The 117,092-nt window shown below is 34.7% G+C and overlaps 8 protein-coding genes across 13 annotated transcripts; 2 read left to right on the top strand and 6 right to left on the bottom strand.

Annotated features, from left to right (window-relative positions):
• Positions 1–230: 230 nt before the first annotated feature.
• Positions 231–5,312, bottom strand: LOC133304969 (uncharacterized). 3 transcript variants are annotated; one of them, XM_061505059.1, is made up of 7 exons: positions 5,091–5,312; positions 4,973–4,997; positions 4,258–4,400; positions 2,850–2,993; positions 2,277–2,462; positions 1,703–1,827; positions 231–727 (listed from the first exon to the last, which is right to left on the bottom strand). In XM_061505059.1, exons 1-7 carry the CDS (start codon positions 5,175–5,177, stop codon positions 487–489), a joined length of 951 nt encoding a protein of 316 aa, XP_061361043.1. In that variant the 5' UTR covers positions 5,178–5,312; the 3' UTR covers positions 231–486. The 3 variants fall into 3 exon arrangements, with proteins under 3 accessions (XP_061361043.1, XP_061361041.1, XP_061361042.1); XM_061505057.1 differs by having other exon boundaries at positions 2,850–2,996; positions 4,973–5,312; XM_061505058.1 differs by having other exon boundaries at positions 232–727; positions 4,973–5,312.
• Positions 5,313–6,318: 1,006 nt separating this feature from the next.
• LOC133304968 (agmatine deiminase) lies at positions 6,319–12,728 on the bottom strand. The gene is made up of 10 exons (XM_061505056.1): positions 12,473–12,728; positions 12,246–12,359; positions 12,070–12,159; positions 11,898–11,982; positions 11,701–11,756; positions 11,534–11,612; positions 11,016–11,150; positions 8,644–8,876; positions 7,312–7,470; positions 6,319–6,698 (listed from the first exon to the last, which is right to left on the bottom strand). The coding sequence occupies exons 1-10, from the start codon at positions 12,557–12,559 to the stop codon at positions 6,615–6,617; spliced, it is 1,122 nt and encodes a 373-aa protein (XP_061361040.1). The 5' UTR covers positions 12,560–12,728; the 3' UTR covers positions 6,319–6,614.
• Positions 12,729–24,086: 11,358 nt separating this feature from the next.
• Positions 24,087–57,879, top strand: LOC133304964 (inorganic pyrophosphatase TTM1). Of its 2 annotated transcripts, none has more exons than XM_061505050.1 (12): positions 24,087–24,162; positions 24,490–24,859; positions 26,264–26,378; positions 28,517–28,712; positions 28,829–28,942; positions 29,034–29,207; positions 35,192–35,386; positions 37,744–37,866; positions 37,943–38,055; positions 38,278–38,326; positions 55,918–56,190; positions 57,397–57,879. In XM_061505050.1, exons 2-12 carry the CDS (start codon positions 24,520–24,522, stop codon positions 57,613–57,615), a joined length of 1,911 nt encoding a protein of 636 aa, XP_061361034.1. In that variant the 5' UTR covers positions 24,087–24,162; positions 24,490–24,519; the 3' UTR covers positions 57,616–57,879. The 2 variants fall into 2 exon arrangements, with proteins under 2 accessions (XP_061361034.1, XP_061361032.1); XM_061505048.1 differs by having other exon boundaries at positions 24,090–24,162; positions 38,203–38,326.
• Positions 57,880–60,012: 2,133 nt separating this feature from the next.
• LOC133304971 (H/ACA ribonucleoprotein complex subunit 2-like protein) lies at positions 60,013–61,849 on the bottom strand. Its single transcript, XM_061505061.1, has 4 exons — positions 61,648–61,849; positions 61,364–61,433; positions 61,112–61,217; positions 60,013–60,285 (listed from the first exon to the last, which is right to left on the bottom strand). The coding sequence occupies exons 1-4, from the start codon at positions 61,781–61,783 to the stop codon at positions 60,121–60,123; spliced, it is 477 nt and encodes a 158-aa protein (XP_061361045.1). The 5' UTR covers positions 61,784–61,849; the 3' UTR covers positions 60,013–60,120.
• Positions 61,850–77,563: 15,714 nt separating this feature from the next.
• On the bottom strand, positions 77,564–78,657 carry LOC133304959 (uncharacterized). Its single transcript, XM_061505044.1, has 5 exons — positions 78,566–78,657; positions 78,185–78,251; positions 78,034–78,089; positions 77,844–77,933; positions 77,564–77,743 (listed from the first exon to the last, which is right to left on the bottom strand). The coding sequence occupies exons 1-5, from the start codon at positions 78,569–78,571 to the stop codon at positions 77,564–77,566; spliced, it is 399 nt and encodes a 132-aa protein (XP_061361028.1). The 5' UTR covers positions 78,572–78,657.
• An 8,525-nt stretch (positions 78,658–87,182) lies between these two features.
• LOC133304978 (nucleoside diphosphate kinase 3-like) lies at positions 87,183–98,424 on the bottom strand. 3 transcript variants are annotated; one of them, XM_061505071.1, is made up of 17 exons: positions 98,303–98,414; positions 97,823–97,939; positions 97,104–97,301; positions 96,821–97,024; positions 96,604–96,715; positions 96,432–96,514; positions 95,903–95,966; positions 95,677–95,794; positions 93,191–93,345; positions 92,943–92,999; positions 89,696–89,765; positions 89,164–89,301; positions 88,366–88,403; positions 88,189–88,239; positions 87,812–87,979; positions 87,608–87,720; positions 87,183–87,518 (listed from the first exon to the last, which is right to left on the bottom strand). In XM_061505071.1, the coding sequence occupies exons 4-17, from the start codon at positions 96,943–96,945 to the stop codon at positions 87,395–87,397; spliced, it is 1,416 nt and encodes a 471-aa protein (XP_061361055.1). In that variant the 5' UTR covers positions 96,946–97,024; positions 97,104–97,301; positions 97,823–97,939; positions 98,303–98,414; the 3' UTR covers positions 87,183–87,394. The 3 variants fall into 3 exon arrangements, with proteins under 3 accessions (XP_061361055.1, XP_061361057.1, XP_061361056.1); XM_061505072.1 differs by lacking the exons at positions 87,183–87,518; positions 87,608–87,720; positions 87,812–87,979; ... (2 more) ...; positions 89,164–89,301; positions 89,696–89,765 and adding an exon at positions 91,932–92,418 and having other exon boundaries at positions 92,897–92,999; positions 97,823–97,914; positions 98,303–98,424; XM_061505073.1 differs by lacking the exons at positions 92,943–92,999; positions 93,191–93,345; positions 95,677–95,794; ... (5 more) ...; positions 97,823–97,939; positions 98,303–98,414 and having other exon boundaries at positions 89,164–89,298; positions 89,696–89,867.
• Positions 98,425–99,888: 1,464 nt separating this feature from the next.
• LOC133304974 (uncharacterized) lies at positions 99,889–104,092 on the bottom strand. The gene is made up of 3 exons (XM_061505066.1): positions 103,929–104,092; positions 101,073–101,224; positions 99,889–100,158 (listed from the first exon to the last, which is right to left on the bottom strand). Exons 1-3 carry the CDS (start codon positions 103,996–103,998, stop codon positions 100,141–100,143), a joined length of 240 nt encoding a protein of 79 aa, XP_061361050.1. The 5' UTR covers positions 103,999–104,092; the 3' UTR covers positions 99,889–100,140.
• Positions 104,093–109,265: 5,173 nt separating this feature from the next.
• On the top strand, positions 109,266–109,682 carry LOC133304958 (uncharacterized). The gene has a single exon (XM_061505043.1). The coding sequence runs from the start codon at positions 109,266–109,268 to the stop codon at positions 109,680–109,682; it is 417 nt and encodes a 138-aa protein (XP_061361027.1).
• Positions 109,683–117,092: the final 7,410 nt, after the last annotated feature.

The following is a 117,092-nucleotide window of genomic DNA, read 5'->3' as shown; positions in this document are numbered from 1 at the left end:
TGATCTCAAAGCATAATCAACAACAATTATAAAAAACTTTGCAGGACCAAATTAAGATCACCTTCAATGATATCACAATAGTTTCTTTGAAATTCGAATGTACAAAATCCCTAAAGCCATATAATCGTAATCCCCATTCAAAAGTTAATGAGGAGCCACGGTAAAGCTGGTCAAATACATACTCATTGAAGATATAGGGACAATTGCTAGGTGAGCGAAACATTAAAAAGATCGATCAATAAATAAATGGTATGCCATTTATGCGCATAAATTCTGAAGAAAGACACAGGGAGATTGGCTATTTTATAAATTACAAGAGACAAAACTATGTAGAAATGACAGAAACAATACTTAATAAACCCAACGCCGGACTACCTAGACTACACCAAAAACGAAGAAGATTTTAAACTGCTATTGCTTTTTGATCCATTGATATATAATTGGACAGTAAATGCACAAAATTTTTTAAACGACTACAATATGCAATCATGCCCCACTGTTACCTTCAGAGAACTTTGCAATCAACTTGTCAACATGGATAATGATATCATCTATCCGGGGCCGCACAGCAGCCTGGGGCTGAAGCATCCATGACACGAACTGACGAAGAGCTTCTGGATATGAAGGCTTAGGTCCAGCTGGCCATTTGACCTGTGCATTTACAACAGCCAATTGCAGGCTTCCACCAGACTCTCCAAGTGCATATTCAAATGGAGATACCCCATACCTGAAAAATTCAGCCAGGTGATATAATAAACAATTAAGCATGTGCCCTAAAGCTGCCAAGATATATTTCCTACACCCCAAAAAACAAAATCAAAGATGACAATCATGAGATAGTAACCTATGCAGAGTGATACAATAGCTTGCGCATGGATGTGTTTTTCTTTTGAACTCACTGTTGGTTGAGTAGCATTACTCAAAACAGTAATGTCATTTAATGTGTTTTCTAAATTTCTTTTACACAAACATGCCACAATTTTGAACCGGTGACTCTGGCTCATAAGTAGGACTTGCCATTAAACCTAATGGTCAGTTGGTCACTAGCCCCTCTTTGGAGCTCAGAGCACTAAACATCTCACCTGCTATGACAGAAAATTTGATCAGGGCCAAAAAAAAAAAAAAAAACTATTCTCCAGCTTCCCCTTCTTTTCTCTTTTATAGGTTACACTAAATGAACAAAGAAATATAGAATTTTCATACGTTGTTTCATCAACATCACCTACACACACACAAGCCAACAACATACAGCAATTCCAACAAAAAGGAGATTGGTTGGGGATGGTCATAAAGCAACTTCGATAATTAAACAACTTAAAATATACAACCTTCTTCATGCTCTTTAAAAAACTCTAATTCATCTGTTAATTTGTAGGATCTATATACACATCAAGGGTTCAGAATCAAATGTATTGTACATATGATACTAATGTTTTTGAGGAAACAAATAAAACTAAAAGAAAAAACTACCAAAAAATGACTGAAATATGGTTAAAATGTTGTAAGAAGGCATGATTATTGGTGAGACATATAGTCCCACATTGGTTGTATGTGCAACTAATGTGGAGTTTATAAGGTCTTGAGCACTCCCACCCTTTGAGCTAGCTTTTGGGGTGGTGTATCCCAAGGTTCTTTACAATTATTAAAAGTTCTAAACATAAAAATTAACATAATCACATAAAAAAGAAGGATCAATCCTCACATTATCGCATATAATGTGCATCCTAGTGACCAAATGTCAGTCCTCTCATCTATATCAGCATGGCTCGGGCAATCCCACAGTTCAGGAGCTCGGAAAGGAGCAGAGCAGTGTTCAGAAGCCCATTCCTACATAGAAAGACAAGTAGCAATCAGCAGGTTAGAAAATCCAAGCCAGATGACTGGAATGAAACTTTGCTCTCTCATATTAGACTATTAGTATAACTTATTCAAAAAAGAAAAACTATTTAAAGAATTAGTAGTGCCAAAATAAGAACCTAAACTAAGCAATTATTGACTGTTTTTAAATGAAACAGAGAACCGCTTAATGTACTTTAACAAATTAAAAATATCCATTACTAGCCCGATGATGCATATGCACCAACACAATTTCACAAACTACAAATGCGGCAAAAGCCTCATAAACATTTTAAAACTTGATATACTTATAAGCACCACATATTCTGTGTTGCTTAAAATTACCAGTACCCCAAGAAATGGGAGAGCTAAGACATTAAAACAGTACACAAATTTTATTTATAAACAACACTTCATAAGAAAGGAGAATAAAGAAGCACCTGCAACTGGAGTGCCTCAGATCGGGAGCTAATTTGCCTCCTCGAAGGACGAGCACTGCCAAAATCCATAAGAATGGCAAGAGGCGGTTGTCCTTTTCTATGTGTTAAGAGAACATTACCAGGTTTGACATCGTTATGTGCATATGGAGGATCTAAACTATGCATATGTTTCAGTCCTGCACAAAGCTGTTGAGTTGATTTTTCAGGGTTAAAAGAGTTTTGGAATAAAAAAATTTCTGTCAGTTTAAAGTAATAGTAAACCCTAAAACGTCAAAAAGTACATTGAAAATAAAAAGCAAAAAAAAAAAAAATGCTGCTCAGATAGATTCTAAAGAAGCAGACCAGAGAAATCCATATTTCTTCTTCTACTATATGATTCTTAAGAGAACAAATAACCTATGTAGCAAGAATAGCTTGGTGAAATTTTGAATATAAAAAAATGACAACCAAGAAAGGCTATAATATATGTTAAATAAGATATCACATGCCGGAAATCTTGAGTTGCAACACAGATACACTCATGAAAAAAGTTATAATAAGCAAAATGCACATAGAACAAAGGGTTCATTTTACCTGCCGAAATATTTGAAGAACATCTGAGGTAGAATAGAATTCCTTTTTGGCTTTCATTGTTTTGGCATTGTCTAGCAATGTTCCATCCAAATGAACTGGAAATAACAAGTATGCTTCATGGTTCCAAGACGTTTCTTGGGTAGGCTGCTAAAAAAAAGGACATGTTCTACATAAATATAAAAGCACGAGAATTGAAACAAGGAAAGGAACAAATTCCCAACCATGTTTGCAGAACCTAGATTTAGTACAGCAACATTAGCAAGAAGTCCGGGGAAAACAGCACCATTAGTAGTGATATTATATGTTCGGAAGAAATTATACCAGCAGCACAAGACTTATTTGTACAGAATTAATCAAATTACAAATTATTATGTAATAGACTGGAATCAACTTGGCCAGGATATGCAAATCTCACCCAGTACGTACCATTGAAAAGCCTTAATGCTGGCTCATTATAATCTCTTCAAAATCACATATCTCAATAGATTTTCATCTAGCCTTACCAAGAAAAATCACACGAGATCATGGTACACATCCAAGACAGACAAGTAGAACTGAGAAAGAAAAACCATTTTGACCGGATTATATGACTGTTCAGTCCAGTCTAGACAAAATGGATTTAACATGTCTTTTCATTCAAAGTAGATATAGGAAATGAATATCTATGTCTTTGAGATGTAATGGTAATTATAATAATTAATATGGCCTTATCTTCTATTACTTAGAAATTTAAATGTTCTGATAAAGTTCTTTAATCAAAATAAATAATAGATGTTATAAACATCATATTAGATTGTAAAATATTGATCACTTCAACACTACATATTTTGGCAGTGGGTGAGGTAGGGCTAAGAATGCAGGAAGTTCAATTAACAAACTAAATTGCTCAGCTTGTAAGTAAAATGTTCATTGGGATTGATAATGCAGGAGCAGGTTCTACACATGAGTTTTCATTTTCATCTCAGAAAATTTTTACAATGAAGATGACAAGCAAATTGCATGAGAATGATGAACACTTTAAATCATTTAAGTTACAGCCCAAGTGCTCCTCGAAGATATCGCCTTCACTCAAGTGAGGTTGTTTTCTATTGCTGTAGTACATAGATTTTGGAAGTACAAACTGCTAATTCAAAACCTTGATAACATGTTTTCAAAATTAGATCCAAGCATAACATTTTTCTGGTAAGTATGTACAGAGACCTGAATCAAGGGATACAATAAAGCAAATTATATAGAGGAACAAATTTTTAAGCAAAATAACTAAGTGAAATAATCAGATTTTGGGTTGTGTCTGACCTGAATGAACCAACAATACTCTTATATTAATGATTTCACGTCTTCTGAAAAAAACTGCTGAACTGTGATTTAATAAGGAGAGAAATAAGTGTTGAATGCAATAACTACTTACTTTAACAGAAATGATTGCATGATCAAGAAGTGGAAGCAGATTCGGGTGATTGAACAGTGATGAAACACGGATCTCCTCCCTGACCAACTCAAGTTGTTCATTGTTCTGAATGAGAACCTTTTTCATAGCATAAGTTCCGTCATCTGCAGAGAAATGATAGTAAATTTGATGGATTTATTTTGATCCAAGGAATCATAAGGTCCCACCAATTTTTGAAAAAATAAAATAAAATAAAACAGTTAACTGGAAGTTTTTAGTTATTACAATGACAAGGCACTTTCTTCACTACTGATAATCAAAATTAAACTAAGACAATAGAACCTCCTATTCTCAAATGTTGAAAGGAGCAACGAAAATTACACGCCTTATCATCAAACTTAATAAAAAGGACAAACAAAATCACTTTCACAGTTGCCGCAACAACAGAATTGTATATAAATATCTCAACGAAGAACATTGGCTTGAAGCGGTAGCATTAGATAAATCAGTAATTAACTTCTAACAGATCAGAAATCGAAATCTCTAATCGAAGAAGCATTTTAATTTCAAGAAAGGAAATGCCATCGGAGATCAAGTAAAACTGAACGTTTAAATGCAAAGATTTGCATGGATCACACAGATCAGGCTAATTTCAAAGAACAAAAAAAAAAATGAGAGAAATAGAAATTTCAGATCTGAATGCAGATGCGAAAGAGATTTAAGGAATGAATCGAACCGGAGAGATGAGAGGAGTGTTTGAGCTTGTTGGCGAGGCCACCGGCAGCAGAGTCGGCAAGAACCTCCTTGACGAGGTAGACGTAGGCGAAACCACCTTCTCCGAGCTGCCTCATGACGCGGAACCGATTCTCGTTGATCCACACATCCCCTCCTCCGTTAACGGAATCGTACAATGCATTAAGACCAGAAAATGAGCACCCCATTCTCTTCTTCTTCTTCTTCTCCCCTTTGCGTGTTTCGAATTATAAATAGAACTGAAATCAGGCGTCCAAAATATGATTTTCGAAGACCTGATTTAACGTCAATTGAGTTATAATAACGAAATTTATGAATTGTCTGTGTTAACACTCAACCCTCCCTCCCTCCCTCTAATTTATTCGGCTTTCCCATTTTCTTACTTAGCTCCTTTCTTAACGAAACACCTGTTTATTTTTATTTTGGGCACCCCTACCCTTCTCCTTAAATTAAAAATTCATCGAATTTTGTATATTTTATTTTAATGGCCTTGGCCTAACTTTATGTTTGACCCAATGTTACTAGTTAAGTCAAGATCAAGATCCAAAATCGTAAATGAAGCCACAGTGGGAGCATACCGAACGACCAGTGTATTACTATGACTTCAAAATTTATGAATAACTTATATATTTTTATAAAAAAAAAATCACTCTTGAAATAACAATAAATAGAGTCTACGAAATAAAAAAACGTTAGGTTGCATGTCAAATTGAAAATAATAGTAATAATAGACAGCACATCATGATTCTACAAAGATCTGCACCTGATTATCCAATTGTGGACAACTAGAGGTAAGGTGAGTCCCAAAATTTATCAACTGTTCAGCATGATATCAGTTCGCTTTGGTTTATATATCCAAAATCAAGGTATTATTCCTGTTCGTGAATTTTATATATTTTTTAAATTAAAAATTTTTATTTAATGAATAAACATTTAGTGTATGTTTGAATTAATTTTTTTATTTCAAGAAAAAATTCTATTCTATTCTATATATTTAGTGAAAAGTTTTGCTTTAACAATATGCATCGACTTTCAAAAAATTTACTTATTCTTCATTTTGAAAAAAAGGACCACAATATCTTTGCAGTTGGGCTTTTTATATTACTAGCTAATGGTAAACTTAGCCTGAGAAATTAAACATGAATACTGCGTAGATTGGGAGCATATCTTTGGTGCTACAGTATGTATTTCTTTACTAAAAGTAGAAAAATGTGACGGTTTAGGCGAAAATAACCATGCAAGAAAAAGTAAAATGGTAAGAAAAATATATTATTTTTTTCAAAGTAAATGATGCACTGAGTCTTCAGTACTCCCGTAGTACCAAAGATATTTTCGCAGATTGGATACATTTTTCTCCTACTCAGTAGCAAAATAAAATTTGTTCTACTTAAAAATTTCCAATTCAATTATCAAGAGAATATACCACGATTTCACGATTTGAAAATGCCAATTAGGTTTTATTTCAATGGTTTTTCATATCTTTGCAGACATTTCTATGCAACTATTGGGTTTAGAAATGAGCATCCATGCTCAGCAAACCAAGCAATTTAACTAATCATCCGGATAACATAAAAACACCAATGCAACATATATCAATGATACAATGAATGTTGGGAGAGTGCTGCTCAAATGGCTGGTTGTTGCTGAGTAATGCAGTGTATATTTCCACCCGCCAAAACAATCTCCCTGGAACCTTCAATTCCCACAACCTAGGAATCAGCAAACATTTTAAAATGTCATTAGTAATATTTTGTTACTATTCTCTGCGGCTCTGCTAAATGATGGGTATACATTCGCCAGTTTTCATGAAAAACTCCATCCGATTTCTGATGCATTAATAATTCATGATGATAGGCTGAGTGAGAAAGAGAGTTTGTTCTATAAAGAATAAATGCAACAAGCTATCCATCTTTAATGAAAGCATTAGTCCTAAGCTTTTTCTAGAACAAACAGTGATGGTTGGAGGCTCCAACTTGGAGCTACAAATATTCGACCACATACCCTATCACTTGGAAAGTTTATAGATCTCCAGTCCCTCACAACATATTGTTCCCATTTCATAAAATTTTGACTGTTGTCTGATTCACAGATGCTGTTGTTTCATTCTTACGAGTTATCAACCACCATTGTTTTCATTAATTAGATAACTTTCAAGATGTTTAGGATGAAATATACCCTAAATTCATACAATGCATTTAGAAATATTCCTTGATCTACACTAACTGCAGCAATTATTGCAACTATACACATCTTTGAAAGATTACCATATTGCTGAAAGATTCTTCAACCGAAAAGAGTATTTTAGCTATCGGTTCTACTTACTTCATGATCAGGGAAGGCCTTAGATAGGACTCGAACAGCTTCATCATCCCACTTTTTATCTCCAAATTGTGGTGCTATGATAGCTCCATTTGCAATGTAAAAGTTTACATAGGAAGCAGCAAGCCTAGTACCTTGAAGTCTTGGCTTGGCCTCATCAAACTGTCAAATGTAAAATTACAACAGAACAAGCATTCAATGGAAGTGTAATAAATAGCACCAGTTCAATCTTCACCATATCAGGTATCAAAATAGCTTTAAGCTTAGCATATCAGTTTTGATATAATGAGTTGTAGCATCGCCATTATTAGAATATAACAATTTAAAGCCTATGAATAATTACAAACTATTGTTACTTAAAATGATTGGCAACATTTGTCTTGTTTCTGGCACCTCATTTTGCTTTACAAAACTCAAAAGCACAAATTGACACAAAATCTTCATCCAAAAGTATGTCTTGGTTAGCTGCAGGTTGCTAACTGCATTCCAAAGATTGCAGTGCCCATCATCCCAAATTACCAAAAGTACATAGGTTAAAGATCCACTTGGAACCTAATTCCATTTTCTGATTCCTTTGGTGTTAAAATTTAGATTAGGGGAGGGCAAATCACCGAGAGGATGCAGTGGATCTGAGTAGTACAAACAGCAGATCACTTTCTAGTAATATGCTCTTCCTGATAATTACATCCTATTGAAAATAAAACTGGAACAATCATTTCTTGGCTGCAAATGAAATTCATGTTGACCTAATATATTGAATTATGGTAGACAGGTAATCAAAAGGCTGCCGCTAGGAATCTGACCTTCCAACATAAGCAGAGACAAATTCCATTAAATAAACACTACACCCAATACTTGAGAGATACAAGCCAACCAAAACAGATGTTCATATGAATCCTTTATCCTTCCAAGTGTGTAAGTGGATACCAACAAAACCATCGGTCTACTTATATATTTTCCATGTGGTATCCAATCCAGTGAAAAATGTTTCACAGCATCTTTGCAACCAACATTTAAACTTCGTACAAATTATATAAGGCCAGCGTTTTAAGAAATAGCAAATCACATTGCCACAGAGAAAAGAAAGACCTCAAGTATGACATCTTAAACATCTATAACTGATGACCATGCAGCAACAAACTATGCATTGCATCACTTAAAGATACACTACACTGATAATTGGGTCCATATTTTGAAAATTATTTCTATAATCTTTTAAATGAAATGAAATAATAATGATAGCATATCTTCTTTTTTATTACTATTATTTTCAATTATCAAGAAAGAATTAGAAAGTAAATGGGAAATGAAAGAACTGCAAAGTTGGAAGTTTACCTGAAAAACACCACCAGCCTCTTTCTCTGTCATATAGAGTGGACCGGGAATATGGATTTTAATGATTTCAAAATTTCTACCTTTCGCATCAGTTACACTTGAAAGGAAAGAATATGCTTCCACAGATCTTGCATACTGAGGATCAGTTTCATCATCAGTCCAAGACAGAAGGACCACACCAGGTCTCACAAAACAGCAGATGTTATCAATATGACCATTTGTATCATCGTCTCCTGTATAAAACCAGCATAATTCTTAATTAGAATTCAGGGAATAGATAAAATCTGAATACCACTTTGAATATAAAACAGGTATTTACAAATATTTCCAGATCATCTCTACAGGAGTGTCTAATTTCCTAGTTAGGAAATTTCTTTAAATGTTCGCTGATTGGCAAAGTCATTTTCAACAGTGCAGACTGGTCCGTGCTCTTAAGTTCAAGTGTGAAAAAAGTAGTATTGTAATGAAGCTAGTAACATCAGCATAAGGATCCTCAGCGACAAAGTAGTAAGAATATCACAACAAAACAAAACCATTACTAGATTCTTATTTCTTTGAGTAGAAAATTAGCTAAAAACATTAAGGCCAAAATCCTTGTTATTGGTGCCCAGGTAAGACCACCCAATTTTTGTATTAGCTTTAATCTGAAGAAAGACTGACAACAATGTCACAATTTTATCCTATTTTGAGTTTCATTCAGGTGATGATGAGACCTTGAGATGCACCACTCTAAAAGCTAGCTCAAAAGGTGGGAGTGCCCAATGCCTTATAAACCCCACATTAGTTGCCCATACAACCAATGTAGGACTCCAAGTCCCATACCTTGCAAATGGAACCCCAACATTTCACCACGCTTCCCTAGTGCGTGCCCCCACGCACAACTCCACATGATGAATGCTCTGATACCATTTGATGAGACCTTGAGATACACCACCCCAAAAGCTAGCTCAAAGGGTGGGAATGCTCAAGGCCTTATAAACCCCACATTAGTTGCCCATACAACCAATGTGGGACTGTTGGGGTTCCATTTGCAAGGTATGGAGTCCCACATTGGTTGTATGGGTAACTAATCTTGGGCTTATAAGACCTTGGGCACTCCCACCTTTGAGCTAGCTTTTGGGGTGGTGCATCTCAAGGTCTCATCAAATGGTATCAGAGCATTCATCATGTGGAGTTGTGCGTGGGGGCACGCACTAGGGAAGCGTGGTGGAATGTTGGGGTTCCATTTGCAAGGTATGGGACTTGGAGTCCTACATTGGTTGTATGGGCAACTAATGTGGGGTTTATAAGGCCTTGGCATTCCCGCCCTTTGAGTTAGCTTTTGGGGTGATGCATCTCAAGGTCTCATCAAATGGTATCAGAGCATTCATCATGTGGAGTTGTGCGTGGGGGCACGCACTAGGGAAGTTGTTGTGGAATGTTGGAGTTCCATTTGCAAGGTATGGGACTTGGAGTCCCACATTGGTTGTATGGGCAACTAATGTGGGATTTATAAGGCCTTGGGCACTCCCACCCTTTGAGCTAGCTTTTGGGGTGGTGCATCTCAAGGTCTCATCAGGTGATAATCAATATACACTAATTGATTATTTGTGAAGGTCAGGAGCCTTGTTACATCATAAGAGCATGGTCAAAAGCACAGAATTGATTTCCTGACAGAAAGCGCATTCAACCCGAGGGCAGTCAGATTTCATTCTGTTGAGATATATAAAACCATTAATGTAGCCTCCCCCAACGGCTTAAGTTTTTGGGATGAATTGGTTCTTTACATGGTATCAGAGCCTCGTGTCCCGGGTTCAATCCTTACCGCCCCTTCCCCCCCCCCCCCAACTTTCTTTCTAGTGGAATTTCTTTCTTCGCGCAGGTAGGTGGGCCTGTGCATTGTCCACCCTTCAAGCCCATTGGGCTCTCGTGTGAAGGGGCGTGTTGAGATATATAAAACCATTAATGTAGCCTCACCCAACAGCTTAAGCTTTTGGGATGAATTGGTTCTTTACACATTCTATGAAATGTACAATTTGTTATTCAGCTATCGTGGGTTCTAAGCTGCATCTTACATTGGTCCATTGCTCCACTGGTTTTATGCTGAATCAAGGTCTTTTCCAATAAATAGTATTGTCTTATACAAAAACACATTTATATTGAACCTTGTACTACACCTCATGCATGATAAGTACATGTTTGGATTAGAGAAAATAATTGCTTTTTTTCGCAGATTTTTGAGAGAGATTTTTTGTTTGGGGGGGGGGGGGGGGGGGATTATTTCCCATAAATGGTCCATATAAAATCTTTAACTACCACAAAATAAATATCCTAAGCAAAATACTATCAATTCATTGGAAGATTCTCAATCTAAAAGATCCAGCTTTATATACCATATAATCCCCGAGGCAACCATATAACCTTCCTGACTCCAAGATATGCCTTAAGTTGATCCTCTATTTGGTTCTTACTCAAGTGAGGGTTCCTGTTCTTGTTCAAGAGACACTCTTCAGTGGTAAGACAAGTACCTGAAGGAAGAAAAAATTGACGAAGTAAACAGCAAAACTTGTAAATTTCACACGCAATGCAGTAAGGAGATCCAAGTACAGAGCAGTAAATCTAAGAATATTTGATCTGATATCAGGACAGATTGAAATGAAAGCAATGAAGAAAACTAAGCCACATTCCCACATTCATTAATATAACTGTGGGGGGGACTATTCTGCCTAGCTACCACTTATCCTCTTTTATGAATAAATCAGCAATAAAACTACATTTATTTAGAGATGTTTAAGAGCAAGATAGCTAGCATTAAGTAAGCAGACACGTTATAATTTACATCGAAAGCTTGCTTAGATATTTCCCAAAACTAGAAAAAAGCACCTTCAACAAATCACTGCATAACTCTTACCTTCTCCATCCACATGGATGCTTCCACCTTCAAGCACCATTGAATGTGAAAATCTAGGAATCTTCTCAATTTCCAAAATCTAGCAAACATATGATGATAACAAAATCAAGTAAGCAATTCGCACAGCCAAAAATAAATAAATAAGTGAAACATTCAACTTCCCTAACCTTCTTAGCGACAAACATGTCAAGACTCCAATCACTGTAACATCCATCTTCTAAACCTGAACATTTTACAAAATTCCATTAGTTGAAGAACCAATAATCAAGACACAATAATCAATTAATCACATAAGTTTCCTTTAATGATTCCTCAAATTACTCATCCTCTAACAATCCTAACAAAAGTCTGAGTGCTTAGTTACCTCCCCAACTATTAAAGTTCCAGTCAATTCCCGCAATCTTGTACTCTGCATTACCAGATGTTGAAGGGTTTCTTCTCACAACAAACTATTGAACAAAACAAACCATAAAAAGGGACAAAATTTGGTAAACAATAAAAACCACTAATCTGCATGTTTCTATAACCAAACTCACAGTGGGTCCAGTGTCACGAAACCAAGAATCGTTCATGCTGATCTCAACGACCCTGATATGTTCAGGTAGTTGACTCCGTGCATTCTCCCACTAAGATTTCAAGATAGATAATTCAAATATCAGAAACAACAGCATCCATTTCACAGAATGTAATAATACTAATCATTAATATCTACCTGGGCAGAACTACAACAAACGGTTACTGGTTCGAATCTTGCGATAGCAGATGCTGTCCTGGCAAATACACTTTGGGCATGAACGGCACCGTCTCTCCAATTATCTGTGCGTTCCTGTCACGCAACATCACTAACTAGTTTCACAAAAGAGATGAATAACCAAATCATTGATAAAGCAGTGTGTGTGAGTGAGTGTGTGTGTGTGCATGTAGTTTATTCATACTCACAGGCCAACCCATCCAACACTGTTTGTGGGATTCCCACTCTGCAGGCATGTGAAATCCAAGATCAGTTGGTGTGCCTTGAAGATACATCACTATATTCTCTCGCTTCACTTTTCTCTCCGTGATATGTTCTGTCTTTCAGAACGACAAAATGCTTAGACACAGACACAGGCACAGTAATATATAGCACAGTTTAATGAATAAATGAATAATAGTAATTGAAAAATGCATATGCATGACTTTTCAACACTGTTCTTTATTATTCATTATTCTCAGCCTCCAAGGAATGAAAAACCTACAATCGAAGGTAGGTTACTATTTACTAACTCCCAACTCTCAACTGCCGAAGGGAAAGTAAGATCACAATGGAACTCACGTGACAAAATCACGTCAAATAAATAATTCACATCTTTGCGATCAGAATCGTGATTTTTTGGATACCAAAAAAAAAAAAAATTGTTGGTTTTTTTCCCATATTTTTTTAATAATTGTAAAAAATGTTGCCCTTATTTTATTTTAATTGTTATGAGAAAAATATGCTCGTCTTTGAAAGATTATGAACCGCCTGCTATAAAAGAGGTTTGTTTTTTCTGCAGTTACAAATAAGTTATCTGCAGTAAGTTTAATACGATAATGTTTTCAAGTAGAAATTATGGTATTTTTATAATTTTAGTTTATTTTAAGATTATTATAATTTTTATAATTATAATTTTTTAATCTTTTAATCCCAAAATAATATTATTTTGAAAATAAATGCAGATAATTTATCTGCAGTAATTGTAGAAATATTTTTTTGAAAAAAAATTATGAACCAGTTTGATTGCTTTTTTTAAGAAATTAGTATTTTAATTAAAAATATATTTTAAATTTTTTAAATAATTAAATAATTTATTGAAAAAATAATATTAATACTTTATCCTCAAATAAAAATGTACCTTTAAAAAATATATATCATAAAAATAGTCAATAACATACTTTACATATAATTAACGGCATTAGTTTTCCTCTGTCACATATGATAACCAATCATTTATGTAGATACATAATACATGTAACATGGGCCCCATCATTTTTTTTCAAAAACAAGAAACAAAAATAAATGGCACAAGTTTCGATCTGTGTGCAGGAAGGGTAACATATTTTTCTGCAACAGAAGATGATGTTTTTCCTATAATTAAATATCTTTTCCCACTTATCAAAATTAAATATCTTTTCCGAAGCATATAAAGACAAATAGTACTTTTAACTAAAGTGATAAAAATATCGTCCCCTCTTAATTTTTATTTGAAACAACATCTATGTTTTGAAAAATTTAGTGTATAGTTAATATATTTTATTAATAATTATACAATTATATTTTTTTCAATTATTTTTGTCAAAAAGTCAAAAAAAATGTAAAATCATAATTTATATAAAAAATCGACATATTCTTGAAATTCAAAATAAAATAAAATATTGTTTTTATAATTATTAATAAAAATAAGTCCTTAAAAAACAAGAAAAGCACTTCTGACAAGGCACATGCAACACGAATCTTTTTAATTTTACGGGGCATATGACAACAACTAGACAGAATAAAGGAAACCAATTGTGAGGTCACGCCGCATTCGGCCTCCACAGATTCTAAACTCCATCAGCATAAAGTTGGATGGGCTGTGGCCAGGTTTTAGTCAATGAGAATCCTAAAAGATTCTATACGAAAGTTCTCGAGTAAAAAAATTCACAAAAAAGAAAATATTTTTTCACGTGATAGGAAAGTTATTTTCTCTTACCAGTAATCTTTTGATTTTTGTGTAATATTTTTTTTGTTTTTTATTTTTTTAATTAATGTGGGTCCACATAAAATGTGTATACAACATGAGACAATTTTCTCTTACCACATGAGAAAATTAAAACCCTTCACAAAAAGTATAAATAAATAAATAAAGAATTTGTTTTTTTTGCGGTTACTGTAAATAAGTTATATGCAGTAAGCTCAATATGACGTCATTTTGGGACAAAAATTATGATGTTTTTGTAATTTTAATTTATTTCAGGGTTATTATAGTCTTTATAAATATAATTTTCTAATTTTAAAACGACATCGTTTTCAAAGTAAATGCAGATAACTTATCTGCAAAAATATTTTTCTGATAAATAAAACAAGCATGATGTTTGTCGTTTTAAAAGCATAAGTTATGCCATTTTAGGAGAGAGATGAACATAAGAAATGAAAATCACGAGGAAGAAAGCGGGTGGTTTTTTTAATTTAAATTTTAAATGAAAAAATATTATTTTGTATTTATCTCTCTATTAAAATGACATAACTTTATATCATTTAAAATGATAAATACTTTTCTCATAAAATAATATATTTACTTTTTTTTCTTTAAAAAAAAAGAAATACTTTCTTATCTTCCAAAAATATAAAATTGTATGAATAAAAGTGAAAAAGAGGTAGTCTAAGTGAAAATGAGTAATCTAGAGTAGCTCATTGAATCTTCAACCCCTCCCTCCCTCTATAAAATTTACTATTTGCTTAAATTGAATTTATGAATTGTGCAACGTGGTAACGAGCAAAGTTAAGTTGAGTCAGATTTGACTCCAACTTAACTTCCCAGAAAATAAACATCGTTTATGAATTTAAATTGAACTAGTTTTAAAATTTATAATAAATTTGAGCTTAATCAATTAATATTACAACTTGTTTGTTTTAAGTTTTTGTCAGAAATAATTATTTTCTATAATTTTCTAAAGAAGTTGTTAATTTAAAAATTGGATAAGATATTATGCTATCTTTTTCATATTTGATTTGGAACTACTACATGCGAGATAGAGGAATAACCCGAATCAGTAAAATGAGTAATTAGAAATTATTCCATGATTATGATAGAGTAATTGGATTAAAAATTGAATTGTGAGATTTTAGTCACTTTTTGGTGGAAAGTGCAAAATGTGGATAATGTCATATACATGAATAGTAGGGGTGTAAAAGGGTTGGGCTGGGCTTTGGCCTTTTTTGCCCAAGCCTACGTCAAAAAACTTCAGCCTATCTGGCCTGCTGACCTATTAAAGGCTTTATTTGTAGGCCAAGTCCGGCCCATTTTTAAAAATAAGAAAGTCTGACATGGCCTATAGGCCTTATAGGCCTTCCACTGTAGATACTAAACAAAAAAAAAATTGTATAAAGCAAAGAAAGTTCCATCTATGCATGCACTAATACTTCTCATAAGAGAAAAATTACAAACAAGAAAGAGTCAATATAATACGTCAGCTCTAGAATGTATATCATAGAGGAATAGAGTCAAAGAAATAGAGAAAATAAGAAAAATACAATTACCGGATGCTGAAATAAAGTCCACAAGAGAATGTTATTTATTTAAAAATCTTTAAACCACCATCAAGACAAGGGAAAGAAGAGTATTATTGAAAGATCATTTTCAGTAACATCATAATCCAGCAAGGTACTCATTACTCCATGGTATTAAGCTGCAACAACATGTAAAATTTGGAGAGATTAGACAAGTTTTTTTTTCATAAAATAAAATAGCACAAAAAGTAAGAGATATTGGTATTTGGTACTTTGCGTCTTTGCCACATAAAATAAATATTATTTTATTATTTTATTTTAATAAATTAAATAGGCCAGCCTACAAGGCTGTAGGCCGGGCTTGACAAAATTGCCCTATGGCCTATTTGTTAAAAAAGTTTTTTTATAAGCCTAAGCCTACTCTACTTTTCTGAAAGGTCGGGCCTGGACCAGGCTCAATGTAGACCGGGCCGCAGGCTGGGCTGAGCCAGCTTGACCCATTTATACCCCTAATGAATAGTTTCGTACATATGAATAGTACAAATTTTGGGGGGGAAATATAACTAAGCAAAAGTTGCCCGAAACTTAAAAATAGTGTATGTAAAAGCTTTTTTTCACGAGGTTCATGAGTTAAAAATGCATGTTAGAAATGTTAAGTCATTGATTCGAATAATTAAATATGAAGGGAAAATGGTAATTTGGCATAAGCTACTAGAATTCAAAAATTAATTATGTGTGATACATTTCACTAAGACTCATTTGTCTAAAAATCATAAACTAATATTAATTGGATGATTAAATGAGTGAGTGGCATTGTTGTAATAAGGGAGTGGAACCAGGGGCAAAATAATTTTACTAGAAAAGATATTTTGTTAAAATATCTAAAGGACTATCATTATTCATTTCTTAAATTTTTATCTTCTCCATCGTGATTCTCCATCTCCCTAATCGGTTCTTCATTTTCACCAAAGCTTGAAAAACTTATATATGAAATAGCCACAAAAATGACTTGGTTCCTTCACGAAAGTTATTTAGCTTTCCACAAGGAGTAAAGCATACCTGGTAGTTTCTATTTAGAGGCTTTGTGGAGGAAGAAAAGTCACTCCAAAGTTTGGGTGAAATTAGTGTTCTTGATGTTGGAATGTGTGATTCAATTCATTAAAGTTAGCAAAGTCTCTCTCCTAACCTTCTAAAGGGATTTAAGGTAAAGAAATTCTACTTATTTCAGGTTTTCGTGAAGATTTGAAAATTTTAGTTTTTGGTGAATAGTGAATTTTGAAAATTCTTATTTTTGTAATTTATTAGTTAATTGTTGGAATTGAAGGCTGGATATATATATATATATATATATATATATATATATATATATATATATATATATATATATATATTGACTTAAGCATTGAATGGGTTCAAACACCCATTTTCTCAGTAAACAAGGGAAGAAACTAGAGATTATGGGTTTCGTTGATGAGAGTTTCGTGACGATGAACAATGAATAGTGAACAGTGTCGTATAAGTGTACAATGAACAATAACGTATATATGAAAAGTGCCCAAATTATATTTTATTTAAAAACATGTAACATTGAATGCCATGAATGTTATGGTTGTTTGTGAATTATGATTGATCGTTATTAATCATGTATTTGATGTGGAATATGTGTGATTGAATTATATTTACACCTTGAAATAGGTGTTGTTCATTGGAGATTAATTGTGTGGATATTTTGGACTTGAAGACAACTATTGAGAAGGTTGCCTGTGTTTAAAGAAATCTCCTAGAAAATTTTACTTCAAGAGGTAAGCTGTTGGTTTCAGAGTTTTACTACATTATTGTTGTTCCACTATGCTCCTGCGAGGGTTATGGTTATTATTTGGATGATTGAGCGGGATGTTATATACTTAGTATAGCTACATTCATATAGATATGTATATGTGATGACTAATTGATATGATTTATGAGAGTTCTTGGCCAATGAACACACATATGTGAGTACTTTTCTTGGGGACCTAAGTCTTTGGAAGTGTATAATTCTTGGGGACCTGAGCCTTTGGAAGTGTACTATCCTTAGGGATCTAAGCCTTTGGACTAGTATTTATGGAAGAACCTTCCTTGAGGACCTAAACTCTTGGAAGGGTATGGGGTGGACTTTCCTTGAGGACCTAAGCTCTTGGAAGTCTTATATATGCTATGAGCTATATGATGTTTCTATGATATGTTATATGACCTTTTATGCAAAAAGTGAACTTATGGGTGTAAAATTACTTTGAAGACCCTGAGTTTATTGAGATGTATTCTACCCCATTTTGGGAACTATATTTCATGTACTCCAACTGACGGAGGTAAGACCCCACAGGGCAAGAGGACTATATAGAGCATGAGGCTCAGTTTTTGGAGGATGGATAGAGTTTATATATATAATCATGTTTTGAGAAACTATGATGCATAGTCATTATTTGCATAATATAAATGGTATGCAATCTTTAGTGTAAGTTTGTGACATTCATGAAGCCAAGTTTGTATATTATGATGTATATATTTTGAAATGGTTGAAAGAGTATCTTTTGTAATCCCTAAGGACTTGTATATGACATATGGCATGGTACATTGTGAGATGTAATCAATGATTAGATGCCATGTTTATGAATTGTATGTATGAATGAATGAAGTATTCAAATACTTGCTCGTGAGAGTGGGGTATTCGATTACTTTTTAAGTTGTATACAAATACTCATGTTATGAAAGGTCTAAATACACTTCTAATGAGTTGTGATGCCTTAATAAATGTTAATGGGACTTAGGAAGATTAGTTTAACTACTTCCAACATAATTGAAGGTCTAAAAATGCTAAATCATACTTTAGACAAGAATGTAGCTAAATTACGATAAAAGTGTTATATTTAAATTAATGAAGCAATTAAATAGATCAAGAAGGAAATAATAATGAAATATGATAATACATAAGGAAATGAAAAAGGAGTTCACATATTTACCTAGGTGTAATCGTAATTTTTATAATATAGTCTTTCATTTAATTATTTAATTATGACACGCTTAATATCATAAGTGGTGTTGACAAACGGTTCAAAATGAGGTGTTGCAAAGGCTTAATTCCTAAAAGCCCAAAGGGCTCAGAAAACCTGCAGTGACTTGACCACGAAGGCAACTTATCCTGCATAGAAAACATGGGATCTCACTTACTTGACTAGCAAGCCAACGTGACTTAACTTGAAACGAATCATCATTGTTGAGATTAGCAACTAAGGCAAGTTGGCCACCACATGAACCCAATGATAAAAGGCAGCTCCTGCTTGCTACCACATATACTGAATAGACTTGCCCATCAAGGAATAACATGAGAGAGGCCACCCTCTCCACCAATGAAAGTGATCATCATCCTATGAAAGGTGATATGAAACAAGGCGCTCAATATTATAAATACAGAGACATTTAGCCCAGGTATGATATCTCTCTTTGAATACTTGAACCTCCTTGAATACTAAACTAGCTTGAGTGTTAGAGTGTCTTGCAGGTACCCCAGTCACTTCCAAACTGCCTAGATATGCAAGTTGTTGATGTACCATCTCGCCAATCATCCCACAATCTTGGTAAGTTATCTTGCCATCTATCTTTCTCTTCATCAACATCATTCAATCTCAAACATGTGTGATCAAGCCCAGCCCAATATTTATTGGACCTATCATTGGCGCCGTCTGTGGGGACAATAAATTTTGACTCCCATTCTCTGACGAGGCATCTCGTAAGAGAATAGCCTCATCCATAAATCCAATTTCTCCTTAGCAAGATAATCCACTACCAACAAATCAACAAATCCTGGATTTCCTCGGGCAACAAAATCAAAATATTGAGGAACAACAAAAAGAATTACTGAAATCGAAAAAATCACAAGTTGAGCATGAAAAAAATTCCAATGCAGATGAAAAATTTGATTAAAATGAGCATTTACCAAAACATTCTAAAAAATACTCTAGTCCATTGGAAAAAGATAAACAAATGATAGAAGTTCATCAGCCTCATATGAACCATAATGCTGACCATTATATGGATCACAATTCCCATAAGAATCAAGACCAATTTCCAAGGTAGCTCATCCTTTTACCTTGCATATCATGGACCTACCACTTCCCAAAGATATCAAAATTACTATAAAAAAGTACAATGGAAAGGGAGATCCTCAAGAACATATGGAACAATTCCAGACAAATATGATTGCTCATGACATACCTAATGCCATAGGTTGGCGTCTCTTCCCAACCACGTTGAAGGAAGTTGCTCTAAGGTGGTATTCAACTTTGCCACCTAATTCCATCAATGATTGGGAGGATCTCGCCATCTAGTTCTTGGTGATATTTGCAACTAGCAAAGCTTAGTACAAATCCATGCATGCGTTGAAAACTTTGAAGCAAGGTGCTAGAGAAACCTTGTGAAATTTCTTGAACAGATTTTTTGATAAAGCTTTATTGGTAAGAGATCTTGATCCCCAAGTCTCTATATATCTTATCTATGACAGTATGTAGGATAGACCATTTTGCACGTCTCTGGCAAAACAAAGGCCAAAGACCACTGAAGAATTACGCGCGAGGTTTGAGAATTAAAATTTTTCTACACACCCTTCGATTTCCGCGCTGACATGGGTCCTACATATAATTTTTTCTAACACATGGGTCCCACATGCTTCTTATCTCTACAACATAAGATTTCAATTCTCATTCAACATGAGAATTATAAAACCCTTGAGAAATTCATAAATCTTGAAGATTATCAACGATCTCGTGAAGGCCTAAGTGAAAAGCCTGCATCCAGTGAATTTAAGCGAGACTTCCAAAGGAGGTTCAAGGAGAGAAAAAGGTTTGAAAACTTTACGCCTCTAAACACGTCTTGATCTCGCATAATGAAGGAAGTTTTCCAAGCTGGCTTTGTCAATGTCGCCAAGCCAGCTCCAATCAAAATGAAAGGCAGATTGGATGACACTAAATTTTGTAAATTTCATGAAGACGTAGGACATTCAACGAAAGATTGTTTTGACCTCAAAAATACTATTGAGGCTCTGATTAGAGAAGGCAAACTCAAAAAGTTTGTCACTAATTGCAAATAAGAATTTTTTTTAGAGAAAGTGAGATAGAAGCTCAGACCAAGATAGAAACCTTCCTTGTAGAAATTACCAAGATATGTGAAACTACAGGCAAACCAACTATGGGCGAGATGATAGGCGTATGGAAATATCCTCATGCCAAAGAAGACAACAGAGTGAACAACCTATGGCACGCGAGCACAACCAACCCCTATTATCCAATAATGTCATAAGGGTGTTGGGGAATATTATTCGAGGTGTTGCAGGCGGGGGAGAGACATGCTCCCAGAGAAAAAGGCATTTGAAAGCCATAATGACTGTCACTAATCGTCTAATGGTTCAATTTTGCCTAGGAATGAAAATTCCAATAAGTTTCGATGAAGATGACTATGGCGACATACTTCCTGAACATGATGATCCTCTAGTTCATCTCTGCTTACATGACAAATTTGCAGGTGGAAAGAATCTTCATTGATAATGGTAGTTCTGACGAAATAATATTCTGGGAAGCCTTTAAAGGAATGAACATCCTATAGCAACAAATGACACCTAACCAGACTAAACTGCTAAGATTCTCAGGAAAATGTGTGCAGGCTAAAGGAATCATTGAATTACAAGTCACCTTGGAATCTTACCTAGAGCGAAAATCGTCAAGGTTCATTTTTATGTTATAAATTGCCCATCTGCTTACAATGTTATTATAGGTAGATCAACCATTCTTAGCCTCAGGGGAATTATTTCTATGCCACACTTGCTTATTAAGTTTAAAGACCCTCAAGATAGGGTAGTAGCAATAAGAGGTGATCAAGAATTGGCTAGAAGTTGTTATAATGTTAGCCTCAAAAGTGGTGATGAACCATCCCCAAGATACCATCTCACAGTCACTGAAAAAGGGAAAACATCCATAAATATGACTAATTTGGATGTATGAGAAGGGTTGCGACATGTACACCCCCAACAAGATAGGAACTTAGAAGAAATCCAGGTTGGTCCTTAACTTGAGAACACCACAAAAATTCGGAACATATGCCCAGAGACGAAAAAAAATGAATAATTGAAGTCCTTATGAAAAATAAGGATATCTTTGCCAGGACAACTGCCGACATGCCAAACATTGACCTAAACTCCTATTTCCACCATCTCTCCTAGATCCAAAAGCCAAACCCATGACTCAAAAGAAATGGAAAATTGCGCCTCAAAAGCAAAAAGTTGTTGATGATGAAGTCAAAAAGCTTATTGAAGCGGGAGTAATACGAGAAATTAATTACTCCACCTAGCTATCTAATGTGATCTTAGTGAAAAATGTCAACGTGAAGTGAAGAATGTGCACTTACTTCACATACTCAAACAAGCATTGTCCAAATTTTTTTTATCCACTTACCAATATTGACAAATAAATTGCCAATTCTTCATAATATTAAATATTGTCTTTTATGAATACAATAAATATATATTTAGGGTATCATCAAATAAATCTCAGTGCACCATCCTGGTGAGAAGGCCATAACTTTTATAATAGACAAAATTATTTATTGCTATAATATAAGGGAGAGGTTATTATGCATACTCTTATTTTGCCTACCTTTGCCTACCCTTTTCAATATCGTTAGATAACAATCTCATCCAACAGTGGAGATTTATGATATAAAATAAATTCTTTTACCTCTTTTTCTTTCCTATTGCCTCTCACTCTTTCTCTGTCCTCCCATTTCTCTTTCTTCAATGACGCTTCAGCATAAAAAAAAAGGTGCAAATTTTTTTCTCAATTCATCCAACCCAGCCATTGTTATGAGCATTTACATAAAAAATTGAAATGGTGTGTCAAGAAAAATAAACTCAGATGCCCTGTGTTATGGAATCGGGTATGCCTATTGTTGAGCGTAACATAGAGAGAACAGAGATCATTTCCTTACTTCAAGGTGTAAAACAAGATAAGAAGAAGTAGATAAGTTTATTCGTTTCAAATTTTAACAGCAAAGTAGAAACGTTACGGTAATGGTGGATTAATTCAAATGAAGGGTTATTTGTGGTTTTCATTTTTTTTTGTAATTTTGTGATTTTTGTTGTGTTCAATTATATCATATTCAAGAAATTTTGAAAATTATAATTATCCAATAGAACTATCATGCCATTAATTATTGCATGGATTTAGATTCAAATATAAATTCAGGTGGTAAATTATGCAAATCGATAGAGAGAAATGGGAGGAGAGAGAGAGTGTGGGAGGCAGTAAGGAGAAAGAAAGAGGAAAATAATTTATTTTATTCTGCAAATCTCCACCATTGGATGAGATTGTAATCTAACGGTGTTGAGAGACATAAGTAATGATACACAAAATAAGAATAGGCAGAATAGCTATCCCATAATATATCGGATTGAAAAATGGTGATGCAATACATCATCAGCATATGATGAATAAATGTTTTTAGTGAACAAATTGATAGTATGATAGAAGTATACTAATGAAGTTGGCGCATGGGAGGAGCTAACTAGGTTGGGGTAAGAGCATATGTTCGAATCTCTTCGATACCATATTTGAAAAGGATTTAAAATCTTAATTTTAAATCATCCCCAAATAGAATTAGTTGCGAAAATGAATAGATCGGAATATATATATAAAAAAAAGAACAAGTATACTAAGGATGACCAGCTATGACTCGTGTCTGCCGAACATTTTGGAGTTATCATACGATGGAGTCCCACGTGTCATATTAAACCGGTTTTTATGTGAAAAATAAAAATTCGAGAATCCAACAATAGCTACCTGCTTATGATTATTCCGCTGTACTCTGCTCTGGGTTCCTCAGCAAGTTGGAAAAGCGTCCACTGAAGACACCAGGTTCCGATCCTTTTTTAATTTCTTTACTTTTCTGAAAGTTCGATTCCGCACTTCGCAGTGATTTTCCAATATTTAGTTTCTTTTTCCTGCTTATGATAATTTTGACGTTGTTCATAATTGTTCTATGAATTGTGTTCTCTATTTTGCTTGATAGGTTCAAAATCTATTTATTTATTTCAATTTTATCCCATCTATTCCGTTTCAGAAAATTTAGAAGAGTATATTATAGTTGATACCACTGCTTTTGATTTATCCCTTGAAGAACCAGTTTAGGTAACAAAACCATGCCTTGTGGAGCAAATTAGATCTCCGGGCATTTTTTAATTGAATGAATGGCGTCATATGTGGATATGGATTTTCATTACTGCTATAAACATTGGGATAGTGATAGTTGTTTCCCTTCAACTAATTGTTTTGCTATAACGCAGGAGTACTTATTTGCTTCAACATATATTCTATAGCATGAAATTGTAGGTTTTAATTTTTTTTAATTTTTTACATATATTTGAACCTTAGATCTTGATTGGCCATCAAAAAGTTGACTGATAATTATGAGTAGGAATTGCTCATACCCATTTGAATGCTATGATCAATTTATGGTCGACACATCCAGTAAAATTGTAAACTGCAAAGGCAGAAATTAAAATATATTTTGTTTCTATATTATATGTTTTGAAATGTCAAATTGCCATCTCTTGATTCCATGTGCAATTTAAGAAGTTTTATGTCATTATATGTCCCAATTTTGTTACCTTCTTCTGCTGTTGCATTTTCATTGCCCTTTTCCTTTTCTGCAGCATATGGAATGAACATCTTTGGTATCCCTAATGGCACAAGCTACTGTTTCTGAAATTGAATCGCCTCGACGACGCTCTGGTCTATTGCGAGATCAGGTTCAACTAGTTAAAAGAAAGGACTGTGATCGCTATGAAATTGTTCCAATCCAGGATTCTTTGTCATTTGAGAAAGGATTCTTCATAGTTATTCGGGCATGCCAGTTGTTGGCTCAAAAGAATGATGGGCTTATATTAGTAGGAGTTGCAGGTCCCTCTGGAGCAGGGAAAACTGTTTTCACTGACAAGGTCGTCAATTTTATGCCAAGCTTAGCTGTCATAACAATGGACAATTACAATGATTCTAGCCGAATCATAGATGGCAACTTTGATGGTAAGTTTTCTCTTCATCTGTTTTACAATGTATTCTTGATCTTATTTATTTCTTTTTTGGTTATGAGTGAGTGTTGCAAGACTGATTGTTGCTTCTTGTTACCCATGAGTATATAGATTTGAACTTGCGTAGGTCAAAGTTAATTCTCCATAGCTATAGTTGTGTCGTGTGTGTGTGTGTCTTTTTTTTCTCTGTCTTTGGCCAATGGTGGAACTTTAGTATGAACAAGCAACATTAATGAGAGATCATTAGACACATTATATATACAGCAAATTTTGAAATTGAATCTGATACGTCTAGTGTTTTTTTGGGGAGGGGGGGATACCTGCTGTGTGGAAAGTATATTCCCGCAGGAATATTCCTAAATAGGGGCTTGGGTAGTTTCGAGCACAGTGAGATGTGGTTAGTTAGTTAGTCCTGAGGTGGGAAGTGTTGCCAGTATATAAGGCTGGGCTTGTGATTGGGTTAGACACTTTGGAGCATTGTTGTGAGACTGATATATTCTCAAAGTGAAGGGAGAGTCCCGTGAAGAGCTTTGGTCTTGTGTTCTTGTATGCGTGTATTCTTGCAATCTTCCATCAATAACACCATTCTTTCCTTCATCTTCTTTCTTCTCTCATCCTTTCCAAAACCCATTACTGTAAATATCTTGTGATCAAATCCAGAGCCATAACAGAATCAAATGGTGGAGTGAGATAAGACAACCATTAAAAGCACCAACAAATCACCTTTTCCTATAAATATATATATATATATATATATGAGGGTGAGGGGATTTGCTTCTCCCTGATGGCCTTAAAACTCAAAAGATTCCCCCACTGTCCATGGCTATCTCTTTTATGCTGCCTGGCCAATAATCCTAAAATCATTTTACTACACTTAGGTGGAGCAACTTTCTAATCTTATTTATTGACAACTGTAGAAGCTCAATATATGTTATTTTTCTGAAAGAGCCAACATCTACCTTGGATCTATGTCATGATTTCCATGTGACATTTGCAATATTAAATATTATTCAATTACTGATTCTTTTGTATCCATAACACACACACACACACATATATATAAGGGGCATATCAAGTGAGAGCCTGAGAGGAGTCAATCTTAACCATTCAATCTTACATGGATGGTTTTCTCTCAACTATCATGCTCTCACTTGATACGCTCTATGCACATATATGTTGTGACTACTTCCGGGGAATATTTTGCTGATTGGAGGAACAAGCATGTTCAGATGCTTATCATCTATTGCTAACAATTTGGACGAGTTCCCGTATCTAATCTTATTTTACTCTTTTCATTTCTAAAAAAAACTTTTACTTGTTTATCCTCTTAGTCAATAATCAAGAATTAGGAAGGGATGTAATGCAACCAAGAGTTCTGATGTCATTGTTATTGAAACAGACCCTCGGTTGACGGATTATGATACCTTGCTCAAAAATATACAGGGCCTTAAAGCAGGGAAGCCTGTTCAGGTTCCAATATATGATTTCAAGTCCAGTTCTCGCGTAGGTTACAGGTTGGGTACCTTTCAACTTCCTCTTTTTAGAATATGCAAAAGTTTGTTTTGTAGCTGTTCCATCTAGGTTTATTATCATAAATAGGAAAACCTGAAAAAGAGAATTCAAAAGTTAGTAATATATAACTATGCTTTCAATTGATCAAGCTATTATTTGAAATGCTTTGTGGGGAAAGTCCTTGTAATTTTTGTTTATCTGGAACTTTTGGATTGTGTTTGGATTATCTGAGGATAAAAGATTATTCAATATTCGGTTATGATGAAATCAGTTTCATGTTTGGATATGTTAACTGTAAAGTGATTTTAAGATAGTATGTTTTGTTTGAATAGAAAATCGCTTTTACATGGGAAATTACTAAAAAGGGTACACAATGATTTGTTTAGTAACAACATATAACCTGTTCTTTAATGGGGCAATGGGGCGAATATGGTAAGAATGTTTAGAGGTACCAAATAACGAGAGATGATCATAAGAAAAACATAGTTGTCAATAGCAGTTAGCGGCCGGTAGCGGCCGACCCCGAAAATGGTATAGCGGTGTAGCGGGTCGCGGTATTGCCGCTACGGTGAAGTATTAATTCCACATATATTATACTAACAGTCAAGATACGAGGCAATACTGCTTTTAGTATTAATGCTCAAACATAAGAAGTCACACAAAATCAAACACATAATTCATAATCAATGTCAAATACAAGGAACATAAAAGAAGGATCCAAAATTAAACACAAATGAACAATAAAATTGTCAAATAGTCAAGTACAAGAAGTGAACTAATGAAGAAAATCATCATCATCTCCGGATTCTCCATCAAATTCCAACATGGGAGTGGTGTAGCGGTGTAACGGGTAGCGGTATTGACGCTACGCTACGCCGCTACCTTCCGCTACGGCCAAAGTCGCGTAGCGTCGCGGTTTGTAGCGGCCGACCGCCGCTACCCGCTACGGTAGCGGTTTAGCGGCGCTACGGGCTGCTACTGACAACCTAGAAGAAAAATGCTCAAAACATAGTTTTTTTAAGTGATACTTCAGTGTAAATGAAAAAAATCAGCAATTATAATCAGTTTTACTCGCTTATACCCAAATATGTTATAATTTACCCTAAATTGCTATTGTAAAAAAAGTTGTTAATGGTAAACACTACCAAACACACACCTAATAGTTCATAAACTATTAGAGAAATATGATATAAAATCATTAATTTGGTCTTCACCTATCAACTTAAGCTTTTGGGTTGAATTGACGCTATACATGGTTTTAGAGCCTTTGTGGTCAAGTGGTCACAAGTTTAATTCTCACCGCTTCCCATTCTTCTAATAAAAAATTAAATATTATGGAGCTTCTTAGCACAGGTAGGTGGGCCTATGCATTGTACATCCTTCAAGCCCAATGGACTCTTAGCACAGGTAGGTGGAGGGTTAGACCCGCTGTTATTCCTATGTTCCAGATGGTCCCTTTTTAGTCCTTTTCCCCTTCATTTCCCCCACTTCTTCTTGTCCCTTTCTTTTTTACTTTTATTTATTTATATATACATATATTGTTATTTTATTTTATCTTATTTTATATTTTTATTTTATTTGTTTATTTTTATTTTTATTTTTATTTTTATTTTTTTATTTTTTTATTTTTTTATTTTTTTATTCAACCGTTTTGTATCTTTCATGTGGGTTCATCTACCACCGACCCCAATTAATTTGGGATAAAGGTGTTGTTGATGTTGATGTTGATATAAGAGAAGTATGATATAAAATAATTAATGTGGCCTTCACCCAACAATTTAAGTTTTTGGGTTGAATTGACACTTTATACAAACACATGCATAATATTGTGTTGTAATATATTGTTGTTTGTTTATTGCTATCTGTCTCTCCCCTTCTTTCTATTATTAACTCCTTAGCATGGGAAAATGTGCACCTATGTGTGCATTTTCCCTCCAACATCTACAGACTCAGATATTGATAGACACAAAGCAGATACATGCACATGAATGTCTATTGTGTGGATAGAAGGGGTGCAGGACAGAATGTTTAAATTTGGATACGCATTAGCACTTATAAATCATCATATTATTCCAAACCAGGATTTTATTGCATTTATACTATTATTTTATTGGTTTCTTTTGTACTCTTTTCATTACAGGACTGTTGAAGTCCCTAGCTCCCGCATTGTAATCATAGAAGGCATCTATGCCTTAAGTGAAAAGTTACGACCTTTGCTTGATCTTCGTGTTTCTGTCACCGGTGGAGTTCATTTTGACCTTGTCAAGCGTGTTTTGCGGGACATTCAACGTGCTGGTCAAGAGCCTGAAGAAATAATACATCAAATCTCTGAAACGGTTTTTCACTGATCCCATGTTAGATTTTTTGTCTGTAGGAGTTTAGAAAACATGCATCTGTAAGACCAAGAGACATCTGCTATAATTCTTACCTATTATTTTGTTTCCTTTTGTAGGTATATCCTATGTATAAAGCTTTTATTGAGCCAGATCTCCAAACAGCACATATAAAAATTATTAACAAGTTTAATCCATTCTCTGGATTCCAGAATCCCTCCTACATATTGAAGGTGACCCATGCTATGTTATCATAGTAAGGTTCTTCATATTTTCAAGTGTCTTCATGATGATACATTATGCTGAGTGTTTCTACTGTTTTAGTCAGCAAAATCTGTGACAGTAGATGAAATCAAGGCAGTTATAGCTGCAGAGCATACTGAAACCAAAGAAGAAACATATGACATATATCTTCTACCTCCCGGGGAAGACCCTGAAGCATGTCAATCATATTTGAGGATGAGAAACCGGGATGGAAAGTACAATCTCATGTTTGAGGTCAGGTGATTGAAATTTAACATTTTAGATTTTTATAGTTGTATTATTTTTTAAGAGAATGTTTTTTAATCTAGAATAATCCAAGAGTACTTCTCTTGGCAGGGTACTCCCCTGATAAACCGAAAGTACTTCTCTAGGGTGAAGTGCTCCTCTGACTCAAAATCTAGATACTTTTTGACTAAAGAAAACTAAATATCATATAATGATCAAAAGCGTCTCATAATAATCAAAATCGTCTCAACTGTTTGCATTGATTATCTATCTGTAGACCCAACATACTAAACATCCTAATAAGTTATTACCATTCTATGTTGGAATAAGATAATCCAAAATAGAATAAAATCCCTAAATAACAAATGACAATAAATAATTTCAATTTGAAAACCCTAATTGGGAAAATAAAATCCCCAAATTAAATAACAACACAAATGCCTAATCTAAACCGTTCCCCCTGAGTGAGAAGAACTCGCTTTCGGGGAGTCAAAGGACAAAGAAAGAGCCAATGGGGCAGAATCCAGCAAACAAAAATCATCCTCCAGGTTCAATGTAGAATCCAAAACAAAACAATCCTTCCATTTTGCAAAGTAGTTGAGAAAAGGAGGAGCAAGAGAGAGTTGATGTACATATCATTCAGCTCAACCTCAAGCACATCTGATTGCTGAGAAACAGTAGGAACTTGAGGAGATACGGGGCTTGTATAAGGGAGGTTGGGGGGCTCTGAAAGGTGTTAGATCCTCCATTTTGAAAACAGGACTAGTATTCAAATCATCATGCAAATCAAGTAAATATGCATCAAAGCCACTAGTATTGGTCTAGTGGTGAAGGGTTTGGGTAGGTTGTATTAGGTTATGCGTTCAATTCCCACTTGTATCCAAAAAAAGTAAATATGCATCAGACTCAGATGTAGTGGAAATTTGAAAAGGCCCAAGAGCTCTAGCATGCAATTGTTTAAGTGTGTGGGGTGAAGATTAGGACTATTTCTTATCTTACCATAACATAGTCACTTACATTAAAACTTTGAGCCCTACAGTGCACTTCAGCGGCAAGTTTATAATTAAAGGAAACTCACTCCTAATTTCAGCATGCAAATCAGGAATATTGGCAGCAAAAGGTTCAACAGATTTTGAGGGTCTAATAGAATGGGTAAAGTATCAAGATCAACAGAATGACAAAGGGTTAAGCTATGGGCAATCTCATATGAACTCTCTCCAACGTGTTTACTAGCGTCATCACATTCTCTGTTATATGGATTATCCCTATTAAACTCATCAAGCATAATACCTGCAACTGTCACCTCTAGGTTATCAAACTCGTGGGAAGGCTCTATAATAGAAGGATCAAGGAAATCCAATTTAACCGCCAAGACAATGGCGAACCATAGTTGTCAATAGCGGTGAGTAGCGGCGCTAAACCGCTACAGTAGCGGGTAGCGGCGGCCGACCGCCACAACCTGCGACGCGACGCGACGCCGGCCGGTAGCGGAGGTGGCGGCGTAGCGTAGCAGTTCTCACATGCCGGAGAAGAAGACGCTACAGGACGCTACGGGAAAAAGGGAAAGAGAAGACCTTTTTTTTTTTAATTTGCTGCTTCAAACAAAACGGCGTCGTTTTCCTTTGCATTGGGGGTATTTTTGTCAAGAGAAAAAGTTTATTATTAAGTCACAAATAAAGGACCCATTACCACCACATTACACGCGGGAAAGAAGAAAGAAAACGTGGCAGTGTGGCACCAAAGGAGAACGATGGAGTTGCAGTAGACAACCAAGGTGTTTTTTTTTCCGTTCCTTCCTTCTTCCACTCTTCTCCGGCAAGAGAGCTTCTATTTTCCATTAAGTTCTCAACATTTTGAGGCTTCTTTGTTTCTTCCTCCTTCCACTCTTCACTCTTTCTTTTATCTTCACTACCCATTCTTCTTCTTTGATGGAGGCTTCTTCTTTCTTTTTCTTTTTTACTTATTCTTTTTTGCTTATTTTTTTTTGGGTACTTCTGGTTTTATTTTTACTTATTCTTTTTTGCTTATTTTTTTTTTGGGTACTTCTGGTTTTATTTTTACTTTTTCTTGCTTGTATTTTTTTTTTTTTTGGTAAACTTTCTTTCTTGTATTATTTTTCTGGGTAAACTTTTTTACTTATTCTTTCTTTTATTTTTACTTATTCCCTTTTACGTTCAAATTTGCTATTGCAAGTCCCTTCCTTCCCTTTTTTTTCCAGCTTGTAATATATTGTTGTGCAGCTTGTGCTATGCGTATGCCATGGTTAGGCCTACATACAAACAGCCACACAATATAATATACAATAAGTACACAAAACAATATGCATGACATATATAACTAGAGCATGGGTGGACTGATAGTTGAGCATTTATATTAGTTAAGACTGTTCTGTTAATACTTCACCGTAGTGGCAATACCGCTACCCGCTACACCGCTATACCATTTTTGGGGTCGGCCGCTACCGGCCGCTAACTGCTATTGACAACTATGTGGCGAACACTATATCCGCCTCGAGATTTTATTTTTCAAGCTGCCTATGGGTCAAAAGGTGCAAACTCTCTTTTGTAGCACTTTTGTTGCTGATGCCGTGGTAGGTATCTTACCATGATTTGTGGGCCTAGAGGCAGACACACAATTAGAAGCGTTGCTAATAGTGAGCTGAGGAATAGCTCCAGATTGGGAAGGAGAAGGGCGAGGAGAACGTGGGGTGGGGAAACGCCTTTGATGAGGTACCCTATTAAATTGTTCTACCTCCCTTTCTTTATGAAAGGTCTCATGAAGGATAGAAGGGGATAAGAGTCGCACCTCTCTCTTGATAACGACTAGCAACCCATTAGATAATTGCCTACAATTCACCTTTGGTCCATGAGATGGTTCCTATGGTAGGTAAAGAAGTATTCATCTTGTAGTTTTTAGCTCACCACACCCCTACTATTTGTAGGCTCTAACCCTCTTTGACGTTGCTCTTGCTCAACAGTACCCCAATACTATCTAGTAGAGTTGGTAAGCTTAGTGGTGACTAACTTAACCTTATATGGGTCAGAGCAAGAAAAAGGGGGAAAATAGTTCTCAATTTGATGAAGCCAATCAATGAACACTTATGCATCTAAGCTACCATCAAAGGTTGGGATTTTTAATTTGACTTTCATGAGGATCATCATCATTATGCATATTACAATGATGGGAAATCACCTTGACAGTTACTCACACTTCTTTAGATTTGTCCAACATGACCCAAGGTTTCATTGTCTTTAGTTTGTAAACCCTCTGAGATCTCTCCCTTCCTTTCCTAAGGCAGTCATTGTTTTTGTCCATTTGGTGCCTAATAAAGGGAAGGAGTTTTGCGACCTAGGCTTGGTTAGATATCTCATTGATATTTTCCATAATAACAAATTGGATAATAAAATGGGAAAATATTTGCTTAAATTAACCAAATCTGAGTGCAAGTTATCAACGTCAATTTGTAAGGAGCAAATGGTAATGTAATAATAAGCTAAGTGAAATATAAGGAAGAAACAAAATGCAGACCTTAAACCTAGCACAGAAAGTGATAATGATAAACTACTCTAAATGCAATGTAAACTTAAAAGATAATAATGTCATGTAAGCGACAAAGAAGAATGCAAATTAAAGCTAGAGCTAACAAGAAGAAAAGGAAATATGTTTTTTCTTCTTCTTCTTATTATTATTATTTTTTTTGGGGTGAGGAAAGTAAAGAGAAGCTAAAAGGGAAAGAAAAATGCAAGGTCTGACACAAATTACTCAACCCTTAGTAACAGAAATATTAGGCAAGTTTCAAAATGGCGATAATGCCCCTGAAATGTAGTTTAGGAGGCCGAAATGTAGTATAGCCCAAGATCCTTGTTATTGGCATCAAACTAAAAAAATGAGCCCAAAATCTTGCTGAGGGAGGCCCAAGAACCTAGTAAAAGTGGTCTTGGTCAAAGTCAATGGTCGATAATCAAAGTTTGACATGGAAGTCTATAGTTGGAAGATGTGGTAGAGTGCTCTGACTGGACATAGCTAGGGATTACGTGGCAGATGCAGGAAGTAGGAGATTCTGTATTAACCAAAATGTTGGGAATGGGTAAGAACTTAGGGCGCGTTATATTTCTGAATCCACCGGAAAGCATGGTAGGGGAAAATACTTTCCAACGTTTGGTAGCTCAAATTGCAAAACTTCCCAGGCCAAATTTGTTTCCAGGAAAATGCTTTTGTGCGAAAATTTTCGTACGGTCTGACAAATGAGAAATCCAAAAAATATGTGGAATTGTTGACTGCCCGGGGAAGCCAAAATTAAAGCGCGAAAATGTGGACAAAATTGACCTTCAATTCGTACGATCTGTAGATATGGGTCTTCACAAAAGGTAAAGGTGGGGTTATTTTGGTAAAATAACCTCTTATTCCCACTAATATTTCATAACCAACCAAACACAAACTCAGAACTTAACTTAATTTTTTCGGAAAAATATGGGTCTACCAAACAGCTTTTTAGTAACATTCCAATAAAATATATTTCCCACTACATTCCGGTAATAATTATTTTCCGGATAATTTTTTTTTTCTCTTGTACCAAACGCCCTCTTAGTCTTTGATGCCAAATTTGTTGTAGAACAATCCAAGAGTATCCCTCTTGGCAAGGTAACATAAAACTCAATAACACATAATAATCAAAAGCATCTCAATTGTTTACACTGGTGACATAACACAGCCAAACATCCTAATAAGTTATTCTGATTCTAAATTGAAATAAGATAATAAAAATGAAATACAAAAAATAATTCCAAATTGAAAATTATAATTGCGAAAATAAAATCCCCAAATTAAATAAAAAACAAATAACTAAATATAAACCAATGTCTAGCTGAGGCATAAATTTTGTCTAGTTTAATAATATGCATTTATTTTATACCAATACTTCATTGATTTTTATACCAATACTTCATTGATAATATTGTTCATGGCTTCTGCTTCAAGATAAATATAGAAAATAAGCTAAACAGGCGAATTGGGATTTATACAGTACCCTAGTTCTCGAAAAACATAAAAAATGGTTAGAAATTCAATAACCTTTCAATAGAAGTCCTAAACATCCTTTTCATACGGTGTAAATTAACCCTAAAGCGCCTAAAGAAAAAAGAAGAAGAAAAATTTAAAGATAATTGATTACAATCCAATTAGCATTAAACACTCTTAAAAGAAAAAGAATGCTTCCCCAAAATAAAGATAGCTGATCACAAACCAAATAGCATCAAACAAGCCTAAAATTAGAAAAAAATTAAAATTAAAATAAAAAATTATTATTTTATCACTGAAAATAAAAATAAGCCCAAAAACCACAATTCTAAGCTAATTTTTGGTGCTTCATAAATGGTTTTTCTTTATTTGATCAAACAGTTTGCTACTTGCTATTTTGTAATTTTTTCCCCAAGATTTTCAAAACTCTGTTTGTTAAATAAAAAGTTTATCAAAAACCTGCTGTAAGGAAAAAGAAGCCTGAATGCAACCAGCCTCAGAAAAAATCACCTCTGATAAAACTTTCAAAACTTGCAACTTGTATACAGCTTTTTTTTTTTGTTGGGTGTACATACCTACAACAGCTTCTTTGCAAAATGAGTCATCATAATTAATGAATCATCTACTCTACTTGTTTTCCTTCCTTTACTGTGCCTTCTTTATGGTGTTTGTCTCAAACTTCTTTCTTTGATAGGCGCTTTTGTCCATGATTAGTGGGTTATCATCTTTTCTTTCTCTCTTTCATGCTCTATCTCTATGGTTGTGTGTGTATGCATATGTGCTCATGTGCTGCTAAAAAACATTGGTTAAAAGAAGTGTGAAGTTTGTTTCAAAATGTTTGACAGTTATTTAAAAAACCTGTTCTCAGATCTTCTCTTTCGATATCCTACATGAGTCTGAGATTTGCTGTGAAGTTTGCATTTAGCATAAAAATTACTGAAAAGACCTCTACAATGATAGTCCTCTCTTGTTTTCAGGAATGGGTTACAGATAGTCCATTCATAATATCACCTAGAATTACTTTTGAGGTCAGCGTGCGCCTTCTTGGAGGGCTGATGGCCTTGGGGTACACAATTGCAGCTATCCTGAAAAGAAGCAGCCATGTATTTTATGATGATAAAGTGTCCATAAAAACTGATTGGCTAGAACAACTTAATCGCCTATATGTTCAGGTATAACAGCATATTGTTCATATATTCCCCTTTTCACTTTTTTTATGCCTTTTGGTCTTAGTCTACCCTTACTGTTTGTTGTCTGCGAATGGTATCACTCAAAAATGTATGTTCTTTATCTACAGATTTAATTGTTGGGTGCAATAAATTTTCCAGTGCTAGCTGGTCCGTATGTTCTTAGTAGTTCACATCCTATTTATCCATGTTTGTTTTTATTAACTTGTGGCCTGCTAGTCATGGGTTCTAGCTGTGGAAACAACCTCTTCATTTACAGGGGTAAGGCTGCTTACATTTAACCCTCCCCCAGACCCCACAGCAGTCAGAGCCTTGTGCATTGTGCCACCTTTTTTTTGTTTCTTAACCTTCGCTATGGTAATACCTTACTAATGTTTTATATCATGATTTTATTCCACATGCTAAGAACATGTCTTGATTATTATTCACTCAGTTTTCACTTTTTTATTGACTTCCATTTTGTCCGTCTTATGCCTTTGGTGGTTAGACAATCATTTACTATGTATTTATGTGCTGAATTTCAAATATCTGATGCTTATTAAATACATATGGAAGAAGGACTGAATGTCAGTCAAACATATTTGTTGATAGAGTATCTTATTAGTTTATCAAAAAAGGTAAAGTATCTTATTACTAATACAATATCTTATTCTAGAAGATATTGATATATTGCATATAAGTTGACTCTTATTATTAACTATTTGTGTTTCCTTTATTCGTTCTATGGTTGATTCACAGTTAATATATGATGTAAAGGTTTTGAAAATCTTTTTTATTTTTTTTGGGTTCTAGGTTTCATTCATTGATATGTGTAAAGAACCAATTCAACCTAAAAGCTTAAGCTGTAGGGTGAGGCCAAGGAAGTACGGACACTTGTAAAAACAGGAAGAGTCGGGTCCGACACACTCCGACACGCTCCGACACGGTGTCGGACACGCGGTTGACTTTGTCCGACACGTTGACCATTCCGACACGCGAATTTGACCGTGTTCGACACGGTCAAATGACATTTTCGTAATTTTTTTAAATTTTTTTTTTTTAAAAAAATTTATTTTTTTTAAAAGTTAAAATATATTAATAAAGCTTCCACCTGATCATATCAATTTTATCTTTTTGTCTTTTTTCCCCTTAAGTAGATAAGAGATCATTTCAGCATCATTGTTGTCAATTCCTATCATGCTCTTGTTGTATCTTCTTCTCTCTGATCTCTCTAATATGATTTGATCTCTCTATCTGATATTATATCTCTCTCTCATCCCAGTTCTTATTTTTTTTATTAAAGCTTCCATCTTTATAACGTGTTGATGGGTATTATTAATTTAGTTTCATTTTTTTGTTAAATTATTAAATATTAAATGAAATATACACTATATAAATTAAAAATATTATTTAATATTAAAACGTGTCCCAACGTGTCGAAATCCATAATTTTTTAGGATTGACGTGTGAGAGTGTCGTGTCGTGTCACGTGTCGCGTGTCGTATGGGTGCTACATAGGGTGAGGCTACATTAATGGTTTTATATATATCTTTAACACGCCCCCTCACGCGAGAGCCCATTGGGCTTGAAGGGTGAACAATTCACAGACCCTCATACCTGTGCTAAGAAACTCTACAAGACTTGATTAATTGTTAATTAAATGGGGGGGGGGGGTGAGGATCGAACCCGTGACACCGACGCTCTGATACCATGTAAAGAACCAATTCAACCCAAAAGTTGAAGCTGTAGGGTGAGGCTACATTAATGGTTTTATATATATCTCTAACAATATGTCCTTTCCTGTTTCCTCTGTGAAAATACATTGACTATTAGGAAGCATTCTTGTTTCAATATGAAAAATTATTCTCTGAATTTTGACTAATAACTGTTGATCTGTTGTTCTGTTAAAATGAGCATCTTATATGTTTCATTGTTGTTTATATATAAAATCTTTCACCTATCCATATTTTTTTTCTTTTCCCGTGTGTAAGAGTGGCCATGGGCTAGGCTTAAACGCTGTATTAGCACTAAGGGCTAGTCAGGCTTATATCTAGCCCTGTTTTGGTGTGTAATAAAGTTATAGAGCCCAACCTTGACCACCACTCAGCCCATTTTAATGACTACATAAATATATATGTGTGTGTGTGTGGAGCATATTGGCCCTGATTTTGAAAACTCAAGCTCAGGTATATCCCTGTTTGTAAATTGCCTTTTTCCTGCACTTATTTTAAACCCAAGCACATAAAATTTTCGGATTGACTTGGGTTGCCAATGGGACTCGGGCCAAATGCCCACACCTATTCTGTTTGTGTATTTGTTTCCTTTGTTGTCAGTAACTAAATACTTGTTCATTTTTTTTGAAGGTGCAAGGGAAAGATAGAAACTATGTTAAGTTTGTAGCAGAGAAACTGGGGTTGGATGGTTCATATGTTCCTCGCACTTATATTGAACAAATTCAGCTAGAAAAACTTGTAAATGATGTGATGGTATGAGTCATTATACCACCTTTTGCTTGTGCTTTGCATATTTGGACACTGAATGACTGATCTCGTCAAACTGCAGGCACTGCCAGATGATCTGAAGACAAAACTAAGCATAGATGATGATTTGGTTTCAAGCCCCAAAGAAGCGCTTTCCAGAGCTTCTGCAGATAGGAGAATGAAGTATCTCAATCGGTACTTACTAATTTACCTTGCCTGGAAAAGAATGTTGATATGTCTTCTACTTGCTTTTCATGTTTGGGATAAAAATTTCTGAATCCTATGGAAAAATATATTGAAGTAAGGTCCGTGTGATGTTTTTCTCATGTTTGTATTCTGTAGTGGTATTTCACACTCGTTTTCAAATCAAAGAGACAAGAGTCTATCTAAGCTGACTAGACTTGCTATAAATAACAGAAGATTCGATGGGAGAGCTCTAGAATCACCTACACCGATTGCTAACCAAGTAAGATATAATATTTTCCTTAAGAAGTCATACAATGACTATCATTTTTGCTTGTTCATTCATCAATGTATCTCCTGCGGTATCTTATTTTGCAGAACGTGGAAAAGTTACTTCCTGAGTCTGCAAATAGAAATGTTGAAAATAATGATATGCAATTATACTGCATGTTGGCAAGAAATTTTAAAAGAGGAATTGTGGCAAGTTTATATTAAATTTAGTGGATGTTATGTGTTGTAAATATAAAAGGAATACTCATGTAATTATTGTAGATTTGTTTTTCCTTTATATAAGACAAATTATGATAGGAAATATTTGTGAGAGACTATAGAGAAGATTTGTTTCCTTAGATTTGGCTCCTTATTAGGAAAGTAATTACTATATCTATTGATATATTGTAACACTCTGTATATAAAAAAATAAATTAATAAAATTCAGAATTTCAAATTTCAACTTGGTATCGAAGCTCTTGATTCGGGAGACTTTGCTTCCATGAAAAAGAAGCCCTAATTTGCCATCATTGCAGCTGCCGCCTTTGATCTTTCGTTTTGGGCCTTCGACGCGATCAGTCCTTTCCTGGCATCTTAATCCACAACTATCGCCATTTGCCTCCTTCAATTTGATCAATGATCCTGCTAGACAAACCGCCATTCGCCTAGCAGCCTACTTCGGAGACCTAGCCTCAAAGCCTCCTTCAAGCATTGCCACACTTGCATTGTTTTGCTTGCCGGTGTAAGACATGTGCCATCGTCGTAGGCTCCTCTCACCATGCCAAGAGTCTATCCTCGTTTGTCGACGTCCTTTGCCTCTGTTAGAATAGATATGATTAGATATGATTAGATACGATTGGATACGATTAGATATGATTAGATTACTTCCTATCTGTAAATATTATTCCTTTGGATTAGTTCTGGGCTTCTCACTTAAGCCCATTAGGGTCTCTATATATTGTAACTCTTTGTATCAGATTAATACACAACATATTATTTTATATTCAAGTTGGTACCAGAGCTCTTTTGTTCTGGGGACCCTCGCTTCCGCTTAAAACCTTGTTTTCGCTTTAAAACCTAAGCCCACTGCTTAAGAGTCCTCTTTTCTTTGCCGTGCGTCCTTTCGGCAAGCCATCAAGGGCTGTTAACCCCTTCTGAGTAATTCCCGAACGCGTCAGCACCTCCGACGGCCACCGGAACCACCGTCCATCACTGTTCAGGCTGCCGGAGAAGTTTTCCGGCGAGTTTTCAGCCCGGACCATACGCGATCAGGACCGTCTCCTCCCGGCCATCAAGTCTGTGGAAGTCCGGCCACCATCGCAGCCGTCACGCGCCACCTTCTACCGGCGCGTGTGCACTGTTCCGGCAGCTTTTTCCGGTCGGTCTTGGACAGAGAAGCTCGCCTTCTTCTCCTCTTTCCAGATCTGTGGTTGGTTCTCTGTGGGTCTGACTTTTTGTGCGCACCTCTTCTTGATTGGTGATCAGGTTCGTTCCTATTTACTCGGTTTATATCTTTGTGATTTAATATAATGGCAACAACTTCTCCTGTTCATTCGGAGGTCAGTTCTCCACCTCCTCCTGTCAAAAGTTCTCCCAATATCATCTCCACTAATGTTGGATCCATTACCTCTTCAAAGTTGAAGGGTTCTGTGAATTACAAGAACTGGGCCATCTCTGTTCGAGTTTGGTTCTTTGGACAGGGACATGGGAACCATCTCACAACTAAGTCTACTGATGTTCCTAAGGAGGAAAAGTCTGATTGGGAAAAGATTGACAACCAGCTTCTGAGTATCCTTTGTCAGTCTATTGATCCAGTCGTCTTGGACATCTTCTATTCTTCTATAACTTGCACTGAAGTGTGGGAGGAAGCAAAAAACCTCTACACTAATGATGTTCAGCAGCTCTATTTCATCATTTCTTAGTTTATGGAACTGAGCAAATCATCTGACATTCAGATGGAGACATATGTTGGCAAAAGTCGATCTTTGATGCAGGCATATTTGGATATGTTGCCTTATCCTACTGATGCTTCTGCATATCAGAAACAGGTGGAACGTCTCTTTATGGTTGTCACACTGTCTGGTCTCCCCGAAGAATATGATAATGTCCGGGATACTATCTTGACTAGTGGGGATCCTGATCTATCAATGACGTATCAGCGTCTTCTGAATCTTAATAAGAAATCTGCTCCTGCATCGTCTGCTGTTGTTGATTCCACTGCTCTAGTTTTCCGTATTGACTTTCGCGAGAACATTGGAGGTGGACGTGGTCGTGGTAGAGGCCAGGGAGGACGTGGCCCAGGAAGACGTGGCCAGCGACCTCGTTGTCATTATTGTTAGCAACTTGGTCATTATGAGGAACGTTGCTACACAAAGTATCCTCACCTGCGACCTTCTCATGCGGCTAATATAGCTCAATCGGATGCTGCTTCAAATGGTACAGTCTCTCTCTCCTCTGAAGACTATGCAGTACTCCAGACCTTTCTCAGGAAGGCCTCTCCTCAGTCTCAGGCCTCTGCTTCAGAAAGTGATAATCCCGTTGCTTGTGTTTCTCATTCTGCATCACTTGGTCCTTGGATATTTGACTCAGGTGCTACTGATCACCTCTGTGGTAATAAGGAACTCTTTTCATCCCTTGCATATTCTGATAATTTACCCTTTTTTACTCTTGCTGATGGCACTAAGGCCCCTGTTCATGGGATTGGACAAATCTGTCCAACCTCTTCATTGACCTTGACATCTGTCTATTACATTCCTAACATCCTTTATAATTTAATATCTGTTAGTAAATCGATCAACTCTCTTAACTGTATTGTCACCTTCTCAAACCATTCTGTTTCTGTGCAGGACCCGGGTACGGGGAAGACGATTAGAGTGGGTCGTGAGTCACGGGGTCTGTTCTACCTGGTTATGCCGAGTCTTTCAGTTGCTTGTTCTCTCACAGAATCTCCACAACTCATCCACAGTCGCCTCGGGCATCCTAGTCTTTCAAAATTACAGAAGATGGTTCCTCTTTTATCCGGTTTTCAGACTTTAGATTGTCAGTCATGTCAGCAAGGAAAGCACATACGCTCCTCGTTTGCTAATCGAGTCAATAAACGAGCTGATGCTCCTTTTTCAATTATTCATTCAGATATTTGGGGTCCTAGTCGTAGTGTGTCTGTTTTAGGTTTTCAGTATTTTGTTACCTTTATTGATGATTTTTCCCGTTGTACTTGGATTTATTTAATGAAAAACCGTTCTGAGTTATTTTCTATTTATCAAAAATTCTCTGCTGAAATTCATACTCAATTTGGTGCTTCTATTCGTATTTTACGTAGTGATAATGCTATGGAATATGTTTCTGTTGACTTTTCTAATTTCTTAGCCACACATGGTACTTTACACCAAACTACTTGTCCTCACACTCCACAACAAAATGGAGTAGCTGAACGTAAGAATAGACATCTCATTGAGACTGCACGGACTCTTCTCATTCACATGCATGTTCCTCTTCACTTCTGGGCCAATGCAGTCCTTGCCTCTTGTTTTCTCATCAACCGTATGCCTTCATCTGTGCTTAATAATGAAATTCCTTATAACTTATTGCTTCCAGATGTTCTTCTCTATCCTCTATCCCCTCATGTCTTTGGTTGTACCTGTTTTGTTCATGATCTCACTCCTGGTAAGGACAAGTTAACATCCAAAGCCTTTAAATGTATTTTTCTTGGTCATTCTCGTCTTCAAAAGGGTTATCGTTGTTACTCTCTCGATCTTAAGCGTTATTTAGTTTCTGCCGATGTCATCTTTCTTGATCAACAACCTTTTAATTCTATCCCATCTCAATTGTCACAGGTTGATCATGTTCTTCCTGTTCCTTTTCTTGACTTGTCTTTGCCAGCTGCAAGTGCTTTTATTCCAGATGAGCAACCTATTGCTTTTATACCTGAGGACTGTCCACTTTTCACCTATCAGCGTCGCAAAACTGTGCCTCCTGTCGACTCGACTCTTGCTGACTCATCGTCCACTGCTGTTGATTCTTCCCCTCCGGCTCCTTCACCAGAGGCTCTTCCCATTGCTCAAAGAAAAGGTACACATACTACTCGTAACCCTTATCCTCTTTATACCTTTTTGAGCTATGACCGTCTTTCTCCACCTCATTTCACCTTTGTTTCTAGTCTTTCTTCTGTTTCTATTCCTAAGACCACAGGTGAAGCACTTTCCCATCCAGGGTGGCGCCAAGTGATGCTTGATGAGATGACTGCTCTTCATTCCAATGGCACTTGGGACCTTGTTTCTGCTCCTCCAGAGAAATCTATCGTTGGTTGTCACTGGGTTTTTATTGTGAAAGTTGGACCTGATGGCCATGTTGATCGACTCAAGGCACGCCTAGTTGCAAAGAGTTTTACTCAAATCTTCGGCCTTGATTATAGCGATATATTCTCTTCGGTCGCTAAGATGGCGTCAGTTCGCCTATTTCTTGCTCTTGCTGCTGTTCGTCACTGGCCACTCCTTCAACTTGACATAAAAAATGCCTTTCTTCATGGTGATTTACAAAAAGAAATTTATATGGAGCAACCACCTGGTTTTGTTGCTCAGGGGGAGTTTAGCAAGGTGTGTCGTCTTCAAAAATCCTTATATGGTCTTAAGCAGTCTCCTCGGGCATGGTTTAGTCGCTTCAGTTCTGCTGTTCACGCGTTTGGCTTAATTCGCAGTAAAGTTGACCATTCTGTATTTTATAGGATCACATCTCCTGGTAAGTGCATCTATTTGTTAGTCTATGTTGATGACATCATCCTCACCGGGAGTGATCAAGCTGGAATTCGTCAGTTAAAACAATATTTATTCAGTCAATTTCAAACAAAGGACCTCGGGAAGCTGCGTTACTTCTTGGGAATTGAGGTAGCACAATCTAGACAGGGCATTTCTATCTGTCAAAGGAAGTATGCCTTGGATATCCTAGAAGAGACTGGTATGTTGGGGTGTAAACCAATTGATACACCCATGGATCCAATGTCAAGTTATTGCCCGAACAGGGGGAGCTGTTATCTGATCCTGGTCGTTATCGGAGGCTAATTGGAAAGCTCAATTATCTTACGGTGACTAGGGCAGACATTTCTTTTGCTATTAGTACGGCTAGTTAGTTCCTTGATTCCCCTTGTGATTCTCATTGGGATGCTGCTGCGAGGATCCTCCGATATATCAAAGGAGCACCAGGAAAAGGTTTGTTGTATTCAGATCAGGGAAATACAGAAATTTGTGATTATTCAGATGCTGATTGGGCAGGATCACCCTCAGACAGGCGCTCTACTTCTGGCTATTGTGTCTTCTTTGGAGAAAACTTAATTTCTTGGAAGAGCAAGAAACAACCTGTTGTTGCTCGATCTGTGCAGAAGCTGAATATCGTGCAATGGCAATTACTACATGTGAGTTAATCTGGTTAAAACAGTTGATTCAGGAACTTCGTCTTTGTGAACAGAAACAACTCATGACACTCATTTGTGATAATCAAGCTGCGCTACATATATCCTCTAATCCTGTATTTCATGAGAGAACCAAGCATATAGAGATTGATTGTCACTTCATTCGAGAAAGGATTCAGTCAGGAGAAATCAAGACAGCTTTTGTCAACTTTAATGATCAACTAGCGGATGTCTTCACTAAAGCTCTTAGAGGTCCTCGGGTTGAATTCATTTGTAGCAAGCTTGGTGCTCACAATATATACGCACCAGCTTGAGGGGGAGTGTTAGAATAGATATGATTAGATATGATTAGATTACTTCCTATCTGTAAATTTTATTCCTTTGGATTAGTTCTGGGCTTCTCACTTAAGCCCATTAGGGTCTCTATATATTGTAACTCTTTGTATCAGATTAATACACAACATATTATTTTATATTCAAGTGCCTCTATTACATGGGTCAGTTGTTCCAACTATAGACTCCAGAGTTTGTTATATCTTCAAACACTAGCCTCTTTCCTTGGGTTTTGTTTTGTCTTTGCCATGTTTCATGCTGCGCTTGTTGTCTCCTCCACCATCGAGCAGTTTGGTCTCTCGATCTTGCATTTGACTTTTCTCTTTAATGGGAATAATCATTTGCAATGGGCGCAAGTAATATGTACCACCTTTAAGGGAAACAAAAAATTGAACCATATGGAAGGAACCACACCTTGGAAAGATGACTCAAAATTTGATGTGTGTTGGTGAGGACTTCCTCATTATGTCTTGGCCCTTTGACACCTGAGGTCTACAGGAATTGTATGTTCTTTCTTACTGCTCACGAGATTTGGGAGAAAGTTCGCCAGACCAATTCTATGAAGCAGGACATAGCAAAATGTTATTACTTAGTTCATGTATGACTCGAGAGAGACAGTTACATGTTGTGGACATAATTCTCCAGTATCTTAAAAGTACAATCAGAAAAGAAGATTTGTATATTATTGAATTGTATAATATTTGTACAAGAGTTCTCTATTTAAAGAGACTAAAAACCTAATGGGCTAAGCCCAAATACACTTATAGAGTATTCTAACTATTACAAAATAATAATAAAATAATTCTATTATTTACAATACTCCCCCTTAAGCTGAGGAATGGATATTTATCATTCCCAGCTTGGTAGTAAGTTCTTGAAATCTCTCATTAGGAAGACCCTTGGTTAAGACATCAGCCAATTGACGACCAGAAGAAATATATGGAGTAGTGATCAGTCCACTGTCTAATTTCTCTTTAATGAAGTGACGATCAATCTCCATATGTTTGGTTCAATCATGTTGAACTGGATTGTGGGCTATACAAATAGCTGACTTGTTATCACAAAGTAACTTCACAGATCCTTCATATCTCACCTTGAGATCATCTAGAATGATTTTCAGCCATAACAACTCACAGATACCTTGAGCCATAGCTCGAAATTCTGCTTTTGCACTTGATCTAGTAACCACATTTTGCTTTTTACTTCTCCATGTTATAAGATTTCCACAGAGAAACATACAATAGCCCAAAGTAGACTGTCTGTCAGTCACAGATCCAACATAATCGACGTCTGTATAAACTTCTAAGGATAAGTTTCCTCCTCTCTGGAACAATAGTCCTCTACCTGGTGTGCCTTTCAGATATTGGAGAATCTTGTCCACAGCTCGCAAGTGTTTCTCCCTCGGATCATGCATAAATTGACTAACAACACTAACTGCATAAGCTAGATCAGGTCTAGTATGAGCTAGATATATCAATCTTCCCACTATTCGTTGATATTGTCCTCTGTCAACTGGAGAGCTCTCATTTTCACTTCCTAGTCTGTGATTCTGCTCAATCAGAGTACTGGAAGGTTTTCACCCAAGTTTTCCTGCTTCTTTAAGGAGGTCAAGACCATACTTCCTTTGACAAATAAATATCCCTTGCTTTGAATGAGCAACTTCTATCCCAAGAAAATATCTCAGTTTTTAAAGATCTTTAACTTCAAATTCAGCAGTCAGTCTTTTTTTCAGAGCACATTTCTAACCTATATCATCCCCTGTTATAATAATGTCATCAACATAAACTAGAAGGATAGTGGTCTTACCTTCCTGAGAATGTTTAAAGAAAAGTGTATGATCCCCTTGGCTTTGCTTGTATCCCAATGAAAGCATGACTTTGGTAAATCTTCCAAACCAAGCACGCTGGGATTTCTTCAAACCAACAACGCCTTCTTTAACTTGCAAACTTTATTATCTCCATTTGTAGAGTTTAATCCTGGTGGAATCTCCATGTAAACCTCCTCTTCTAATTCACCATTGAGGAAGGCATTTTTCACATCAAATTGGTTCAAATCCCAGCTAAAATGAGCAGCGAGGGACAATAGAACTCTTACAGTGTTCATTTTGGCGACTGGAGCAAATGTTTCTTCGTAATCAATGCCACAGGTCTGTGTGTATCCCTTGGCTACCTATCGAGCTTTATACCTTTCAAGAGTCCCATCAGAATTATACTTCGGAGTATACACCTATCTGCACCCTACTGTCCTTTTTCCATTTGGCCTGCCAACAACTTCTCATGTATTATTCTTCTCCAATGCATTCATCTCCTCATGCATGACTTGAACCCAATTATCATCCTTTAATGCTTCATGTACTGATTTCAGGATTGAAATGGAGTCAAGTGCTGTAATAAAACTTCTATGTTGCATAGATTCTTAGAGAAGACAAAATGAGAAATAGGGTGTTGGGTACAAGACCTTTTCCCTTTTCTTACAGCAATGAGTAAGTCATCAGAATTAATATCAGGCTCAGGAATAAAAGTAGTGTGTTCAGTACTTACCAGCGGTTCAGGCGATTGCAGTTGCTGATGGGGTAGTGTGGATTGTTTCTTCCTTTGGTACAGTAGTTCGGGTGTCCCAGCTTTGCGTACTTTCTGTCTATCAATAGGAGGCGTGTCATATGAGGAATCAGATGAATTTTTAACCTCAGCAATTAAGTCTTTATTCTCATTGTCATGTAGTGTAACTACTGGAGTAGAAGATGTAGGTAACAGAAAGGGAGACTCAGACTCGAAGAAAATAGATGAAGCTTCTACACTATTCTCCCCCTGAAGCTGAGGGTGTAGAAAGTAAGACTCAGATTCATGGAAGCTAACATCCATAGAGACAAAGAATTTACGACTTGGAGGGTGGTGACATTTGTATCCTTTCTTGTTGGGAGCATAACCAAGGAAGACACACTTAAGGGCTCTAGGCTTTAATTTACTCCGATTTTGTTTGTGGATATGGACGAAGGCAACACATCCAAAGATACGAGACTGGAGACTTTGCATAATTGGAACAGAAGAAAAAAAAGAGCTCATGAGATCAACAAGACTTACATGACCAAGGACTCTGGAAGGCAAGCGGTTGATCAAATAGGCTGCAGTTAATAAGGCTTCTCCCCAGTAAGAGTTGGGTACAGATGTCTGAAACAATAAGTCAATAATGCTCTGGTGACTTCAAGCAAATGTCGATTTTTTCTTTCAGCTACCCCATTCTGTTGAGGGGTATCCACACATGTGAGCTCATGAATCATACCCTTATTTGAAACGAATTGTGACGACGCTAGTTGACATACTCCGTACCATTGTCAGATCTTAATCTCTTAATACTTTTACCAAACTGTGTCTCGATCATTTGATAAAATCGAATAAACAATTATGGTACTTCTGACTTGTTTTTCATCAAGAATATCCATGTCACCCGAGTGCAATCATCAATAAAAGAAACAAACTACCTAGCACCTGAAATATTATATACTTTAGAAGGGCCCAAAATATCTGAATGGATAAGAGTAAAAGGCTCAATGCTTTTAATTGAACTTGAAGGAAAGGGTACTCGGTGGTGTTTCGCAAGCTCACAAACATCACAATGGAAGGAGTCAATTGCCTGATCCTTAAACAAAGAAGGAAACATTGACTTCAATAAGCCAAATGACGGGTGCACCAAACGTTTGTGATGAAACCAAATCTGTGAGAATGAAGTAGACGAGTGATGACTCATCAATAATTGATTCCCGTTATCCCTTGTAGCATGCTCTGGAATGAGACAGTACAACCTACTTTGCTCCTTAGCATCTCCAACCGTCCTCCCCGTGGTGATACCCTGAATAACACAATGGGTAGGAACATAAAGAACATTCATGTCAGCATCATTACCAAAAAGAAAAAAAAAAGGTGTCAGCACAATTCATGTCAGTTGTAAGCTTATAAGTGGAGATGAGATTGGTAGAGAGCTGAGGAACATAAAGAACATTCTTTAAAAATAAGGAAGGTTGAATTTGAATGTTACCAGAACCCACAACTGATTTGTGGGATCCATCAGCTACAGCCATGGTTGTCAAACTCGAGATTCTATGCAAACTCGGAAGGGTGAACAAAAATCGTAAATCGCAGAATCGTAACACGGATCGTAGACTCGTAACACAAGATACAAATTATATTTATATATATTTATATGCATATAAAGTAATATAATAAGCAAATTTAATTCAAACAAACAGCAAAATAATGCCATACAATAGTCATAATCACATAATGTCTCAGACATGTAAAGTCATAGCACACAAGATATAAAAATAATGTCTCAGACATATACAGTTAGTACCCTTGTACAAAACTTGCATTTAATTTTTTTTGCATTTCCATCTACTACAAATCCATAACTCCATGCAACATCATTCTTACTTCCAAGAGCATTCTTATGAATTTTTTTAGAAGTTGTTGTTCCTCCACTTCCACATGCAGTAGTACTATTAACACCACTTGAAGACATTTTCTAAAAATATACAACATTCAAATTCACAACAAATAATAAAAATTAACCACAATTTAATTAGACCAGCATCAAACAAAAATTAAGAGAACAAAAAAAAAAAATTTGATTTATCAAATAAATTTTTATTTGGATTAATTTAATTTTTTTTTATGAATGTAAAATAAAACAGAGGCAAACATGAGTAAAAAAAAATAGTAATTTGATTTATCAAATAAATCTGATTTGATTTATGATTTATCATTCTATGAAGTATTAATTTGGTTTGGCAAACAGAGGCAAAAAGTATTATTCTGCTTTATAAATGATTTTTTAATTTTTTTTTGTAAAATCAAACATAGGCAAATTTTTTTTATTAATTTGCTTTATTAAATAATTTTTTTTGTAAAATCGATCAGACCGATAGAGGCAAAAATGATTTTTTTATCCAAACGAAAAACTAAAAATGAAACAGAGGCTAAAAGATAAACCAAACGAAAGCAAGCGGCCAAGGAAAAAAAACGAAACAGAGGCTAGACGAAGAAGAAGAAAAAGCACTACCCTTTGGCAGCGAAGCACGACGGCGAAGAAGAAGCAGAAGCACGACGGAGATGGTGGAGAAGCTACAAACGGAAAAGGGAAAGAGTGCAGGACGACCTAGTAGCACGGAGGGACGATCGGAGAAGATGATCGGAGGGACGACCCAGTCTTCGCGAGTCACCTAGTGGCTGAAGTGAAACTAATCAGGTGATTTAGGGTTTTTTTCCTTCTAAAAAAACCCCTTTATATGATGGTTTTTTGGGTCAAAATTCGGGTTAACGGGTCAATTTTTTTCTGGTTTAAGTGTTAAACTCGTACGATTGAACGAGTTTGTCAAAAAACTCGTCGCTTCTATCATTTGAGGGCCAAAAGCAAGTTTGAGCAGAAACGGGATCGTTGAGGGGCAGTTGAAGCGTAAACTCGTGCATTTTTGCGAGTAAACTCGCGAGTTTGACAACCATGGCTACAACTATTGTACGGATACCACTAGTAGGGTGATATGAAAGAAAAGAATCAGCTAAACAAGTCATATGATCAGTTGCACCAGAATCCATAATCCATGAATTTTTGAAATCAGTGCAAGATGTAAGAAGAGATATAGGGTGTGTGATCTTACCAAACATAGTCGATTAGAAAAATAAAATAAATTTCTCCTTTTTTCTTCGATGAACAGTACCGAACAGTGCGCGATGAACAGTGTCGCGTGAACAATTCTTTTTTTTTGTTTGAGCTGTTTCGGTCGTCTGATGAAAAAGAAACCTCCGTAGAATGATAGATATGAGAAAACAGAGTGCAACAGGGTCCTCGCGGTCCAAAAGGTTCCCGGAATTTTTTTTTTCCGGCGGCGGCTTTGTGACGGCGAGAGGCAAAAGGTTTTGATTTATTTGGGCTTAGCCAATTAGGTTTTTTAGTCTCTTTAAATAGAGAACTCTTGTACAAATATTATACAATTCAATAATATACAAATCTTCTTTTCTAGTTGGTATCAGAGCCTCGGTGTACCGGTTAGATCCTCACCTCTCTCCACTTTCTTTCCAGTGGAATTTCTTTCTTCGCACAGGTAAGTGGGCCCGTGCATTGTCCACCCTTCAAGCCCAGTGGGTTTTCGTGTGAGGGGGCGTGTTGAGATATATAAAACCATTAATGTAGCCTCACCCAACAACTTAAGCTTTTGGCTTGAATTGGTTCTTTACAGTACACTAGGGAGATGATTGTTATTCAGCAAGGGTGGAAACTTGTTATTGTCAGTATACACTAATGCTAATTATGTAGGATCTATTTATCATATAAGATCAACCATTGGTTATCGTATATTTCTTTGTCGAAATTTAATAACATGGAGGAGTAAGAAACAAAATGTGGTAACTTGATCAAGCACAAAGGCAATTCCAAACTATCATCAACCAACTCACCTAAACGCTTAAGTTGTTATGTGAAGGCAAATGAATATTTAAATTATATTTCTAACACGCCCCTCATACCAAGAACTTGTTAGGCTTGAAGGGTAGATAATGTATAGGCTCATCTACTTGTGCTAAGAAATTTCACAATATCTGTTAGAAGATTATTAGAAGAATAGGGGGCGACAAGATCAAACTCTTCTCTTGGTCATAGAAGCTTTGATAACATGTCATGCAACCAAATCACCTAAAATCTCAAACTGTTAGGTAAAGATAGATGAATATTTTATTTCTGACACAAACTGTTAGAATATATTAGATGTGATTAGATATGATTAGATGTGATTAGATATGATTAGATTACTTCCTATCTGTAAATATTCTGATTGTATTAGGTCTGGGCCTTTCACTTAAGCCCATTAGGGTTTCTATATATTGTAACTCTCTGAATTAGATCAATACACAACATATTATTTTATATTCAAGTTGGTATCAGAGCTCTTTGTTCTGGGAATTTTCGCTTCCGCTAAAACCCTAAGCTCACTGCTTAGGCGTTCTCTCCTTCCTCTAACGTCGTGCGTCCCTCCGGCTTAGTTCTACACTGTTCACACGGTCTTCAAAAAAACAAAAAATACTGTTCATCTCGTCCGTACAGTCTGTACGGTTTACTGTTCACCGTCTGTACAGTATACTGTTCATCGTTTGGACAGGCTGCACTATTCACCGTACGTACGATTTCACTGTTCACCGCGCCCGTACCGTTACTGTTCACCGTCCGTACAAAACACTGTTCACCCCGTCCGTACAGGTACTGTTCACGAAAAAAAAATAAAAAAATTTCTGTTTCAGATTTGGTCATCTCCTATATAATATTATGGCAACAAATGATTCTGATCATTCGGAGGTCAATTCTCAACCTCCTCCTGTCAAAAATTCTCCCAATATTATCTCTACCAGTGTTGGGTCCATTACCTCTTCAAAATTGAAGGGTTCTGTTAATTACAAGAATTGGGCCACCTCTCTTGCTGCGAATATAGCTCAGCAGTCAGACAATGCATCATTTGGTTCAGTTTCTCTCTCACTTGCGGACTATGCTGCACTCCAAACTCTTCTCAAGAAGGCTTCTCCTTAGTCTCAGCCCTCCGCTCTATATACTGGTAATCCCGTTGCTTGTGTTTCTCAATCTACATCACTTGGCACTTGGATATTTGACTCAGGTGTTACCGATCATCTCTGTGGTAATAAGGAACTCTTTACATCTCTTACTTATTCTGATCATTTACCTTCATTTACCCTTGCTGATGGAACCAAAGCTCCAGTTCGTGGGATTGGACAAGCTCGTCCGACCTCTACCTTGGCCTTGACATCTGTTTATTACATTCCTGGCATCCCTTATAACTTAATTTCTATTAGTAAATTGATCCACTCCCTCACTTGCACAATTACTTTTTCTAACCATTCTGTTTCTGTGCAGGATCCGGGTACGGGGAAGATGATTGGAGTGGGTCGTGAGTCACGGGGGCTTTACTATCTAGAGGTGCCTCGTCCTTCAGCGGCATGCTCTCTCACAGAATCTCCACAACTTATCCACAGTCGCCTCGGTCATCCAAGTCTTTCAAAGTTGCAGAAGATGGTTCCTCTTTTATCCGGTCTTCAGTCTTTAGATTGTGTGTCATGTCAACAAGGGAAACATACACGCTCCTCTTTTGCCAGTCGAGACATTAAACGAGCTGATGCCCCTTTCTCTCTTGTTCATTCAGATATCTGGGGTCCAAGTCGTACCTTGTCTGTTTTAGGTTTTCGGTATTTCGTTACCTTTATTGATGATTTCTCCCGTTGCACTTGGATTTATTTAATGAAAAACCGTTCTGAGTTGTTTTCTATTTATCAAAAATTTTCTGCTGAAATTCATACTCAATTTGGTGCCTCTATTCATATTTTACGTAGTGATAATGCTAAGGAATATGTTTATGTGGACTTTTCTAATTTCTTAGCCAAACATGGTACTTTACACCAAACTACTTGTCCTCACACTCCACAACAAAATGGAGTAGCTGAACGTAAGAATAGACATCTTATTGAGACTGGGACTCTTCTTATTCACATGCATGTTCCTCTTCACGTTTGGGCCGATGCAGTCCTTGCCTCTTGTTTTCTCATCAACCGTATGCCTTCATCTGTGCTTAATAATGACATTCCTTATAACTTATTGCTTCCAGATGTTCCTCTCTATCCTCTATCCCCACATGTCTTTGGTTGTACCTGTTTTGTTCATGATCTCACCCCTGGTAAGGACAAGTTAACATCTAAAGCCTTTAAATGTCTTTTTCTTGGTTATTCTCGTCTTCAAAAGGGTTATCGTTGTTATTCTCCCGATCTTAAGCGTTACTTAGTTTCCGCTGATGTCACTTTTCTTGATCAACAACCCTTTAATTCTATCCCATCTCTGTTGTCACAGGTTGATCATGTTCTTCCTGTCCCTTTTCTTGACTTGTCTTTGCCAACTGCAGGTGCTTCTATTCCAGATGAGCAACCTATTGCTTCTAATCCAGATGAGCAACCTATTGCTTCTATACCTGCGGACCGTCCACTTCTCACCTATCAGCGTTGTAAAATTGTGCCTCATGTCGACTCGACTCTTGCTGACTCATCGCCCACTGCTATTGATTCTTCCTCTCCGAATCCTTCACCAGAGGCTCTTCCCATTGCTCAAAGAAAAGGTACACGTACTACTCGTAATCCTTATCCTCTTTATACCTTTTTGGGCTATGATCGTCTTTCTTCACCTCATTTCACCTTTGTTTCTAGTCTTTCTTCTGTTTCTATTCCTAAGACCACAGGTGAAGCACTTTCCCATCCAGGGTGGCGCCAAGCGATGCTTGATGAGATGACTGCACTTCATTCCAATGGCACTTGAGACCTTGTTTCTGCTCCTCCAGAGAAGTCTATAGTTGGTTGTCGTTGGGTGTTTACTGTGAAAGTTGGACCTGATGGCCATGTCGATCGACTCAAGGCACGCCTAGTTGCAAAGGGTTTTACTCAAATCTTCGGCCTTGATTATAGCGATACATTCTCTCTGGTCGCTAAGATGGCGTTAGTTCGCCTATTTCTTGCTCTTGCTGCTATTTGTCATTGGCCACTCCTTCAACTTGACATCAAAAATGCATTTCTTCATGGTGATTTACAAGAAGAAATCTACATGGAGCAACCACCTGGTTTTGTTGCTCAGGGGAAGTCTGGGAAGGTGTGTCGTCTTCGAAAATCCTTATATGGTCTCAAGCAGTCTCCTCGAGCATGGTTCAGTCGCTTCAGTTCTGCTGTTTAGGAGTTTGGCTTAATTCGCAGTAAAGCTGACCATTCTGTATTTTATAGGATTACATCTCCTGACAAGTGCATCTATTTGTTAGTCTATGTTGACGACATCATTCTCACCGGAAGTGATCAAGACAGAATTCGTCAGTTAGAACAGTATTTATTCAGTATATTTCAAACAAAGGACCTTGGGAAGCTGCGTTACTTCTTGGGAATTGAGGTGGCGCAATCTAGACAGGGCATTTCTATTTGTCAAAGGAAGTATGCCTTGGATATCTTAGAAGAAACTGGTATGTTGGGGAGTAAACCAGTTGATACACCCATGGATCTTAATGTCAAGTTATTGCCCGGACAGGGGGAGCCGTTGTCTGATCCTGGACGTTATCGGAGGCTAATTGGGAAGCTCAATTATCTTACTGTGACTAGGCCAGATATTTCTTTTGCTGTTAGTACGGCTAGTCAGTTCCTTGATTCCCCTTGTGATTCACATTGGAATGCTGCTGTGAGGATCCTCCGATACATCAAAGGAGCACCAGGAAAATGTTTGTTGTATTCGGATCAGGGAAATACAGAAATTTGTGATTATTCAGATGCTGATTGGGCAGGATCACCCTCGGACAGGAGCTCTACTTTCGATTATTGTGTCTTCTATGGAGGAAACTTAATTTCGTGGAAGAGCAAGAAACAACCTGTTGTTGCTTGATCTAGTGCAGAAGCTGAGTATCGTGCAATGGCAAATACTACCTGTGAGTTAATCTGGTTAAAGCAGTTGATTCAGGAGCTTCATCTTTGTGAACAGAAACAACCCATGACACTCATCTGTGATAATCAAGCTGCGCTACATATATCCTCTAATCCTGTATTTCATGAGAGGACCAAACATATAGAGATTGATTGTCACTTCATTCGAGAAAAGATTCAGTCAGGAGAAATCAAGACAGCGTTCGTCAACTCTTCTGATCAACTAGCGGATGTCTTCACTAAAGCTCTTAGAGGTCCTCGGGTTGAATACATTTGTAACAAGCTTGGTGCTCACAATATATACGCACCAGCTTGAGGGAGAGTGTTAGAATATATTAGATGTGATTAGATATGATTAGATGTGATTAGATATGGTTAGATATGATTAGATTACTTCCTATCCGTAAATATTCTGATTGTATTAGGTCTGGGCCTTTCACTTAAGCCCATTAGGGTTTCTATATATTGTAACTCTCTCAATTAGATCAATACACAACATATTATTTTATATTCAAGTCAAACTATGGCTCAAGGGGTTTGTGAATTATTATTATTGAAAATTATACTAGACAATCTCAAGTTAAAATATGAAAGACCTATGAAGTTGTTTGTGAAAATAAATCCGCCAATAATATAGCTTATAATCCGGTTCATCATTTTAGAACAAAAAACATTGATACCATTTCATCGACGAGAAATTGGATAGTGGGCTTATTACTACTCTAAATATCCCTTCATGACTTCAATTAGATTATGTGTTGACTAAGGGACTTCTTATCAAAAGATTTCAAGATCTCACTGACTAGCTAGAACGATAGATATTCATTTATCAGATTGAAGAGAGTGTTGTAAGTATAAAAGGAATAATTTTGCAATTATTGTAGATTTATTTTTTCCCTTATATATAGAAGGTGAGTCTTGGCACAACAATTGGTGGTGTCATCATATGACTCGGTCAATTTATGTAATCAACCTCTTGCAAATACAATGTAAGATTGTATATTATAGACCCACGCAAGGATTCTGGCTCTTCCGTGAACCATTTGCATAGTGAGAGGTTGATAGCACCATGTTGCCCTTTTTTATAAGACGGATTACAATTATAGGACATATCTATTTCTTATGTATTTCTCTCGATTTATCTTCTTATCAGGAAAGTGATTGCACATATCTATCTATATATTATAACACTGTTCATAAAAAATAAATCAGTAACATTCAGAATCCCAAATTTCAGTTTTATATTTACGTATAATTTTTGGCATAGAGAAGGTGCAACAATTAATAGCTGTCCACCTTTGTGACTAGAAGTTTTTTTTTTCTGTTTAATTTTCTACCCATCTAAATGAGTCATTCACTGATATTTGCTTATGAGTTGTCCAGGGAGTCATCACTCAACTTTCTGATCAAATTTCCACATTAAATGAAAGAATGGATGAGTTCACCTCCCGTATTGAAGAGCTGAATTCAAAGTTTGCAATCAGAAAAGTTTCAGCCAGTCAACAAAACTTGGCTTTGCAGGCTGAAGCCTGCAATGGCTCAGGTCCCACTTCCCTCTTTGTAACTGGATTGGGCAATGGTTCAATGACTGGATCATTGCTGCCTAATTCTTCATCATCTTCCCAATTGGCTAGAGAGTCTCCCCTGATGGAAGAGGTAGGTGATATATCCGTCATTTTGAATTCACGTGACAGTAGTGCCGTAAAGTACATATATGCATACTGCATATCCTATGTGTCTGAGATGTTGCATTCTATTACTCGTGAGATAAATATTATACGAGGGAACTCCAAATGAGAAAGGATAAATTTGTTATGTGGTTTTGTAAATGAGTGCCCTTGAAACACATGTTAAGTAATGAAAAATAGAAGTGAATGGATCCTCTGTAAGATGATATAAGAGGACTACTGCTGTTTAGACCCAAATCAAGAGAGAATGCATTTAGATAAAGGGTGAGAAATAAATAACTGATGATCTATATATGGACGGCTGAAATTCTCTCATATGACCTTATGTCACATGAGAGGATCCATTCCCAGAATAAAAACAATTAAATGAAGAACACAAGCATTTGTTATCTTTAAAATCCAAAAAGCATTTAATATTTTTTTTCTTTAAATAATTTGGATAATTTCATGAAAAATAATGATTCTATTTTTAATAGGCCACACTTTAAGAAAACCCATTTGTATAATCTGTTGAGCATGCTATAGTCTATAGTAATATGTTTGCACATAAGATATGGAACTAAGATATGGGAGGGTGATTCTGATACTTGGGGAAACAATTTTTAGATTCGAAGTGACCTGGTCAAACATTTTCGGTACCTCCCATCTTCCCTCATTTCAGATAGCATTGAAGATGGTGTCAGGTTGCTCCCATTGGAGAAAGAAAGTTAATAAATAATATTTATATTATTTGTTAGAGCTATACGTCAGTCAGTAGCAAAATTTGGAGTAGTTTTCTTTAACTGAGTCCCGCTCTTATCTGCATGTCAAGAAACTAGGACTTACTGCCACCCGATTATGTCACTATTTAGATAAGGGTGGATCTATGAATGAGCATTGGCGGACAAAAAATAATAAAATACTTGAAATAGTAAGTTTGAAAAAAAATATCAGTTTATAATGCGTTTTAAAATGAAAACAAAACATTGTGCTCTGCTATGTCATTTAACTTATGGTGAGGTTTTTAACCTATTGATGGAAGTGCACATGAGAGTTAGATGCACTTTGAAAGAAGACGAGACTATGGATGTGATCTTGATCAACGAGGGGAAAAATGCTACTTGAAGGGAATTACTTTGAAATTTCATTTAAGCAATGAACCTCATTGGGTAGTTTTTTTTTTTTTCTTAAATAGGTTTTACTTGTTGCACGAGGACAACGTCAAATCATGCATCAACTAGACACTCTGAGCAATATTTTGCATGAATATTTTGGAGAAAGGTCACGGCTGGAAAGAACAGACCAGACAAACAGAATGCGTGAAGTTGAATCCGTAGCCATACCCCTGGTTCTGTCTTTGGCCATTGGTGCTGTTGGTGTGCTTTTATTTCAGGGTTTGAAATCCCAAAAATAATATGTATATACATTTTCTTTATTGTCATCACCATCTATGAAAGAAACCTCATCATTATATGTATAAGGTCCCTGCAAACAATAACCATCTGTGAGGTACTGCTTGAAATCAAGTAGTAGGGGACGACCTTAGGGGGCTGACCGTATATTTCGGCATTCACTTAAGATGTAATATTGAATTGTCAACCATTATATGTCTTTACTCAATATATAAGCTTCTGTATATCTTTGTTCTCGTTAAATAACTTATCCACTTGGTGGAATAATAAACTTGCTTATAGTCTGTTCTTTATTCTCTTGAGCTTTTCCAGTTGATATTTCCTTTTATAACTTTTGTTGAACAGAACCAAGTAGTTGAGTGATATATGTTTTCAGTTTGACTTATAGTAGTTATGTGGTGATTATTTTACGTTGTGCTTTTTGGGCATGCAACTTGAATACTAGAATTTTCAACGGAACAAGCTTCATTACATGTGAACTAGGAATTAAAAATCTGTCGCATAAAGAAACCAATTGTATTGGATAGTCTAAAGATATTTCATTTAATGTTTGCTTTTGCCTTATATATGGTAGTAATGAGTACAATTAGGCTTGATAAGGTGGGGGATCGTATTTTAAAACTGAGTGGGGTATGATGAATGTTTTAAAAACTGGATTCCTTATTGAACCCGTGAAGGTACTAATTTACCGTCTATTGATATAACCGTTGTTAAATTGTGTTAATTAAATATTTATTTTGATTATTATTATAATAAATTAAAAAACTAACTTGCAAAATCAAGTTAGGAAAAATTTTAAATAAATATATGTCCTGTAAAATAATAAGGGATTAAATAATAACATTTCGTATTAAACTTCGTGCGTGGGCTTTTGTATATCGGCATAGAACATTTATGTGGTTAAAAACATGTTTTTGATTGAATTAAGAACTTTGAAAAAAATATACAAACAAGAAGCTTAAACCGATTCCCTACTATTAGTTTTTATTGGTGTTGGGCTGATTATTCCTTACTATCCGATTCAGCTGACAAGTTAAAATTTAAGATAACTGTCGTTTTCACAAATGTACTCCAGAATTTGTAGAGTGAAATTGTGAGTTTAAAGAATCAAAATAAAAAAGTATAAAATGAAAAGGTAAAAGATTTAGAGTAAAGCCCTTTTGGATCCCTAATAAAATTACGGTATTCACTTTCGTCCCTTACAAAAAAAAATCAACTTTAGGTCCTTCTACAATTTCAATTCTTTGAAAATGAAATTCAATGAAGACTCAATTTAGTTTTTAAAAGTGGATTAATATGAATTTTTTTTAAGGGACGAAAGTGGGGACTGCATTTTTTGTTAGGGACCCAAAATGGACTTTTACTCAAAGATTTAATATATTAAAACTTAAAAAGCTTTATTTTTATTAAATACATTTTTTATTTTATTTTTAACAAGTATCTTTACAGCATTTGTTAGCAAAAACCTTATGCTAATAAATAGTTGCTTTGTACTATACACACCACTGGGGCTCTATTTAAAAATGTGATCGAGGAAGACGTGATATTCGAATCAAATGTTAGTACTACCTCCATGAATAAAAACATGAAATTCATTATGTTAGTGACTAATTTTAGACTTGACGTAATATTGTTAACTTGTAAACATTTCTGTGAATGTAATGTTTTAAATTTTACGTACTCAAGTTTTCGTATTATAATTATCTTTTCCAAGTCAAAATTTATTTTGCTTAGAGTCAACAAGAAAGACCAAAAATGCATCTATAAGTATATAGTTTGAAGTAATAATTATTATAATGTCGTACCAAAAGAATAGCCATATAATGCATATTTTGTGAATTGTAATATATAATTAATTTTTCTATTACATATAATGAGGGGTGACTCAACTGGTATCTTAAATTCCATCTCACAAACCATACCTACAGTGCCACACAATCAAATGTCTAAGCGTAGACTAGACTCACTTCTAGTGTGAGATCCAAAACATATGCAGAACTACAATTTATCTATTTCATACATGTATAATTTAAAGAAGTCATCTTTGAAGCACTAATGGAACAATCAACTAACAAAGTTTAAAAACATATGCAGAACTACAATTATTGAGGGAAGGTTAAAAAGCTAGTCTTGTTATTCAATTCATATCACATCCAATTTGCTTGTTTCAGAAATATTTTACTCCAACAGCCCGTCCTCACTATGGAATGTCAAAAGTTGAAGAAAAACAAAGAAACAAAAATCCTTAACCCCTGTGGATTGTAGAATATTATTACTACCAAGGTTTAAAGAAAATTTTTGCTTGTTTCGGCCTTCCTCATGGGAAAGTCATGACTCCAGTGGATTGATCAAGCTAAAGCAGAACCAGCCTTTATAACAAGAAAATGATGATCCAGATAGAAAAATAAAAAAAATCCATACATAATAACATTAATTGATTGTAAGGTACACTGCTGCATGTTAATCCAACGGTGGAACAAACAATACAGATTACATGTGCGCTAGTTTCAAAAAAGCGTAGTAGTTGCAAGCTCAGTAACATCCGATACAACTTGATCATAATCAGACTTCAGTTTCTCTTGTTCTCCTTTCTCTATTTCACCCTTTGCAGGCTTGGTCAGCACCAAAACACAGCAAGTAGGCCTCTTTGTTGCTCCTGCACTTGCAAGGTCCTGGAAAACGACATAAATATAAAGTATATGAGCTTTCATGAACTAGAGTAATTGGAGTTTCTTAACATATATGAACAAAACATCATAGAACATCAGATCTTTTATCATTAAAAAGTAACAATTTCAGAAAAATGTTCATGTGTCTCCTACTCTTAGTCCCACATTTAAGTGAAATGATAATATGTTGGTATATTGTGTAGGCTGCAGAATCAAAAAAGACTCGTACAGTCAGTACTTTTCGGAAAGGCATGTGAGTTTAACTTGCCAATAAGGTTCGAATCAGTAGACATGTATTGGGGCAACTTAAACGACCCTTCTTGTTCCATAAACTGTAATCAAATTAGTTTCTTCTTGTTATACAGTTCAAAGGGCTGGATAGTAGATGAAGATTCTTCCAGGTTGAACATGTTGAAGAATAGATAATAGAGATACTGTAAATCTAATACTATTCAATTCATTACAGAAGGGGTATGTATTCTATTAAAAAAATGAACAGGTCAAACGGGCCTAATTCGTAATGATTATAACACCAGTGTCACTATAAATGTTGCAGAAAAAGTAAAGAAAAGCACTCAAGTCCATCCTGGAAGGTGCGGCGTCTCCCTCTTGGTTTATGCTTCAATATTTCTTATGAATGACGAAAAAAGCTAGCAGAAAACAAGTTCTAACTTCTAAAATTAAATTCAAACCAAGAAGAAAAAACTATATGAACAAAAATATAAGGCAACAAATTCGTGTTGTCAAAGGGAAACAGGTGAACAAGAGGTCCGTAATATTACCCAAAAGACATATAAACATCAATTACAAGGTGAAGTTAGTTGCTTACTTCTTTAGACGGGACATACACATATGGGATGTCAGACTCTTCACACAGGATAGGAACATGAGTGATGACATCAATGGGTGATATGTTCCCAGCTATAACACAGAATCTGCACTAACAAAAGCATGAAATTAGGATACTCATTTCTTCTGAATAACGAAAACCATAAAACAACACATGGGAATTCACATTATCCCAGTGTGTGTGTTTTTCTAATCCTCTTTCTGAAAAAGATAACTTTGAGAAAATACTGACCCTTTATGACCTCGCCTTATACTTTTAACCACCTCCTTCACTCCTCTCTTTAAGCATTTGTGTTCAGCAGCTGAAACAATACCCATAAAAGAACAGTTACAGAAGATGCAGGTTTCTAAAGAGTAAAAAAAGTAAAATAAATCGTTTGCAGAGCATTATCAATAAATTAACAACAAAAAAAGAAAATCGTAGACTTTGTTTTTAAGGGGGAAAAAAAGATTAATTTTTTCTTGTAATTTCGACCAAATCAGAAAAACTAAAAAGCAGAGAGAGACAAACGATACCTCTACGAACAAGCTTTAAAGTTCGCTTGCAAAGCTTCTTCCCTGCAAGGGGTTTTGCAATGGGAGCCAGCGCAAGCATCTTCTTCTTCTCCTTCTCTTTATGCGCCGATTTTTCTGCCTCGCTGTCGCTACCCATTGCTGTGTGTGTGTGTGCGCTCTGAAGAAAGCGAATTTGGGGAAGAATAACAAAGAAGCTCCAAGTTTAGGGTTTTGAACTCTCTAGTTAGGGTTTAATTTTTTTTCACAAGAATGCTACGCGCTGTGGCGCCGCGCGTGAATTACGACCTTCATTATTGTTGGGCCAGTTCGGGTTTAACCTTAACCCAGACTCTTATTGGGCTTATATTATGGGCCAGGCTTAAATGAACCTGAAAAAGAAAATAGAAAAACCTAACGCGAGGTTTCGGATTCGGATCATTTGTTTCTCCGTCGTGCTTGCAGTGGCTCACTCCGAGAACAGAAAAGCACCATGCCTACCGTGAGTGTGGGGCGGGATCGTCTGTTTGCGGCTCTAGGAAGAACTTACAGTGAGCTTCCATTTCTCACTCTCTCTGTTATGATATTATATACATCAATTTCCATGTACGATCTCACTGCCATTTATTTTTTTGTTTTGTTTTCTTCTTCAGCGCAAGAGGAATTCGAAGACTTGTGCTTCAGTTTTGGGATCGAGCTCGACGACGTCGTAAGCACTTCACCGTCTTTCTCGTCCAAATATGGAGCCTCAATCAATATGTTCATTTTGTTTTTAAAAAAAGTTAGTAATATAATTCTGATGTACACAGTGCGATTGTAACAGACCACAGAGAAGGCAATTGTGAGAAAAGAGAAGCATTTGGAGGAAGAAGAAGCAGATGACGACGAAGAAGTAATCTACAAAATCGAAGTTCCCGCCAACAGGTACCGCTGTTATATCTTTGAGAATATATAATATATTTGAGTAAATGTTTTCATTATGTTCACTTATTTGTTCTCATTCATTTGTTTTACGTAATCAGTTCTTTGCGTCATGGTTTTATTTACGGTGAATTCGGTATTGAAAGTTTTATAAATTTCCCTAACTTTTTGAGTTTTAATCTTAAATTTCTTTGTGGATTTGGGATTTATACTCTATATTGCATTATAAAATCAGCTTGTATACTTCAGTGGGAGATTGGCTAGAAAATTCAAGTGTGTTGTTTATAATAGGAATTACTGAAAATGTGATGCTATAGGTTATATAAGTCATAATGAATGTCATGGCACACGATTCTCTCATTGCAATTGCAAATTCACTGAATTTTGAAACATGTTAGTTTATGTATCAGTGCACGACATTACACCTTGTCTCTAGTGTTGTAGAATTAGTGCGATTTACAATTCATATTGTACGGTTCAATAGGATTTGCAATCCAAATGATACAAATTGCAAAGCGAATCACATGGTGGCCAGGATCACGAATTGTGAAAATCGTGTGATACGGTTCAGAAATTGTGAATTGTGGTGTTTGCCTATTCAAGATTTTCTGCTTTTTGCACATCACTTCCTCGGGTTTTTGCTGTGGTAGTTTTCTGTGTTTTCTTGGTCTGGATCCTGATATTCAATGGCTTTGCATTTTGCAGTTATATTCCTTGAAACTATTACCTCATAATGTCAATATTTGAAAGTTCATCCCACTCAAATTTTAAATTTCAATAAATCTCAATAACAACTTGCCTTATATTGGCATTAGCTATAAATCTGAGCAATAATAATTGTTAGACAAATATCATATAAAATATAAAACAATTAACATGGCTTCACCTAACTATTTTAGCTTTTGGGTTGAATTGGTTCTTTGCATGGTATCAAAGCCTCTGTGACCTAGTGGTCTAGAGTTCGATACTCAATGCTCCTATTCTATTAATAGACAATTAAATATTGTGGAGAATCTTAGCATAGGTAGGTAGGATGTGCATTGTACACCGTTCAAACCCAATAGACTCTAATGTAAGGAGGCGTGTTAGAGAAGTGCAATAAAAAATATAAAACCATGAATGTGCCTTCACCAAACAACTTAAGTTTTTGGATTGAATTAGTTCTTTACAATAATTTAAATGTTATCAGTTATATTCCTCTAAACTACTACTACTTCATAAATTTTAAATCTCAATAACAACTTGCTTTCAATAAATTTAAATAAATTTTAAAATAATAAGAATCTAAAATTAATTATATTTAAAATTTAAATCAATTTTAAATAAAATTGGTTTGGAAAGTCTATTCAATTCTCAAATCCTACTCTGATACTACCATTCTTCCTACTTCTCAGAGAGAGTCTCTCTAGCTTTGCTAGTAAGAAAGCAAAATTTCTTCTTTGTTTTTCTCTTGCCATATTCCAATTTCCATTTTTGATAGAATTATACAATCATTTTTTACGAGTTACTTATGTATTATGGATTTTTTAATTTTTTGCTTATATGCTCAATACATCATTTATATGATATACTTTAAGGTATATTTCATTACGTTTTTGAATCTAATGATCATAGTTGTTAATTGCGCCGCAATAGCGCCGCGAGCCGCGCCGTATGGGCATTGCGGTGCCTCGCCGCAAAAAACCGCGCCGCGCCACAACGGAACGCAATAGCGGCCAATGCCATCGCGTTTGCGGCCATATTGTTGTCATAAGGCAAAATGTCAACTTTGTCCTAAATCTAAATGTGTAACAGAAAAAATTTAAGGGTTTTTTAGTCTATCCGCGTCTCTCTATGTCACTTATACTATCTCTACCTTTAAAAAATGTTTCTTTTTGTCATTATTTCTGTCATATATCTATTCCACTATTTTTGCAACCGCAACCCGCTATAACGCTATAGCGTTTTTCGGTGTTGGCCGCGACATACCGCAATCCGCATTTGATAACTATGCTTATGATTCGATATGATTCACGATTTAAATTGCAAGTCAATGACCTTGCTTGTCACCATTCGTAAATCTTTCGTGACAAATATTATTTTCCTTAATTCAAAGAGTTGTGCTAACTTGCTTTTTACTTTTTGCACAGATATGACTTGCTCTGCCTTGAAGGGCTTGCTCAAGCCCTCCGAGTTTTCTGTGGGTTCCAGGAGATCCCCACTTACAGATTGGCTGACATTAGTAAGGATGCAATGCTCAAAATGCATGTGAAGCCGGAGGTAGTTATGCTATGCATGCACCAATCTTATTTCAGTATGGACCTTTGCTAAGTGGAAAATGAGATGTTTCTTTTGTCTTCATTCATTGTAGACATCTTTGATTCGTCCATATATTGTATGTGCCGTATTAAGAGGTTTAACTTTTGATAAAGCAAGATACAACAGCTTTATTGATCTCCAAGACAAGCTTCACCAAAACATTTGTCGGTAATGTGGTTTGACTCTCTGCTTTATTCATTTTGAGCTGCATACTACTTTTTTCTCAATTACAACCAAAATACCCTGCAAGTTTGAATGCTGTTAAATGTGTCCTTTTTTCTCCTTACTGAATTTTTGATAACTTGCACAAGTATTTAGAATATAAAAAATATTCCCAGTATTCTGAGTTGGTTTTGGTTTAGAATGGATATTGTATATTATTTTCTTAATCTCTTGCTTTGCTAGCTTTCGTAAAAAAACAATGGATAACCCTTCTTGCTTGTGGCTTTTGTTTTACGTTTGTTTCTACCTTATGCTGTTTTATTTCCAAATTATGTTTCCTTTTTATCCATCAGTTTATCTTTATGTTGTTGTTTTTGGTCACCTCATTTCACAGCACCCTTAATTTTCAGAGTGAATTTTCAGTTAATTTGTTTTCTTTATTTTTTTTTACTTTTCAGGCGAAGAACTCTTGTTGCCATTGGGACTCATGATCTAGATAAATTGGAGAGCCCTTTCACATATGAGGTTGATTTCTTTCAAAATGTGGAGTATGAAAATTAATTGCATTGTTGATAGATAACTTACAAATTTAAGATTTAGAAAGACATTTGGGCTGTGTTTAAGGTAGCTTGGTGCTCCTTAGTAAAAGGAGGTTGTTGCCTGGGCACCTTGGTCATTTGTGGTAAACATCCACCTCTGGGAAAGGCTATTTTGGGGAGGGGCCTTGTGCTTGAAATATTTATGAAGAGAATATTTTTAAAGAAAATGTTTTCTTTCTTTGTAATGCAATGGAACTATGATTGTTAGTTCATATCATCTTAAATTATAAATGTGAGGGAGTAATCAAATGTTTCACTGAATTACTATGTGGATTGGAGTGATGGGAATTTTGTTCCCTTGTTTGGCCTACCTTGTTTAATGCAGCTGTCTGTTTGAAATTGTTGATCTCACAATACTGCTTGATGTGGTTTACTGGTGCTTATGACCCAAACCCTGTGTCTGAAATTTTTTAAAACCAATTAACGAAGAGAGATCTCTATAGTTGATGATCATTTTATTGTGTTATTTAATTATCTGTTGTTCTCTATATCATATGTACCAGTGACTTTAATCATACGTTTTTCCAGGCTTTACCACCTTCAAGTATAATTTTTACGCCACTAAAGCAGGTACTTTTTATTTATGGCATTCAGTTTCTTGGTGAGCATATGTTTGAAGTAACATACTTCTACAGTCTCCTTTAGTGCAGAAGCACATGGCTTAGTGAAATAATCTACAGCTAACATTATTAACTGGTCCATGAATTTTTAATGCGAAATGCCAAACTAATCTTTGATTTTGTCCTTTTGGCATGGTAGGAAAGGAACTTCAGGGCTGATGAACTGATGGAGTTCTACAAAGTGAGTTTTTGTGTATTATTTCCTTGCTGTTAAATTTATCATAAACCTTGCTCAAGTAGGCTTATGAGTTATTGGGGTTTCCCCAACTATGTGTTCATTTCATCCATGATCATCCTTTTTCCATTTGGACATGCTTCATGCTTCCTCTGAGATGTGCCTGAACACTTTTTTTTTTTTATTTATGTTTTGCAGTCAGATTTGAAACTGAAGAAATTCTTGCATATAATTGAAGATTCTCCTGTTTTTCCTGTTTTATATGACTGTAAGAGGTATTATATTATCACATTATCCTGATATTTAAATTTACAAAATCTCTTATCTCTCATTTGGCTTATTGTATTACAGAGCCTTGTCAAAGATGCTCTATTTTCGTTGAATCTTGATTTTTAAATTTCTCTCTCATTTCCATTACATTGTTATAGTCTTGCAGAACTCTCTAGGTAGTGCATATTTTGCGCATAATGATTTATTAAATTTTAAAATTTAAATTTAATAATTACAATCAGAATATAATTATAGATGTATATTATAATTCCTGTTCATATTATAATAGGATGGGGACATGTGACAATTTATATTGAATTAAAATAATAATGAAATTGTAGATGAATGTTATAATTCTTTTTTTCTTTAGGTGTGTAAATGCTTGTTATAGTTATGTTATAGATTATATTGGATTAGGGTAAGAATTTATGAATAATTTCTTTAATTTATATCTATGTGGAGAAAAACTCAGTCATAGAATGTTTAGGATAGTGGTAGAAGTTCTAGCATGGTAATTAAGAAAATTACATTTTTAAACATGATCAATCTGTTAGCTGTCTAAAAGCTATATTTAGAAATAAAATAAAGACTGAAGTTTGAAAACCTTTCTAAAACTCCATATAATTTAATTTTGAATATTTTTAAGATCTCTTAAAATTAAGTTTAACTATAGTATTAAAATTCATAAAGTTTACCCAAAAAAAAAAAAAAAAATTCATAAATTCAAAATCGTATAGGTCACATGGGATTTTCTCTGTTTTGGTCTTACTCCATATTAGAGGAGAGACATTGGCAGTTCACTTTGATCTATGTTTCCCCAAGGCCTACGCTACTTCTTATTCTTGGGGAGGAGCTGTGTTTTTGTATATGGCTTTGTGCTCCTCGCTGGTGTGTGTGAGGCGATCAGGTTACCTCTTCTATGAGGGCCTTCCATGCTTTTATACAGGAAATGGGACCCCATAGATTTACCCTTTATCAAATGCCTAGTTCGCATGGTCAACTTCCAGAAGATTAAGCTAGTTTGTCTCCTTTGTTTTAGTTAGTAGGATTCCTCATCCTCCACTATTTGTAGATTCTCTCCTTTCTTTCTAATCAAATGTCTTCTACCTGAAAAAGACATCCTAGATACATAGGGATATATTTGTAATATCTGATAAGGGTACTTTTGTAATACACCAAGTGTAATTAGTTACACTAACCAATTCTGTTCAACAGAACCAGTGACGTGGCTCTTACCCTTAGCACTATAAGGGGGTCACGTGTGCTGATTTACACATAATGAAAACATGAGATATTTTTCACTTTTCTCTCTTCTCTCTCTCTCTCTTTCTTCTTCATCTCTCTTCTGGTTTCTCTGATGGTATCAGAGCCTTCTTCGAGGGCCTGATACAAGCTACTCTCTCACCATGTCTTCCGCGTCACCTTCTCAGTCGATGAGTTCGACAGTAAACGCAACAACGGAGAATCGATCATCGTCTCCGTCACTGTTCAACCATGCGATCTCTGTTAAGTTGACTGAAAGCAACTTTCTCTTATGGAATCAAGTTGTAGAGCCAGTAATCACCTCACATCAACTCCAACACTTCCTTGTTAACCCTAAAATTCCACTTCAGTACCAGTCAGAGGAAGATCGTGCTACTGGAGTCACAAATCCACTGTACACTGAGTGGCTGCGTCAAGATCAGATGCTTCTTTCGTGGCTTCTGTCGACGATTTCTGAAGATATGCTGAACGAGATCTTAGGAGTGAGTCATGCATATGAAGCATGGGATCAGATCCACAAATTTTTTCAAGGAATGATGAGATCCAAAGCTCATCAACTCAGATCTGAGCTTCGCACTATCAAAAAAGGTGGTAGATCCATTGCAGAATATCTCAAACGCTTCAAGTCGTTGTGTGATGAGTTAAAGGCTATCAAAAGTCCTATTTCTACTGAAGAACAAACGGAAATAATCCTAGCTGGACTTCCTGCAGAGTTCAACGCCTTTGTTACAGCTGTTAGAGCTCGTGAAAATCCCTATTCACTCAATGATCTACGTGTTGAATTAATGTCTCATGAGATGATGCTTGCAAAGCAAAATGAGACACTTCTGGCAGAGTCAATGTCTGTGAATGTTGTACAGGCACAACCTACTGATCAGAAAACTGATTCCACGTCTAGCAGAGCTCCTCTTTGTACTATTCAACAAAGTCATGATCACAGTCTGCCAAACCAGAGGTCTTATGGCATTGGTAGAGGAAGAGGAAGATCTTTCATGCGTTATAACAGAAGTGGCAGAAGCTATGGACGCAACAACCTGCAATGTCAATTGTGCTATAAGTTTGGACACAGTGTCCAGAGCTGTTGGTACCGTTTTGATGAAAATTTTGTACCTGATCACTCTCTATTACAGCTTCACAGCACTTTCCAGCTGCTCAGTCCTACTCTCAAAGGTCACACCAGTATATTCGACCTTCCCCACATTCTCCTCAAGTTCTCCTCACTACAAATCAGAACCAACACATGCCTCCACAACAATGCAATACTGCTTCACAAGGGCAAGGTTTATTGCCAACTCCTCCAAGTGTTCAAGCCATTGAGTGGTTTCCAGACTCAGGGGCTTCTCATCATGTCACGTCTCATCCTCAAAACCTCCTGCAAAGTACTCAGCTGACAGGTGCAGATCAGGTTTACATAGGAAATAGACAAGGTCTGAAAGTTCATGCCATTGGTTTATCCTCTTTTCCCTCTCCTATTAACCCACACACTCACTTGCACCTGCACAACTTATTGCTTGTACCTTCCATCACTAAAAACCTTATCAGTGTGAGTAAGCCAGGGACAATAGAGTTTATTTTGAATTTCACCCCTTTACTTGCTGTGTCAAATCACAGGAATCTCATGAAGTGCTGCTGGAGGGTGACTTGGGATCAGATGGTCTATATCGTTTCAATGGAGTACATCTTGCTCCAGACTCAAGTCAGACTTGTGTCTCCAACTCAGTGTCTCTTTGTAATAAGTCTTTAGGTTCTAGTCCTTCTTTTTCAAGTGTCAATTCCCCATGTACAATAAATGTTGCTTCTGGTCATCAGAAAGCTGTAGGCTCATGATACATGTACTCTTTATGGCATTGTCGTTTGGGTCATCCTCACACTGAGGCTCTCAATTCTGTTTTGAAGTCTTGTAATGTCCCTATTCCAAATAAAAGTGACATTGATTTTTGTTCAGCTTGTTGTATGGGTAAAATTCACCGATTGCATTCACCTCCTTCAACCTCAGTCTATGAAAAACCTTTTGATTTGGTCTTCAGTGACTTATGGGGTCCTGCCCCAGTAAAATCAACCTTGGGATTTGCATACTATATCTCCTTTGTAGATGGTCACTCTAGATATACTTGGATTTATCCTCTCAAACAAAAATCTGAAGCTATAATTAATTTTTCTCAGTTTCAAACTCATGTTTCAAATCATTTTCAATCCTCTATAAAAGCTCTCCAAACTGACTGGGGAGGAGATTTCGTTCTTTTCATCAACTTTTGAAACAACATGGTATCATTCACAGAATTACATGTCCTCACACTCACCATCAAAATGGAGTGGTTGAGAGGAAACATCGTCACATAGTAGAAACTGGTCTTACCTTACTTGCACATGCATCTCTGCCCATCAAATTTTGGGATCATGCATTTATCTCAGCTGTCCACCTTATCAACTGCCTTCCTACAGCATCATTGCACTTTGAGGTCCCTTTCACTAAACTTTTTAAATCTGTTCCTGACTATAAGAGTCTTAAAGTCTTTGGCTGTGCATGTTTTCCCTTCTTAAGACCATATAATAATCATAAGTTGGACTTTAGAAGCAGTGAGTGCTTATTTCTTGGCTACTCTCCCAATCACAAAGGCTACAAATGTCTCAACTCCTCTGGTCGTTTGTTCATTTCCAAGGATGTCCTTTTTAATGAAACAAAATTTCCATATACCTCTTAGACACATGTGACATCCTCTCTTCCTGCCAGTACTACCTCACAACCCATTTCCCACTTAATTCCATTGGTACCTTCTTCTGTACCCTGTTCCCAAACACCAATCTCTAGTCCACAGAGTGACTCTCCTCTACAGCAGTATACCTCTCCTCTCCCAGCATCCAGGACAGTGTCCTCTTCTGGTTCAACCTCAGTCAGTCCAGCTGATCCCTCATCCTCATCCTCCCAAGCAGCAAGCACTTCACATTCCAACAGTGATGTATCACCTTCTGGTTCAGGTATCAGTTTATCCTCTCCAATTTCAGCTAACTCTAGCCCTTTCTCTTCTTCTAGCACCAGTTCTGGTTCGGAGTATGTACCCTCTGGTTCCCTTCGTTCTTCTCCTTCTCATACTATCCTCACTCGATCTAAGTCTGCCCAACTACCTCAAATACTACTGACTTCCCTTGAACCTACCTCACTCAAACAGGCTCTTGTCAATCCCAATTGGCTTACTGCTATGCAATCAGAAATCAATGCTCTTCAAGCTAATTCTACCTGGACCTTAGTTCCCCTTCCCGAAAACAGAAAGGCCATTGGCTGCAAATGGGTCTTTCGGATTAAGGAGAACCCAGATGGCTCTATCAGCAGGTACAAAGCCAGATTAGTGGCTAAAGGCTTCCACCAGCAAGCTGGTTTTGACTTCACTGAGACATTCTCCCCAGTTGTGAAGCCCATTACCATTCGGGTCATTCTTACTATTGCCATTTCTTTTGGTTGGCAGCTAAGACAATTGGATGTCAATAATGCCTTTCTCAATGGCATTTTAGAGGAAGAAGTCTACATGACACAACCCCCTGGTTTTGAATTTTCTGATAAGTCTCTTGTTTGCAGGTTACATAAAGCTTTATATGGTTTAAAGCAGGCACCAAGGGCCTGGTTTGACAAACTTAAGGCATCTTTGTTTCAGCTTGGATTTTTGGCAAGCAAATGTGATCCTTCCCTTTTTATCTATAGGAAGTCCAATCACTGTGTGTTCCTCCTAGTTTATGTAGATGATATAATCATCACTGGAAGTGATGCTAGCTTGCTTCACTCTTTAGTTCAGAATCTGAATGCTGCTTTTGCTCTAAAAGATCTTGGAGATCTTGATTTTTTCCTTGGTATTGAAGTCAAGAAGTCAGCTTCTGGTGGCCTCTTTCTATCACAGTCCAAATACATTAGAGACCTGCTTACCAAAGCCAATATGGCCGAAGCAAAAGGAATTTCTACTCCCCTCCCTTCTGGCTGCAAGTTGTCCAAATATGGTTCCAATTATTACTCGGACCCCTCATTTTATCGCTCCATTGTTGGAGCTTTGCAGTATGCAACTCTCACACGGCCAGAAATTAGCTATGCAGTGAACAAAGCTTGTCAGTTTATGTCTCAGCCTCTTGACGAACACTGGTCAGCTGTCAAACACATTTTAAGGTACCTTCGGGGTACACTCAAGCATGGGATGTTGCTGCAACCTTGTCATCCCAGCCATCTCTTTTCTATCACTGCCTTTTGTGATGCTGATTGGGCAGGGGATCTAGATGATCGACGTTCAACATCAGGTGCCTGTGTGTTTTTTGAATCTAACTTGGTCTCTTGGTGGTCCAAGAAACAACCATTGATTGCACGATCCAGCACTGAGGCTGAATACCGTAGCCTTGCACTTGCCACTTCTGAGGTTCTTTGGCTCAAGTCTCTATTACATGAACTTCATATTCAGTTCTCCACTCCCCTGATTTTCTGTGATAATCTAAACACTGTTTCACTGTCCCACAATCCTGTTCTTCATGCTCGTACCAAGCACATGGAACTTGACTTATTTTTTGTTCGTGAGAGGGTTCTAGCTAAAGACATTCGTGTCTGTCACGTTCCTGCTATAGATCAGATTGCTGACACTCTCACCAAAAGCCTCTCTGCCTCTCGTTTTGCTGTTCTGCGTGACAAACTCAGTGTGGTTGACTATCACTCTTTGTTTCATCCACCCTGAGTTTGAGGGGGGCTATTAGAGTAGATACATAGGGATATATTTGTAATATCTGATAAGGGTACTTTTGTAATACACCAAGTGTAATTAGTTACACTAACCAATTCTGTTCAACAGAACCAGTGACGTGGCTCTTACCCTTAGCACTATAAAGGGGTCACGTGTGCTGATTTACACATAATGAAAACATGAGATATTTTTCACTTTTCTCTCTTCTCTCTCTCTCTCTTTCTTCTTCATCTCTCTTCTGGTTTCTCTGACAGAGTATGTTCAGTGGATCACACAGGACTCGATGCTTCTATCGTGGTTTTTGTCTACTATCTCAGAGTCAGTTGTAAATGAAATTCTTGGAGTCAAGTATGCTCATGAAGCTTGGGATAAAATTCACAAGCTCTTCCATGGCGTGATGAAATCCAGATCTCGTCACCTACGTTCTGAGCTCAGATCTATCAAGAAAGGTAACAGATCTGCTAAAGAATACTTAACTCGAATTAAAACCTTGTGTGATTCGCTCAAAGCCATAGGCAATCCAATCACAAATGAGGATCGAACTGATTATATACTGGAAGGACTTCCAGTTGATTACAATGCGTTTGTTACCACTGTTCATGGACGGGAAAATCCATATTCTATTGAGGATCTAGCTATTGAGCTAATGACGCATGAACAAATGCTTCTGAAACAGAATGAAGCTCTTCTTGAATCAGTCAATGTGAATATGGCTCAGAAACAGAGCAACACTTCTGCCACAAATCCTTTGTTTGCCCCTGTTTTCGAGAACCAGAAACAGAGCACTGGTCAATTTACGCAACAGTCAGGATTTGATGATTTTTCTCGTTCCAATGGTTCAGGTAGAGGCCAAGGACGTTTTAATGGAAGGTTTAACAGAGGTAGAGGGCGTGGTGCCAGATTGCAAGTTTATTGCCAACTATGTCACAAGTACGGTCATGATGTGAAGACCTATTGGCATCGTTTTGATGCAGACTTCGTACCCAACCTTCCACCTCCTGAAGCTTCATCAAATGGTCAGTTCTTTCCTCAGAGACAGCAACTGCATCAGCAACGTTCCTATCAGTATGTTAGGCCTATCTCTACCGCACCACAGGCCATGATAGCAGCTCAACCTGGCTTGCTGCCAACTCCTCCTATTCCTCCTACTCTTGAGTGGTTCCCTGACTCAGGTGCCTCCCATTATGTTACTGGAAATTCAATGAACTTACTCCAGAGCTAGCAGCTAAGTGGCTCTGATCAAGTCATCATTGGCAATGGGCAAGGTTTGGCAATTAAAGCAATTGGCTCTTCAAATTTTGTGTCTCCTTATGACTCTAATAAACATTTGCATCTTAAAAATCTTTTGTTGGCTCCTTCCATAATGAAAAACCTCATGAGTGTTAGTCAATTTGCTAGAGACAATTGTGTCTACTTTGAGTTTCATCCAAATGTTTGTTTTGTTAAATCTCAGGAGTCTCATCAGATTCTGCTTCGAGGAGTCCTTGGCAGTGATGGTCTGTATTGCTTCTCAGACATTACGCTTCCTCAGCAATCTGCCCCTTCAGCTTTGTCATCACCTGTTTCAAGTCAAAACACTATCAGTTCTACTGTTTTTCCTCTCTGTAATAGTATACAAAGTAGCAATAATACTGTTGATCAGAATGTTGTTGATCAACCTTGTAATTCTGTTGATTCTTGTATTCCTACTCAGTCTACATATTTTCTCTGGCATTGTCGCTTAGAACATCCCAATCATGCCACAATGACAAATGTACTTCACTCTTGTAATATACCCACTTCAAATAAAAATGTCAAGTGATTTTTGTTCCTCTTGCTGTATTGGTAAGGCACATAGACTTCCTTCATCCACTTCATTAACTGAATATGATAAACCTTTTGAATTAATCTACTGTGATCTTTGGGGACCTGCACCCTTTAAGTCCACCTTGGGATACTCCTATTACATTTCCTTTGTTGATGCCCATACTCGTTACACTTGGATATATCTTTTAAAACAACAATCTGATGCCCTCATTATTTTTAAACAGTTTCATTCCCTGATATCTACACAGTTTCAGCTTCCTATTAAAGCTTTGCAGACAGATTGGGGTGGGGAATTCCGTTCATTTACTGATTACCTCAAACTTCATGGCATTAACCATAGACTTGCTTGTCCTCACACCCATCATCAAAATGGGGTTGTTGAGCGCAAACATCGTCACATTGTTGAGTTGGGACTCACTCTTCTATCTCATGCATCTTTGCCATTAAAATTTTGGGACTATGCAATTCCTCTCAGCTGTGTATCTAATTAATAGACGCCTTACTGCCTCTCTCGATTTTGGTGTCCCTTTCACCAAACTGTTTACACAGAATCCTGACTATCAATTTCTCAAGATTTTTGAGTGTGCTTATTTTCCTTTTTTGAGACCCTATAATAGATACAAACTTGAGTTTCGCTCTCAAGAATGCCTATTCCTTGGCTATTCCACCAGCCACAAAGGTTATGTCTGCTTGAATAAAGAAGGCAGAATTTACATCTCCAAAGATGTTTTATTCAATGAATATCGTTTTCCTTACTCATCCTGGACACCCACTGAGCCTGCCTCTCCACCTATCAGTTCTGTTTCTGCTCATATCCCAATTTTTCCCACCTCTCCTCATGCAAGAGAACTTCCTTTATTCTCTCCACCTCATCCTTCCCAATCTGACACCTCATCTAATCCTCCCTTAGAGTCTATTCCCCATTCGGTGCAGTCCTCTCCTGCCACATCAGTGCAGTATTCTTTTTCTTCTAATCATAATTCAGAATCTTTATCTCCTATTTCCTCCTCCTCTACCACCTCTTCACCTACTTCCTCTTCTGAATATGTGCCATCCAATACAGCTAGGGATATGTCGCCACCTAGATCAATTATTACCAGATCAAAGTCTCGAGCCATGTCTATTGCTTTACTTGCTCACTTTGAACCAACTACTGTGAAACAAGCTTTATCCAGCCCACCTTGGCTGGAAGCCATGAAACTTGAGTACAATGCTTTAATGTCTAACAACACTTGGAACCTGGTTGCTCTGCCCACACACAGAAAGGCTGTTGGATGTAAATGGGTTTTTAAAGTCAAGGAGAATCCGGATGGAACTATTAATAAATACAAGGCAAGGCTTGAGGCAAAGGGTTTTCATCAACAAGGGTTTGATTACAATGAAACCTTCTCTCCTGTGGTAAAACCCGTCACTGTGCAGATAATGCTCACCTTAGCTCTCACTCATTCCTGGCAGACAATTGGATATCAATAATTCTTTTTTAAATGGTGATTTACAAGAAGTTATGTACATGAGTCAGCCTCCAGGTTCTGAAAATACAGACAAGAGTTTGGTTTGCAAGCTTAACAAGGCTCTATATGGTCTAAAACAATCACCAAGGGCCTGGTTTGACAAGCTGAAAAATGCTCTAATGGTGTTGGGGTTTAAATCCAGCTGCTGCGACCCATCCTTATTCATCTCCAAGACTTCATCTCACTGTACATATATTCTGGTGTATGTAGATGATATTATAGTGACTGGAACCAACTCTTCCTATATACAGCAGCTCATCACTCAATTACATTCTCAGTTTGCACTTAAAGACCTTGGCACTCTTGACTATTTTCTTGGTATAGAGGTGAAACCTTATTCTTCGGGTGGCTTAATACTGTCTCAAGCTAAATACATCCGTGAATTACTTACTAGAACTGATATGCATGAAGCAAAAGGAATCTCATCTCCCATGCCTTCCAGCTGCAAGCTGTCCAGATTTGGGTCCAATTACTTTTCTGATCCTCATCTTTACAGATCAGTTGTGGGAGCTCTTCAATATGCAACAATAACTCGCCCTGAAATCAGTTATGCTGTCAACAAGGTTTGCCAATTTATGGGTCAACCTTTGGATGATCACTGGAAGATAGTGAAGAGAATTTTAAGATATCTCAAGGGTGCCATCACCTTTGGCCTTGTTCTTCACCGTGCAGATGTTCAGCACCCATTCTCTCTCACTGCTTTCTGTGACTCGGATTGGGCCAATGACCCTGGTTATAGACGGTCCACATCAAGAGCTGCTGTCTTCTTTGGTCCTAATCTTGTTTCTTGGTGGTCTAAGAAACAGACATTGGTAGCAAGGTCCACCACAGAGGCAGAGTACCGTAGTCTAGCTCTCACTTGTGCTGAATTGCTTTGGATCCAGTCATTCCTTAGGGAATTGCAAGTTCCTTTAGCTACTCCTCATGTGTTCTGTGATAATTTAAGCACTGTCTCTTTATCTCACAACCCTGTTCTACATGCTAGAACAAAACATATGGAGCTGGATATATTTTTTGATAGGGAAAAAGTCCTTGCTGGTGCTCTTACTGTGTCCCACATTCCTGCTTCTGCCCCGATTGCAGATACTCTCACCAAAGCTCTATCTCCTGCCCGTTTTGCAGAATTGAGAACCAAACTCAGCGTTCTTGATTACATGCCTCAAGATCCCTGAGTTTGCGGGGGTGTATTAGATATAGTATCTTACTGTATTGTACCTTTATCCAATGTATCTGCGTGTAGCTGATAAATTCCTTTTAGTCAGTTACAATTCTGTTTTGGCTTACTGTATATATATCAGGATGCCTTGTATCACATACAATAACTATAATATACATTCTCAGATATTCACTTTTCTCTCTCTCTCTCTCTCTCTCTCTCTTCCTCTCTCATCTATGGCTTCTACACAGTATTTGAATAATGTCAAACAGACACCTTTTTGCAGAGAAGAAAATCTTATATAAATTTATGATGTCATTAATACTACAGATGGGCCATGTGTTACCTGCAATGATGCACAAATTAATTTACGAATATTGTTAGCCACAACTCACGACCACATTATTCAAAGTTAAAATGTTCAGCCCTCAACTTTCTCTCCCATTCTAATGCTTAACATGGGTGAAAAAACCAATTAAAGAAAACATAATACCTTGCTTTATTCCAGCTAGCCACCTTATTACGATTAGAAACTCTATAGTGTAGAGGAGCAGCAACAGCTTTTAGTGCAGCCTCATTTGCAAGGGGGAACTGGTTTCCCTGGAAATTTGACCTTCTTTTTGCAAGAACGCCCTGATCACATTATTCAAAAATGATAATATTAGAAATAAGTTCACATAAACAACATTAGTTTAGAAACTTAAAAATGATTAATTTTCATAAACTCACACACTTGTCTAAGAGAAGATCTCGACTCCATATAACGATGCACTTTTGAAGATTTGTCTTTAGGAAGAGTGTTTGAAAACGTTTGGCTCTTGTTCTGTATAGGCATACACAAGAATCAAGTGGAATGATAACTAAGATGAATATTATGATATCACAAGAAGAAGCAAAACAATTCTTCAAAACAAAGTTCTTACCGGAACCCTTCTTTGCTTCACAGCCTTTGTATTTTTAGACATTTTGATTATATCTTCTGTCAGTGCCAATATTAAATATATCAAGAGAGAATATGAGGAAGAAGAGGGGTTTATACAAAAGAATTTCAAGAGCACAATTCACAAAGCACACCTAGTTTCATGTCCATCTTCTTCTCTGTAAGAGCGATAACTTGGGCTGTAATTGGTTTCGCTGCCATCTGAAATAATGCATACACAAGTTAAAGAAAAGTATAGATATTCCAATTACACCCTCAACAACCAACAAAGTGAGCAACCAAAAACCTTAAAAAAAAAAAAAAATCAAGGCCAATTAGGAAGGAAAACGTGATGATTTGGATTCTATGAAAGTTTAACAACAAAAACATATATATTCATTCGGTTTTGAGTTACAAGTAACAGATTGTAACTTCAAAATAACAAGAATCACACAGCACGGCAAGCCCCTAGGGTTCGAAACAGCACATACACATGAATGAAATGAGCAAGCATAAGTATACAAACACATACGTACATACATACATGAACAAAGGAAGAGAAAGATTACTATTGGGAAATAATGGGAATCAACTAGTGCTTGGTAGAGAAGGGTTTTGTTTGATATTGCCAAACTGCAGAGAAAGAATAAGAAATTGAAATATATGTATAAGTGAGTATGTATATACATACGGACCTCCGATATCAAAGGGAATAATAACCTATCCCAATTCTTAGGCTTTAGGCTTTAGGTCGTTCTGGATGGGCTCAGGAAAAAAAGTGTTTTTTTGTATCTTTATTAAAACTATTTATATTTTGAAAAAATATTTAGGAGTGAATTGAATTAGGATTTTAAAAGTTTTTTTTTTAGATAAATTTTTTTATAAATTTTAAAAGATTATTTAAAATTGGAGGAACTTTAAAGATTTTTTTTAAAAAAATATTACAATCAAGATTTAATTGAATTTTAATAGAATTTGTAACATTTGACAGGACAATATGAATTTATAAGATTTTAAAAAATCATATAATTTTTTAACAAATATTTAAAATTACAAGAGTCATTAAAAATAACAAATAAATATAATGATATTAATAAAAAAAAGTAAAACCTAATAAAAAAAATTCAATCAATAAAAGTGTTGGCAGAGATGTCTAGCCAAAGGCTAGTTGGTTAATGTTGGATCTAATGTTTTCTCTAAATATCTATGAATTAAGTATCTTGAGGGCAGCGAATCACGACACATAATATACGGCCTTAGCCAAGAGGGGGTGGATCTGTGTGCTGTGTGATTGCATGAAATAGGGTTGAGAAAGATCAGTCATACATGTGGTCTTTAGTTCCTATTTATAGGGTTAAAAATTATCTTTTTTATTTGATATATTTATTAAAATAATTCTAAATTTGCATATAGAACCTAAAGTTCATGATAAAATTTCATTTGAAATTTTTTGTGATTAATCTTGGAAACCTTGAGATTTTTGTTCTACGTGGTTAGAGTTTTCTAACCATATATTATATGCATATTTTCATTAAGTATTCTACGAAAATTTGAATCTAGATTTCTGAGTTTTATTACATGAAAGTTTATAAAATTTCTCAATTATTTCCAATCGATACATTGAAATCTTAAATTTTTTGAGCTTTTGAAAAACAAGTTTTTAGTTATCTATTGACACAAAAATTATTTGAAATTATTTCCTATAGCGAAGGAAGTTCGTTCATGAATGTATTGTTACGAAATATAAGGTTCATATTATGAAAGTTTCAATCTTCTTTAAAATTGATATTGTTTCAATGATATAAAATGAAGATTGATTTGAGGGTTTTAGTTCCCCCTGTTATTTTTTCATTGTTTTATGTTATTTTTAATACAAAAATCACGCATTTTTGTGCTAAGAAAAACACACTACCCATAAATTGAAAAATCATTTTTTAAACTTCCAAAAGCTCTTAAAAATCGCCCAAAAACTGTTATTTTTTAGATGAATTATATTATAATCTTGTTGGTTTGTTGTTTCTGGGTTTTTTTGTGATGAAAATCGCTCAAAAATATGTTGATTTGAACTTTGACGAAATACCCATGGCGGAACCCAATTTCGAGCGAGTTAATCCGCCAAAAGAAAAGGAAGACACTGCAAACATCTCAAGAAATTCTATGGTGATATTGTGAGAGAGACATCTTATTTATATTTTTTACTAAAAAGTCTCACGAAATTAAATCAATAGAAGATTCATTAAAATCGTCAGATTTTTTAATACCACAAAATTATTTTGTCTTTGTTTAAAATCCTGATTGAATACCAATGAATTTGGATGAACTTTAAATAATCTTTTAAAATCTTAATCGAATATCATGTGACTTTTTTTCAATCCTTTAAAATCCTAATTAACCAACAAAGCCCAGCACAGTTGGTAGATAGCTGGGTTCCTTAAACATGCTGACAGAGGTTCGATTCCTCACCGCGTATAGAAAAGGCTTTGTTGGGAGAGGTTTACCCATTTAATGTGATCTTCCGTCTCGAAAGGATTAGTCTTCGGCTGTCGGCTGGAGGATACGTTGGAAAATCAAAAAAAAAAATCCTAATTAAATATCAATAGATTTTTTGTCCAAAAATAACTCTTTAAAATCTCAATTCAATACATCTCCTTAACTTTTGACTTTTATTTTTTTTTATGTTAAAATTTTTAGCTTAAAAAAAATAAATTTTTAAATTTTTTGTGACTTTTCTTTAAAGCCGGCTCAAAACGAATTTTATTATAAAAGTATTCTTTAAAAAAAAAAAAAAAACAACTTTTGACTACAAAAAATTCGTCCAAACGGACCTTAACCAATTTAAGGCTCTTAACTTAGGGAAAACCAAAAGTCATGTTACAGGAAACTTTGTTTTCTTCCTGCACTCACATCATTCTCCGTGCAATGCTTTTTTATTTAATTTTTTTTCTATTATTTAGTGGGCTCCACAAAAACAGGTCTGAGTGACATGATATACCATATTCCTCTTAGAGGATATTAGCAAAACCCACTAACTTAAGCGCAGTAACAAGTTGGCATAGATATCCTCGTGTCGGCTTTTCCCAATTGGGTCAAAACACAAAATAAAAAGCCCACAGACATTTCTCAAAACTCTTTATTACTTAAAGAATTTTTAAAGAAAAAATATTTCCATGCCATAGAAACAATTGTTTAGATATTAGTTTTTCTAAAAAAAAAAATGATAAGAGACGTTTAAAATCTGTGTTAATATTTAAATTGGCCAATTGAGTTATTATTGATTATAAGTGTTTCAATTATATATTAATATTAGCAAGTAAGCTCTAGTATTTTTAAATTCAAATAAAATATAAATTTATAAATGAGATATACATAATTCCTGTAAAATCTAAAGAGTATAAATTTAAAAATACTTGAAATTACAAAAAAATATACATGATTAATTTAAAAGATTTTAAATTTTAAAAAATAGTAATTAAAATGATACTTCTTTAGAAAAATAAAAGACTAACAAGTTTAACTTTCCTAAAATGATTTACTCTAAGTTAATTAAAATATTACTTTAAAAGAGATAGTATTTTTCCTTTTAAAAAACATAAAATTATGTTATTTTAGTCAGAACTATAATATTTGATGGTGAGAAAAAGAGTTATAAAATAAAAATATAATTGAAGAAAGTATGAGATTTTTTTAATTTAAATGTTAAATAAAAACATTTATTTTAATTAAAATGACTGTCTTTTAAAAGAACAAATATTTTTTCATTAAAAAAAGATTAAATCTACATGTAAAATCATAATATTAAGTGTGTTAATTTAATTTTTTAAGCTAGTGTGGCTCTTAAATAAGATTCACTATACTAACCACTCTATCTATCTAATCACGCCAAGCCAACATTGTAGTAATTTGTTTGAGTAACTCCCGTACATTTTTTAGCCATTTTCATTGAATATCTCCCAAAACAAACTGGTTCTTATTTTTTACTGAATAAAGTTGCAAATAACTTACCAAAAAAATAAAGCTGCAGATATTATTTTATATGTGCATCAAAAATTAATAATTATTAAACAAGTAGAGTCTCATCAAGCGCTATATTTTAGTTTTTGGTTATAAGTATTCAGTTGTACCAAGACCATAATTGCATAGTATTTGCAAATGTATTAAATCATGAAGAAGAAAAAAAAAACAAAGACTATTTTTTTTACCAATTAATAGCTAATGGTAAAGGTGGTCCTCTAAGTTTTATTTAAAGATGATCCTATTATATGAAAGACCTCATCATTCATTTATAGATAATGGTGAAAATTTTAATGAAATTCATAACATGAGAAACTAAAAAATGTCATCAAGATATGAAAGGATTTATTTTCATTCGATATTCCTAACAAACTCAAATATTTTGTATTTAATTTCTTAGATTTTTTCAATTAAATATTGCTATTATATAAATTTTATGTTTAATTTGGAAAAAATGTGTGTCAGATGTAACACCTCGTGTGCGCCCGATATATGAACTTAATTATGGTATTAAGTGCATTTAGAATTAAGAAATTATTAAGAAAATTCCTTTTAATTGTCACTTATTCTTGTTACTTGGCTATTTAACTACCTATAAAAGTAAGAGATAAGACATTAAATTAACTCATTCATACTCTATATGGTTCACATATACACTTATTCGGTTCACTTTTCTATAGATTAAAGCTCTGATATCAATTCTAAGATTTTATAATGATAAACTATATCTCCCAAGCTTTTCAACGAGATAAAACATTAACCATTTGATTAAGATTAATTGGAGTTACGCAACTCACGAGGTGACTACTTCAAACCAAACTTTCGAGATTAAGGTAGCAGGTTTAAAATAGAACCAAGATTTATCCACTTGTCTATAGGTCCTAAGATTTTATAGGGTTATAGATCTTTCAGTTAGCTTTACATAGATTCAAGTCTCACTTAATTTGGAGCTCTCTAGCTCAAGATATACATATTCTACTATGCTACCAAAACAGTGAAATCGACTGTGTGTTCGGCGCTAACATAGCGCTGGAGGCGCCAACTTGGCGCTATAGGCGCCAACCTCAAAGGTCGCCTTTGTACCTTCATGTTGGAGGTGCCAGACTATAGGAAACCTTCATTTTGAAGGTCTTAGACCCCTTTTTCAAGAGTATAACTTCAATCTTACACCTAATAAATCATGATAATCAACTATAACTAACAATTCCTTATATATGATAGTCAATATATCATTACAATACTTGGCTTCAAACCATCAAATTGTTTACAAATATTGATCTTGACATAAGCATAATCAAAATGTTATGACTTTACTACATTTGACTTCACATTCATATATATACCATTGAGACCACATATACAACTCATTACTTATGATAGCCAGTTACACATTTCCAAAAGAATTGTCCTAGCATGCTACTAACATCAAAACAAGCCAAGCCAAAAAGGGAAACCTTCATGCATTACACGAGTTTCTTTTCTTGAGAAGTCTCAGCTCCTTCACCTGATGTATTTGAAACATAATTCTCAAACGGGATGAGATAACAATCTCAGTAAATTTTTGGTCCTTGGAGGATTACTCCACCCTTGAGTTCACTTTCCTGCAAGAAAGGTCAGAGCATATGGCATAGTCTAATCATATAAACCAACAACAATAGTGAATTAACTACACTCGTGCACCCAGTGTACTAGGGCCACTCCAATGAGTTGTACCTTAAAGTTAGTGTCTATATGGAACTTCCAAGAGACATGCCTCTTAGGATAAATCTCCAAGGGAAGTCCATATATATTATATTAATCAAAGAACCTATTCCATCAATTTACAATATAATGGCTAACATATTAAAACACCTCATATTAAGTAACCAATTGCATACCAAGTCTACATGAATGCAACTATGTCATAGCTCTAACAACCAGCCACACAATCAAGCAATTAACCAACACTCCCAATGAGTGTGGTGGAACACCAAGTGAGACTATCCTAATGTCCAAGAAATTACCTCTTTAAGTTAGGCTATCTAATGTCTCTTTCTTTGTTCCAATATCCAAATAACACCAACTCACCAATAATCACTTATTATGAATAGTCAATCAAATCAACAACGTATTCACATATTAATTCATCTAACCCATTACTCAAATACCAATATACCAAGGTGAGACACTTACCCCAGGCTTCTCCAAGGTTCAAGAACCAAGCCATCACTCAAAGAAGGCTCCAATGGTGATTCCAGCCTAATATCACCATTGGAATCAATACTCCTACATCAAATATACACAACACCCATCAATTTCATCATACTACATTCTAATAAAAAATTTCCAATTCACATGGAACCCTAAATCATAGCTTTCAAGGAATCTCAAGGGAAACCAATGAGAGTTTATGGCTTCTTACCTCCAACCCTTAAACACAAGAGAATGAAGTCTCAAAGCTTCAATGGAGAATCAAATCTCCTATCTTTTGTTGCTGCAAAATAACGCACTAAATAGGGGAAGAGCATATGGGTTTTTCATGGTAATGGGTGAGGGAGATAAAGATATGGTAGGTGTTCTTTGTAACCCCCCTCCTCTTGGTCACTAAGGAAAAAGAGAGTTAATGGAGTTTTTTGTTGTCTCACTTTCTCCTTCTCTCTAAGCCAATGATGAAGGAGGAAGAAGAACAAGAAGACTTGAGTTGTGCTTTTTCTTTTGAGGGAATCGCGTAGATGGAAGAGAATAAGAGGGAATGGAAGTAGAGGTGATAAACGAACCAGGGGCCTTTGGCTCGACTCGTGAAGACCTGAGCTTACATGTCTAAAATTGGTTGTTGAACCAGGCTTGAACTTGTATAAAAGCTCGTTTAATAAAAAGGTCTCAGGCTCCAATTCAAAAGTTTGGCCTTAGAGCCTCTCAGGCTGGCCTAATATATTTATTTTTATTTTATATTTTTTATACTACTTGTAATAGCTCTCTCTCTCCTCAATCCATTTCATCCCATTTTATTGGTTAAACAGACTTTTTGAATGATTTTGTTCTATATTATGTTGTTTGGATATACATTAAATTTATGAATATTTATGAAATTACTAGTGTTGTTGATTGTATATTCTGTTTGGATAAATTTTTGTTGTCTTATTATTTTTAAACAGGCTAAACTGGATTTTTATTTTTTGTAAATAAACCATATCACAGGTCAATAATTATATTCATAACAGTTAACAGACTTGGTTAGACTGACATATTTAAACACAGGCTTAGCCTTTTAAGACCAAAGTTCGGCTCGGTTTGGTCCGTTAACACCCCTAAATGGAAGGATGAAAGAGAGTGATGAGAGAGGGTGTGGTCCCCACCTTGACTCACAAATATCTAAAGGGATAAAAAGACCTATTTACCCTTATTTATTCTCCACAATTACACTCATTCATTTGACTAAGGTTTTTAAATTAATGGAGTTTAAGTAGGGTGAGATACACACTTAATTAAATTTTGGATCTTATCAATTTTGCCTAATTGCACATTTACCTCAAAACTCTTAACATTGCAGTTTTATTCCGAAAGTCACTTAACTAAAAACTTTTCATCTAATTAATTATTTAATTTTACATTAATACCTAACTAATATAATTAATCATCTGGGTTATATAAAAGAGAAAGAGAAAGTATTTTGGATAAAAGAGAAGGTAAAAAAATAATCAATATGAACCAAAACATTTTTGTTTCACTTAAAATGAAAGAAAATTGTGTCCTTTACAATAATAAAATATTTTCCTATTTAATTTTAATATTACACTCTTTAAGTTGATAATATATATTTTTGGTTTGATGAGAACTGAGAAAAGAAGAGATTCAAATCCCTCTCTTTAACTTTGTTGAAACCTACCCATAAAATAAGAAATGTTTTTCCAACATCATTTTTGTTTCGATAAATTACTTTAATATTATTTTTACTGCATATGACTATGATGCACAGACACTGACACGAGACATGACACGACACGCCGAAACATTAATTCTAAAAAATGTCATATTTCGACACGTTGGGACATGTTTTGATATTAAATAATATTTTCAATATATATAATATAATTTATATTTAATACATATAACAGCCTATAATAAGTCATATAACCAATCAAATATTCAAATTTCATAACATAAATATAACAAAAATAATTTTTCGTATCTTGTTAATTTTTCATGTAAATTTCATAACAGAAAAAATTTGATTTATAAATTATTTTTTTTATTTTTAGTTAATAAAATAAAATTAAGAAGTAAAAAAAAAAAAGTGTGTCAGATGCATGTCGGAGCATTGACCGCGTGTCGAAAAAAATTAACGGAACATTGACCGCGTGTCGAAAAAAGTTAACTGAGTGTTTGAAAAACATGTCGAATAATTGACCGCATGTCCCAAAATATTAACTGCGTGTCAAAACGTGTCAATATCCGACACGTGTCCAACACGGCACAATTTAAAAAAGAAGAAGAACGAATCCGTGCTTTAGAGGCATATGAAAGGTCAATTGAGATACGGAAAAAGTTCAAGAAAATACAAAACTTCCTTAGTCTCGTTTTTTGAAGAGCTACTTAAGGAGTAGAAAAAAAAATTTCTCTACATCGAACGTCAGATTGGCTAGGTGGTGTTAATTGTGAGAAGAAAACTTAAATGTACTATTTGAATAGTTAATTAAGGAGAATAAGAATTTCTTCCTGTAAGAAAAGGAAAAACTATAAAGAAATTATTTCACTTCTAAAAATAAAGACTCGAAATTAATAATTGTTAAGAAATAATAACTAAATAAAGTTGAAAAATAACTTTACATCTACTTTTTATGCGTCGGAATGAAAATAAGTCGTGTTCGCAATGTCTGGATCTTTTCTTTTTTTAAGTTAGAAGTTACAAGAAATTAAGTCAAACAGATTTTGAAAAAAACTCTTATAATGAAAATCTCTTCTTTTATAATGAAGGAAAAAATGAAACACTAAAAGTTCTTAAGAGAAACTTTTTTTTATAGAGCTTTTCTTGAAATATGTGCTTTTAAGCTAAAAAATTTATGTAATTATCAAAAAGCTTTTAACTTTCTTTTAAGGCTTTTTTTTAGCTTTAATTTATAAATAACTTCTAGGTTAAAAAAGAGGGGATAAAAGAAGCTCTATGGATGTAAGTTTGACTTATTGGTAACATCTATCAAATGATATAATGCAATTCTTATTACAGTTAAAAACATTAGTGCTAACGTGCTATTCTCAAACCCACTTATTTTTGGCTTGTAGAGTTCAGTATTGCCGTTTACATCTCAGCTCAACAAATAATTTATTCCAAAAACTCACTCTATTATGGCAGATTGAGCTTATAGAAGGGGAAAGAATCAGTTGGCACCATAAATCCACTTCTCTGCATTGCTAGTGAAACTAACCAACTCCTCTGGCTTAAACCACAAGTTTATCTCATCCTTGGCAGTCTCTGGACCATCACTCCCATGTATGATGTTTCTGCAGACACAAGCAGTAATCAGGTTTACCAAATAATGGAAAATGCATACATAAAAGAGAAACTAGCATGTTTCTTTGCAAAACAGTACCTTCCAACAACTACAGCCAGATCACCCCTAATGGTTCCAGGTTCTGATTTCTGTGGATCTGTGGCTCCAATAAGTTTTCGGCCGTAGGAAATAACTCCCTGTCCTTCCCACACCTATGACATCAATTTTTGGGAAACAGAAAAGACAGATTAGGAACACTGGTTTGTTTGATTCTTAAAGCAAGAGATGAGAGTCATTTCTAACCATTGCAATAACAGGGCCAGAGCTTAGGAATTCACACAATCCATTGAAGAATGGTCTTTCCTTCAGGTCATGATAATGCTTTTCGGCAAATTCCTTTGAAGGAATCAATACTTTAATTCCCACAAGCTTGTACCCTTTCCGCTCAAAACGAGAGATAATCTCTGAAATCTGAAAAGGAAACAACTCAGAATCTAAATTTTTCTTTTTTGTGAGCAGAACCTACACTTACTAATTGGGGGGATTACAATTTACAACATGAAAATCTCAGAGAGGAAAGAAGTGGGAACCATATTGCCCCAAATGCATACAAAGTTGCATCTACACATTGTTTCACAAACAAATCATAAACAAGAGCAAGAAATGTAGTTTCACTTTACCAGTCCTCTCTGCACTCCGTCAGGTTTAATGGCAATGAAAGTGCGCTCCAGCTGAGTAGGAAAAGGTGAACACATGATTCACACATTATAATCATATCAAGAAAGAAAGAAAAAAAGCAAGCAAGGATAAAAGTGAAAAAAGGAACGCAGATGCAGTTAGAGAGATGTTATGCGTACCTCAGCAGCATGCACCTCCTGATCTTGGAACATGTAAGCTACAAGACATAGCAGAAGAAAAAACCGGATAAATAAAATAAAGTTAGCAGTTGAATATCTGATTAAAGGATGCACAACCAAAAAGAGAGAGGATGCACACAGTAATATTGAGCGACATTGAGAACCCACCGACAAATTCATAGCATAAAGCAAACCATTGATTACATCGGGTTCGAGCACTTGTTGAATCCTATTAAAGGAGACAGCTCTCTCAAATCTTTTTTTCCATTGCCAGGGCTCAAACTCGAGACCTCTGGTTAAGGGGTCCAGACTCCTTACCACCTATGTCAAGGGTGTTTGGTAAACCGTTGAGACTTTGTTCAAACTTTAAGGTTATTAAGAGGCTTGATTACTTAAGAGGCTTGATTGAAGTTTTGAAATGGGTTTACAATGTAGGGGATATTAAGGGAAGTAATAAAGTCTATAGTACATCCAAAACCTTAATTTTATCCCCCAGACACTGCTCCTGCAAAATGTAGGGAATATTAAGGGAAGCTATGATGCTAAAGTTAAGCAAGGTACAAGGCTCCTCTTCCTTTTCCAACAAACACACATTATCTATTAACACCCGAATCAGTATCTTCTTTTACATAGAGAAATACATGACCATACATAGTAGTTCGCAAATTGGTATGCACGATAAGAGATGGCAATTCATAGCAAATATAATATGTATTGATTTGGATTCATGAACCAAAACAGTAGCCAAAAAGTGAAAACAGAAAGTGGAAATATATCGAGAGTTATTATTGATCAAACCTGCAGCAGGAAGAGCGAGAGCTCCCGAAATCCATGTTGCGGATCCACTTCCAGAACCGGCCCTCCCATAATTTGAAGCAAAAAAAGGCACTTTTCTGCTTAATGAAACAGCTGCAGCAGACGCGACCGAGCGTACTTCTGTAAACATGATGATTTATAAACTCAGTCGTGTCATGAAAACAAAAAAATAAATCTAATTTTTAGCACATTTACAATACAAGAAGGCAGAAACATAAGAAAATATAGACATATCCAAAGCCCACAAATAAATAAGTGATAAAAATAACAACTTTTCAAGCTTGAAGCCGAAACAAATCAGATGGGTACCCAAAAAGCAAAAATATTCGTCAAGATTAAACTCAACCACCAAGACATTCATATTATAGATCATCTCAAAGTTTTAAATCAAATTTAAATAACACACACAAAAAAACAAAGAAGGGTACAAGTCATATTTGGAAAACACCGATTGATGAAAGGATCCAGAATGAAAATGAGAAGAGAGAATAAGATAGGAGGTAGAGTTAGTTACCAGAGTGAAAATGAGAGCCCTTGGAAGCAGAGAGAAGGGACCTCGCGGCTCTGGAAGCTGATTTGCGAACCTGTGAGGCCATCTTCTTCGGATACAGTACAGGTAGATTGCTTACTGCCACTACAGAACAGAAACACGCGACAGAGAAGGATCAAGGATGTGTGTGCGTTAGACGTCAGTGACTGTGTTGTGTCTTGTTGATTGGTCGGTCCTTTGCGTTTCGGGGCTTATTCTTTTTCGAATTTTGCAATTTCATCCTTTGTTTTACGTTAATTTTCGTTTTTGGTATTTGGAAATGCGTGATCTGTCTCTGTGTGCGTGCATTACTGCATTGGTCAAACCTTACCTATACTGTAGGTGTCCACGTGATAAGGAATCAAGTCTCAATTGATGGTCTCTTTGATTAGTTCATTATATATGCTCACTAAAATAGGCGTTGAGATTTCAGGTTTCAGATTAGTTGGCAAAAAAAAAAAATCAAAATTAACAGTAAATTTTGTCAAACTGTCACGTGGTATATTTCACTACACTGTGTGACGAAATATGTGTGCAAATAATTCGCTACACGGTGTAGCGAAATATGCCACATCAAAACCAAAAATGTCACGTGTCAAACAGGGAGAATTTCGCTACACAGTGTAGCGAAATTCTCCCTGTTTGACACGTGGCATTTTTGGTTCTGTGCATTCTGACGCAGCTATTTTGCTACACCGTGTAGCGAATTATTTGCACACATATTTCGCTACACAGTGTAACAAAATATGTCACATGACATTTTGACAAAATTTACTATTGACGTGACATTTTGATATATTTTTTTTTCAACGGTGTCACTTTGACCACTGTTCCTCATATTAGACCCTATTTGGTATTTGCTTCCTCTTCTGAAAAAAAATAAAAAATTGAATTCAATATTAAAATATACAATTTTTATACTTTTATTTTTCATAAAAAGGGTACTCATACTAGTGCAAGGTCTACTTACCTTTACAAATGAAAAGGTAACTCCGCTTTTAATCTATGTCAACTGTCAAGTCACCAAAGTTCCTAGTCAATTACTGAATTATATAACATATAGTCAGGGATTTTCACCGTTAGGCTTAGGCTATCTCCACTATGATCCTAGTTTTAGTAATAAGCCTCTTGGAGAGACACTAATTAAAAAGAAAAAAAAAAAGACACAAGTTTGGCACTTTATCAAATATCCAAATTGAGTTATAAACAAATGATTGTTATGGATTTATAGCTTTTCAAAAAACAAAAAAACAAATGATTGTTATGGTTAAAGGGTGAGAGGAAGAGATAAAGGCAGGGAACTCTCTTTATAGATTCTTTTGTCCTGGAAAGCGATTATGAAACTTCTCCTCTTTTCAATACTTTAGTGGCAATGCTTGATTTGGACAAAAGGAACCAATCACATTTCCTCTTTTGATGGAAATATGTTCTCCAATTGGAGTAAATCTCAAGTAATTTTGTAGTGCATACTCTTTTACTGAAATTAAAAATAAATAGGATTTCATGTAGAATTAACTATAAAAGAGTGAGTAAAATAAGTGTGTAAACGAATCACTTTTTAAATTTGATTAGGTAATGTACTGACAGTACTCTAGAATTACTCCAGAATTACTGAATACATTTTACTCCAATTGATGGAGGAGGAGTTGGGAGAAGGGAAAAAGAATCTTAGAAAAAAGACACGTTTATGGGAAATACACGTTTCTTTGGGGAGCCTCTACAAGTTTGCTAATCAATGATTGTTCACATGTTAGCCATTAATGATCCCACGAAAAGAGAAGGCAGGGACACTTTCGCTTGTGGACTTCACATGATTAATTACATGATTAGAACGAGCCAACCGAGTTCTCAACTATAGACGTAAAGGATCTATTATTGAGCTTGTGCCGTACGAAATAACTACTTGCCTTTTTAACTGTCTAGGATCTTGCTCCCTAAACAGACTTAAAAGAGGAGAGAACAGGTTCGGATGTGAAAAGTGAAATAAATTGTATTTGATTAATTGTTTCGAATGGGGAGGTTACAATAAAAAAATAATAAAATGGAAAAAGAAACTAGTTAATTATATGGACCGACTCTAATCAATCCAAACAATCCTAATTGATTCGTAAGAATAAAATCCTGATATATATTCCCTAAAATTCATAATATTTGAAAACATTCCATAGAAACACGAGAGAGAAATATCTGTGAGTAAAAACTGAGAAGTGGCACTCCCATGAGATTTGACTTTCACTTTTTGCATCCAAGCTTTTCTTATTTTTAAAATTTTTGTAATGGAAGAATTTGAGATAATGACCAACTTAGACAATTATTCAGCATAAGGATAAAATAGCTACTTGATGTGATTATTAAAGTGAACTTCTGAGTCAAATGACTTGGACCTTGTATGCAAATGTCTTGGAGAAAAAAATGGTATTCATATCAAATCTTCCTAAACTATTACTTTCCCTTTGGTTACTGGTTTAGATGACGAGGATTTGCAATTTCTACCTTTGGCTATGGCTGCGACCAAGGTGCTAGGAGATTGCAAATTACAACAGATAAGGTCTAAAAACCTCCAAATGTTGGCAAAATACAGATCTCCTATCTGCCCTCCTTTTTAGACAGCACGAGTTCTTTCTTGATTGGCCTGTCTTTTTAAGGATATTCAAGGTCTCTTCTAGTTCTCAGCCACCAACCACGCTCATTACATTAAAGTTATATCCCTGCAATACAAATTCTTTTGCTTATCAGCATCTCCCCAGGAAGATAATTGAAGTTGGCCAATAACAACTTATAATGTTAACCATGAACCAAAAAGATCAAAGTAGTATAACCACCAACCTTCCTGCAGAGTTTTTATTATTTTATTTTACAAAGTACTACATTACTCAAACAATGTATCTTACCAGCAAATAGCATGTTCATGATTCATATAGACAAGGTCAAAGATTCAAAATACTCATTGTTCAGGTATAAGCACTCAATTTTTACGCTTCATACTTACATATCCCAACTCTAATTTATATACATGCGTAAAGGTCACTGAAATTGCAAGGCTAAAAACTTAATAGATCGCTCTAGTCCTGGAATGAGCCAAACGTGACAAATAAATCATTAGTCTTTATTCAATTACTGCAAACATTTGAAGGCATTCGTGTCGTATTTACAAACTAGCTTAGATTTCAAGCCACTCAAACTCACCAAACAAGGTGTAATTATGTTACATCTCAATTGAACCATTGGGAACCGATGTATCAGATTCTGATTTGCAGTCATTTTGTAAAACTGATAACCAAGAGTCCACCTGAAAGAAGAATAATGGGAGAAACTACATCATTTGGCGTGATGAACATATATAATGGAATATAGACTATATTTAGAAGTTGATCAAAATTAAAATAAGGATGTAAATTACTCAATCTGTTCAGACTGTTAAACTGAAATATAATAATAATAACTACTACTAAGAATCAAATTATCTCAAATTGGACACACCTGTATCTTAGAATTGCTTGAGCATTCATAGCGTAATCCATGACAAGTTAAAATATAAAAGGCATATTGAATATCATCGTCTTCACGCTTAAAACATGGCAATCTCCCTACTTCAACAATTTCAGATAGAAGGGTCGAGTCCTGAGGACTTAGATCTGCAATTTTTCCCCTTTATCAGCAAACAAGCATTGATGCCTTGTAAATGAAAGCCAATCATAGAACAATTATATTTGATTGAGCTAACCATGTACAATTTCTTTTTTTCAAAGATATTAATACAAATCAAACTTAGGCCCTTTTTTCCAAATAAACATTTGGGAGAGTTAATTCTTAGCATAATATAAGCGCCTCTTCGACCAAGCTATCAAGAGTACATTCCTTGCTGCTCCTACTCTTCTAACTAAATTTGGTTGGGCCTGTGGTTTCAGCCTTTGACATAAAAGGCAACGTTAAAGATGTTGATAAAAAGAGTTCTTGTGTCTTCTTCTAACAACTTAAACTTTGGATAGTATTGATTCTTGGCAGTTTGGACTTCAAACAAACACCATATTAGGCATCTTTGACATGGGATGAAATTTCAGTATGAGGTATTGATTTGCAAGAAAGAAAGACCATCACAAACTTAAAACAAGAATTAGAAAATGAACTAGCCAAAATGTTTCATAATTGCCAGGAATATCTTAAACTAATTATGAAAAAGGAATTGCACAAATCTAGTGAGCAAGAAAGAAAGCCCATCACAAACTTAAAGCAAGAATTGGAAAATGAACTAGCCAAAATGTTTCATAATTGCCAGGAATATATTAAAATAATTATGAAAAAGGAATTGCACAAATCTATTGAGCAAGAGGTTTCCAATAATTTCATATCTCATTCACCCACATTGGAATAAGCACAAATACAAACTATCAACAGATAAAAGTAAAATGGTCAGCCCAGTAAGTCTTGATGTTCTAATTATTACTATCATGCATTTAACTGCAAAATTAAAATTATGGTCATCTTAGGTTAGATGGAATGATTTTGAACGAATAGGAGTGGCAATGGAAAGGAATATTCATTCTAATGTTTTGTTCGGCATGAATTCCAATGAAAAGGTGACTTCATTCCACTTTTATGTTTGGTATATTGATTAAAAATTTACAAAAAAAAAAAAAAAAAAAAAATATAAATAAAAAAAAAAAATTAAATTAAATAAAAATTTATGATTTTTTCAGTTAAATTGGCTTGGGTTGGCCTGATTTGAGCTAAACAAATTTTTGGGTTGATCCTGCCCAAATCGGCCTGTGCTATTTTTTTGGGCCTAAAACACAATTTGGCCCAAAAATATTTTAGAGCTGAAGAAGTGGGCCAGATAGATTGGGCCTTTTTTACACCTATCTTTTGGTAAAATGGAATGGGCATGGAATGCAGATTCCTACATTTGCAGGAGTACTTATTCCCTTGGGATTGTTTATGGGTTTTATTTTTCTCATGTTGCATGAGACAAATTGTCTCATGCAACACACAAAGAAAATGGGTGGGACCCACTAGAAAAAAGAGAAAAAAAATAAAAAAGTGAGTCTCACTCACTTTTTGTGTGTTGCATGAGATAATTTATCTCATGCAACATGAGAAAAATAAAACTCATGGTTTATTTATGAGAAAGTCTCGAGAGATAGAGATACTCCAAGATACTTTTCTAAATATTCTAACACCCTCTACCAAAGCTAAAGCTTACTCAACTAAAAATATAATCCAATAGCAAGAGACATGGGTAGATTGCATAGCCTGGAGACGGAGACTGAGGGAAATTGTAAGTGTATTTACAAAAACAAGGATACATAATTTATTGTCCTAGAACTGTATAGTATTAATCACAAAAAAATAGGGAAATGAGGAAAATACAATCAATTAAAATAATACTAATTGTGGTAACTATGCGAACAATATATAATTACACTAAATATGGTAATTATGCTAACAATTTCCATTCCATTGACCTAACCAAATTTGACCCATTCCCATTCTCCCTCTATTCCATTCGCTCCAACCAAACATGCACTAAGTAATTCATTAGTAAACAAATATGAAAAAAATATGTCAATTCACAAAGAGTTATACAGACAAACAGTTGCAGTGCTGCATGTTTAGCAAAACTTTCATGTCACTTATATCGAGTACAATAACAAATAGAATGAAGAACAGAAAATTTCCCTATTCTGCATCTGGTCATTGAATTTTCTTACATGCATTCTAGCACTAGCATTACAAGGGTTTTATGCAAAACACATAAGCAAAGAGGACACAACTTGACATGTCAATATATATTCAAAGAATAGAGATGTGTGAAAGAAGAATATAAAACAAAGAACATAGATTTACCGCTCTAGATTTGAATACATTACTATTAAAATGACGTAGTTATGAAAAAAATGAAAACTAAGACATGTAGGAAAAGAAGAAGAAATAGGGGAAGAGATAAGGAACACAACTAAATGCATAACCTGTACACAACAAATATAAGAATATACATGCTCCATGGAGAACGACAAAGCGAGGAAGCCAATCATCTACTTCAGCATCATCTATAGGTGGAGGTTCTCCCGGTAGTGCTGCCCATCTCTATAGAGAAAGATAAAAAGAAAATTAGTTCTCCACTTGTTACAAAAAATAAAATAATGAAGCACAAACTAATGAACATAAACTAATGTAGGAATGGACAGTCAGTACAGTTCGAATGTATAAATAGCCAGATAGACGAGCTGACCGCAAAACTTCATCAATATGTTCCAACCTGTGGGACAAAATTATTTTAATAAAATAATTATTTAAGGAAAACACATCAGTGTCTATTGAGGCATATAAGAATTCCCAGCAGAAAGGGGAGGGTTGGGTAGATATTAAACAGTAAATTTCCCTGGTTTCTCGATGTAGCAATTTCAACTCCAAAGAAGACTAAAGAGTAGCTGCCTCTAACACACCAAGAAGAATCACTAGTGAGGAATGAGAAGGAGAACAATGAAAGGAAAAAGGAAATTTAACCTCATTTTACTCTTACTACTCAATCAGTCACAAATGTCTAGACTCCAAATCTAAAGCTAGCATATATACTCCTAACTTTGCTTCTTTTATCAATGACTTCGGTAAAATAAGAAATAAACAAGCACAAGAAGGTAACCTTAAGGAAACTGCTAATTAATGAACAAAAATACATTATGACAGCAAAGCCAAAAATAGTCCAAGGTTGCGGATCACTCACTGAGCTTTCAAGTGAGATTCTCTCTCTTCTATATCAGCAAGCTCTGATCGAAGGGACTCTATTTCTGCAGCCGTTAGCTCAACCTACAGAGTATAAATTTGTGTTGGTAGGATATAAGAGAACATTCACCAATGACACAAGATGCACAGAACAAATGCTGCTCAAATCAAACCTTTTCCTGACCTCCAGTACTTGAACCCCATGGCAGCCCCGGTAGAGTAAACAACTTCATCATGAAAGCTGTCCTTAATTTTCTTCGAGTCCCCAGATGGCACGAGGACGACCTAAACTAAGTTAGATGAGTAACTTATTTCAAATAAAATTATAGCCTTTTAATAACTTTCTCAATATTGTTTTCTTCTATTCCTTTTTTAACCAGGAAACAATACCTTGAGGTTTGATCGGTTCCAGGTTCTGTAATGGACGATGTTCTGCTCTCAGGAGATTCTATACTTGAAGTTGGAGCTTGAAAGTGGTTAGGGATGATCTTTAATTTAGGAGGACCATCATCCATGAAATTGACCTTCTTCAAGAAGGAAGGGCAAGCCTATATTTGAGGATGACAGTAATGATAACTGTGAAGGATGATTCTCCTGAAACAGTAACAAAACCTAGTAGTTAGAACAGCAGCACTGGCATCACTTCCCTTTGACTAAGCCATAAGTTGCTAACCAGTTTTGCTCAATCTGCAGCCAAAGGTCATGTCAGCAAACCATAGGCACATGACATGTGGCAGCCAGTCCTTAAATGTACAAAGAAGGATGGTTCACCAACATATATATAAAGGACTACATTCTTTTCAAATTAAATGAAAAACAATCTGTCATAACATCCATTCCTTCTCCTCCAAGGATTCTGGACTAACACAAGCTAACAAGAAAAGCAAATTGTTAGACCAGCCAAAACCAGCAGTCCCCAAAAATCTTGCTGTTAAGCTACTACAATTGAAGGCAAAAACCTGTTCCATTGAGTTAACAGCAGTGTGATGTGGAATATAAAATCCATGCATTCAGAAAGATAAAAAAGAAACATGCTGACTGCTGATCACTTGGGACCAAAAACACAAAATTGTGTAGTTCAAGAGATGATATCAGACAGACTGATCACTTTATCGGTTTGTCAGCAGTCAAAATAAAACCTACATAACATTACTCTTTTTCTATTCTTCTTGTTTCCTCTCAAGGTAAAAGAATCAGCTCTTTTATGAAGATCAAATTATAAAGCATATTGAGACAACATCTTAATTTTATTATCTCACCGGTACTTGATTAGATATTACTCCAAAGAAAGCAACATATCGAAAACTTAATTATTATTTTTCCTTAAAAGAAAAAACCGATAACATCAAAAGCTCAGATGCTCAGCTAAATAGTGTGAAGAAAAGACAATACCTACTCTAATGCTCCACGTGATCAACCAAAGTCCTCAACCGCATTCACCAACTTAAACAATGGAACTCAGCGAGAAATAGTTTGCTAATCAACTACAAGATAAACAGACAGAAATATCTGGGGGGAAATTAATAATAATAATAATGAAAAAACCCAAACCAGGATGGGAAAAAAAGGAGAGGCAATAAACAGTGAAAATAGAAAGCAATTCAGGATCACAGCTATTAAACTAGATCAACCATATTTGCTAATTAACAAACCCCAATTCTCCAGACTGAGCAAGGATCATAAGATAAACACATAATTTAGCAGGGAAAGGAAAAAGCATGGAAAGCTATAAACATATCAATAAAAAATAAGGGTCGATTAAATTGAACATGTCATACGACAGGTACAGCTTGCAAGTAAAAAGTGCCAACCAAGAATTGTTGGAAGAGAACATATAATAACTGAAATTTAAGAATAGAGAAAGTTGCATACCCGTGGCGTGGGGTGGGGTGGGAGAAGATAGCTTATGCTCACTTTCCTTTCCTTTCCTTTGCACAATTACAAAGTGTGACCCAAAGCCAGAGACGCGGGTGTTTCATGTAGCAGTTCAGTTTGTTGTAGCGTCTCGCGGAAAGACACTTTTAACCATCGTATTCCTCACACCCCGCCCGCAATTTTAACACAACTACAACTATGCACGTGGTTTACATTTTGGACTAGATTGTCTTCTTCTTTTCTAAAAGTAAAAGCTAAAAGTTGAAGCTTAAAAATAAAAACAGTTTATGCCAAGTTTAAATATGTTAATATATTAACAATTACAATAAAAATTATTTCTTAACTAAACAAAAATTCTAAACTGGTTTTTAGCTAAAATAATCAGAATGAGTACCTTTGATAAGGCCTTATTTGTTTTAAGAGTCATTTTATTCCCATGTTTTTGTTTTCTTATATTCTTTCTTACGTTATTAATGAAAAATATAATCATCATGTTACATGATATAAGTTACATCATATTGTAGAGACGAAATTGATGGAGTCCATTATTTTATTTGTTTTTTATTTTTTATTTAAATAGTAAACCCACCAACTTTGTCTCTACAGCATGATGTAACTTGCTTCATGTAACATGACCAAATACAATCCCTTATTAAATTAAAGAAAGAAAAAATTATTTCTTCTGCAACTATAGAATAAATTATTTCCAATAATCTCAAAACAAAATTTTTATTTTAATAATTTTATTTTTCTTTTGTATCATATATTTTACTAAAATACTTTGTATTTTTTTTTTTCAAAACACCAAAATGATATCATTTTGAAATTATAGAAAATAACTTAATCTCCTTTTACGTGAAAAACATTAATCCCTCAAAAATATTAGTTATTTTTCATATATCATGATTATATATTAATATCCATTAAGAATACATTTCACTGTCTATTATACAAATTCCTAGTAAGCAAGATACCAGCGGTATTTGTGTAATTTAAAGAAAGGTTTTATAAGAGTTATGTTATAAGAAAAGTGATTATGTAATGTTATAGAGTAATGTTATAGAGATTCATCTTGCGTACCGTAATTTTTTTTTTTTTTTCTTTAAAAAGTGTGAGCTCCACAAAATATTATGTGTGTAAAAAAATTTGTTATGTCATGTTAAATGACAAATGCAAATCCCTTTCATAAATTTAAAGTTTCGCGTTATTATAACAAACAAAAACTCTCGTATGTTCCAAGCATCCATGAGACCACCTTGTATTTAACTTAACAGGGAGCGTTTATGAATCTAAATTGCCAATGCGTATATAAGCGATGGTGTCTAAAAATCATAGATTTTTATTTGGTTTTTGATCGGAATTTCCGAACCCTTATTGATTTCTGAAAGCATATATTAATATAAGTACATCACTTTTAAAGAGATTAGTATTAGAGGAATTCACTCTGATAAGACATAAAAATTTTGGGACTAGAAACCTCATCCCATTCTAATAGTTACAAATTTTGTTTCGGGATAGAAACCTTAATCCAAATTGACTTTTTTTTTGGTTACTAATTAACGGTGTTATACTGTCAGTAGAGACATATTGAAAGAAACTGAAGTACCTTCTGTATAGGTAAATTGGTTAGTTTACAGAAGTAATAACAATGATAACATGGTCTTCAATTTTAATCCTGCTCGTATTACCTTATTGACAATTTCAATCAGTGAACTGTTCCAACATAACACCCAAGCAACAAAAAGAAAAAAAAAGGAACCATCATCAGTGAATTTTGACAAATCAGAGCCACGGAAAAGAAGTTCACAATACAGTGCGACTTTTAGAACACCCGATTAGAAGGAGCCACCCAACTGTCAAAGTTCAGAAGTTTCAATTAGTAAATGAAATAAAACAAAAGACAAGAAAAATCAATTTTTGTGATGAAAAATGACCCCAGTTACCATAAAAGGTATCAGTGATCAGTGAATTATGCAAATACCGAGCCAGACTAAAACCACAACAGATTTTTATTCACAAAAAAATGATGAAGTAATGAGAAAAGAAATCCGAAACCTAAGGTGCCTGAGAAATAATTGAATACTCCTGGAGGAAGGATTTTTCTTTCTCTAGGCTAATATTCACCTTTGGATTGTATGGTGGTGAGGATCCCATTTTGGGAACCATATACATCCAAGGGTTGGTATTCTCGTAAAGGAAGTTCTCAAGAAGCTTAACTAGCGGTCTAGCAGCACACTACAATATTAGCTCATGTAATTCGCAAGGTAAGTAGGATCCTAACCCTTTGTCAATCCATAAATGTATTTTCTTATGAGCAAAAGTAACAGGTGTAATCAGAAACAACATCAACATCAACATCAACAACACCTTTATCCCAAATTAATTGGGGTCGGTGGTAGATGAACCCACATGAAAGATACAAAACGGTTGAAAAAAAAGTAAAAAAAATAAAAATAAAAATAAAAATAAAAAATAAATTAATAAATAAATAAAAATACACAAATAAAATAAAATAAAAATATATGTATATATAAATAAATAAAAGTAAAAAAGAAAGGGACAAGAAGAAGTGGGGGAAATGAAGGGGAAAAGGACTAAAAAGGGACCATCTGGAACATAGGAATAACAGCGGGTCTAACCCTCCACCATACTTATAGCTTTTCTCCATTCCTTTCTAAGACATACTGTCCGCCAATCTATATCCCACTCCATTAAATCAGAAAATGTGAATGAAATGACCTAGCACTAACAAGGAGATTTTACATACCAAAATTGCCTCAATCTCCTCATTAGACACAGGAGTTCTTTTGGGCTGAAGAGAGGCCTTCCCTGCAACTGTTCCTGAAGCTATTGAACTCGAAAAGAATGATAAATTAGCATCACTTGCTGAAGACGAAGGTTGAGTCCCAGATGCAGAACCTGCAATGAAATTTTTAATAGAAATAGAAAATTTACTTACATTCAACAGGAAATAATTAAGGAAACAGTCAGTACTTCATCTTGAAGATCCAACTATCATCAATCATGACAACAACAACAACCACCAAGCCTTGTCCCATTAGTTGGGCTGGCAACATGGATCAACCAATGCTATTAGGCTCTATCAAAAACCAAATTTTCAATAAATCCATTTAATACTATTATCAATCACAACATAATCAAAATGAAAACACAGATTGAATATGTTAGGACAGAAAAATAGTTGTTTGGAAGAATAAAGAGAAGTCAAACTAATTAACTTAGAAAGTTGGAATAGTTATTTAGAGAGAATTAGTTAGATAAAAAAATGGGGGGAACTGGGAAGTATCGGTAGGGGGATCCTGGAGGGAATTGTATTTTGAAAGAACCAAGCAAGTGGTCAGTTGTGAAAGGGGAAAGGAAGAAGATATCTTTCTCCTTATTTTGTTCATTTTCAGTCAAGCAATAAAATCATTCTATTCTTTTCTCTATTTCCATCACCTAACAATTTTGGTCCAACCTGCCAAATCTCTATGAGGGAAGATAGGGAGAACTCAATAGTGTTACTGGAGAAGGTTGATAGAACTGGACCAGAAATTAGGGAATAACAAAAAGAAAACGTAGGAATTTTATTGAGTTTCCTCCTCTAACTCTGAACTATCAAAAGGGCAAATATGGTGTATAAAAGGAAACTTACCAGGAATTAGAGCCTGGTCTCTCCCTCCTAAACAAACTCACCAAGTAACTACCTTCACTTATATTCCCTCAATCAATTTATATCCTACCTCTGCCACTGCAGTTAGATTACTATCTAACTAACTCTAATAACTTCCCTAACAATTTTAACTGACAAGGCCTAACTCAAAGAGGCTGGCTCTTTAGGCCCCCGCTGATTTTTTCTAATATATACCTTCCTGATTTGGGACCCTAATAATACTCACCCGTAAAAGCTTACCTTGTCCTCAAGGTGAAGGACCGATACATATTGTGGATAGACAGATAACTCCTACAAGGGTCCCAATGCTTGAAACTTAATGATATAGTTCCCAACTCACTGAAAACCTCTTTTGCACCGCTAACAGCAGTAGGGTCAGGAAGCACAGGATTGAACATTGCAGCAGTATACATCTCCAATTTCCCTCTCATGATTGAAGGACTAACAGCTAAACAAGCATATGCCACTAACTCCCATGGCCAACCACTAATCTGTAAATTCTTCGTCAAGAGTTCTAACTTTCTAGTAAATCTTCAATTTCTAGTAAACAATTTTCTGACTTAATCTACACCATGATGGGTGTAGGGATTTCATTCAGTTGCTCAACAGGGGGATCAAATGGATCAGGATCTCATGAAATGGTTATCTCAGTCACTAGAGGACATTTCTTGGGAGTGTGTGCGTTTGATTCATTTTCAGTTTTCAGTATTGTTAGGACAGAAGGATAGTTGCTTGGAAGAATAAGGGAAGACAAAGTAGTTAGTTTCGACACTAAGAACAGTTAGTTAGAGGGTATTAGATAAATAAACAGGAGGAAGAAAGGGTAGGGAGATCATGGAGGGGATTGTATTTTGAGAGAACCGTGCAACTGCTCTGTTGTGAAAGGGGAAATCCTTTGTAAAGAGAAAACCCTTGGGGAGGAGAGATCTTTCTCCTTATTCTGTCATTTTTTTTTACTTCCATTACAGGTTCCTAACATAATAGAGATCCAAAACATAAAATGAAAAAAAAAATGAAATTTATAACATGCAAATCCTTCCTAGTATGGAACCTTAAAGAAGTAATTAGGCTTCTTTGATCTTAATCTTATAAAATTTGGGACATGTGAGATGCCCTTAGTACAGTTGGTGGTGTGTGGGTAGAGAACACCTATGGTTTGTCATGAATCCATAGGTGCAACTAAATCAGAGCAATAACATATTTTCAGTAATTCTAGACAGCTTTTTAACTATACCAGAAAACAAAAAGTACAGCCAGTGTTTGGAATAGGAGGCCTATAATGCATCCATCACCAATAATATACGGAGAAAGTGTATATTATTTTTAACGAAACTACGTCGATTTTTGTTTTAGTGTGTTTTTACATTTTCTCTTTTTTATAAAATTAGGAAGAAAGATAAAGAATGTAAAAACACACAAAAACGATGTAGTTTTATTAAAAATAGCATAATTTTGTATCATTTAAAATTAAAAACACTTTTCACATAATTATATGGGCTCGCTTTTTCTACAGTCAACGTAGATAACTTCTACATTGAGTCCAAAACGACATCATTTTGAGTCGGAAATCAAAGTATTTTTTTTAATTATAATTTATTTCAAGGTTATAATAGTTTTTTTCATTATAATTTTTTTAATTTTTCAATCCAAAACAACATCGTCGTTCGAGCGAATGTAGAACATTCAACAGTGAAGCCTAATTATATTGATGTAAAAGGATTTCCTGTGCAAAATCAAAACGATAAAGCGTGCATAGAACGAGTATTTAACAGCATAGCATTGCAATATACCTAACATTTGGGGCTAGATTACGCTCTAAATAATGATTCTGAAGGAAAACTACGAGGATATAAAGGAAATACAAAATACCCTCCTAAAAAATATAAAATTAGGATGAATTAAAGGGGATCCGATGATATTAAATAAAAGTTGGAGAAATAAGAAACCAACCAGAGGGCTTGGGATGTCTCTGGGGGAACTTGATGCGAGGGATTCTTTTCATGGCTTGAGCTCCACCCATCGCTGATACTTGAAGAAACTAGAAACAATGTCTGAGATTTCAGAAACCAAACAAGCCACAATGATACAAATCGCTGTGTTTCACGCCACACATGTAAAGCATAACCACACGTGCATTGGACAAGTCCAATATTCTTATGTATGCTGATGTTTCTTACGTGTCATTAAAGCCATTTGGGCCTGATTATTACATTAATTGAAACGGAAGCCCACCCCACACAGAGATCGGGCTGCTCATTGACATGCGGTGAAAAATATGTACAAATTAGAAACCCATCATTTTAGGATTATTGATTGGGAAAAAAATATTTAATGTTACTTTATATAATTTTGTCTAATGTTCATCGAAATGACATTATTTTTTAGTTATAAAATTAATAAATTAGAGTGATAAAAATTATTATAATCCTAAAATAAATTAAAATTATAAATATATCATGATTTTTGTCCTACAACGACGTTGTTTCAGTACACATTAGATAAAGTTGTCTAAAGTAACTTTAGAAAAAATGAACCCTTAAAGATAAGGATTTTATAATTCCTATTTAATACGAGAAGAGAAATTTTTTTATACATTTTTCTATTTTGGTACTGAAATTGGTTTCACATATGGCTTTTTCTGATATATGGGATCCATGTGACTTTTTGTCTTTATAACATAAGAATTCCTTCTCAATATAACATGAGAATTATAAAACTCTATAGATAAAATAAGTGTGAATAACCATTTTTTTTTTGTTACTCAATTCATCTTCTGTATACAATCTTGAAGTCTTCAATCAAAATATTCATTGATTTTTAAGTGAATAAATTCATGCTTAAACATAAATTAAAATTCTTAAGATTATGTCATCCCTCATGATTTATTTTATTTATTATTTTCAAATGAATTGAGTTAAAATTTTCTTTTAACTAATTATATACTTAATTATATTTTCTACAAAAATCTCGCTGTATTTAAATAATCCAGCATTATACGTGATACTCACTAATTAATTAAAAACGACAGATTTTATGTTTTCTAATTGCACATTGTGGAACAGCAATTTGATTTATGTTGTAATTTTAAAAGAATTTGCAATAGATTATATTATTTTGGGTTTTATTACTCTCATTCAACATAAGATAGATATCTTATGTTGTAGAGAGAAAATAGGTGGGTCCCACCATTACAAAAAAAAAGAAAAAAAAGAAAAAGGTGGGGCACGAAAATCGAAGAGAGAGAAAATGAGAGATGATATCTCATGTTGAAGGAGAGTAATATTTCCCTATTATTTTAGTTTTAATTATTTTAATTTTATAAATTGTTTGGCATGGGCTAGTTGGAAAAGCCTATCATTTCCCTTTTTCCTCGTGGTGAGCACGTAAATCTCATTGTAAAGTATCTCTCACTCCCTTACATAACTCATTATTTGTAGGGAAAAGTGTTTATCCTTTTAAATGACACAACTTATATCATTTCACTCTCATAAAGAAGTGGGACCAATACCTTTATTTTGTTGTCAACTCTCTCTCCTTCTTTATCTATCTCTTTCTCTCTCTTAAAATAATACAATTTTACATCTTTTAAAATGACATAGAGTTTACCCTTATTTGTATATGTTGGTATGCAATTCCTCATCCAGAGCAATGAGGTAATGGAAAAAAACGGATATGGCTCTCTTTCTCTCTCATCTGATTAGAGAATATTTCTAATTTATATATACTCCTCTTTATTATTTGAAGATGCACCTTGCACTCGAAAATTTTATGAGTTATTACTTTATCAAAATTGCAAGTCGTCGTCTCTTTCACGTTCTCTCTTTCAAATATATCTAAGAAGAACTTACGATAACTCCTTCAGGAACTTTCATCTATATCATTACCTTTAAAAACACCTATATAACAAAATAATTCATCCATCAAAGGATACAGACTTAGTTCAACTTCATTATACAAACGTACTTATTAGTGAATTTGCTGTAAAGCAATTGTCTTCAGAAACATTTACTTAAAAATTGATTTTGTTAAATTATAATTTAGTTTTACACTGCAAAAGCAATAATGTTGTTATTTTCATTTGAGGATAAAATCATAAGACATTTGTCTCCGCAACAAAAGCCCAACATATTGCAACATTGTTATTTAGTGAGCACATTAACTATATGTTTTGATAAATAGAAAAAAATGAGCAAATAATTTTTAACAATTCACTTTATATTACTTAAAAAAAACAAAGAGGAGAAAAAACCCTTTAAAATTTAAATAAATAAAGAATATTAAATTCCCTCCTTGTTTTTCTAGTAGATTATTCTCTCTATGTTTTAAATTTAAGAAAAACATTTCTTTCCTATTCTATCTTTTTACATGAAATGCAATCCAAACAGAGGTTTAGTCCTCAAAAGTGATTGCATTTCATAAATTGCTTTTTTTAGTCCTATTTTATCTTCAAATGCCTATTCAAAGTAGAACTTTAATCAGATTCAACATAAATTGCTATAACTGGCAATGTGTGCACAGCCTGAACTTTATAATAAATGTAATTTTATGACTTTAAATTTAAACTCAAAAATATAAAATTTCATGTATAAGAATATAAGAATATAAGATTATAGTGAACCATAATTCGCAATAATGGTATTTATGATTTGGATTGGATCGGTAAGGAAAAAGTATCTCATATAATCCCTTTGGTTTGATCATTTGATCATTATCTATTCAGTTTAGATTTCTTTTTAAATCCAACCCAATCTAATTTAATTCGATTTGGATTTGATTGAATTTTGATTTTTTGAAAAGTCTAAAATTTCAATAATACAAATCACTAGCTATATCGAAATAAAGTTATTCAAAATTATGAATCATTGAAAAATTCAAGTCTTAAAAAAAGTTTTAAACTTCATTAAGAGTTAAAATAAATTAATAGACAATAAAAACTAAAACAAGATAATTTGCTATCAATAACATTGAAGATTCAAAGTCACCATCTTTCGAAAATATATAATCAGAAAAATATTTTTGCAGTTACTGCAGATAAGTTATCTACATTTGTTCCCAAAATGACGTTATTAAAAAATTATAATTATAAAGACTATTATAACCTAAAATAAATTAAAAATACAAAAATACTTTGATTTTCGTCCCAAAATGACGTTATTTTGGACTCAAAGTAAATAACTTATCTGCATTAACTGCAGAAAAAATAAACCCATATATAATATATTAGATCGGTTTTCATCAACCAAATTAAAAACTGATCTAATCCAATTAAAATATGTGATTTTTTTTTTAGTTTTTAATTTTTTCGGTTAATTCGATTATCAATTTTTTGATTTAATACCGCGATTTAAATTAATTGATGAATACCGGTAATTCGCAGTAGGTAATTAGAAAAGGCTAACGAAGGTTCGAAACATAATCACATTGACTTAGTCTCGGCTAAACCGCGTTGCATAATTTCTCAACGACTCATTCTTCGCATCACTTTCTAAGGTGGCGTGATTTGATCTTCAACAGAGACAGAAGAAGAAAGCAATGGAAAATTAGTCAATACGGTGACAATTTTTTTAAGTAAAAACAGAACTTAACCCCACAGGTAGAATAACTAAGAATATACGTTTTAATTTTCAACGCGAGCTTAATTGAATTGTTTGACCAACTACCATGACATGTGTGTTCCGTCATGGGTTTTCTCCTACTGTTAGAGAATGCAGAAGTTACGAAATACAATCGGCCATTACCTTCTTACATTTCCCAAAAAACGGGTGGGGGATTAAGCTTCTGTCCCCATACCTCAATTTTTAACGGACATCTCTCTAGAATCAAGACGCTTCCTTTTTTTATTTTTTTTATTTATACATATTAAGATTTGATGAATTTTAGTTTTTTTCCTTTCAAGCAATTCCAATTTACTAGTGTTTTCAAAACAGATATTCCCTCAAATAGAGGTGTAAATGAGCCAAATTGTCCATTTGAGACCTACAGTCTAACCTATTTTAGGTATATTCTAATTTGATCTATTTAAAAAATAGAACAGGTTTAGACTTTTAAAAAATTCATTAAAAATTAAGTCATAAACTCATTCTAAAAAGTTTGATAAAAGTTTAAGGTTGATCTTTTAATTTTTTTAATAAGATAATATATTTATGAAGATTTTCAAAAAACAGAAAAAAAATTCCTAAGAATAACTATTTCACATATTGTTATGAACATTATTTAACAATCTTTATAATCTTGTTAAGAAAATTATTTGGAAATTTTTATAATTTAAACTTTTGCTGGAAATACCGTTTAAAGAATGAGAAATTTTAAATTTCTTTTAGTTTAGTTTGCAATTTAAAAGCTTAGAAGGCCTTAAAGACCTTGTTAGGTTTTTCATTTTTTTATAATAAATCAAGTCATATTTATAAATTAAGTTTTTTTAATAGGTTAATATAGACTCTAAATATTTTATATAAATTTAAGTTATTAATATCAAAATTTGACATAATCTGACCAATTTACATAATTAGCCTCCCAAGTTGCATAGCTATATTGCAATTGTTGACCATCTATGTTTACTAAGAAGTAATAAGCAGTTATTTATGCATAACTCAGCTGTCACCGTCACTGATGCCATGACACTAGACTTGTAAGCTAAATTAAAGTTGAGCGAGTCTTTCATGTTAACTAACCAAGCAACTTGGAAGAGGTGACATCAAAGTTACTGCTTAAAACTTCGCACTTTATATATGCACTGCATTACAGGATTAAATAAAGCCAAAAATGTTTGGCTTTGATGAACATATGTCAATTTCTTGAACTGGCCAAACTTCAGAGATGGCCCATGTGTCCTATTCACCTGACATGTGAGATGACCATAAAAGCCCTCAACCCACAACTATATTGACTATTTCAACAATGACTATATAGTCTTTGAACATCAGTAAGTAGAAGCACACAAGAGAGTAGTAAACATTTCCCTATTTTTGAAGTTGAGAGATTTACCAGTCAATCACTTAAAACTTGACTAATAGATTCATAGACCTGACTTTTTTTTCTTGGGTTGATGGCTAGGTCACCTATTGGTTAACAAAACTTCCAATGCAACTTAATCAGCACCATTTTTTATTATTTTTATTTTTATTGCGTACCCCAGTGAACACTTCACGCTTGTACTCGACCAAATTACTATAAATTCACTCTTCCTTGTTTTTTTTGTCTCAACATTGAGCACTTGTTCTCAGTTTCCAATTGTAACTTCCTTCATTATTCCTTGATAAAATTACTCAAAACTCTTTCCTTTTAAGAATGATTCGCACCGTGTTTGCTTACCTTAAAAAAGGGAAAGCATCACATAAAAAGGTAAAGGTAGAGCCACTGATCAAAGTCACAAAAGCTGTATACAGAGATGAGTTAACCAAAAAGCAATCGCCAACAAAAAAGACAGTGAAGAAAAGTGTGCGGTTTGCGGATTCAGAACCTACCATTTTGGGAGAAGACAGAGACAGTGAGAAGGAATTTGAGAAAAGAAACTGTGCAGCTGGCAATGAATTTGGAGAAAAAGAGGGGATTAGAGTGAAGGTAAAGATGACAAAAGAAGAAGCCGCTCGGTTTCTATCAAAATGCAATGGAGGAGTTCTCGAATTCAAGGACGTTGCTCGCGAACTTGTGTCGATCCCAGTGAACCGAGTTAGCGTTGTGTCCACTTACACAAACAATTTATAACAAAGCTTCTTCATTCCGATGATTACAATCCTTCTCTTTCTCTTATTGATTACAGTTTAGTTTCTCTGTAAAAATATAAAACATTATATATTAGCTAGGAGAATTTTTTCATATTATTAATTTTAGGAAAAGAAGCATATTCTAGCTTAACTCTACACGTACGGTCAGTGGAACAAGTAATCCTATTTCCTAGGTCATTCTCTAATGAGGCCAGAGGCCTATGTATTATGTATACAGCCTATGCTCTAATGTCTTGCAACTTAACTGAATCAGCATCACTCTGTTGCCTCCTTTACATTGATATTTTCCAAAAAATGATACAGAGAACACGGCTTGTTTGATTTTTTTATTTATATTGTACTTAATTAAATTCTGTTTTGATGAATTTGCATGTACTTCCACGAAGCCACCATGGCTCATGACTTACTATAAAATACGTACTTCAGTACCTTGGTATGTATATTTTATTTCCTGCTCAAAGAAATTTGCGGCTTATGTATACTTAATATTTGATTGATGGGTTGACTACTAAAAAAACTATGGACTAAAAGAAGTTATAAAATTTTGTTAAAAGTTACATAAAAATACAATTTTTTTTATTAAAACTAAAATTTTTATAAAAGTAGTACCATTCTGCCATACATAGTAATGAGATGAGCTCTTGATTGATTCTATATTTATATATTGTGAAGAAATGGGGCATGATCGTTTCAGTTCACACCAATATCAACTAAGAAGTTTCACATCAAGTTCTAATAGTTGATTTTATGAATTTTGTTACGTATGACTCGTACTTTGTATATTGACGAGGATCCTTATTGATGCGCTCAGCAGATCTGGGGTCTCGTAAAGGCCTGATATTATTGTGAGTTTCTAACATATTGTAATTTTCTTTTACTTAGTCGTTTGGGTTTGAGTCCATTAATAGCTGTTGTTAGGATTTTCTAAATATTATTTATATTCCCTTGTAAACCGAGTGATTTGTGACAAGTAAACTATGTTGGGTGAATCAGGATAAATCACCGTGTCAATTTTCTCTCTCCCTTTCTCTTTTTTGTTTTTGATTTATATGTTGTGCGATTGTCGATTTCCAACAAATTTAACAGTTATAAATTATTGGATCACATTTATTAATTAATTAATAATTTTTAATAAATTATAACCGTTAAATTTGCGAAAATCAACGGTTAGAATTTGATATCAAACATTTTAGTTTGACACCGGTATCAAAGGATCTTATCTCGTGAAGAATATATGTATTTTTTATGGGAAAAATATTTGTCTTTTAAAGGATATTGAGTTGTGTCATTTTAAGTGAGAGGAAGATACAAACTAATATTTTTTTGTTTAAAATATAAATTTTAAAAAAAATCACTCACTTTCTCTCTCGTAATTTTCATTTCTTGTGTCTTTCTCTCACTTAAAATGACACAATTTTATGTCATTTAAAAGAAAAACACCAAACCCATTTTTATTTAGTTTTAATGTATTTTTTCTGTATAAAAATTAGTTTTAACTTTACATAAACTAAAGTATTATAATATTATTGAATGACTTTGACACTTCATTTTTTTAAGTTACTTTTAGAAAAATTTATCTAATGTTCACAACATTATTTTGGGGCAAAAATTATAGTGTATTTTATAATTTTAATTTATATCAGGGTTATAATAGTCTTTATCATTCTAATTTTTTAAACTTTCAACTCTAAAACTACGTCGTTTTGGTAAACATTAGACAAATTTTTCTAAAATAACTTTAGAAACTTTATTCCCTTTATATAATTACAGTTACTACATAAGATATTAATCAAGCTTAAATAATAAATTAATAAGTTTTATAACCAAAGAACATTAAAATTAAACTATTTCTTTGTTAATTATGAGTAACGTATATAAGGAAAATAGAGTATTTATACTTCATTTTTACACTTTCATATACATTTATATTATATATTGCAAGGAAGGAGAAATGCAATTGCACTATAGAAGCATGTCAACCCCGAAGAGGCCGGCTGTAGTGGTTTTTTGAAAGATCAATCTGCTGTCTAGGTGATTTGGTTTCACTATGGCCAGGGAAGCCAAGTTAGAAAATAACTAAATTAAAGCGAAAAAACTAAAATATAGTTATATTGACTATTTATTTAATTTTTCCATTCTTACTAAATTTTTATCATCGTTATATTGTATTTAAATCAACGGTCGAAATAAAAAGAAACAAAATGAGTAATTAGTTGAAAAAAAATAAGGAAGTAAGAAACAAAATAAAAAAATTATTTTATTCGAGACCATTGATTTGAATTTCATCTAACAATAATAAAAGGATAATAAAGGTAGGAAGATTAAATAGTTAGGTATTATAGCCATTCCCTTCTTCTTATGTCAAATTTTTTTTTTTGATAGACTTCTTATGTCATTTTTTAATAATAAATTAAAAACACTCAGTCTATTAATTTCTCTTTATCTTTTATTTCCCAAACCAAAAATTTACATAAATAACATGAAATTTAAGGGTTGTAAACATCGATATTTTATTTTTTAGATTTCTCTACCGGTTTATTAATCAACTAATCTGATTGAGATTTAACATAAATATATGCCTAAAATTTAAATTCAAAATCACTGATTAAATTCAAACTAGTCCATATCAATTAATCCACGTTTTTAGAATGCACTTTTTATTTGGTGTCAAACATATGAAATATAGTCATCGCCTTACAAATCAAAATGATTTGAAAGCCTGACCATTATAGTTTATAAAGGCAAAGCCCAGTAAATAACAACGAAACGATAGAAGCCCAACCCAAACTCACTCCTACCAATTCACATTCAGCAGATTTGTAGTTAATAATCAGTTTAGTTCAAGGGGAGTAGATACTCTCTTTCCTAAAAACAAAAAAACAAAAAAACAAAAAAAGATATGAAAGGAAATAATTATAAAAGTAATGGTAGTGTAAATATATTATTTTTCTCATATTTGGTAAAAGATATACTGAATATTCGGTATATCTGTAGTAGTGAATATATTTTTTATATAATTAATAAGTTGATACTTGATGAGTTGTCTTATGATAGAAGTTTGTTGGTAAAACAATATAAATGTTTACTTGCATGCCTAACAGAAAAATAACAAAATGTGTACCACATAATCCTAGAAGCAATATTTCAAAATAAAGGTGGACTTTTTTTTCTGTATGATTTTGGAGACACGAGAAATACTTTCATATGGAAAATATTATCAGCTACTTTCAGATGAATAGGAGAGATTGCTCTTAATGTTGCTTCAAGTGGAATTGCTTCATTATTGTTACCACGGGGAAGAACTGCTCATTTCCGATTCTGCATACTAATTGATATCAACGAATATTCCATTTGTAATATAAAACAAAATTCGACTTAAGCTGAGTTGCTATCAAGAGCTAAATTAATTATTTGGGATGAAGCAACAACGATTCATAGATTCTGCTTCGAAGCTTTGGATAGAACATTAAGAGATATTCTTCATTTTTCAAATCCAAAAAGTTCTGAACAACCATTCAGTGGGAAGGTCGTTGTTCTTGGAGGTGATTTCAGACATATCTTGTCTGTTATTCCTCGTGGTGGAATGCAAGAAATTGTATATGCAACAATCAATTATTCAAATATATGGCATTATTGTCAGATGTTGACCTTGACAAAAAACATGTGACTCCATTCACAAGGTTATAATAATGATGTCATGGAGATTAAAATGTTCTTCGAATGGCTTCTTGATATTGGTGACAACAATGTTGATGGATTCTCCATCATAAAAATCCTATATGATATATTGATTAATGATTCCAATGATCCGCTCTCAGATTTAGTAGAATTTTCATATCCAAATCTTTTGAAAATATGGATAATTCGTCTTTCTTCCAAGAACGTGCTATCTTAGCACCTACATTAGCGGATGTCTGCATATTAAACGAGTACTTAATGTCAATAATTCTAGATGAAGAAAAAGTATATCTTAGTTTGAATATTATCTATAAAGCAGAAGGGAATAACAATCTTACGCAAGAAGCATTTTCTCCAGAAATACTTAACACTTTTTCTGGAACTGGACTTCCTAACCATAATTTGACGTTCAAAAAATGGAGTGCATGTCATGCTTCTAAAAAATATAGATCAATCAAGAGGGTTGTGCAATGGGACAAGATTGCTTATTACAAAACTTGGTGAACATGTTGTAGAAGGAAAAATTCTTTTAGGCAATAACATACGTGAGATTGTGTAAATTCTAAGGATGAATTTGAGTCTTTCTAATTACACATTCCCTGTAAAGTTTGAACGTAGGCAATTTTCATTGGTTGTTTGCTTTGTCATGACAAAAAACAAGATTCAAGGTCAGACTTTATCATATGTAGGAATTTATCTTCCAAGATCAATTTTTACTTATGGTCAATTGTATGTTACTCTCTCTAGGGTCAAAGGTAATAAGGGTATAAAGCTTCTCATACTTGATGATCATGGCACAGTTGCCAATACTACAACAAATAATGTATTCAAAGAAAATTTTCAAAGGTTGAAATAAGTTAATTTGTCTTATTTGTTAAACTATTTTACATTAATTTACAGAGTTTCACTATAATACGTAATGTACATGTAATTTTATTGTTTATTTAATTATATTTTGTACTTTTTACTGACCTCGCACGGGTCATAAACTAGTACTAACTAAAACACTGAAAGCACTGACACACACTTTTAAAAAAAAATTGCGTGTCGAACAAGTGTCGGTGTCAGACACCGACACGTTCCGACACGCGGTCAACATTTTGGGACACGCGATCAACGCTCTGACATTCATTTTCAACATGCGGTCAACGCTCCGACACGCATCTGACACGTTTTTTTAGGTCTAAATTGTATTTTATTAACTAAATATGAAAAAATAATTTGTAAATCAATTTTTTCTGTTATGAAATTTGACATGAAAAAATATTTTTGTTGTATATTTATGTTATAAAATTTGAATATTTAATTGAGTATATGATTTATTATGGCCTGTAATATGTATTAAATATAAATTATATTATATATATTTAAAGGGAGGGTTCTTTTAACTCCAGAATAAGACTTAAAAGTCTTACTCCCCATCTCAGCCGTTGATGGACGAAAATCAACGATCGTCATTTATAGTGTAATTAATAATTAATTAATATAACTTCCTAAACTATAACCGTTGGATGGACGGAAATCAACAGTTAGGATGAAGAGTAAGACTTATATGATCTCTCTTCATATTTAAATATTATTTAATATCAAAATATGTTCTAACGTGTCAAAATATGATATTTTTTAGAATTAACAGTGTGTCGTGTCCTATGTGAATTTCGTTACAAGATAACTAAAACCTATACGCAAATCATACTATCCACGCCTCATTTAATCAAAAAACGTTATAGGGATTGGGCACCTTTCGTTGAAACAATAATTCATTAATGTTTTCCCTAATGGTAGGTAATATAAATTAACATACGCAAACTGACCTCTTTTTTATTTTAATGAGAGACGCAAGCCGACTTTGAATTATTATAAGCCTGTCCTTGTCTAATGGTAGGTAATACTATTATCAATTCGCATATATATAATTCTTTCTTCTTCTTCTTCTTTTGAAAAAAATATAAAGCACCAATTATTTTCTGTGCTGTTTATAGTAGGTTATTGTGAAGTGCCTCCTTAAAATTATTTGGAATGAATAATCTTATTTAAAGTAGGTATTGATTCAAAAAGTTTGTACTAAAAATTCGTCCATACGTCATAGAAAAACAAAAAATATATATATAGGGTCTGTTTGATTTTAATTTTGTAAAACAGTTTTATAATTTTAAAAACAAAAAAAATTGTTTGGAAAAGCTATTTTGTAAAAATAATTTCAAAAACTGTAATTGGATTTTAGTTTTTAAAACAAAAATTACGAAACACCTGAATGTTGTTTTGAGACTATTTGATTGTATTTTGTTTCTTTTGTTCTTAAAATTATTTTGTAAAATAGTTTTTAAAAACTGATTTTCAGAATAAAAGAAGAAAAGAGTTTGTTTGGTAATCTTATTTTAAAAAGAGTTTTAAAATTTAAAAAAAATTACTTCATAATTCGGTTCTGAAAATGTTTTCAAAAAAAAAAGTTGGGTTAGTAATTTTTTCTTGTTAACTTTCTTTAATCATATATGTAAAAAATTCATAAAGTCTTTTTGAAGACCAAAATAAATTATATTATAAATTTTTTGGTTATTGTTTTTTCAATTGCTAACAACATCACATTCTCAATTCCCCCTTAATTATATTATCAATGTGCATTTCATTATTTTAGTTTGAGATGGTGAATCGAATACGGTAAACTACAGAATTTTTTATATTCTATCAATCATAGTGTTGATAGAATATAAAAGAAAATAACAGATTGGACATAGTTTCATAATCAGGTCAGCAAATGTATACATTCGTAGGTTTTCTCTTGTTCCTCCTAATCAAAGCAAAAGTAGCATATAACTATGGGTTCGCTTTTTCTGTAGTTACTGCAGATAAATTATTTGCAGTAAGCCCAATACGACATTATTTTAGGACATAAATCATGGTGTTTTTGTAATTTTCAATTTATTTCAGGGTTATAATAGTTTTTATATTTATAATTTTTTAAAATTTTAATACCAAAATGACGTCGTTTTGAGAATAAATGGAGATAACTTATCTGCATAAACATTTTTCCCTATAACTATATACACATTAGTAAAAATGATCAGACCAAAGCTTGAGCAAAACAAAAAATGCAGCAAAGGAAAAGCTAATCTGATCATGATAAAGTTTAAGCAAAACACAAACTAAAGTCACACCATAGCTGCTCCAAAATTAAAATCACAGTTGTGGCATAGTACATCATAATCTAATCTGACCAAAAGTATCCAGTCATGCATTCAAAGTTTCTCTGTCAATTGTACCTAGTTATGTCTTTCTCCTGTCAGTAGACATAACAAGAAACACTTCCCTCCAAGTAGGCTTCATAAAATTTTTGAAAGCCTTAATGTAGATGTCATTTGTAACGTCTTCAATCTCTTCAAGGGCAGCCACACACTTCGCAATAGAATAGTTTGAAGAAGTGGCCCTAAACTTCTCTGCTCTTGAAAAAGAAACTTATGTTAGATGCTTTAGCCCATGCTTGAAGTGCATTTGCCATTTGAAATGTTTTAGACTCTTTGTAAGACTTACGTACGTTCTCTTAATTTTGTGTTTTCCTTGATGTGTGGTTTGCTCAATTGTTTGTAAGTAGGGGTGTAAATAGGTCAGGTTAGACCAAGCTTTGGCCTTCATGACCTAGGCTTACAAAAAAATATGTTGAGCCTATCTGTTCTATTAGTCTATTAGAGGCTTGGTTTATAGGTCAGACATGATC

Source organism: Gastrolobium bilobum, unplaced genomic scaffold (genome assembly GCF_033153095.1).
Source record: "Gastrolobium bilobum isolate Gb01-03AN ecotype WA unplaced genomic scaffold, APGP_CSIRO_Gbil_v1 utg2887, whole genome shotgun sequence".
Lineage (NCBI taxonomy): Eukaryota > Viridiplantae > Streptophyta > Magnoliopsida > Fabales > Fabaceae > Gastrolobium > Gastrolobium bilobum.
This window is presented reverse-complemented; position numbering and strand designations above follow the sequence as displayed.

Excerpts from the sequence above, each read along its gene's own strand:
- LOC133304958 (XM_061505043.1), top strand. The coding sequence starts at position 109,266 with ATGATTCGCACCGTGTTTGCTTACCTTAAAAAAGGGAAAGCATCACAT.
- LOC133304964 (XM_061505048.1), top strand. The coding sequence starts at position 24,520 with ATGGCACAAGCTACTGTTTCTGAAATTGAATCGCCTCGACGACGCTCT. Across the intron at positions 28,713-28,828 it reads TACATCAAATCTCTGAAACG|GTATATCCTATGTATAAAGC; the intron begins GTTTTTCACTGA and ends TTCCTTTTGTAG. Across the intron at positions 28,943-29,033 it reads ATCCCTCCTACATATTGAAG|TCAGCAAAATCTGTGACAGT; the intron begins GTGACCCATGCT and ends CTACTGTTTTAG.
- LOC133304971 (XM_061505061.1), bottom strand. The coding sequence starts at position 61,783 with ATGGGTAGCGACAGCGAGGCAGAAAAATCGGCGCATAAAGAGAAGGAG. Across the intron at positions 61,218-61,363 it reads ATAAGGCGAGGTCATAAAGG|ATTCTGTGTTATAGCTGGGA; the intron begins GTCAGTATTTTC and ends TTGTTAGTGCAG. Across the intron at positions 60,286-61,111 it reads TGTATGTCCCGTCTAAAGAA|GACCTTGCAAGTGCAGGAGC; the intron begins GTAAGCAACTAA and ends GTCGTTTTCCAG.
- LOC133304974 (XM_061505066.1), bottom strand. The coding sequence starts at position 103,998 with ATGGGTGGAGCTCAAGCCATGAAAAGAATCCCTCGCATCAAGTTCCCC. Across the intron at positions 101,225-103,928 it reads GAGACATCCCAAGCCCTCTG|GTTCTGCATCTGGGACTCAA; the intron begins GTTGGTTTCTTA and ends ATTTCATTGCAG.
- LOC133304959 (XM_061505044.1), bottom strand. Across the intron at positions 78,090-78,184 it reads GAAGATGGACATGAAACTAG|AAGATATAATCAAAATGTCT; the intron begins GTGTGCTTTGTG and ends TGGCACTGACAG. Across the intron at positions 77,744-77,843 it reads CGAGATCTTCTCTTAGACAA|GGCGTTCTTGCAAAAAGAAG; the intron begins GTGTGTGAGTTT and ends TAATGTGATCAG.
- LOC133304969 (XM_061505057.1), bottom strand. The coding sequence starts at position 5,177 with ATGGGGTGCTCATTTTCTGGTCTTAATGCATTGTACGATTCCGTTAAC. Across the intron at positions 1,828-2,276 it reads CTGAGGCACTCCAGTTGCAG|GAATGGGCTTCTGAACACTG; the intron begins GTGCTTCTTTAT and ends CTTTCTATGTAG. Across the intron at positions 728-1,702 it reads TGCACATTATATGCGATAAT|GTATGGGGTATCTCCATTTG; the intron begins GTGAGGATTGAT and ends TGAATTTTTCAG.
- LOC133304968 (XM_061505056.1), bottom strand. The coding sequence starts at position 12,559 with ATGTATCTTCAAGGCACACCAACTGATCTTGGATTTCACATGCCTGCA. Across the intron at positions 11,151-11,533 it reads CATCCATGTGGATGGAGAAG|GTACTTGTCTTACCACTGAA; the intron begins GTAAGAGTTATG and ends TTCTTCCTTCAG. Across the intron at positions 7,471-8,643 it reads AGGCTGGTGGTGTTTTTCAG|TTTGATGAGGCCAAGCCAAG; the intron begins GTAAACTTCCAA and ends TACATTTGACAG.
- LOC133304978 (XM_061505071.1), bottom strand. The coding sequence starts at position 96,945 with ATGGATGATGGTCCTCCTAAATTAAAGATCATCCCTAACCACTTTCAA. Across the intron at positions 89,302-89,695 it reads GGGCTCTCATTTTCACTCTG|AAGTACGCTCGGTCGCGTCT; the intron begins GTAACTAACTCT and ends TCATGTTTACAG. Across the intron at positions 88,240-88,365 it reads AGGAGGTGCATGCTGCTGAG|CTGGAGCGCACTTTCATTGC; the intron begins GTACGCATAACA and ends TTTCCTACTCAG.